At 44.9% G+C, this 112500-nt stretch overlaps 8 protein-coding genes and 2 long non-coding RNA genes across 18 annotated transcripts in view; 7 read left to right on the plus strand and 3 right to left on the minus strand.

Annotated features, from left to right (window-relative positions):
* Window positions 1-12295, plus strand: part of LOC134456797 (uncharacterized) — a 19924-nt gene extending 7629 nt beyond the window's left edge. For 2 of the 6 annotated variants that reach the window (XM_063208351.1, XM_063208352.1), the window contains 3 exons: window positions 5636-6075; window positions 6726-7437; window positions 8181-12295. In XM_063208351.1, coding sequence (XP_063064421.1) covers window positions 5952-6075; window positions 6726-7437; window positions 8181-8454 — 1110 coding nt within the window. In that variant the 5' untranslated portion in view covers window positions 5636-5951 and the 3' untranslated portion in view covers window positions 8455-12295. Of the gene's footprint in view, window positions 1-589; window positions 891-924; window positions 1089-1133; window positions 1243-5635; window positions 6076-6725; window positions 7438-8180 lie in introns of those variants that run through there. The other 4 variants (XM_063208355.1, XM_063208350.1, XM_063208354.1 and 1 more) reach the window with 4 other exon arrangements.
* A 1652-nt stretch (window positions 12296-13947) lies between these two features.
* On the plus strand, window positions 13948-29917 carry LOC134456795 (glutathione hydrolase 7). Its single transcript, XM_063208348.1, has 16 exons — window positions 13948-14490; window positions 14894-15308; window positions 16074-16300; window positions 17988-18139; window positions 18360-18477; window positions 19618-19685; window positions 19878-19951; window positions 20325-20518; window positions 20601-20688; window positions 25319-25446; window positions 25590-25678; window positions 25834-25986; window positions 26892-27009; window positions 27389-27526; window positions 27912-28014; window positions 28546-29917. The coding sequence occupies exons 2-16, from the start codon at window positions 15086-15088 to the stop codon at window positions 28725-28727; spliced, it is 2055 nt and encodes a 684-aa protein (XP_063064418.1). The 5' UTR covers window positions 13948-14490; window positions 14894-15085; the 3' UTR covers window positions 28728-29917.
* Window positions 29918-30260: 343 nt separating this feature from the next.
* On the plus strand, window positions 30261-46562 carry ncoa6 (nuclear receptor coactivator 6). 2 transcript variants are annotated; one of them, XM_063208344.1, is made up of 15 exons: window positions 30261-30386; window positions 31359-31677; window positions 31997-32152; window positions 32561-32683; window positions 32899-33018; window positions 34191-35108; window positions 35330-35476; window positions 37289-38756; window positions 38859-38965; window positions 39098-42652; window positions 42982-43035; window positions 43156-43186; window positions 43568-43609; window positions 45166-45317; window positions 46123-46562. In XM_063208344.1, the coding sequence occupies exons 2-15, from the start codon at window positions 31407-31409 to the stop codon at window positions 46173-46175; spliced, it is 7197 nt and encodes a 2398-aa protein (XP_063064414.1). In that variant the 5' UTR covers window positions 30261-30386; window positions 31359-31406; the 3' UTR covers window positions 46176-46562. The 2 variants fall into 2 exon arrangements, with proteins under 2 accessions (XP_063064414.1, XP_063064415.1); XM_063208345.1 differs by lacking the exon at window positions 35330-35476.
* A 1013-nt stretch (window positions 46563-47575) lies between these two features.
* Window positions 47576-53417, plus strand: zgc:114123 (uncharacterized protein LOC569174 homolog). 2 transcript variants are annotated; one of them, XM_063209624.1, is made up of 16 exons: window positions 47576-47894; window positions 47978-48006; window positions 48508-48678; window positions 49182-49307; window positions 49750-49809; window positions 49917-50078; window positions 50232-50321; window positions 50588-50714; window positions 50818-50864; window positions 50960-51005; window positions 51158-51273; window positions 51386-51478; window positions 51577-51644; window positions 51939-51966; window positions 52057-52178; window positions 53035-53417. In XM_063209624.1, exons 1-16 carry the CDS (start codon window positions 47660-47662, stop codon window positions 53204-53206), a joined length of 1692 nt encoding a protein of 563 aa, XP_063065694.1. In that variant the 5' UTR covers window positions 47576-47659; the 3' UTR covers window positions 53207-53417. The 2 variants fall into 2 exon arrangements, with proteins under 2 accessions (XP_063065694.1, XP_063065695.1); XM_063209625.1 differs by having other exon boundaries at window positions 51389-51478.
* Window positions 53418-55902: 2485 nt separating this feature from the next.
* LOC134456781 (dnaJ homolog subfamily C member 22-like) lies at window positions 55903-59494 on the plus strand. 2 transcript variants are annotated; one of them, XM_063208314.1, is made up of 4 exons: window positions 55903-56013; window positions 56366-57007; window positions 58559-58854; window positions 59223-59494. In XM_063208314.1, exons 2-4 carry the CDS (start codon window positions 56446-56448, stop codon window positions 59403-59405), a joined length of 1041 nt encoding a protein of 346 aa, XP_063064384.1. In that variant the 5' UTR covers window positions 55903-56013; window positions 56366-56445; the 3' UTR covers window positions 59406-59494. The 2 variants fall into 2 exon arrangements, with proteins under 2 accessions (XP_063064384.1, XP_063064383.1); XM_063208313.1 differs by having other exon boundaries at window positions 55903-56002.
* On the minus strand, window positions 58698-60876 carry LOC134456785 (uncharacterized). Its single transcript, XR_010036372.1, has 4 exons — window positions 60739-60876; window positions 60008-60252; window positions 59316-59416; window positions 58698-58790 (listed from the first exon to the last, which is right to left on the minus strand). It is a non-coding gene; the product is annotated as an uncharacterized LOC134456785 (long non-coding RNA).
* Window positions 60176-79534, plus strand: ikzf4 (IKAROS family zinc finger 4). The gene is given in 10 exon segments (XM_063208315.1): window positions 60176-60217; window positions 60220-60311; window positions 61720-61777; window positions 62112-62216; window positions 71230-71442; window positions 71506-71649; window positions 72624-72791; window positions 75159-75311; window positions 77304-77435; window positions 78251-79534. Coding segments are annotated over 10 exon segments (2280 nt in total). The 5' UTR covers window positions 60176-60195; the 3' UTR covers window positions 79444-79534.
* Window positions 65522-68925, plus strand: LOC134456784 (uncharacterized). The gene is made up of 6 exons (XR_010036371.1): window positions 65522-66244; window positions 66345-66444; window positions 66615-66705; window positions 67221-67303; window positions 67875-67973; window positions 68871-68925. It is a non-coding gene; the product is annotated as an uncharacterized LOC134456784 (long non-coding RNA).
* Window positions 79535-88126: 8592 nt separating the features above from the next.
* Window positions 88127-92117, minus strand: rps26 (ribosomal protein S26). The gene is made up of 4 exons (XM_063208317.1): window positions 92002-92117; window positions 91290-91467; window positions 90738-90868; window positions 88127-88225 (listed from the first exon to the last, which is right to left on the minus strand). Exons 1-4 carry the CDS (start codon window positions 92002-92004, stop codon window positions 88190-88192), a joined length of 348 nt encoding a protein of 115 aa, XP_063064387.1. The 5' UTR covers window positions 92005-92117; the 3' UTR covers window positions 88127-88189.
* Window positions 92118-108202: 16085 nt separating this feature from the next.
* The window catches only part of LOC134457407 (elastase-1-like), a 25588-nt gene continuing 21290 nt past the window's right edge, over window positions 108203-112500 (minus strand). Inside the window, exons 8-11 of the mRNA XM_063209425.1 lie at window positions 110753-110889; window positions 109430-109575; window positions 108555-108704; window positions 108203-108283 (exon numbers count right to left, since the gene is read on the minus strand). Coding sequence (XP_063065495.1) covers window positions 108272-108283; window positions 108555-108704; window positions 109430-109575; window positions 110753-110889 — 445 coding nt within the window. The 3' untranslated portion in view covers window positions 108203-108271. The remainder of the gene's footprint in view (window positions 108284-108554; window positions 108705-109429; window positions 109576-110752; window positions 110890-112500) is intronic.

Consider the following 112500-nt stretch of genomic DNA (forward strand, 5'->3'; position numbering starts at 1 on the left):
TAGTGTTTGAAGTAATGTTAAAAGCCTTCTGGAAGCTCATTTTGACAAAGTAACCCAATTTGACAGAACACCAGCTTTCTGCTTGGCCATATTGCATGGTTGGCCATTGTGAAGGAATGGAGCCTCCATTATGGAGGAAATTCCTTCATGCAACCCAAGCAGTGCCTCTAAATGAGATTGACCATCAAAAACATTATCATAGTCATAAACCAGGCTACTACAGACAATACGTTTACTCGGCATCTGTTTTCATGAGCTTTCAACAGGAAAGGGTAACAAACATGTTTTATTTAGGCCTAGAAAATACTCCTCTTACCAATGCAATGCCATCTGCTTAAAAATATCTGTCGCTATAGACAGGGGGTTCTGTGATAGAAAATTGAATGTATGAGATAAAACACAGTGTATTGAAACCAGTTATTTCGAATGGGCATCGTAGGCCACAGTAGAAGGCAACTCTGCAGGTTGAGGGCAGAATACTCCCCCACCCCCATCCCATTACCTCTAGGCCCAGCTTGAAGCTTGTGTAATATTTTCATTGGTCGGTCGAGTCGAGGGGGCGTGTGCATGGGCGTTGCTAGGAGTATTGTGATCTCACAATCAGCTGTTTTGTACGTTCTATATTCTGATCCGAGGATCAGCTGGGCGCAGCAATAACATTACGAAAATATCTGCAGGAAATTCGCTTTTAAAAAGCAGATATTGCAACCTTAACATTCGTGTAAAGGGGATTTTACACGTTGCACTTCTTCTAAGAAGAATTATCTTTTTATTTTATTATAGTGTAATAACTACCTCATATAAAAGCTACCTAAAGCTATGCTTTAAGATTTTACTGTCGTTTTTACTGTACGAACATCACGTTTACAACTTGAATACTGCAAAGGCAGGTAAGCACTAAATGCAGAATTTTGGTTGTCAAAAGTCTTTTGTGGGTGATGTGGGAAACAGTTGACTTGTCATTGCCTCGGTAACAGCTCTCCGGAGTCATATTGCATCCAAAGCCTACTCGGTCGATGACTATGAGAGAAATGGGATTATTCATCGATCAAAGAGGCACTATGTCATATTATAACCTGCAGAATCCTGTATGTATCTTGTGTTTCACACGACAGACGCTAGCGACAGCTAACCCTAGCATTTTGTTTTGTTCTGATGTCGACATTCCTTTTATAGGTCATCATAATGTTCCGAATCTCTTGGCTTTGCAGAGCGGGTGGCTTTGATGGTGCATGGAATATGGTTTGTTTTTTTCACGATTTATAACGCCTTTATGACAAGCTGTGTCAAATGTGATGTAATGTATCAACTGCCAGGGTTTGAGATGTCTACAGGCTATAATTTGGCTGCAAACACGGATAGCGAATGTAGGCTATTCTCATAGACTACGGGTCTATTTTCATTTTTCTTGGTGATATATTTATGATTTAGGGTAGATTTATGTATGGATATGTGGATACATCGATTCTTCTATGGTAGGCTACAGCTGAGGCTGTCATTGCCATGACCCCTTGCTTGATCCTACTCAGGGTTCAGTTTATTGACAACTGCGATGAGCTTCGTTTATTTTGAACGCCTTTTTGATATTACGCAAACTGTTGCAGTGTAGGCCTAGGCTATCATTTTTCAAAATGTAAACAAAGCCGAGGCGAGTCGAATGGTTCACCCAAAGGACTGCAGTTGCCGTCCGTTTTCGAGAGGGCAGTAATCAAATTGAACAAATGTCAACAATGCCTGTCTTTCAATATATTTGGTCAGAAATGCTACTTGACACGAAAACAACTTGGTATGTCGAGTCATATTAGTTACTATTTGAAGAAATTCGTTACACAGTCGGTCTCCGTTTGATTTTTTCTCCTCTGTGCTTATTTTCCATCCGCTCAGTTGGAGGGGGTTGGACCAGTAACATCAGTGACGTCAGTCATCGGCGAAGCACAGCTCTTGTTATGTTAACAAGGCCCAACCCACTGCATATTTTACATGCCCTGCCTACTTTGCCTGGACCCTATGAGCTAACAACAGCATAATAAATATTAGAAATTATTTCATTCACTGACAGATTACTTTACAAATTGTTTGAGCCATGGAAAACAACACTTTGTCTTGATGTCAAATAGGCCATACTATAGCCTACTTGAGGCCTATTCATAAAGACAGTTGAACAGAAATTTCAGGCTATTTTCTCTATGGTGTGGATGTTGCATCTTATAGAACACTAAGATCAAGTGGGAAAAAAAACGAATTATGGTGTCAACATTCAGAAACTCAAAACAGACTCAAAACACCAGTTGTGGTCAGTCTATGTTACATGTAATCAGGGTAAAAAAAAACAAAACAAAAAAACACCCTCCTATACCACTTGCACTCAATCAGACTGAAAGGCAGCCCTGTTGTGTTGCCATGAACCACTGAGAGATATTTGCATAGCCTACATGCCTCTCTTCTCCACCGGCCCTTGTCTAGCCTCTCGACCTTTGTATGAGTATATTATGCTGGCCACTGAATTGAACAGCAGTACTGTTGAGCTGGCATGAAGCTTGTTGCATTGCATGTGTGCGGTGGACAGTGGGATTTATTTATATGCTAGTGGAGATAAGAGCAGAGGAGCAGGCGGATAAGAGCAGCCAGATACTAGATAGGCAGCAGCCCAACAGGCCTTAACTGGAGAGCAGGCAGCTTCTCTGGGTTGCATCATAGGTTACAGTACATGTGCAGTCTTATTGGTCAGTTTGAACCCAGTGGCACCTTGGACTCTGAACATCCACTGAGGTAGCCTTTTGGTGCTGATGGGATTGATTGTAGACGATTCAACTCACTATTTGCTGAGAAAAACACTGAACAGCATTATCACAACATTGCTATGACACTACCGTGAGTCTTAAGTAGCCTAACAGATTAAGACTTGGTCATTAACATTTTGGTAACAATAAGCTTATAACAGAAGCGTTGCATGAAAGGGTCAAGAAAAAAACACCACCAACAACAAAGGCATAGACACAGATGCAGTGATAGTCCTGTCCTTGTTATGTTTTTTTCTACCTTGCGTTGCCATGGCAAGCGCCACCATTATTTTGACGTCAACATAATAAAACACCATTGAGATGAGGAGCAGTTTTTGTTTAAAACTCCAGCATCTGATGCAGTCCCATGAGAATGCCGCCATTTGCACGCCGCTGCAAGGAAAAGGAAAGAAAATCTTCCATCTCCATCTTTCCATCTCTCTCTCTCTCTCTCTCTCTCTCTCTCTCTCTCTCTCTCTCTCTCTCTCTCTCTCTCTCTCTCTCTCTCACACACACACACACACACACACACACACACACACACACACACACACACACACACACACACACACAGGCAAAAGGAAGTATTTATTCACCCCTCTTGGGTTTTTGCTTTCGTGATAACTGATTTTAATAAAGCCACATGACTCTATGTGAGCGAGAGAGTCATAGAGCGAGAGAGAGGAAGGACCTCAGTGTTCTCTCTCTCTCTCACGCACGCACAGCCAGCCAGCCAGCCAACCAGCCCTCTCTCTGCTAGTGACAACAATGCAGCAATGTTCAGTCTCAGGGGGAGCTCCCCTGTAGAGTGAGAGAGAGAGTCTATAGCAGACTCTCCATTTAGCCATCCAGGCTAGACGCCCCTAGATGCATCTTATTTTCACCTTCCCTGGTCAGCACACCACCCCCCCCCCCCCCCTGCATGTCTTATTCAAGGCCCCCACCCCACCGTTTTCTTCTTGCCATCCTCACATTGTCTACTGTAGCTCTCTCTCTCTCTCTCTCTCTCTCTCTCTCTCTCTCTCTCTCTCTCTCTCTCTCTCTCTCTCTCTCTCTCTCTCTCTCTCACTCTGTGTGTACTTCAGGCCTTTTCCAGTGTCCCCAACACATGTCTCATTATGATGTCAGCACTGCTCTGGTGTAAGGCGCAGCATCAGTGTATGCACTGTATGGCTGCTGTACGTAAGCCTAATTGCGCTGTTCCAACATTCATCAGTCTGACAACTAATCCACTTGTGATGTATGATGAGGGGGGATGGGGCACTATCACTGGGATTGTGTGTGTGTGTGTGTCTGTGTGTCTGTGTCTCTGTGTGTGTGTGTTGTTTATTTGTGTGTGGGATATGGCCTTGTTGCCATTGTGTCTAAGTGGATGGATGGATGGATGGATGGATGGATGGATGGATGGATGGATGGATGGATGGATGGATGGATGGATGGATGGATGGATGGATGGATGGATGGATGGATGGATGGGTGGATGGATGGATGGATGTAGCCGGCTCGGGGTGGGAGTCTGGGTGTATGTTTCCTGAGTGGATGGCTGATGCATTATTCAGAGTGATGGGTTCCCATGGGTCTGCCACCTGGCGAGACCTTGGTGCCATTCACCCTAGACAGGACACTCCACTCCACTCCACTCCACTATGGACTAGCCTGCCTTGCTGGCCTGGCACTGCTGTGGCCTCTGGACTCTGTAGTCTGCAATTCAGAAAACGAACACTAGAGGGCAGTAAGCACCAGCTCTGATGGGCATTTTGATAGCGATAATGAATGAAACAAAGACATACAATCTAATGGAAAAGAAAAAATGCACAAAGGCACACACAAGACAAGAAGTGGGTCACATTAACACACCACTTTAAACACACACATAGCAGTCAAAGTAATGTATGAAACTTGTCATATCATACACTGATGTCAACCGACAAAATAATATTAAACAACAACCACCCACTAATCATTTCAAAAAGACAGAAAGGAGCAGACATGCAATGAAAGGATGGGTTTTGGGAGGCAATGGGGGTGGAGAGGCAAGGGTCTATGTGCCCCCGTTGTTCACCCACCCCCACACTTGTCCCCTCAGCAGATGGAAACTGGACAATGGGTGATGACCAGGGTGGTCAGTGGCCTAACAAGGATGGATCTCACGCCCACTTTTAATGGAAAAAGCGGTGACCTACCATTAGACTAATTGAAAGAAGGATGTGCCATGAGAAGCATGTAGGGGTGCGCTCTTTTGGAAGAGGTTTGTACTGTGTGGTTAATCCACAGACGCATGTCCCAATTGTTCTCACGCCACACGTGAAATCAAAGTGACGTCCAGCTCCCCTGTGACCCTGACTCCCACCCCCATCTTTCATTGTTACCACGCACCGCACATTCCTCCAATAATATAATGCAATGAAATGCTTCCAGGCAATATGCACCATTAATAATGGAACTACAGAGAAAGGCCATCTGTCAGCTAATACATTATTTCCCTTTTGTCTCTGCCCTTTCTTTAATTTCCCCCCATTTCCCTATTAACTTTCCATTTCTGCAAAGGTGCAGGGCTGTGAAATATTGCACGAGTCAGGAATTGAGGGGAAAAGAAAACTCTAAAGTCATTTAGTCTGCTTACTCAGCCTTTTTTCCCATTTCTTCACACCAGACGGGTTGAGAAAAAAAAAATAGCAGCATATTAATCACTTCAATTATGATATGAGCACAATGCGGCCACTGGAGTAAGTGAATGAAAAATAATGTGCCAGTCTGCTGCATATACATTTTTGACGGTTTGAACAAAGTTATTTAGGAACAAACTTTTCTTGTGTCGCTAATTCTTGTGTTTCTTTTCTGTGTTTCTTCCATAGGCCTTTGCTGAAAAATACCAAGTGAAACCTTAAACTCACACTTCGAAAGCCCCTTTGACCCTTTCGGGAATCTCGTGTCAACTAAGGGCTTTGAAACTAAAGAGGCCAACGCAGCGTTTTCCCAGCTTTTTATTTTTGTTTGACCTTCAACCTGTTAATCTAAGACCTTTGAGAAGATTAAAAAAACCTACTTCGAACAAAGAAAGATATATAAAATAAGAAGAAATATTTCAAGAGGCAGCTTTTCTCTCAGGATCACACGTCCACGTCGTCCAAGACCAACTTCACCCCTTTGTCGCCCCCTACTGGCCGGGCTATGTTCCAGCGGCTCAGCAGTCTGCTCTTTGGTGAGGTGGAGGATGTCTCTGCCGAACTCAGGGGCCCCAACCCGTGCGTGAGCGACGCTGACGAGGAGGGATGGCTTCTGGTCAGCCTGCCGGGTGAGTGTTCTCCTCTGGGTGTGACGTGGTTGGTTGGTTGCACGATTGGCTTTTGTCTGGCTGGGTGCTCGTTAAAAAAAAAAGCGGGCGGTGGGGTGTGTGAGTGTGACTGACTGCATCTGTATGTGAGTTGGGGGTGGTTGACCACGTTAAATTGTTGACGGGTGCTGTTGTGTGTGCTGTGAGACACATGCAACATTGATTAAGCTAGCTAGACAAAAGAAACAGGGGGATGCTTTTTGGTTGCTTTTGAATGGTAAGCTAAAAGTCAAAACAACCATCTAATAATGGTATTCCTATTCTCTATGTTTTGTACTGTTCCTTTACCCTCCTTACCCCCCTTTTTTACCCTTAATTTGGCATAATTCCCCTCACTCTGATGTATGTGTGTGCACGTGTATGTGTATGTGTGTGTGTGCTAACATCTGGCCACCACCCCACCATACCTGCATGGCTTCCTGTGATGCTGGTCCTGTCTGTCTTCACCACCCTGTCTCCTCCTCCTACCACTCCTCCTCCTCTCCTCTCCTCTCCTCTCCTCTCCTCTCCTCTCCTCTCCTCTCCTCTCCTCTCCTCTCCTCATCCTCCCTCATCTCCATGTCTCCCCCAAAAATGTACAAAAAATTGGCAAAAAAACTAAACAAAAACAGAGAACAATGATTGTGTGATGCTAGGTGAGGGTGGTGCGGAGGCGCCCTCGATAGCTCAGTCCCTCCCCGATGCCGAGGACTGTCCCATGGCCGACACCGGCTCGGAGCCCCAATCCACCCTCCTCCACTCCACCACCCCCACCGTCCAACCCTCCTCCTCCGCCTCCTCGTCTCGTCCGTCTGGCAGCCGCCGCAGGACTAAAGCCAGCAGGGCCCGAGCGGCAGCAGTGTCGGCGGCGGCGACGGTGACGGCGGTGGTGGTGGACCCCTCTTCCCAACCCCACCATCCCCATCCCCATCCTCCTCTCCCTACCTCTACGTCCTCCTCCTCCTCCTCTTCACCCACCCCTCACCCTGCCTCCTCCTCCTCCTCCCGCTCCTCCGCCGGGTTAGTGGGTGTGAGTGGCGCCCCGCTGCCCAGCTCCTCCTCCTCTGTGCGCCGTCGCCCACGCGGCTCGGCGCCCGTCTCGCCGGGCTCGTGGAGCAACTGCAGTGGCGGCAGTGGCAGCAGCGGTGGGCTGGAGCGCCTCTGTGGCATGGACGAGAGCTGGTTTGTCACCCCTCCCCCCTGTTTCACTGCAGAGGGAGCCACGGCCGAGGCCAGCCCCATGGAGGACCTGCTCATCGAGCACCCCAGCATGTCCGTCTACGTCTCCCCCGGCAACCTGTCCATGGTGGAGGAGAGCGCCGGCAGCCTGCCCACCAGCGTCAGGTGAGGAGCCAACCAGAGGCCTGTGGTGCATTTCTCAAAACCAAAGTTGCTTACTACATTAGCTACTTTGTTGTTTTCAAGGCATTTTCCATTGGCAACTACCGAAGTTGCTAACAGGCTAACAACTTCTCTTTTGAGAAATGCACCCCTGTTTAGCACAAGGAGTCTCAAGGGCGATCAAGGATGAACGCTCAGAAAACTCTGCACACTGATTACTGTTCTCTCAAGAAGAAACTGTTCCCTAAGAAAAATCAGTGCAGTGCTTTCTGAACTTTCATTTTTGATCAAGTTTTCCTGCCTCACACCGGCACCTGTATTACCGAAGGTTTGTGCACAAGGACTCTCTTGAACCCAGAACGACAATAATGTTGAGAACAGTCACGTTATATAGAAGTACTGAATGCCTTTACAAAAAATGTGTATCTTCTATTTAGTCTGTGGAAGTGATAGGTGCTGCATGCTTTCATCAGGAATTGTCAGCAGTACAGTCAGTTGAATGAATGCATTTCAATGAATAAAGACATCAGTGTCAATGAGGGAAGAGTGATTTTTGGATACACCAAGATGGCTGATTCTTGGATTATATACACAGTACACCAATATGGCTGGCAGTCACATGATTCATAGACCTCAATTCATGTCTGCCATTTTAGCCCACCCAAAGTGACTTCTCGCTCTCGCTCTTGGTCTCTCTCTCGCTCTCTCTCTCTTTTCTCTATCTATTCTCTCCTCCACCCTACCAGGATGTCTGAGTCGGCATCAGCAGCGACCCTCCCCGCCCCTCGTGCCAGCCTCCCCCCGCGGGTGACCCGTGGTGCGGCAGCCCAGGCAGGCGCCCTGACCAAAGTGACCCAGGTGGCGCGCGTGCAGCGCTCCAAGAGCCGCGTGGAGCGCCGTCAGCTGGCGCGCACCCGCATGCAGCGCCAGAACCGTGCCCGCGAGCAGGTGCCGCGTCACGCCGCCCATGCCCGCAAGAGCTTCCTGCACCAGCCGTGCCAGCGCAACTTCTGCCACTAAGACATGGGTGTGCCACGGTGGGGACGGGGGTGGCCACTGAGGCCGATTGCCCCCTCCATCACCCCGGCTCAAACACCCTGCCCCTCTCTCCGAAGCCCCCCCCCCCCCCCCCCACACAACACCAGAGAAGTGGAATCCATTACTCAGAGGGCATTATCAATACCCACCCTCCACCCTCACCACCCCCTCAAACTCTCCTCCCCAACACTTCAGCAGTAGCCCATAGATATAATCCACATTATTCACATATTCAGTGATAGAGCCTGCACATAGTCCAAACCAGTAGGAATATCTTTAGTAGTGCGTATGTATCTGTGTTGTTGTTTTAGGGTGAATTTGTGAGAGCAGTAGCCGCAACCGTCCACATCAGCCATTTATTTTCCCTTTACGAATGACTCCATTACTACTTTTTGTTTTTAGTTTACTCCCACCAGACCACTCTTGGAGATAGTAAGTCAGTAAGCATACTCTATAATGACTTTTAATGATGTCAGAAGCAAGCTTCGCTTTCGTCGTTTGCTCAAATGTCTCACACACCGTAATGTACGTAGTCTAGCTGCAGGCTCTTCCACAGTGAGAGGTGCATAGGATTAGCATGGAAAATAGAGATCTTTTAAATGCACTGTTTCTCCGTTATGTACCATAGAAGGCTAACCGGATGTTTAAGCTGGTTTCTTTCCCTTGGTGCTGTAGTGAAATGGAGTGGAGGCACTAGGTGGTGGCAGCCTGACTAATATAAGGCAGCCCTGCTCGTAAACATGATCATTTTTGGTCTGCGTATTCACGTATCATGCATTTTACTATCAGTGACTTGTTATGAAGTGAGAGCATATATCCATCTGAAGGTGATCAAAATGATGGTGACTTTGATTATGTATGTACTGCCATGTGCCAGAGAGTGATCAGAGAGGCATTGAAAAGCACTTCAGTGTTAGACTGCAAGAGAGTGTGGATGGGCACTGGGTATCCATAGGACATCTCACATCCTTTATTTGCTTTTTTTTTGGGAAGAGAAAATATTTGCTTTTGAGGTCACAAGCTGAATTATTATTATTCTTTTAAGATGAAACCTCAAATAATTGGGTTGGATACACCAAGGTGGTGTGTGAGTAAGGCTGGTAAAAACAATCTTGAATGTCTTTAATGTTCACGACATTTCACAGATGAAAAAACTCAGTTGAGTCCTTAACAGTAATAAAGGCATAGAAATAGCCGGCTATTTAATCAGCGCACACCACATGTTAAAGAGGGTTAAAAAAAAGCATGTAGAGGAAGGTGAGAGTGGGGAATGCCACAAAGTAAAGATGTCTTTGATAATGATTTTGAACGATTATGGTTTACATCACCATGCAGTGGGTGGAAACAGTAAGAGTAACTAGTAAGTCATGCAGCCTTCATGCAGCTGATGGTTGAAAGGATGTTTTTTTTTCTCCACACTTGCAAACATTCCCATCAGCACAATAACAGATTGTTACCTGCAGTGCCATAGCACAAAATGATGGGAGATCAGTCCTTACAAGACAATTCTAGTCAGTGAATGTATGGAATACACTGTCCCTCTACCTGTGACGATGACCACCACAGGCCTAAACCAGTATGTTGCTGTGGGCCGGATGCTGCATTATAGGCTGCAGGGTATGATGGAGATATAGAAGGTCGAGGATGGAATTGAGGGTGACTCTTTATTTTGTTTTGTTATTTCGTTTTTTTTTACATCATGATTATTCTTTAGGATTTGACCTATTTATGACTATGGAGACTGGTGCTTATCCTGCCCTCTAGCTGTTGAAACGTGCACCTTCAGTGCATACTTTTCCTTTGTTGTAACCGAGGTCTTGGTGCAGGCAGCCTCACAACTCGGAAGAAACTGCCTTACGACAACAACAATTGCAGTTCTGCATAGTCCAAGAAATCACATTTATTGCACCTAAAAGCAAATTCTCAGAAGGAGGAAAAAACAACATCAGGTGGTACCTTTCAAACACTTCAGAAATAAGTCATAACATCACCATTCATGACTAACTCATTTCGTCTCTCTCCTGAGGAGAAATCACAATTGTGGGCTTACTGTCGTCCATGTTTGCTATGTATGCATTACCTCAACGTTATACAGCCGAGCTTTGGTGCAAAGCTACTGCAGTCTGTCTGATGGGGTTGCAGATTGTGGACGCATCACGTATGAACAGACTCTAGGCTCCTCTCTATACCATTATCCACCAGTGTTATGTACTCCCTCTCCCATACACACACACCCCAGTAAACCCCCACCCACCCCCACCCACCCGCATCTCCCTGCTCCCTTACTTAGCAGACCTATGTGTGCTGTGACAACTGTCCACCACATGGGAGAGCTATACAGCGTATACATGTGTGTACAATAATAACAATTAGACTAATCATGGTGCTGAGGTATATGAGTCTATATACTAAAAAAAAAACCTTTGTAAATTATTTCGAGAAGTGGATGTACGTTTGCACTGTCTAACATTTTAAAATGGTGAGTCGACAAATTGTACGTAGGCGTGTGTGCGAGTGGCGTGCTGAATGTGTTACAAATGCCTGTGTGGGATGTCAAGACCTGTGAGTGAGCAAAATGGTATGCTGAGATGCACGACTTAAGATAAAAACAAAAAAAGAGTTATGGTATAGTAATTTATTTTTCATGTTCATGTAAATAATTCACTGCGTCATACAGTTTGATGTCACTGCTTTTTTGTTTTTCTTTTCTTTTTTTTGACCGCTCACATCCCCTGTGATTTCTCAGCTCCGCTTGCTGAAGTATGAATTGTAAACTGAGGCCTTCTTTTAGAGCAGATTGTCTATGTTCTCCCGGGCACTATATTACTTCTCTGTGTGTAATGAGTGTGTGGTATGAATTTACTCAAAATCCTCCCTTGTGTATGTTCTTATTTCTTTGTTTTGTTCTTCATTTTAATTTGCAGACAGATTAGATTGTTGGGTTGGTACCTGTCTGTTGTTACACCAACACCCCCTGAATGGGCAGAGTGATGCTGATTTAAAAGGAAAAAAAAGATTTATTTTTGTTTATTTAGACTTTGCTTGTTATGATTGTGTGCATGTTATATTCAGTTTGCTTCACCTCTGTTTCAGTGTCTTTTTAATCTCATGCTTAACACCCTCCTTTCTGTTAGCTGTCAACCAATGTTATAACAGAACGAAATATGAACTTTAAAAAATAATATAAAATTATATACATATATAATATCTATATATATTTGCCCATTTATTTTGTTGACCATATGTATCCTATGATTTGGCCGTGTGGAGAATGTGGTGTATGTGACTCAACAGTGAATCCTGAATCTAGAAGTAAAATCAAACGATCGTCAAGATCCTCACCCTATGGGAGTTCTCAGCAGTGGATCCCTTCTAGTGATCAAGTGATCCTCTCCTCCCTCCTATTGGCCCTTATTTTAGCCCAATGGGGTGCCTGTCAGTCAGAGATCAGGGACAATATTTCTGGGATTTTACCACTACCTAGTATGTGTCATAATGAACCACCAATCAGAGAAGGGGAGGTCGCTTAGATCCACTAGATCCAATGGGATCCACTGCCACATTGTTTCTCTTGCTCATTCTGCTTTCCTTACTACGTATGTGGCTATGTTCCCTGTTGTTGGTGTCAAGGGTTCATGAGGGCTTGTTAGCCTCCATGTGAAGAGAGTAGACATTGGGGACTGTAGATACGTGAGTGTGAGTGTATTTTGTGTGTACGTACAGTATGTTTGTTTTTAGCCAGTGTGTTTGTTGGGGGGTCCGGGGATAGATATTGATTTTAAAAGTATATGCTGTTATGAACCATGAAAAAAAAACAACAAAAGCAACAAAACCTTACAAAAATAGACATGCTTGCATTATCCCAGGCAGTTATTAGGGCAATTGTCTCACCATGTAATGTTAAAGGAAAAAAGAAAGGGGTCGAATATCAAAGATGGGGTTTTTGTTTTTTTTGTTGTTTCATTTGCTCTGCGCTCAGAGATAATGGCAGCTTTTTGAAATGGGAGGTCGTGTCACCTGTTTCAAAATGTATACCCTCCCTCCAAACCACCCCCCTCCCCCTTGGAAAAAAAAGTACTTATAGAGTTACACAAAGAAAAAAAATGATTGGTGTATCTGATATCTATGGTGATTGTGCCTTTCACTATTCTGCATGGTTTTTTTGTGATGTGCTGACTTCTCCATCCCTGCAATGGGCGGGAGCCCGTGAGCAGTAAAAAAAAGACCTATGCAAAACTATACGAGTGGGGTTCCAGCATCCATTCAGAAATGCAGGTACCAGATAAAAAAAATAAACAAACAAACAAAACAATAAACTCTCAGGTTGACACCTGAATCATCATGACTCGTTATTTGGGGGACTTTGGGGAATAATTTAAGTGAGTGTGTGTGTGCGTGCGTGCGTGCGTGCGTGCGTGTGTGCGTGTGTGTGTGTGTGTGTGTGCACGGTTCAGGTACATAGGACCAGAGGGTTTTTTTTTCTAAGAAAATGGTTCAGTAATACCCCAGGTTAAGTAAAGCTTGAGGTAGTGGTAAATCACTCCGAAGAGCTTGTAGTCCCTGTTTTGATAACTGCAGGTTATCCATATTCCTCCAAGGGCCGTACCTTTTTTTGGAAAAAAAAAGCACTTTTTGTCTTTATTTCTGTCAGAAAAGTGGAGGAGAGACAGAAATGAGAGGGAAGAGAGAGGGGGAAAGATCAGTAAATGACCCGAGACTCGAACCCGGGTCGTTGATGTAGTAACAGGGCCCTATCGTTAGGCCACGGCAGGGCCTTCCCCCTAAACTTTTGGCCTATACTGTTGGCGGTCATCTTTACAACAAACCCCAACTTCACTAGATCCCTAGAAAATATAACTTAATTTGTATTGCAAATGTAACTTCTAAGATTGCTTTACAAAACATGTCATATTTCGTGTGAAACTGCATAACATTAACATTATATCCTGGGGTGGATAAGATGGCCTCACGGGCCACAGATGGCCCTTGAGCCATAGGTTCCCCACCCATGTTCTAGCCTATGAGGTTCAGTGCTCAATCAAGATTCAGTTCCATACACTTTTCATAGCATTCAGCAAACATTTGCTCAATGCTTTCCACCTGTTCCTTGTGGGTATGCCCACTTGGGAAATGTAGCCTATTGACAAAAGTATAGGTACAAAGCGTAGTACTTACTAGGCCTATTAATAGGTGGGATATGTGGGATATAAACAATATAGTTAGCAGTAGTTCCAGTGATGCATCTGTGAGCAACATATGCAGGATTGGGTTAATATCCAACATCTGAACTGTAAAACTCTTGAAACTGCATATTTGAAGTAGGTTATTGATGACATTGTGTACCTAGGCCCTACTGCATATCGTTAGAATGTGCACGGTACATGGGTGGATATCAAGGTAATTAGATGTTAGCTAGTGTTGAGAGGTGTAGGTGTTTTTGTTTGTGTTTTCCAAGGTACCTCCCTTGGGGTTTACTATTACGCAATCAACACCGTGGCAAACGGTTATTTGGTTTAGGTTGGCCCTGTTGATAACCACTTCACTCTTATCAGCCAAAACCTAAAAGCTCTAAGCCACTGGTCACACATAATGGGTAACAGGAGACGCCTGGCCCTAATACCAGCTCGCAAAACTCGTTCTTCAACCCTGCGTAAAAAGGTTAAATTCACTTCCTCCAAGAATAGGCAACAGCGCCGGTCATTTCGACAGAGAATACCGGCAGTAGTCCAAATTATACGGAAGTGCGCTTGGGGCACTTGTTTTAGGTTGTATCTAAATATGGACGACATGCTTCTGTGATTAACATTAGTCAATACGGAGTTATCAAGGAGAGCGCTTCTAGGAACTGTGCCTTTAACAGGATGGCATTCCTGTATGATGTCAAGGGAGCGTCGGGAATTAGCATTTCAGCCTGACTGTGGTTTTTAGCGATTTATATCTCTTGTTTGCTGAAGTGATTCAACTTGCATGGTTGGTTCTTGTGCCAACCTGATCTTTTGGACAGCCCATTTCGCCATGGTAAGATACGCTGTATTTTCCCATGTTTTGGGGGCAAAGATGCGTCAAGGCAGACGGGGAAAAGTGCGCATCTCATTGTATAGACCTATGCGTAGCCTATAGCTGATGAAGTTGCACATACACCTATAAATAGCTCCATATCTTGTGTTGGCAAACGTGACCATGGGTGAATTATTTAACATGGCTATATCAGAATTCAGATTCGCACTGCTGTCTCATGGTCATCTTTGTAGGATAGGATGCTGTTCGATGCACCTGTTCCTTGGTACAGTGTTCGTATGTGGTAGGGTTATCATCGGGTATTCTGTTTTTATGAAAGTCGTTCAGTGTTTGTTTTAAGTGTTTATGTTTTCATCATACATTCATACATGCCCAGTAAAACATCCATTCATCCGTCTTTCAGGACAGATGAAATGATCGCGGAACTGGAGGACGGACGCTGGTGAAAACAATTCGTTCACGCTTCTCACACCACTATCTCAAATCTCACAGATAGGCTAAATGACGACGTAGACGCAATGAGGGACCTCCAATGAATTCACGTTGAGATTTTAGTGTGTTTACCTACTTCATAGAATTTACAAGGGATTTTACGATGTACGCGCCCTCTGCTGATGCCTCGTCCGGGTACGCCGGTGGCACTACAATGGTGGACAAGGACGCCTGCCAGGAGACGACGCTGGGCAGCGCCTACTCGCCAGTGGACTACATGAGCATCACCAGCTTCCCACGGCTGCCAGAGGACGATGGCCTCTCGTCGGAAAATGCCCCCAAACTGCGCAGAGAGGACGACAACGTCCTGAGCGAACAAGACACGGGTAGGCGCAGGCCATTGTCTATCACACCCAATTAGTCACACAAACGTCACCAGTCGCGCGCGCGCGCGCGTGTGTGTGTGTGTGTGTGAGAGAGAGAGAGAGAGAGAGAGAGAGAGAGAAACAACCACATAAACAAACCACATCCACCTTGTAGATGTGTTCAGTCTAAACAAACCTGTATAACCTCTGCATAACAATTAGCTCCACAGTGCCTCTGGTCAAAAACTTGTCAAAGCTGTAGCACAATTCTGCCCTACAAAGCAAAAAGGCAGTAACTGCACAGAGCTCCAAACTGAGTAAAATGACTTTAAAATGATACTGCAATCCAGTCTTAGTAGTTTTGGAGACATTATTGACATGCAGCAGTTTTGTTACTTTATATTACCACCTTTTATGCAGATTAATCAATTTATTTAAATTAATGTTTTGATATATATATGTCATTGAAGTCATAGTAACTCATTTTTGACAACAGCGCAGTTACTGCCTTTTTGCTTTGTAGGGCAGAATTCCTCTAAGCTTCATATAAATATATGCTTATCATCTATGATCCTTGAGCAGGATCTAGAACACTCCCTGTTCCTGCCAGAGGTGTAGGCCTATCTAGCCCTATAAAACAGCAGAAGTGAAAGAAATGTAAAACTCATTGGGTACAACGGAATAATTGGTGTAACAGCTATGTAATAATAATACTGTGTCATGTACTTGTGTCGCACCTTCATCTTATATTTACACTACTACTACCTTTCACACCTCTCTCTGTAGATCCGGACATGTTCCTGAGGTCTGCCCGTCTGCAGCGGCTCCCCTCCTCTGCCTCTGATCTGGCCAGCCAAGACCTCTCTCCCCTGAGGGAGACGGACCGAGACCCCATGGCCGAAGGCTGTGCATGCCAGAGGGATGGCCTCACCGTCATCATCACGGCCTGCCTCACCTTCGCCACTGGGGTCACCGTGGCCCTCATCATGCAGATCTACTTTGGGGACCCTCAGGTGTGCTCTGGTTTGAGTGAAAGTGTTCACAGTTTGCTTCCTTTCTACGTGGACTGAGTATCCTTGTTTAGTGAAGATCATCAGTAGCCTGGTCCTGACCATCCCATAATACTGAAAAGAAAATAAAGGTCCGCAACACTGTTAAATGCTCCCAAATATTTAATGCCATAAATGCCATTAAATATTTGGGAGCATTTAACAGTGTTGCGGATCTTTCTTTTCTTTTCAGTTATCTTACGTTTGGTCCAGCACCTGTGCCACTGATGTGCGCACATTCTGTGACTTTCTGCATCCCATAATACTACCATTTCCTTTTGTATTCATGTAGTAGTGGAGCCAATAGTTTGGCGGAAGTACGTAGGATGGCGCATAGGATGGTACGTAGGATGGCCTTAGTCTGGATTTTTGTACTTTTTGAAACACTCATACAGAATCAGTATGGGATTGTTTGTCAGTCAGACAGCTTGTCATTTTAATGTCATGTTGTCCCTACTCAAGGCCGCTGACAGCCTCAGGCAGGCCTGGGATAAAGTTATGTGAAAAGTCCCCCCTGTAGCCATTTAATGTAGCCTGGCGACGCCGTCCATGTACTCCACCCAAAGATTTTGGCTCCGCACGTCTGGCAAAAGCCTCGAGCTCGGTTCTCTCAGTGTTTTGCCAATCAGCAAACAGTTGAGAGTGGTGACGTAGAACTCACTCGCGAGCTCCGTTACTGATTGGTTAAGGTAACTATATTGACACTTTCGTTTTGTTATTTGTATACTTTTGCGACGCTATAACGTAACAGGCATGCTAACAAAGCACAATATGGGCTTTAATTTGAGTTTGGAACTTCAATGAATTTAAATGATAGAGTAAGATCAGACCATCTCCCATCGTCCACGGTGACGGATTCCTCATGGCTTTTGCCAGACTGATTGACGGAGTCAACAGTCGGCTATTCACCCAGGCTACATTTAATGCACTCTGTAGGCCTACCTCCAGTGGCATCATGCTGTAATAGCCATTGAAAAGTGAACTACCATAGCACTGTAATACTATGACATAACACAGGGCCTTTAGTAAGCCACTACAACTTGGTCATTGCCATTCTGGTATAACAGCAAATTTATAATGCAGTGTCGTCACTGGTTAATATACATTAACAGGTTAATACACACCTGACAGAGCTCAGGTAATGCCTGAGCGAACATGATGACGCACAGAGGCGAAACAAGTTGTTTGCTGTAAATAAACAAGCATACAGTCAAGAAAGTGTGCGACAAACTTCTTTCTTTTTCAGGGTTAATAAACATGTTGTTACATGGGTGGAGAAGAACCATATGGCTTGGGGTTCATTTATGGCCCATGAGGGCGTCTTATCCGGTCCCCGATATAATTTCAATGTTATACAGTTTCACATGAAATATGACATGTTTTGTAAAGCAATCTTAGAAATTACATTTGCAATACAAGTAAGTGTTATTTTCAGGGGACCTAATGAAGGTGGGGTCTGTTGTAAAGGTTGCCACCTTCAATATAGGCCTAAAGTGCAGGGAGAAATCCTGGTGGTTTGTGTTCATAGTAGGCCCATGGAGGAAATGATCAAATTTGAAGTTGCCCTTTGAATGAAAAAGTCTCCTCACCTGCTCTCACACAAATAACGATCATCACACCCATTATCTGCTGCTTGTGATCTCCTCTCCAGATATTTCACCAGGGTGCCGTGGTGACAGATGTGGCCCACTGTACCTCGCTGGGCTTCGACGTGCTCAATAAGCAGGGCTCCAGCGTGGACGCCGCCATCGCAGCTGCCATCTGCCTGGGCATCGTCCACCCACACACCTCAGGACTCGGAGGGTGAGATGCCCCCCTCTCCCATGGCATTTAATCAGTGCCATTCAAATGCTTAGGAGAATTACTTTTAAAATAATGTTACTTTGCTCGTAATTTATCAACAATCGTTTTATGTGCTTTGATTTTACATGGTATGCTTTGCATTTTCTTTGGCATGATCACTATTGATGACATCTTTTGGTTATTCATACATTTTATTTGTGTTTGCTTGATTGCGGAACAGTGGAGGAGTAATGATAGTCCACGACATTCGTAAAAATGAGAGTCGTGTCATTGACTTCCGTGAGACCGCACCGTCAGCCATTCGAGAGGAGATGCTGCAGTCAGACTTGGAGGAGAAGGTGAGAGAAAAAGAACACTTCTGGTCAGCATCTTTTCCATTCTGGAGGTGATGCTGGAGGGGGTTACCTGGCTCACATACGGTCAGATATTAGAACACGTTGTCCTCTCCTTTCCTGTGTTTTTCCGTTATTTTCTTCCTTTCCCTTTCAATCTTGTCATATCCTGTCCTGTCCTAGTGTGATGGTTGCCATAGAGCAGAGTTCTGCAGTAGAATGTTAGTAAACCTCCCTCCCAAAGCCTCACACAGGTGCAATAGCAACTGAGCTATTGGCCTCGACGTGTAGCTCAATGGTTTCGTACTTGTTCCCTGAAGCCGGACAGTTTTTGTGATTTGAAAGACATGGGATCCAGTCCCTAGTGTCGAACTAGCGTGGACGAACATCACTACAAACACTAGCCTATCCCATATTATCCTATCCCCTGATCTTGATCCAAGCAGATACAATTATTGTTTTCTAGAATCTGTGTCTAAACCACTGCATCACTTCAACTGTTTGTGCAACCTTAGGCAGAATGTCTAGATTAGGGGTCCCCAAACTTTTTCTCTGGGGGCCACATTATCGTTCCTGACTGTGATCAGGGACCAGGATCAATCATGTGGACTGTATACTAGGCCACTGCCTGTTATAGCCATAATTTCTAGTACAAAATAGTTAATCATTACAAGTGATTTGTAAAAGAAGTGAGTACTTAACATGTTTTTCAATTTGAAATACCACAGGTATTCTTTTTAATTTCTATTAACCATGTAAAATAGCAAGGAAAGGTTAGAAAAATATGGTGATTGACAATTTATGAGTGATACAATAGAAATGGTAGGCCTGTTGATATTACAGTGAGATGAGAAACTTCTGGTGATTCACAGTAGGTTAGTGAAAATTAAACTGTAGGAAGGCCTGTTGATAAATAGAATAAAATGTTTTAAAAATATATTTTATCATTTTTTTTCTGTGAGAATTGCTTCTTTGGGACAATGCAAATGGTGAGGTGCAGAGAGGTGGAGGGCCGGTCAAAGGGGCTTGGCGGGCCGCATCCGGCCCCCGGGCCTTAGTTTGGGGACCCCTGGTCTAGATGTTCATGATATACACATATGTGCTATGTTATTAGAGTCCTGAGGGTGTTTTGCTGTTCCCTTACAGCCTGGTGTTCTGGTGGGAGTGCCCGGAATGATGAAGGGCATGTATAAGGCTCACGAGCTCTATGGAAGGTAAGAAGAACATCAGGATGGAAAATGATTGTACATACTTCATCTTCCATGTGTTTATTATTTTTCATCTGTTTTAAGCATGTTATAAAGTTTTTTAGTAAGTGTATATTTAAAAAAAAACTGTGTCTAATTGTTAACATTATGAGGTGATGTACTACTTGAACAGCATTTACATCTTTGCAACATTTTCAGGTTAACATGGCAAAACATCATCACCATGGCAGCAGATGTGGCTAGAGATGGATTTAATGTCACTCATGACTTGGGTACGTCCTCTCATTTGTATGGCAGAAACATTTTCAATGATAGTATATGGTCTTTGGACCTCAATATCCATCCTCCAGTTGTTTCCTCTGCCCTTGTGCCTTGGTGTCACCCATCCTCCTGTGGAGGACACAAAGAAGGAACCAAGAGAGGATATGCTGTAGGAATCAAGCACCATGTGTAAACCTGCTTCTGCTGCCTTTTGACTCCCTTCTTCATCCTCATCCTCTTACCTTTTCATGCATTGAGATGTCCATCAGGACATTGAACCTTGAGGCACAAGGTCAGAGAACAGAGGGTAGATGAAGGAACTGAAAATAGATCCATCGATAGTGTTGCAATGTGTCTTACTCTTCTGCCTGTGATCTTCTGCAGCCGAGGCTCTCACCAAAGTCAAGGAGCAGAACGTGTCCGAGGCTTTCCAGGACCTCTTCTTTCCAGATGGACAGGTCCCACTGCCTGGTCTGTTCACAAGGCGTCTGGACCTGGCAGCCATCTTGGACAAGATCGCAGCCAACGGCTTATCTGAGTTCTACAACAACAACTTGACTCAGGAAATAGTAGCCGAAGTAAGCTACAAATGCCAGTTTAGTTACTGAACTTTTTCTGTGTTATTGTCCATGTTGTTGAATTGTGTTTTACTTTGGACAGGTTCAAAAACATGGGGGGATTCTTGTAGAGGAAGACTTCAGCAACTATAGCGCATTGTTACAGCAGCCAGTGGAGATGCAATATCAAGGTGAAAAACAAAAGACATAGGCCTATTTACAATCAGTATTAGATTTAGATTAACATTTACATTAGCAACCAACAATTGTCACATTTGTCCTAATTACCTCCGCCAAGGAGGTTATGTGATCGCCTGGGTTTCTGTGTTGTCTGTGTTTGTTCGTTCGTTCGTTCGTGCGCTGCTATTTCACTGCCTGCCACAAGGTGCGCACGGTGAGCACTGAGCACCTTGCCTGATTATCATCGTAGACTTGCCGCCGAAGGTGTTGCATCACTAGGAGGGCGCAGCCTGGCTACTGAGCACCGGCGTGCCTGCGCCTTTCTGAGCAAAAATAAGGAACAGGGAGAGAGTCTCCTTTGCCGCGCCAGCTCCAACACAAAGTGCATTTGATTTCACCTAAAAAGTTGTTCATCCGCATGCAGGAAACAATCCTGTCAAATTAATTACCACCGCTGCCAAAAATATGTTATCCATATGTTATCATTGCTGTTGCGAGATGGACAGTGACCACCCCCGCAGATCGTTTAGGTTCACGATGCTGTCGAATTAAGTAGGCCTACGTTGTCAAAAATATGGAATGTGATAGTGTAAGTTCACAATGCTGTTGTGGACTGTGACTGAGGTTCGCAATGCTGTCGAATTAATTAGGCTACCGTTGCCAAAATAATGTATGACTGTACGTTCACAATGCTGGTAAAATTCATTACATCCCCTTCGCTACATTTAAAGTTAACCCCAAGTTGTTTGCGAGATGGACCAGGATCAGAAAGCCCGACAGTCTGCATAATGGCCGAGCACCGGCGAATATTCCAATCGGGTGTGCCGCCAAAGCAATAAGGAAAAGGACTGTCTCCTTTGACGCCAGCTCCAAAACCATTGCTATCAACCTAAAAATGTGCTCATCAGCAGGCACCCTTTTGGCTACACCCTCGTTGAAGTTAACAAACAGTCCTGTGAAATGAATTAACGCTGCCTGCCTAAAATATGTGTGAAGTGGAAGTGTACTGCTGTGAGATGGACAGTGACCACCGCAGATCATTTCGGTTGACAATAATGTCGAATTAATTAGGTAGGCTACCATCGCCAAAACAATATGGAATTTGTGGCTGTGCAAGTTCACAATGCTGGTCAAATGCATTACACTTCACTCAATTTAACCCAGTTGCGAGATGGACCACAAAGCCCGACAGCAATGCCTAGACTGATTAACAACGGTGATAGTGATTTCCCTAGAATTAGGAAATGCCGCTTCACGCTTCAGCCGACAGCGCTAAGGCCAACCAGTGGCCCATGAGAATAATGCATACCATCGTAGGCAAAAAACAGGATTAACCATACGGTTGTCTGTGGTTGTTTCAGTTTTGTTGGTCAAAATCATTACATTCCCTTCACTAATCATAGGCCTACAGTTCTACTAGCGTGTGATCACAAGTTTTCAAAGCAGGTTGATTTTTATCTTGTAGTAAGCACAAAGCTGGATTAGGCTGACACAATTGGTATAATTCCACTTAGTCTTTAAAGTGTGATATGAAATAGCTGTAATAAGGGCATGCTGCCAATCATCAAAACTGTTTATAACAATGTGACCAGCAACTTCTGACCTTCAATAAGTGCATTTATAGGACAGTGCATAGTAAGTTCACAATATAGCATGTAGCACTTTGCCAATACCACAATCACACAGGTGAACAAAACAGACCACAGTTAATCAAGGGCATGGTAATTATAAACAAGGCCGACAGGCGGACAACAGATGCGTCCCTCTATGCCAGTTCCAACCTCATAGCCTCATGGTCATAGCCTATTGCCCATGGAAACTCCAAATAATGTGGTAGGCAGCGAAATGACGAGACAAAGCTTTATATTTTGCAGTTTAGACTATAATAAGGCCATCATGCTTGGATTTGGACAATAAGCATCTAATTTCAAATTTCACATAGATCAAGTGGCTACATTACAAATTACCAGATATTATTAGTACTAGGTTATTGATCAACCTTTAGTAGGCTATCATGCCATTTCAGCGTCATGTGCATGTGGGAAAGAAACTAAACATCGCCAAATAGCCTAATAAATAAATAAAACCGTTTGGGTGAATCATGCGCTATGGGTTCACCCTTTGGATGCATTGTGCGCTTAATTTTCAATGCCAGCTTTTTACCGTCAAGGCACAAAGCAGTGAGCTTCAGTGGCAGAGTTTACCAAATTCATACGACTGCAAACCAAACGAAGCAAAAGACGCGTTCTGTCCCGTGCTCTCTCTGAGCGCAAGGGAAAGCACCTGTGGGGCCCATCTGTCTACTAGTTCGAGAACACGGACTACTCACTGAAACGTAGTGGCAGAATGTTTGCAAACTCACGTTTAGAGGAAGAGCTGTAGCGCTGCTGGTCGCCTGTCAACGTATTGGGAGGGAAAGTGGAAAACAGCGATCCTAGCGGTTACGTTCCAAACACCAGGGCGACCCTATTGAAACTCCCATAGACGAGTTTTAAAAAAAATCCCAAAAAGATATGACTAGGAACTATAACACCAGACACATTTTTCAGCGTACACAATAGGATGAACTACTACCTGTGAAAATCTTAAGTCATTTTTTGCCCTTTTAAGAAAAATAGAAATTGTGCCAATCTGGTCGGAAACGGACTACAGCTCCCAGCATGCTGTGCTTCGCGCCTCGTTGACAACACAGAGAAACAAATGAACGCGAATGAACGCAAGTTCTTCGCATATGTTCACATTCTTGTAATCCTGTGAGTTCCACATTGTCTTCTTATTAAACATATACACGCGATCATTTTGGTTTGGTTTTAACTTCTCTAGTAGATATGATGGCTTCTGTGGTGACGAGTAACCACCTCTCTGGCTCATGTTTGGCTATGCTAATTTGGCTATGCTAATTACATGGAGTAAACATGTCACACATGCCAGTCAGTGTAGTTCTGTATTAGCTTTTTAAAGAATATTAAAATCAGTTCAGATCAGTGAAAAACCGAACATTTTACCACCTGATTCGATAAAACGGGCCAACATGCCTATAATATGACTGCCACTACTTCTACTTCGTCGGCAGGGCCGAGATGTAATTTTTCAAAGAAAAAACCCATTCATTTGTTGCAGGGGCTTGGAACGTTGCCAGCAGGGGGCGATGAGATTACTTTCCCTCCCTATTACGGTTCCATAATATCGCGCTGGGGGTGTGGTCACGCATACTCCCATTAGATTCTCCCCGGGGCTAACTACGCTGCTCAGCCGACTTTCGAACCTCGCGGCGCGGCCTGTCTCGCAGCTGACACCGGGTAGACCGAGCGAGATAACAAACGGCGAACGGTCGTTTGCACACATTACTCACCCAATATCACAACACAGTGTGTACATGGCTTAAATGCGATTGTGTTCTGGTCCTAGATAACATTTAAGCCCCGTTATATCCTTATAGAAGTATAGAAGTAGTCTAATATAAGCTTGTAGCTGCCTGGTTCTGGTAAAATGCTAACATTAGCTTACCCGGTTAGCTCAAAACATCGAGTGATCAAATGGCAATGTGGGGTAACCTACTTGTGTTACATTCGTTCGTGGTGCATTTTTACATCAATCCGTGGTAGTCTTGACATTTATAAGCATTTAGGGTCTTTATATTAAGCAAAAACGTGATGTTGGAAATCACAGAAATCGCCGCCATGTTTGTAAAAAAAATTTTTAACTCCCGTCCGCCTTGTGGTGGACACGGGAAGGAACAATTGAAGGAATGCGTTTCAGACAGCGTTTCAGACAAGGAATGCGTTTCAGACAGCGTTTCAGACAAGGAATGCGTTTCAGACGGACGGACGGACGGACAGACCCTCTTATAGAGATGCTGGGACGCATCTAAAAATACAGATATAATCTAGTTACAACTTGACTGTTTAATTCTCTGAACACACTAATGGTGTGTATAAACCTGCATAAATGACACAAATATCCCACTGTATGTGTCTAAAAACAAACGTAACTTCCTTGGCGGAGGTCTGCACACTCTGGGTGCATTTCTAGTTTAATATTGGATCAAAGCAGAGCCCAAAACCTGCTAATATAGGTATTTGGCACTGTATGAATGACTGATTTGGTGTGTCATTAATGAAATTACCTCCGCCAAGGAGGTTATGTTTTCGGTCACGTTGGTTTGTCTGTCTGTCTGTCTGTCTGTCTGTCTGTCTGTCTGTCTGTCTGTCTGCCTGTTTGTTTGTCAGTAGGCTAACTCAAGAACTTATTACTTGATTTGAATGAAACTTTGGGGAGTTTTTGGAAATGACCAAAGGAACAAGTGATTCAATTTTGGTGGTGATCCGGATCACAAACCGGAACCAGGACTTTTTGAAAGATTCTTCACCATTGCTAGCCTACAAATCTAGACGCCCCTAATGACAGCAAATTGAATTGCGGGACAGGGCGAATTTTGACATTCCAGTTTCCAACTCCACAAAAAGAAGGCAGAAATACTCCAAATAAAAATAGGGTGTAACATAGTCAAATGTTTTATCAAACAGCTTCCTTGGCTGAGGTCTGCACTCTCTGGGTGCATTTCTAGTTTAATGTTGTGTCAATGCAGGTTACATACTGTACAGTGCACATCCTCAATGACTGTTTTATTGTGTCCTTCAGGGTATCAAGTGATGGGAGCCCCTGCTCCACATACGGGCGCTGCTCTCATCACAGCCCTTAACATCCTGGAAGGTTTCAACATCACCAACCAACTGCCCAGAAACAGCACTTACCACTGGATCACAGAGGTACTGCACACTCAAGACCTCAAATCAGAACATTATAAAAGACCATGGTGAAGTCTGCATTGAAACAAAATGATGTTGTTCTATTACTGCAGTTATTCATGTGTGAAACAGTCAGTCACGTGTATTTCTTCTTTCGTTTCCAGACTCTCAAAATTGCCTTGTCGTTGGCAAGTGGGTTAGGCGACCCTATGTTTGATTCGTCTGTCTCTGAAGTAGTGACTGAAATGTTAAGGTATTGTTTCTCAATCTCAATTTTCTCAATCTCTCACAAACACAGCATGACATTATCAATTATATAGGCTACTAGAATATTTTGTGAAGTTTGATTCTAAATTGCTCTGTTTTAACACACACACTTTGCCCGTCTTGTCCTCTTTGTATTTTAAGCAAGAAACAGGCAACGGTATTCCGTAGCATGATCAACGACTCGGTGGCGCTACCCCCAGACCACTACACCCCAGCGTATGGCCTGGAGGAAGGAGCGGTGGCCAGCCAGGTCATGATCATGGGCCCCGATGACTTCATCGTGTCTGTTATGAGGTGCGAGCTTACCAGTATACAGGACTTACTTTACAATCAAAATCATGGAAGTCATTTTATTTTAAGACAGTTTTGTCATTACCATCCAAAAATACCGGTAATAACACTGTACTACATGGAAACGGATATGACTGTGCATTGCAAAACAAAAGAAAACATGTTATGCTTTTCAGGACCCACAGGTGGGTCTGTTTATGCTGCAACTGTATATGGCTTATTTAATAAGGGATGGGCAAGTTTTATGATGAAGTGAGCCACGTTTTTTCATTGCCACCATCGGAGGGGCATATGACCATGGAAGTGACTGCAACTCGCAACTGCAACTTGCAACTGCAACGAGTAATTACATAAACAATATGGCGGCCATTTAGTGTGCGTCATGTCCATCATTCACGCTCTGCATTTTTGACCGGACTATCTATGACTTACGCTAGACCCAGCAACTATGGACCTTACGTCTCTAAGAATCCTGGTCCTAACCTACGTTGACCTATGTCTCTACAATCTCTATCTATTTCTTCTACCTCTGCCTTCCTGCTATTTCTGCCTCTCCTCTCTACTGCTCCTTTTAAATCCACCTCTAACAATGATGTTTTTTTCCCATTTGTTAAGCACTTTGAGTTACATGCCTTGTATGATACAGTGCTATACAAATACAATTATTATTATTATTATTATTATTATTATTATTATTATTATTATTATTATTATTATTATTATTATTATCATTATTAAATTTTTATTAGGCCATCATCTGGGTACTTTCAGTGCACTGAATTTTCAGTGTGAGTGCCCTACGCATTGAAATATAGTGCATCATTTGTGACACATTTGACTGTGTTTTTGGCCACCTAGACTCTGACACATGCAATGTAGCTAAATCATTTTCTTCCTTTTTATTCTAGCTCACTGAACCGGCCATTTGGTAGCAGGATTGTGACTCCTTCTGGGGTTCTCCTCAACAGCCAGATATTAGATTTCTCGTGGCCAAACAAGACCAGTACCAATGCACCACCCAATCCGGTAGGTTAGGGCACCAATATCTGACATTGCCATCCCTGGTAGTTTATGACAGTGCCATTTGCACACACATGCCAACATTTTATTGTGTAGGGAAATAATTCATGGATCTTTGCCAAGGTTGATGGCAGTATATTGCACTATACAGTATTGTGGTATATTGCAGTATATTTCAACTGTTTCAACTGTTAAATAATGTGACTTCATAATATTATTAGATGGGTAGCAAATAAACGTTGACTCACTTCTGTGAACACCCTTATAGTTGGTTACATACTGTAAAACCTTTTGACAATAATGTGTCCTCATTTATGAATGAAATGTTCAGATGTCTTAACAACCAACTGTGTTCTTTCCCCTGTGTCCACTGCAATGTGTACAGAGGAATCAAGTGCAGCCTGGCAAGAGGCCCCTGTCCTTTCTGATGCCCACTGCAGTAAGGCCATCAGGGGGCCTGTGTGGCACATATGTGGCTCTCGGCTCATCCAATGGGGACCGCGCTCTGAGTGGCATAACACAGGTGAAGTGTCAAAGGTCATCTGACTACAGAGTTAAAGCAGAAAGTAGAAGTAAAAGTACTTTATCAGATGTAATCACAACACTAGTGGTATGCTTTTATTAAATGGCTTCAATTTTTGTAGTATCATGATATCAGTGTTGGGTCGATGTCCTTTTTTTTGCCAGTAAGGTCATCTGGTGTTTCAGCTGATCTATTTCATGTGTGTACATATCTTTTCAATTTAATTCAATCATTGACAGGAACCGTATTTCCTGTAGAGTGTTGTGATGATGATTTAAAAAAAATAAAAAAATGTTAAGGTTCAATTTCAGTTCAGTTCTAACATGTTGTAGTCATCACTGCACGTTGCTGCAAACATAAATGTGTACCTTTTCAAAATGTCCAGGTTTTGCTGAACGTCTTGTCGTCACGCAAGAACCTGAGTGACAGCCTAAGTTATGGCCGCCTCCATCCGGAGCTTCAGCCTCCCAACACCCTCCTTGTGGACTGTAAGCACATGCACGCTACCTTAAAAATAGACCCCACCTTCTCTACATCCCCTGAATGCAACTTAATTGTATTGCAAATGTATTTTCTAAGATTCCTTTACAAAACATACCATATTTCATGTGAAGCTGCATAACATTAAAACAATATTGAGGGGCAGATAAAACGGCCTTTAGGGCCACAAACAGCCCTCCAGACACAGCTTCCCCACCTCTGACCTAGTGTAATGTGGTACGACATGGCCCCTGTTGTAAGTTTGTTTGTTACCAGAATGGCAATGAGCAAGCACTGATGTACACTGTACATGTATGTATTACCAAAGACAGTGTAATGCCATAATTGCCTGGTAATACTATGTTTGTAAAGTTTTAGTAGCGTTCCACTGGTGAAGCGGTGTGTCATGTCCACAAAAAATACATTCAACATAAAGTGAATTTTATTCTCATCTAACTTGGTTTTTAATTGCTTAAGCCATCAATTTGTATATCCTTTTAAACTGTGGCTAACATTACTTGCTTTTTCCACCCCTTCAGCAAAGTTTCCGGAAGAAGATGTGGAAGATCTGCTCTTGAAAGGACACCAAGTGCAGAGGATGGAGGTCCTCTCCCTGGTAGAAGGAACCAGGAGGACCAATGACCAGATTATTGGGGTGAAGGACCCCCGAAGTGTTGATGCCTCTGCGCTGACCATGTCCACGATCATGACTGTGCCTTAGCAGTAGCACACTTTGTGGAAATATTGCTTATTCCGTTGCGCCATGCTGTCTAACAGATGATATTGCACGAGGGAGAGGGGATGCAGTGGATGCCAAATATACCTACCCCCTCCTTTCCTCCCCCCTGTGGTTTATGGTGTGCAGTCATCATGGATGTTCTTCAGATGCTGCACTGGACACTGTACAGTTGAAGGGTGTAAAGGTGATATTGAGTGGCACTCAGAGCTAATCACCTCGGTAAATGTACTAACACAGATGAAATGAAATGAAGGTGAAACACACGCACACGCACACGCACACACACACACACACACACACACACACAGTAAGAGCATGCCAAATTTCCAGTGCAAGCTTCAGACTGGCAGTGAACATGACACACACACACACACACACACACACACACACACACACACACACACACACACACACACACACACACACACACACACACACACACACACACACACACACACACACACACACACACACACAGCATGTTAACGGCTCACCTTCAGCTTTCATCATGCTACCAGCACATACAATCACACTAAAACAGCATGCCTAAACACAGTTGTGTCCAGCCTCCTCATGTCTCCGCTGATGACCCTGCTTGAAAATACACTTTCTGTGAGCAAAGTAGACTTGATCCTTTCCTTTTGTGTCAGCTAATATATTGAAGTTTGCACATTGTGGAATGTGATTTGGAGATTAAAACCAGTGTCATAATTGAATGGATTAGCAGATTGTCTACATCTCTGTTAAATGCTGCAATGTTGTTATTATGGTGGTCCATCATTGTGAGTGGTGTATGCCGCTAATGAAAACATAGGTTACAAATCTAGTTGGAAGTGGCTGCTTACATAGTAGCCTATGTTTAGTGGGAGGGAATAGCCTAGTGTTTTGTAAAATGTGTAGACTAAACATAGGTTTGAGGTGTTTGTGAACATTTGATACAAATGAAGGAATGAGTTGGCCTACCATATTTTTGTATTGTCATGTAGGCCTTATCTGTGCTTTGAGTCTGCACTTTGCTTTAGGATTTATTCAAATATGTCTATTGTGGTGCATTCTTGACTGAATGGTGCTTTGTAAATGTGTTTTCGTTTTTTTTTATTGGGACAGTTTGTCAGGTTTGTTTTACATGCATTTATTTATCTGTGACAAATCATTGTAGGCCTAAATATAATTGTGAAATAAATAAAATAGAGAAAAAAGTATTCACTATGCTAAATTCATCAAGTGGTTGGTTGTCTTATTTGCCCACGCCATTTGGCAGAGATTATTCACCCGAATAATAGAAACCGGTAATACTATTTTTTTCTTATCATCATAACCAATTTTCTACCCCCCAACCCTCAGGGGAGGTACGCAGATAACGTAAACTTTTTGCAGACATATCTTGAGGGACGACATATAGTCGCGTTTTGCGTAATTTCCGTAAATTTTGCATGGGCTTTGCTGGCTACGTTAAAGTTAGGACGTATTCATAGCCTTGTGCTACGGCGCAACTCCGTTGGAGAAAGCTACGAACGTAGCAAGAGGAAAGGGAAAAATCTCGTCCGATTGGAAGTCGTCTACAGTTAGCAACCAGCTACAGTTGACTGATACATTGTTACGGATTTGGCTATTGTATTTATTTCCAAATGGATTGATCAGGTAAGGAACCCTGCACCCTAAATCATCGCCGCGCATTATAACGATGGTTCCTGTGGATGCACATAGTATTGTGAGTTAGTTTTTCGAGGCTGCACTTGTATTGTTAAAAGCTAGCAAACATTAGCCAGCGATAGCCCGATGGTCGTTCTGCAAAAAAGCTTGTCGTGAGCTAAACCACTTAAGGTTAGCAAGTTAGCCTTGGATGATGGCAGGCTTTAGTCGTCAGTAGAGGCACCAATCATTTGCATCTATAAATGTATTTTAGTGAAAGGAGGGCTAATTGCGCTGCATCAAAGTAACCGGTTTCATCAGTTGTCCAGATTGTTTGCTTGCTTGCTTGGTGGCCAGCTGGCTAGGATAACTATCATCCATCTATTTAGCAATGTAGCAATTTAGCCGTTCTGCTAGCTACAATGTATCTCTCTATCGATTAAGCCAACTTATACAATTCGTGCATTTCTCTCTGCATGTATCGAATCTATAGCGCAATTGATACATTGTCTCATAATTCAGACAATGGGTCATCCATGGGTCTCAGTGAAAGAGTTATCAAGTACAAGTGTCGTTCCAAATGTTGAGAGGCTTTCCAACTTGGATTCTGACATGAAATGCGCAGCTACATACGCAATCAAACTGCTGTGTCAGAACCATCCGAATATTCGTTACCTTTGTCATTCAAGGTGTCAAAATGCTTGCTTTCTTTGTCATAGTGCACACACATTATCAGAAATAACCGGTCTCTGTAAGGAAATTCGGAAGTGAAACGATTAATCCAACAAGCCTGTTAGTTGGTAAGCACTAATGGCCAAGTATTTGATCATTCAGCTTTAGCTTTAGTGTCAGATGAAGTATGGATTTCCTACAATAACTTAGAGATAGACCGAAATGTCCTGTTATTGGCTGTTCCCATGTACGGGCATCACAAACACACTTGTGTCTTATGACGTTCTCCATCGCCCTCATTTGTTTTAGGTGCTACAGGCTTGCGACCTCATCCTTCTGTTCTTTCTGGAGGGGGTCATGGCAGAAAAAGAATGGCCGTCCGAACTTTCTGTATGGACAGATGATTCCAACGAAACAGACCCAGTCGCGGAGCAGGACTCCGGGGTGGAAGATGTTGAGGAGGAGGAGGGCAGTGATGGTGCCTGCATCCCTGAACAGATCTTCACCATGGAGGAGGCAGAGGGACAATCTCTCATATTTATTGCATTCAAGGGGAACATGGCCGATGAAGATTTTCAACAGAAACTGGACAGCGTCTTGAATGGCATCCCACAAATGCTTGAATTAGGTTTGTTTACTTGTGCTATGTGTGTAATTTCCAGCCATTTAACGTCTCTCACCTTGGATCCCTAAAGTCATTGACTTGTCTGGTAGGCCTTGACCATTTAGTCAATCTCAAGCTATATTTCAGCTGAAACCACCATCTTGAATGAAAAAAACAATCCCCAAAGATACTGTATTTTAAACTTAAGTGATGTTTTCATGCCCTAACTCCACATAGCATCTTTCTGTGTGATATCCACACATGCCACTTGACACTATTACCAGCCCTGCCCCTTCTCCTTGCCTGTGTTTTTCTCCTTTCACCTGCTTGTTTGTTTGTGCAGGTCCTGAGAGACTGAGCCCCCAGCGCGTGGAGCCATGGAACAGTGTGCGAGTCACCTTCAACATCCCACGGGAAGCAGCGGAGCGCCTCCGCCTCCTGGCTCAAAACAATCAGCAGCAGTTACGGGACCTGGGGATCCTGTCTGTGCAGATCGAGGGTATGCTGTTTGGTTCTGGTTGTGGAAAAAGAGCCCTAGGTCACCATTTTTATGAATGAAATGAATAATAATAACATTTATTTGGGCACGCCTTTCTAAATACCCAAGGACACGAAACTGTTGCTCTACATGGACAATTGCGAATAAAGTTGCCCTGTGTCTCATAATGTACTGCATGAGACACTGAGCAACTTTATGATTGTAAGATATGTGTACATCACGTGTAGATCATGATTAGAATGATCATGATATACACAATGTACACATATCTTACAGTGAAACAAGATGAGTATTATATACACCTCGTATAGCATTAGTAAGTGGATATTTGCTTATTTGGTTATCGTGACCTACATAGTGGTTATCAGATCATTAAAAGACAATTTTTTTTTTTTTAAAACTTTTCAGGCGAGGGTGCAATCAACGTTGGCCTGGCACAGAATCGAGGCCAGGATGTCAGGGTAAATGGGCCTGTTGGACCCCCTGGCCAGACAAGGATGGATGTTGGCTTCCCCATGCAACAAGGGCCTGGTATGATGATTATGTAGCTCTGCGTTTTAATAAGTGTGTCTGTGTGTGTGTGTCTGTGTGTGTGTGTGTGTGTCTATGTACATACATGTTTTCATCCATGTCTCTGTTAATGTTGTGTGTAGTGTACATTAAGTATGCATGCATATGCAAGCAGTAAATGTGTTTGTGTGTCTGATATAGTTATGCATGCTGAATGTCTTTTCCAATGTTTGTAGGGGGCATTCGAATGAACAACCCTCAGGTGGGCATGGTGCCGTCAGACCCAGGTCAAGGCATGGTACCAGGGGGAAGTGGACAGATGCACCCTAGGGCTCCCAGACCACCTGCACAGCCAGGTAATATACTAATGATGAAAAGAAGGAAGGTCCGCACACTGTTGCTGCTCCAGGTTTATTAACACAACGTTTCGACCATGCAGTCTGGTCTTCGTCACATCTGAGCAGCAACAGTGTGCGGACCTTCCTTCTTTTCATGTTTTAATCGTGTTTAAGTCCGGCACCTGTTTAATCTGGATGTGCGCGCTCTCCAAAACGCTACAATATACTAATGATGTCATGGATGCTCCATAAATCAATCAATGTTTTTGATGTTACATTGCCACTAGACACTCGCCTTATTACGCACGCCACCACATGTGACCGTCTGCACATGCTTGCTTTTAAGTGATACTGTACTATTTTTAGTAATGAGCTCATTTCACACCTCCCCTTGGATTAAATGATTGAGTTATACTTAACATGAAGTCCTATGAGACCAGCTGGCGGCTAGCTGGTCTTATAGGACTCAATGTTAACTGCTAGCTTGGAGGTGAAATTTGCACTGCCATACTCAGAGAATGGTTGAAACGGGTGAGGCATAAATGCAATTTCGTTGTGTGCAGTGTTCACTTGTGTGCTGTGGAGTACTGTGTCACAATGACAATGACAATGAGAGTTGGAGTTTACCAATGGGCTTTCACAATACGTACAGGAGAAAGGTAAACCTCAATCATTTAACTCAAAGAGAGGTGTAAATTATTATTTCCAAAAATGGTTCAGTATCACTTTAAAAGCAGTAGACCAACACACACAATATTGGCGGTATCGTCTAAGGGGCAGAGAGAGGGCAGCATTGCTATCCGGAAACTGGAAACACAGACTATAAGGGAAACAAAACAAAAAGAAGGACTCCACGGATGAGGGGAGGCCTCATCGTTTTCACCGGAAACTCTCACGTGGAATTGTGCAGCTTTTAATATGATCGCCCCCTGCGATTTTGAAGATATCGCCCCCACGCATATGGATGTAGTATCTAACGCACTCAAAATTGTCATGAACTACGCATGTTAAGGCATTCATGCATGCAACGTGCCCGCACACGCGTATCCTGCAGCAAGCGTATTGTGGGCCTTATTGACACATGTCAATAGTAAGAAACATCCATTTATTTAAATGCTTTGAGTAAATAAAGGATAAAAGGCAGTACTGTTGGGTCAGCGTCTCAACATGCAATCTTCTTGGATTTTCAGATGCTATGGACCCAATGATGGCTGGCATGGCGGCCCAACAACAACAACAACAGCAACAGCAACAGCTCCAGCACCCGCAGGCCCCCCACATGCCCCCCAACCCCATGGCCGCCCAGGCCCACCACATGCAGGCCATGCAGGCCGCCCGGACAATGAACCCAGCTGCCCTGCAGCACATGCAGCAGCAGCAGCACCAACAACAGCAGCAGCAGCAGCAGGCCCAGATGGCTCAGGTCGGCGGTGCCCGAGGTCCCTTTAACGCCTCAGGTCAAATGCCTGTGCCCGCTGGCTGGAACCAGCTTCCTTCTGGTGTGTTGCAGCCCCCGCCCGCTCAGGGGCCCATGGGACCCGGATGGAGGAAGCCCCCTCCGCAGGCTCAGATGGGACAACGGCCACCGTCGCTTGGGTCGGTCCAGATGCCCAACCATCCCCCGCCCCCGTACCCGTTCGGAAGTCAGCAGGCGGGCCAGGTGTTTAGTGCCATGGCGCAACAGCAGCAGCAGCAACAACAGCAATTACAACAACAACAGTTGCAACAACAGCAACAGTTACAGCAGCAGCAGCCAGGGGTCAACCAGTTCGCAGCTCCCCAGCCTAAAGGGCCCCAAGGGGCACCTGGGGTTCCTGGACCAAGGGCACCGCCACCCGTACCAACATCGTCCACTCCGCAGGGGAGCCTGTCCGCTAAATCGCCAGGCTCGTCATCCTCTCCATTCCAGCAAGGGTCTCCCGGCACACCTCCCATGATGGGCCAGGGTCAGGGACAGCTGGGTCCTCGCCCCACCACGCCGCAGGGTTTCCCACAAGGCATGGGCTCACCTGGGAGGGCAGTTATGGGTCAACAGGGGCCCATGCAGCAGCAGCAGCCATTCATGGGCATGCCTCCTCATGGACAAGTTCCACAAAACAATATGGGAGGTATGTATCCAAAAGTACATTGCAACAATCAATCAGGTGTCAGTATCCAGTAGCTTGTACAACCAAACCAAAAATCAAAGAAGGATTATGGTGTCGCACACATCGTGTGAATGGCTGATGTGATTAAAGTAAACCAATAATGAAAGGAATAGACTAGAGTTAGTGGCAAAATTGAAGATTTTATTGATATTTTGTCTTAACACTGATTTATTTGGTTATAGGTATGCCCAAGCGTATGCCCATGGGCTTCCCTAATGTACCAGGCAATCAAAACTTTGTCCAAGGCCAAGCGGCTGCTAGCGGAGCTGGGACACCTGTAGCTGGCACCAATCCCCAGGTCCAGAATAGCCAGGCCATGGCACACACGGGTAAGGGTTAGGGATGTAACCATACTGTATTGAAATTGCGAAACACACAGCCACGACACTGTTTCGCGATGCAGAAAGGGCAGAGTTGACACACCCTTTCTGTTAACCACATGATGGGCCTATTTTAGGTGATCGTGCTTCTAAACATTAATATGTTCTCTCTAACCTATTTACAGTCATTTTATTTTCGCCAACCTGCTAGAATTGTCTAACTGCTCGTCATGTGATGAGCTTTCAGATGTGACAAAGAAAAGTTTGACTCGATGAAGTGTCAGGGAGACATGGGCTCGTACAGGATAGACAGAGGCTTCACATTTAAAATTTGTTGGCGGTGCTTCCCATTTTGAGACTACAGTGTGGCTCCGACATCAATCATTTGCTTAAAACCTAACTGCTCGACAGTTAAAATAATTGCCGGCATGGTTTATTTTGATGCATGACGCTGTCGGAAAATAAGAATTTTCCAGGGCTGAAAACATGTGCAGTCTGTAAAGGTGCTGAGTGACATGTCAGAACTGCACATCACTCAAATGAAAGCAACTCTGCATTTCCCAAGCGGAGTAGCTTCTAGCGCAAGACAAAATATTTTTGAGGTTAGTAATTGATATTAACATTAACTCCTTTGAGAACATGTAGCAGTATTCGTGAGGGGATAATTTGGGGTCATGAATGAAACGTCAGACAAGGATTACTCTGGAGGGAGGAAGCTTTGTTGCCCAAGTTTAATGCAAAGTTACTGAAACTTGTGCAGCAGCAGAGGACAAACGCATGGTGCAAAGGGCCCTCTCGTCAGGTATACTGTATATACTTGTAGTATATGAACAAGCACATACCCGTGTTTGTCCCATGTGTTTAATAATACACAACATTTGCAGTCTATTTTCCCTGTTAGCTTTGGGATACAAACACATATTTCAGTAGGATACGGAGCCCAGAAAAATGGTATCTTAAAGGGACACTGTGCAGGAAATGGTCAAAAAGGGTACTGCAATTATGCTGCTCATTGAAACTGGGCTGCCAATTGCCAAATTTGATCTTTACATGAAAGTTTTCTAAGTAATAAACAAATATTTTCTAGTATGGTCCAAGTAGAGTCATTTTTGCAGCTAAAAATGTCTATTTTTGGAAATTCAAAATGGCGGACCATGGAGAAGATCCCCCTTTTCATGTATGAAAAGTGCAATTTTCCCAGTCATAATGAATACTTATAATTTGATGGTGGTGGTAAGTATTCATGAAAAAGGTAACATTAGTGAATGGGCAGCATGAATTCTGGAAATAAACAACTAAAAATCTCACACAGTGTCCCTTTAATGTTGGCATAAAAAAGCGAACGAATGAAGAAATACATTTTATTTTAATTAGTTTAGTTTATTGTTTTAAATCATGGGGTGTATCGAACTGTGGGTCAAATATCGTCATATGAATCGAATCGTGAGGTAGATGTATCCTTATCGACCTAGTAAGGGTGCTTTTTTCCTTGCATTTTCTTGAGTGGCCATTTTATAACAACTATGTGATATGAAAGATTAAAGGAACAGTCCACCTTTTTTTTGATTTTCACATATTTGCAGTATTTTCAAGCATTATTCATATGTGCATATCATTTTTTGTCTATGTGTTTGCATTCCCTAGTTTAACAGTATAGCCAAATTAAGCGTAGCAATGCAAAATGGGAACAAAAAAAACATTCTCAAATGTACTTATAAGTACGTAGAGGAGATGTTGAGTTAAATTTGAGTAAGCTTAAATCAGAAACACATTTTGACATTTAAAACATTTTATTCATGGCTTTTTCTAATGCCATTTCAGGGACACAACCCTCTGTTTCAACACCAAATCACATGGCCCACGCTGCAGCAATGGGCCACCACGCTGGCATGGCCGGCCAGACTGCAGGTGCCGCCCCCGGGACCACCATGGGCCAGCAACAACAACAGCAGCAGCAGCTGCCCCAGCAGCAAAACATCCAGATGATGCAGGGCATGCAGTCTCAGCACCAGCCCATGCCTGTGGCCTCCTCCCCCAGTCAAATGGTGCAGGCCCAGGCGAGTGGTGGTCAGACCGTCCTCTCGAGGCCAGTCAATCCTGGACAGAGAGGAGGCATGACCCCACCAAAACAACAGATGATGCCTCAGCAAGGGCCTGGTGGCATGATGCCGAACCAGGGACAGGTTCCTGGAGGACCGCAGCATCAGGCGTTACTTCTGCAGCAGCAACAACAACAAAAACAACAACAACAGCAGCAGCAGCAAAATGCCATGATGGAACAAATGGTGGCCAATCAGATGCAGGGAAACAAGCCGGCCTTTGCACAGCAGAAGGGTCAGCCAGCAGGGGTGATGCAGCAGGGGCAGATGATGAGAGGTCCATCACCCAGCCTGGCACAGTTCCAGGCCCAGATGGGATCCCAACAGCAACAACAACCGATGGTCCACCCACAGCAGCAGCAGCAGCAGCAGCAACAAATGGCTCAAATGCAACAGCAGCAGTTACAGCAGCAACAATTACAACAACAACAGCAGCAGCAGCAACATCAGTTACAACAGCAGCAGCAACATCAAATGCAGCAGCAGCAGCAGCAGCAGCAGCAGTTGCAACTCCAGCAACCACCACAACAGCAACAGCAGCAAATGCAACAGATGCAGCAGCAGATGCAAGTGCAGCAGCAGCCTCAGCAGCAGATGCCCATGAATAACAATGGTAACCAGGCGATGGGTATGCATGGACAGATGCGACTTCCAGGTCACCACTTGGTCCAGCAGCAGCAGTTGCAGCATCAACAACAGCAGCTGCAGCAGCAGCAGCAGAAGCAGCAGCAGCAAGTCATGCAGCAGCTTCAGCATCAGCAGCAGGCTGCTCAGCATCAGCTGGGAGATGGTAGTGGAGGTGCTGCAGGCGAGATGGGTCAGCAGGCCATGCTGCCTGACATGCAGACCCAGCAGCAGCCTCCAGGCATGATGGGAGGTCCCCAGCACATGCAGGTCGGTAATGGTCACTTCCCTGGACATGGCATGCCGTTTAACCCCCAGTTCGCTGGACAGATGCCCATGGGAGGTCCCTGTGGACAGGCAGGAGGGTTTCCTGTGAACAAAGATGTCACGCTAACGAGTCCCCTCTTGGTTAATCTGCTACAGAGCGATATTTCTGCTGGTCAGTTTGGTGGTAAGCAAGGACCTGGGGGTGTTGGCCCCAACCAGAATAAACCCAAGAAGAAGAAGCCCCCTCGCAAACCCAAGAAACCCAAAGGTGGCGAAGGACAATTATCGGAAGGCCTCGGGTAAGAAATTCTGTCATTGTTTCTTGAGACTGAGGGTCAAATTAGATTTTATAAGACATTTACTGAGCAATTATTCTAACACATTTTGGGGTACATTTTCAGCCTTGAATCTGGAACTGGGTTGGAAGATATCGAGTTACCAGGGTTGAGTGGCGATCCTACAACAGGACTGGAGCCCAAAATGGCAGAGTTTGCCAACAGACCTGCTGGTAAGAAAGACGAGCTTGTGAACATGCCTTGCTTTAACAAGTTATCCACATGCGTTATCCAAAGTTTATGAATTCATATGCATTGATGTATCCAAAATGCTGATCTTTATTTTCCATCTGTTACCCTACTAGGTTTTCCTGGTCCACAAGGGGATCAAAGGGTCTTGCAGCAAATGCCACTTCAGTTTATGGCTCAACAGCAACAAGTTCCACCGCAACAGCAGCAAGCACCACAGCAACAGCAGATGCAACAAATGCAACAGCAGCAGTTACAACAGCAACACATGCAACAGCAGCAGATGCAGCAGCAGCAGCAGCAAATGCAACAACAGCAGCAGCAGCAGCAGGTTCACATGCAGGGTATGCAGATGGCTCCCGGGCAGACAGGACCAATGCCTTCTCAGGGGCAACCTCAAATGCTCCCACATCAGTTACAACAGGCACAGCAGCAGCAGCATCACCAGCAACAGCAGCAGCAGCAACAACAACAACAACAGCAGCAGCAGCAAATGATGATGATGCTGAAAATGCAGCAAGAGCAGGCCAAGAACAGGATGCCACTGCAACAGGGTGCACACCCGCCCAGGGGTCTCATGAACCCTGCTGAAGCTCAGCGGATGCCCGGAGGATCCCAACAGCCAGGCAACATGCCAGTGATGATCAATTTGCAAGGGCATGGAGGTGTGCCACCCTCTCCAAACAAACCTGGTGGGGTGCCACAGCAGCTCATGATGAATCCACAGATGGCAGCTGCAAGGAGAATGCCCCATCCAGAGGCTGGGCAAGGACCAGGTGTCCAGGGTCTGACTGAGGACGGTTCCACGGGGGTACCACAGGAGATGGGTCTTCAGGCAGGAAACGGCGCCCAGCAACTTGCCAACCCTGGTATGATGAAGCCAGGACCGTCACCGGTGCCCCAACACCCTGGGGCCAGCCCTCAGCAGCAACAACAACTCCAGCAACAGCAACTACAACAGCAGCAGCAGTTACAGCAACAGCAGCAACAACCACAAACTCCACAGCAGGGCTCCATGCCAGGCTCACATAACCTCCATTTCCCCAACTCCGTTCCGACCACCTCCCAGAGCTCTCGTCCCAAGACTCCCAACCGAGCAAGCCCGAGGCCTTACCATCACCCGCTCACCCCAACAAACCGTCCGCCAAGCACCGAGCCTTCAGAAATCAGCCTCTCCCCCGAACGGTTGAATGCTTCCATTGCCGGCCTTTTCCCTCCAAAGATCAACATCCCCTTACCTCCCAGGCAGCCCAATCTGAGCAGAGGGTTTGATCAACAGGGTCTTAATCCTACAACCTTGAAGGCAATAGGGCAGGCGCCCCCGAGCATGACTCTTCCGAATAACAACAGTAACGCTGGTGGAAACAATAACGGTCAGCCAGCTTTTCAAGGAACTCCTAATGCTGCAAGTGCTCCTGGGAAACAAGACAAACTGCCTGGAGGTGGACAAGCAAAACGAGCGAGTCCCAGCAATAGTCGTCGATCCAGCCCAGCATCAAACCGAAAAGGTGCAACCCCTAGCCCGGGTAGACAGAAGGTAGCTAAGATTGCTTTGACATCACCTCCACATCAACAGCAAATGGTTAGCCCGCAGTCCATGATGAGCCCCACATCTTTGCAGCCAAGCCCTGCCTCTGTTCTGCCAGCTGGGCCCATGGATCCGCAGCAGATGCAAAACTCTTTTCAAGGTCTCCCCAGTAGTTCTGACCTAATGAGTCAAGGCCTGATGGCAGTGCCAACGGGTGAACAACGGCAAATGGTACAGTCACAGAGAGAACAAGCTGCTCAGAGAATGGCAAGTCCCCGTGTTTCTGTGGCAGAACAGAAACAACATGAACCTAAGAATGTTGCAGAGCAGTCGGTTGCAGAGGAAAAGCACCAACCTCAGACAGAACCCCAACAGGATCTTGCTACCACTATGCCACCGGGCTTTAGGGACGCCCCAACCTCCCTGAACCAGTTGTTGGACAGCTCAATCTCACCGTCCATGCCCATGAAGCCCCCACAGAGTGCCCCTCAAGCGACTGTGGATCCAACGGAACTGGCGAGCCAACGCAACGCCAGGACTCCTCAGAGCACTGAGGGTGGGCCTCTGCCGGGTCCCAGTGAGCCTAAACTTAGTTCTACTACAAGTCCCAAATTAAGCAGTCCTAGCTTACACCCTTCGAATGTCACCCTTAGCGTTAGCCCTAGTCCCGCATTTAGCCCCAGCCCCAGTTTGAATGTTAGCCCTAGCTCCCAGCCTAACCCGGCTGTTAGTGCTAGCCTAAATCCCAACCCTAAACCCTTGTCCACCAACATGTCGACGGTCTTGCAAAGGCCCAACCCTTCCACAGCCATGCCCACCAATCAGATCACGGTTTTTGTGACCTCTAACCCAATTAGCTCCTCCACTAGCACTTCCCCGCAGGTTCCGCCCGGAATTGTTTCCACTGTAGTCGTTCCAAGCAAAAACCTTCAGAGACCGCCAGAAATGGGTCAGCAGCAACAGACCCCCGTAACCCAATCGCGCCCCGCTCAGTTCATCACCACCCCGGTGTTTTTCCAAATGCCGGCAGCCTCTGTTCCCTCCAGCACCAGCGTGGTGTCTCAGCCCGTGACCATTCAAATGTCAAACATACAGTTCACACCCGCGCCTATGATGACGACAACGTTGCCGACTGCTACAGTGTCGGCTCCTGTGTCTGTTGCAGCACATTCCCCGGCCATGAGCTCGGCCCCTGGCCATACGCCGCCGCCTCGCGCCATGCTCGGACATGTCCAGGTGCAGATTCCCGGCTCTCACGCGTCTTCTGTCACAGCGGCGCACCCTCCTGTTCAGCAGCCTAGCCCGGGCGGCCTGAGGCAGGAGAGTCCAGCGTCAGAGGCGTTAAAGTCCAGCCCTGTGGCGCAGGTGTCTCCGCATCCCCCGACATCATCCCCCAATGTCACATCCCCCTTTCCCCAACCCATGTCCTCTCCCCCTGCGTGCTCCAGTCCAGGAGCTACCCCCAGCGCCCGAAAGAGTCCCCTGTCCCCGCTAGCGTCTGGTGCTAAGAGCAAGCCTGCCACTTCTGCTGCACAGCCATCCTCCAGTAGTCCACTGGCGAAACAAGAGGTGGCTGCGCAGCAAGCACTAAGTGCAGGAGTTGCTCCCCCACAGGTGTCCCCTTCGCCTGCTGAGCCCCTTGAGTCTCCACAGAACACTTCCTCCTCTCCACCTGCTCCGGCCCCTCCCAATGCCCCCGTTGTTCCTGTCTCTGTCCCGGCTCCCATGCCCACACCTACTGCACTCAACCCAGCACTTAATGCCATGTCGGGTACACCTGCTGCTGCTGCGCCCACTACACCCAACCCAGCTCCCGGCCCTAGTTCAGCTGCTGTGCCCCAGCCCCCAGTCCCAGCCCCTGTCCCTGTCACTGTCACCAGCCCACAGCCTTCTGGTTCCCCTGCAGGTTCAACGGTTGCTGCTGCTGCTACTGCTGCTGCTGCAGGTGTCGCTGCTACCACCACCACCACCACCGTCCCAGGACCAACCACCAACACCACTGTCGGTTCTCCGTCACCAGTGTCTGCCAAACCAGCGTCCCCTGGCCAGCCTCCTCCTGCCACGCCCGCCACACCGACGGAGACTAGCTCGGCAGAGCCAGCCAATACTGCGGTACCATTGGCAGAGGCACCAAGTGCTTCAGGTAAATAGCTGTCCTAGATTAGAGGCAGTTCATACTGTTTTATTGCACATGTGTCATCTTTGCTCATTTACAGTGCAGTATGTATTTCATTTTACTAGTCCTGAAGCGTTTCAGTCTCAACATTAAATACACAGCCACCTCACTGTAAGATGTTCATATGATTGCTAATGAATGTGTGAGGTAATGGAATCACTCCTAGGAAACACTGACATACTGTTCATCTAGGCCAGTGCAGCCTCTACGGTGCCCAATATGTTTGTTCTAGACTATTTTTCCCAAACTAAATGTCAGAACATCCAAGCCTTGACATTTCTCTTGTTTGTTTTTAGCTTCTGTGGACCCAGACCCTGCCCAGCAGGAAAAGGCTTCAAATGAGAAAAGCGGTAAAAACATCCTGCTATCTATGTCAGCGTGCCAGAGAATGCTGGTCACACAAGTCCTATTTAAGACTGATTACTATATGTTTGACAATGTTTTTAATTGTCCTCATTGTTCCTCTCTAGGTGAAGAAGCTTCAGCTGTCGCAGAGCAAGGGTAAGAGTGCACTGCCTCACGTTTATAACTAGTATGTGGTTTAACCAACTGGTCATTTTTCAGTCATCTGAGAGGTAATACTGTTTTTATTTTAAAATTGATTTGATTTAACATTTTGAAAAAAATCAAGATATTTTGTTTTGCCGTAAACCCATCAAGGATGGGTTTTTTAATCTTTTGTAATTATTATTTTTATTACTATTTTTTATGTTCATTTTTCTTTACTGACATGACCCCATCTCGCCAAGAGATGGGTGTTGGAAACCCCAACCAACTCCAACCCACTCATCTCAAGTTGGGGGGCTAATGAACATTGACCATTGACTGCACAGCAGCAGCGACACAGTATAGTTTACCGCTGTTTTTCCACTTCTATAACAGATGGGCAAAGAAAAGAAAGACGCCCGTCAGCGTAGTGCCCAGGTATGTATGTGCCGAACACGCGCCCACTCTGCACACACATGTGCAAAGGGGCAACGCTGACCAAGCTTGTTCAAGCAAATGCTGAAGGAGGACAGTGAAGTAGACTTCTGTGGTAGATGAGGAAAAACAGCAGAACAGATTATTCTGATTAAGTTAAAAAAAAAATACCAGAGGGTCACAGCCTGTGGCCCTTATGATAAAACTTGAATTAAAAGGGTCCCCTGGTAAGTCATGTTGGCCTTATAAGATTTCACATTGGTGTCGTGGTGTCATTGGTAATGCACGTATCAGGATTGCTTACTGTTTTATTAAAGCACTTTAGAAATTGCCTCCTCTTGCAGAGCATGTAAGCTGCCATCTATACATTTCAATGAATTCTGTGGAAAAAGTGTTTTTGTTTTTTTTAAATAGGTTTTTATATCGACTATACCGGTAATTACTATTTGTGTGTGTGTGTGTGACAACTTTCTCACGTGAACCCTGGATAACTGGCACCCTGTTGCCTTGGTTGGTTGTTTGATTGATTGATTGATTGATTGATTGATTGATGTCACTACTTACAACAGTGGCAGCTGAAGAGAAAATGGATTTGGCATTTGGCAAAGGACTTGAAGTCACATTGTAGCTGACACCAAGGTCAGTCTAACCGGGCAAATGCACAGGCCGCGACGCGATTGAATCAACGGAGAACCGCTTCTGTGCAGCAGCGAGCGATACGAGCGATTGAAGCGACTAGAGTATGTCCGTTACAAGCAGAACGCACGCATTCAAACATTCCAATTGGCTGTGGTCACTGACCTCTATACAGTCATTGGCTGTCACGGCCTGTCGTTGAACCGCGTCATGGCTCATTAGCATAACATAGCCAGGAGTTCAACTAAACTGTCGCTCTCGCCGTGCGAATCGCCTCTAGTCTACAGAATCGCTTTTGTTGCGCGACTCAATACAAAGTAGGGCTGCGCGATTATGGAAAAAAATCATAATCACCACTATTAATCACGAATATTGATTTTTGCTGAATTAAAAAAAAAATTATAACAAAATGAAATATAACCACGGATGAATTATATACGGGATGAGCAAAATAAAATTAATTGTAATAATTATGTTAAGGGCAATATCATGAAACACCAGCCTGTCAGTATGTTCTGACTTTGAGGACGCTCTCGAAGGTAGGTCACTATTGCCACAATGAAATCACGATTGAAATCACGATTATATCACGATTTTCGATTATTTTCGATTAATTGTGCAGCACTAATACAAAGTCAATTACTTCCGGCGCTCGCCTCGCTCTTGTCGCGGCCTGTGTATTTGCCCGGTTATAAGGACAACATGTGTTACGAGTCAGGGATAAAAATAATGGATCAGATCAGCAAAAGAGAAAAGTGAGAAGAGAAGTGCGATTACACATTACCCAAGACCAGCCTGTTCACATTGATGATGACATGATGTTTTGCATCTGCTCTCTCTGTGTGTCTCTCCATTTGACTTCATCGGCCCGTCACATTCTCCCCATTCCCTCCCTCCCTCCTCCGTGCGCACTTCTCTTCCAGGGACACGAGGGGCGCCAGCGAGGCGGCAAAAGCCAAGGGCCCCAGCCGCCGGAGCTCGCGAGCGGAGAAGGAGGTGGAGGAGGAAGCGGCAGACAATGGGCAGAGGAAGAGGGCGGGCAGACCAGGCTCGGCCTCCTCCAGCACAGGGAAAGGTGCGTGGTGGAAGAGGGGTTGTGATGGATGGCATCTGCTGCTCTTCTAACTATTGTTTTGAAACATTACACTAAATGCCGTGTAGTGCCGTTTGGTGCTGCCCTTTGTGTCTGGTATCCGCCGTTGATGCGTGTGCGTGTGTGTGTGCATGCTTAGAGGTGCGTACATGTTTGGTGAGTTCGAAGCCACATTTTAAGCTGGCTTTTGAAGGTGGCTAAATAGGGACATAAGGAGTTTATATATTAAAGAGATATAAAATGGGCAATTGTAGGAGAATTTCCAGAAATTGTCAAAATGCAATAGATTGTATTTATCTAAGATGTTACAGATGGTATTTAAGTTTTTTTTATCTAGAATTGTTCATATGATATCACCACTGACTTGAGTGTGGTAGACCCCACCATAGTCTAGGTAGTCCAATGCAATCATTGTTCTGTGAATAACACTGTTTGGTGCGTATCATTCCTAGCTTCTTTCTGAACATTCACTTTGTCCTCTGATATACAGTAATTAATAAACTGAAAGTATCAGTGGCTCAGAGTGGGTTCCCATGGTGAACAGCTGCCATGTGTACCTGCTGGCTAAGATGTGCCTCCAGAACAGCGAAACTCTCCAGCAATACCAATTTAACCTCCCCTTAGATCATCGGTTTTGCCATTGAGTTTGGGTCTGTGTGTAGTGGGATGATCTTTTATGGTGTTTACTCATTTTTTTTATTGCCTGTCGGCTATGTTTGACCACCTGGTCTTTACTGTGCCGTGTTTCTATAACCTTTCCTTCTTGATTCTTCCTTTTTCCCACCAGATACAAACACTGGAGCCAGCCCTACACAGGCCAAACGAAGGAAGTCAAAGTGATCTTGACGTGCTACACTTGTGAAATATGAATTATGTTTTTTTTTTGTTTCCTCTGTGAATTTATTTTATCTGCTGTTTCAGAGAAGAATCATGTTTTCACAGAGAAAGTAACCCTGTACAGATATTTGTTTTTAAAAAGAAGCGATATTGATGTATTTTGTGAGGTCTTATTTAGATTTTAGTGTGTCTGTGAGTGTGTGTGCGTGCACTGTGTGTGCGTGTGTAATGTATGTGAGCGAATTTGTTTTTCATTTTCTAATGCTGGATTAATCATGTGATGAAGCCTGATAATTAAAATATCATGTGTATTGTACAATTCTGTCGCAGAACTGAATTAAATTTTGTACTTTTTTGTCTTGTGATGACATTAATAAAAATCTGTATGTATTTCTGACTCATGAAATTTTCTTTCTGTGCTGAAAATAGTCATAATGCAGTTGACACTAAGGGTGCATTCATTTTCAAATATGTATATGAAATGTTTTATTAACAAAATTAACTGTGTCCATTTTGAAACCTTAAGCCAGATTGGCTATGACAGAAGAGGACCTTCTTGGTGGGATAGATTGAGAGCTGTGTTTAACAAGCACAAAGCAAAATCAAATCAAATATTGCATTTAAACAAAAGCTAAATAACAGTTTGTGTCTGTATGCATGTGTAGGCCTACCATATCTGTCAATAGCCTAATCCGTCATCTTGGCTCAGATGCATTATTTTATTTATTTTCATTTTATTGTTTTGGTCTCGGATAAACCTTTTCTGTAGGCCCTACGTCATTGTAATTATTATGCATTATGAAACCATCTTTAATTTGCCAGTTGCTGTGCACACTAGACGAGTCTTTATAGATCCCTGGCGCATCATTAAACACCTTGATTTCTCCACTCAAAACGTGCAAACAGCTGCCGTTCTGTAAACCACACATCAGGTTACCTCAGCAAACTACTGTGCCCTGCTACACTCATCCCATGGATGCTGCACGCAGAAGATGCTGAAGATGTACGACTACCCAAGCAACGTCGTGAACTAGTGCGCCTGATGACACGCCCACATTTAATTAATAACAACCCACAGCTGACCCTTGTTGACGCTGTCACTTAGGTGCTGTTTCCACATAGCAGGATATTTTTTTAGCAGGGTATTTTTTTCTCCTGCTACGTGGAAACGCAACATGTGGATAAAAAAAATCCTCCATTGTAACAAATGCGTTTCAGACCCCTAAACAGGATATTTTTTTCTCCTGCTATTTTTTTCTCCTGCGCCTGGATTTTTAAATATCTGCTACGTGGAAACGGAAGGCCAAAACCAATGCAAAACCAATACAAGCAGGAGAATAAAATATCCACATATAAAAATATCCAGCTACGTGGAAACGGCACCTCAGAGGAAGAGAGGAGAACTTGCTGTCCGCCCAGAGGCGACGGCCACTTTTATTTGCCTGTAAGCCAGGATACTGCCCATTCTTGATTGCGCATTTAAAACAATGGAAAGCTTTTTACGTGGGCCCAATTCTACTCACCTTTTATTGAAAGAGATACTTGAGTTGCGGGAGCATGCGGTAACCGAGGAGCAAGCGTGGGCCCTGTGTTATAAGTTGTGCACGCTCTTAGAAGGCTGCTGGAATGGCAACGTGCACTCAAACGACACACCGAAAAACCCGTCTTTACCGGGCGAAGATGGCATTGTCATATCCAGCGATGGGGACGTTTGTTTTCAAGGTAGCTTTCAAAGTATTTTAGACATAAGATGCAACAATTAAGGAATGGGGTGTGTTGTGTAAAATCTTCTCTTTCTTTCTTAGGTGAATTTGTCTTCAGCAGCCAAAACAAGGTAGGTCTAAGCTTTGAAGACAATCATGATCTATTAACTCAATTAACATTAATGGAAGCCATGGGCATTTTTAACTTCAATGAAGGTTTTTGAGTTATGTATATATGCACCAACAGCTCCAGCATAATAAATGCATTGACTAAAATGCATTGATTGGCTAAAACAAAATAGGCCTACACCGACCTGTGAGGAAGACTACAGCGAATGGGTTAACATTTCATAATTCATTCCTAAAAGTAGCCTATTCATGATTATACACACACGTCAAGTCGTGGAAAATTCCCTTTTGGTCTGGGAAAAATCATGGAATTTTGACTGAAATACCCTGAGCATGGTACTGTCCTGCAGCTGGGTGTTGCCCCCTTGCACCAGTTAGGCATAAATGCAATGTCATTGTGTGCAGTATGCTGTGAACACTTGTGTGCTGTGTCGCAATGACAGTTGGAGTGTCCCAGTTGGGCTTTCACCTCACTTTCACTTGTCTGTTGTCCAATTTCTCAGGTAGTGGCCCGACTTGGGCGCCTTATTTACCACTGTCTTGACTGGGGAATTGACGTTGACTCGGAGAGAGAGCTGAGCGATGCCCTTGCGCACCTGTTGTGCCGGATGATGAAGATCCCTTGTTCTGGTGCAGTGCGCCGATCCATATGCACCCTCCATGAAGCCATTCAGGTAACTTCACATGTTACTTCATGGAGTCAGAGCTGGACCGGGACCAGGAAAACACCCCGGGCAATTTTCCTGTATCTTGCTTATCTCTGTGCACTGTCTATAGCCTACTGTTTTGAAGATGGGCCAATGGCTCTGAACTGTTTGCCAGTCCTTAAGAAAAAACTACAAAAAATACAACAGTGTCGGCCCCTGGGGACTGCCTGCCCACCGGGAAAATGCCCTGTATTCCAGACAACCAGTCCAACCCTGAGTGGAGGGCAGTGATTGCAGTGATGGGCAACCTTCATTAGTTACTGTCCATGTGTGCCACATATTCCACCTATTCTGGTTTTACCTGAGAAAGAAGCTGTAGTCCTTTTTGTTCCCCATGCTTCAAGAAAGCGCCCAGTTTCTCAGAGCTTAACTCTTAAGAAAAACATAACCTAGATGAATGAGAGTCTTGTTGAGGATGGTGCATGATCATTGCATGTTCAATTGACTTTATATCTGTTGCCCCTGTGCAGACGTGTGCAGCTCGGGTGGGTGGTGAGGAGCAGGCAGCACATCACTATAAGGCTGTTATCGCATCACTCTTCTCGGAGGCCATTGAGCTCTACGACTGCATTCAAAGCATCAAGTCAACTAGTAAGGTAAAGCTGAAAATGTGTGTGAGTGAGCGTAATCAGGGCTGTGTCCAAGGGGGTGGCAAGTATTGCCAAGCAGAGCATTTGGGATGATTATGAGGGCTCAGCATTGACATGCCCATTAACGATTTTTCTTGGTATTAGTATTACTTAATACCAACTTTTACTTGGTATTAGTATGAGAAGTATGATCCATAGCATGACTGTACTTGTAGGGAAGCATTTCTAGCTACTCTGTCTACAACTACCTCTCTTGAAATGTAAATTGTACCTTTTTGTTTTCTTGAATCTTGATGCAAGGATGTTTATTTGTCTTATGCATAGAGACACTTCCGTGTCACATGTAATGAAATGAGTGATCGTTACACACCACTTACTAGAGACTACTATGCTTATTGCTTCTGCCTTTCATCTATTCCTGTTGAACTGCTGTCAACATCATTTGCAGGGTCTTCAGGTATTGTGTCAGTCAGACTCTTCAGGGTCTTGTCAGGATGATCCAGACAAGGTAAGGTGAAGCTGAAACGTTTGTTGATTATTGATGCAAAGACGAATTATATTCTGATTTTGGGGGTATGTTTTTATTCACGTCTGGATTAATGTCAACATGAGCAGGTTTTTGCATGGAGGCACGTGGTCCAGGAGCTACAGACAGGAGTGAACTTAAAACCATGTCAGACAACCGTTCCACCAAGACCTCACCGCACACCAGAAGAGCAGTTTCCATTTGAAAAACTGAACCAAGACATCAAATGCAAACGATACTCTCTTATCAAGGTGTGTGTGTACGTGTGTGTACGTGTGTGTACGTGTGTGTGTACGTGTGTGTGTACGTGTGTGTGTACGTGTGTGTACATTTGTGGACATGCCCTGATGTCACTGGACATGGTGGTGGTTGCATATGATGCAATGGCCTTGTTCTCTTCACAGTCTGAAGCAAGAGGAGGGCAGCCTTTGCAAAGGACAGAAGGGCATCATTGTCTTTTTGAAGCTATTAGATCAAGACCAAAACTCAGACCTGTAAGTGTTTTGAATCTGCTGTGATGGCAAGGCTGCCAAAGTTGAGTGAATTTTTGCTTCTATTTCTACCTTTTTATAAAGTTGATCTGTGAGTTTCCTTCTTCAGAGAAAAAATACAAAGGTTCACCTTAAATTGCAATGAGTAGAACCCAGGTCACAGAATTTTGTACTCCTCACGGTTCACAAGGTCTTCAACATGCAACAAAAGAAGTCCAGTTGCCTACAACTTAACTCTTTCAACTTCCCACGACCTTCTTGTTTCTTAGGTTTCAGAGAGGAAACTCAGACCAAAGCCTGTGGAGGAGCCTTGCCTTCACGAACGACTGATGACTCAGATCCGCACCACTGACCCCAAGCTACTTTTTTCATTGAGCAAGAGGCGTGTTGCTCAGAGTATGCCTGTCTTGTGTTTACTGCCATCATTAACCATCATCTTTGTGCGTTAGCCTACTGAACAATGGGCTAATTGTATTTAATATGTGGTTGTTTTTTTTAGGAAAGGTGGATTTCCGGCAGGTTTCTTCACACAGCATCAAAACATTGGTGACGAATCTTTTTTTTTAGCACTTTTCTATTTATGTGGAAATGTGTGATGACATTTAGTTATGCCATTGTAAATGTTAACATCGTCTCTTCAGGATTGTCAGGTCGGAACTCCACATGCATTGCCCCTCAGCTCAACAGGTAATGTGTTGCAATGGTGTTAGCCTGTCCGACCTTCCATAGTTGGAATACACACAAGTTGTTGCAATCATACATGGGTGTTTTTTGGCAATCTCACCTTAACTTAATTCTCCACCTAACCTTGCCCATGTACCGTCCTTGCACCTTTTCAGCGATTAAATGCTCCAAGGAGCCCATCTCATGGGTCCAAATTTCATCCAGCCACAGAGTCGAAGGAAGGAAGCGACGTATCCAGTCTTTCGGAAGTTACTCGGCGATCAAGCATTCTGTAACTGGCCTAACTCATTTCTTACTTCCTTACTTATTCTTTTTTTCAATTCCTTACTCAGAGCCAGTCACAATGTTCCAACAAATACTCATGTACTCCTTCACATCTATAGAGGAAGGGCTGCGATGTCGCCAACGTTGGTGTAACTATTAAGATGGTCATGATGAAGGCGCATCAGGCAAAGATGTCGTCCAGCAAATGGCAGGTGAGAAACTTAAATCGGCCCATGCTTCCAAGCACGCTAATATTAAAGTTGTCGGTCATCACTGTGGTCACTGTTTTGTGGCTTTCCCTAACTCACAGGTGTGCTCCTGTTGCTTTAAGCAGAGTCATTTCTTCACCTGGCACAACAGCTGCTCAAGATGCTATAGGTGAAAATCCACTCAAACTCTACTGCAGTCTTCTGCATTCAATGTATTTGTTGTTCACTCATACAGTATTATGTCACTTGTTTATATTGCTTATCTCCTGGTAGTACTATATTATGCAATGGTACAAATATTGTTGTGGTGTTTTTTGCTTTGTTGCTTTTTTTTCTCTCGCCATAACACCTTGGTAATGCAATTGGTTGTTTGAATGGACAATTGCCATTCTTGTAAGTCTTGACTTGCAATGGTCATATTGTGGTTTCCACTGTCTGTCATTATTTTTTTTCCCCTGTTCAGGGTGGTGTGTCCTCACTGCTGTGTAAAGGTGAGGATGTTTTGAAAAATATAATCTCTAATTGCATGTCTACATCCCACCATTTATTTACCTAGCCTGTTCTTTATTGCAATCTCTTAGATGCAAGTGCCTAACAAATGGTGCATGGAGCTGCCCATATCATTCTTCCGCCTGATCGTGCTGAGAGCTGGTGGAGACCACAGCCATTTCTGGAAGGAGCGTCTGTCATGGGACTATACAAAGTGAGTTGTGCAATCCTGCGTTCAAATACATTCAGTCTCTGTCTTGCTGTCTGCCCATCATTCGACTAGACACTGTAGCATCTTGTCTTTTTTACTAGTCTAACCTGAAACATACATGTTGGGTATACGTTTCCATGTGTAGGCAACTTTGCTTAGGTGTGTGTGTGTGTGTGTGTGTGTGTGTGTGTGTGTGTGTGTGTGTGTGTGTGAGACATGCTCTCAGATATGTCATGCGCTCAGATCTCAGGACACTCCTGGTTGAATTATAGCATAAAGTGGTATAACAACTAGCATGGTTCTGATGGCAACCTAACATGTCTTTTGTAGATTACTGTGGGCTGATCATGGGTACATTCCATTAACCAAACTCTCATTTTCGACTTATGCTTGTCTGCCTCCGTGGAGAAAACTATACATTTTCCCCGCTGTCAGCCTAGCCACACAATAAAAATAGCCACACAATAACCTCTGGGGGACTGTTCCTCATTCAACATCCCAATTGCAAATGAATTGTACTTCTGCGAGATATTTTCTCAGACTTCTGTCGTCAATGTCATCTTCCACCCACTGTCGTCAATGATGTCTTGCGGGGGGGCGCTCTAAGCCCCCCACATTTGGGCTTGCATGCCCACCCACGGGGACACCGGTTTGAGCCCGGCCAGGGTAATTTCCCAATCCTCCCCTGTCTCTGTCCCATTCGCTTCCTGTCACCATCTTCGACTGTCCTGTCAAATAAAGGCATAAAAGCCCCTAAAAAAGTCATCATGAGTCCTCAAGCACAAGGGGGACGGGAGTTAGGATAATGGGAAGAACCCCCTGTAGTGTTGAATTCCTCTCCTCTGTGCATGCTTTAAAGGGTCCCCATGGTTCTGGAGCCACAGGTCGTTGGTTCCTGTTGTCAGCAGCACAGCCTGGCCATGAGGGGCTGGCACTGCCAGGACATCTGCACAGAGTGCCAGGCCATTCTGGAGAAAGCCTGCCACTCAAGCTCTCCTCAGAGTCATGCCACAGGGAGCCTAGAGATTTGATGGTGGTGATAGTTATGCAACTCTTTCAGAATGTTGATGTTCTATTTATTTTTTATGTTGTGTTTTATGTTGTGTACAAATGTACAGTGTTTTTTTTCCGTTTCAAAATGTGAGCTTCTTATACTGTATGTTTTGATGTTGTCATTAGTTTTTGTTTGTATATTTATTTTACTGACTAACTAATTGCAACTAATAAAATATGGTTTTCTATTTTAAACCTTGTGTTGATTCGATTTTGTTTTTGCATGTTTACTTCTGGGGTGGTTCTCTTGTATGTAGAATAGAATGCCTTTTCATTCTCACAATTTACACAATAGGTATGACCAACTCCCTTCCGTGTATGCATTTAGTGGGATATATTCAACACTGGGATGTGTATATAATCTCTCCACTTGTTAGGGTGGATTGGATAGAGTATTGTAAACGACGACAATAGATGCAGATGCCAAAGCTCTTGTAGCTCCATTGCAGTGGTTTTTAAAGTGGGGGCAGGGGGCCGCGAGGGAGTGCCAGGGGTGCTGTGGTTGGTTGGCAGGAAAAGGTATAGCAAAAACAAAAATTGAATAACTAATGTACACCAAAATAAAGCAAACAATATTTGCATCATAATCCGTTGAACCTTTAAACATTTCTACTATAATTGTAATTTATTTTTTTATATACCTGTGGGTCACTGACTCACAGACCTAGACAATGGTTGTGAAAGGGGATGCACAAAAAAAATGGTGTCACGAACCATGTAAGGAGGGCCTTTGCTGGAATCTACAAACCCCAACTCCATAGAAGTTGGGACACAAGGTAAATTGTGAATAATTACAAAACACTGCCATTTTCAAAACGTCTGATTCTGACATTAGATGGAGAACGGCACAAAGAAAACATATCAGCCATCAAAACTGACCAAAATTATTATTTTGGGGGATATTCATGGATATGTAAACACAACACGTCTCAAAACATTTGGGACGGGGACAATGAAAGGAAGCAAAGTTCAAGGAAGACTGAAAACAAAAAACACTAAACATTTAAGTACATTAACTGATGAGATGATAGTATATAAAAAAACAGTGTTAATACATTGGACATGATTTCACTAGCTTAAATGATGGGTGTATTCCTTGTCATGTTTTGTAATGTTTTCCTTTCTGTAGTGCTTACAGCGTGACAGGTCTTGACCAAAAAGCCCGCCATTTTATCACCTGCTGGTCCTTATGATGGAGTTAAACTGTTAAAACATAGATAATGCAATTTGTCCTTACTATGTGGCAGTAATTGAAGATCTCCCTTCAAAACATAATGCATGAGTGGCTGTTCATGCTGTTTAAAATCCATTTATATAATTCAACACTGTATTTAGTAGTTTTAGTATTTAGTAAGTAGTTTTTATTTTAAGTCAACCTGCAGGTTTTCTGTTATGTGAACTACAAAATTACTTCATAAATGGCCACTAGAGAGCAGCAGAGGATATATTGTATAAACTGTAGAGTGGTGAATATTTCTCCGCATTTATCATTATAGAGGGGGTCTGTTTTTATATTGAGCAATCCCAATATAATCTAGTTTATTGGTCTCCATGTCCCTTGATGATGTTGATCTTTCAGACAGACAAGTCACAGAACTAAAGGTTCTGGCTTTGTGGTCGTAGTCAACATTAGAGGGTGATTAGGCCTACTTCAGAGTGACTTGAGGGGCTATCCCAGGTGAGAGGAAGACTCCCTTCCCCTCTCAACATCAGCTTCCTCAAGGGAAAAACTCTTACAGTAGGCAAATGATAGCCAACTTCTCATGTTTGCCGTTTTTCAACGTCAGCAAACTACATCATGCTTCACATAGGCTATTTCAATTTATACAGGGCGACGATACACACTTTAATCATATATTTAAACCTAAATAGTTCAATTAAGGGATGACCTATTGATGGCCCAATTCCGACAGAAAACTGATTAGGGAAAGATAATTAGTGAAGGGATAGTCTACATTTTAGCATGTAGCCTATGCCCCATCACACTGTGAAGTAGGCTAAAACAAATTAAGTTGGACAGTGTGTTTTCCAATGCAATGTTTGCATCTCTACACTCCGCTTCTTCTTCACATTTTCCTGGAAGCTTGACAGGGCCATCAATCGTAAATCAACCACGAGTCGGACAGCCCATTCAAATGCATTGGACACGGAAGTGTGGCCCAACCACGACAAACAGGGCTTTATCGTGACGGCACCACTACCAATAGATTATCTTCATTTCGTTAACACATGACGCATCTCGTGCGATAGGACTCAGCTGTGTCACATCCACAGAGCTTCAATTGAATTGGGGAGGAGGCAAGGGCGGCTCTTAGGTGAGGGTGCTGCTGCCCAACTACAGCTAGTTCACAAAAAAATATTTTTCTCAATCAGAAAATAATGTTTTTCTTTAGTAGGCCTACAGGATGAAGGAAAATCTAATGGAAACACACAAAAGAAGTTTAAAAAAAGACTACCTGTTAATTTAATTTACATTGTTGTAATGTTACAATACGCCTATGTTGACACCTTTGGAGGTACAAATTCATTATGTGTGTGAAGGCTTAAAATGGGTTAAGCTATGACATCATTAGGCCATTACTCCAAATCATGATCAAGGGTCAATCAGTAACCTAGGCCTTGTCATGACTGACAGTGCTGCCATCCAAAGTCCACTTTCCCTGCCACAGCCTACTGAACACGGAAGTTGCTCTGGGGACACGTTTCTCTGGGATTGTGTTGTTGTTTTTTTAGAGCAAAGCCTTGGATTTCGCTTTGAAACATCAAATGCTCAGGTGAATATACAGTATGTTCCTTTTCCTGATTAAATATTGCGGAAATTAATCACAATTTTGCTAAGAACTGCTGTTCTGACCATTGCTTGTTAAGACATTTTACTAGGACCATGTGTGCCAAATGGGCTAAAAGCAGGATCTTTTTTGTTTGTTCAACATTACATCTATTTTTCTATACCCTCTTGGCTGTAGTAAATTGAAGAGTTTGTTGCTGTCTCATATGGTCACTGCGTGTGTGTGTGTGTGTGTGTGTGTGTGTGTGTGTGTGTGTGTGTGTGTGTGTGTGTGTGTGTGTGTGTGTGTGTGTGTGTGTGTGTGTGTGTGTGTGTGTGTGTGTGTGTGTGTGTTTTGTGCTACCTACAGGCTTTATGGGTTGGACAGGTCAGACATGGACCTCTACCCTCCCTATTCTTTGAACACCAAGTTATCTTCTTGACATTACCATGGCCAAGGGCCTCATGGTCACTTACGCCCTCTGGGCTATGGGTGGACCTGTAGGCTTACACCATTTATACTTAGGAAGAGACAGCCACGCTCTGTTGTGGATGATCACTTTTGGGGGGTTCGGAGTTGGCTGGGCAAGAGACTTTTTCCGCATCCCAGCATACGTGAGCGAAGCCAACAACAACAACCTGGCAGAGACAGAAGGAGGGCAGCACAGCAGGAGAAGAACTCATAATGCCGTCCCCCCTTCCCCCAGTCCCGCACGCTTCGCAGGGCAGGTCTGCGTGGGTATTTACTTCGGGACCGTAGCCTTGATCGGCCTGAACTCTCTCAACTTCTTCTATCTGCTGGTGCTGCCCCTGTCAGTGGGCGCCGGGGTCCACCTGGTGTCCAGCGTGGGGTCGCAGACCTCGGACCTGCAGAAGACGCTCACCACCTGCCTCATCACCTCCCCCATCTTCTACGGCAGCAACGTGTCCCCGCTGCCCATCAGCCTGGCAGCTGCCATCACAGCCAATCAGCACCGCAGGTTCAAGATGGCCGAGCCCCCAGGGCCACTGTGTAAGACCATTCTATTTTTTTTTTTACAATCTTTCTGAGGGTTGTTGTGAGGCAGGGGAGATGCCAGGGGAGATGCCAGTGACAGACTGGGATTAAAAATCAACCCTGGCATTTTGTACCAAAAGCGGCCCGTAGACCGTGGAACTCATTTGAAGGGCATAATGGTCTTAACCCTCCTGTTATCCTTGAGGTCTATTTGACCCCATTCAATGTTTAGCGTCTGAAAAATACATGAAGTACATAATTATTTTGCTTCATCTTTGATGACTTTTCCTAAATAAATGGGGTCAATGTAAAAAAAGTGAGATTTCAATTTCAATTTGACCCCAAATTATTTTAAGTGTATTAAACATAAATATAACATCCATATTTTGCTAATACATGTTCCAATCTGTCTAGATTACAGCCATGACAACGCCACCACACATGGCGCATCTCCGAGATGCTGAGGGTGGATTGGAAGCTAGAGCAGTGCATTTCAACACAATACCAAAAGGGCCAAATGGAAAAATCACTGGGTTTTGGGGGACCATGTAAAATAATTACACTTGATTTTAAGTCAGGCGCTGGGCCACAAGAAGCTTTAAATGGGCTGCATCTGGTCCACGGTCAGTAATTAAATAGGCCTAGCCGACTGAACGATTCAGGGGCCCCAGATTATGATAGGGTTGGGGCCCAAATTTATTTTCTTTCAGGGGCCCATCTATGCTGCCCAGTTACACCACTGGCTGAAGCAACAGGAGATGACACTTATATTACATTGCACTTAGCTGATGCTTTCAGTTACTCAAAGCGACTTACAATTACTATTTTTTAGGGTATTAGTTACAGCCCCTGGAGCAATGTGGGGTTAGGTGCCTTGCTCAAGGGCACTTCAGCCATGGATGGAGATATAGGGAGAAGTCAGGGGGGATTTGAACTTGCAACCCCTTGATTGAAAGACCAACTCTCTAACCACTAGGCCACGGCTGCCCACAGTGCCCACAGTATAAGTGACTTACAGTTATTTAGGTACAAGGCACTGGTTACAGTCCCTGGAGCAATGTGGAGTCCAGAGCCTTGTTCAAGGCCACTTCAGACATGAATAGTTTGGGATTTCTTTGTCACATATTGGTTCTAGTATTTGCAATTACAAAGGTGATTTTACTAATGAGTCAATTTACATGGCTGGATTTCACTGATTACAATCAGTTGATTTTGTCAACAGTTGGGACCAATGTTGTTTAAACTTCTATGTACTGAAACTGGATTTGAGTAGAGAAGAGAAGCTTTATCCAAGAGAGAATAGTGTGTAATTGTTGCACTTCATGATATTAGCACATTATAAGTATTAGTATTGTGGATATAACAGATAAGGCATCTTTCACTGTATATACTTTATATCCAGTCTCAGTATGGATATAAAGAATATACAGGATTAACTGGATTAGGTCATTAAAAGGTATCAGTAGGTGGTGTGGATATAAAAGATGATTAGATATTCATTAGTCTCAATGCGATGCTCTTGTTTATCCCGTTATCTGGGGCCTCTTTCTCACCTGAATCCCTCAGGTCTCCGTCTCTATCGCCTCAGCTTGGCCTTGCTGGCGTTCTCGGCTCCCATGGGCTATTGCATTTTCCACAACACCACCGCCACCCTCTACTACATCTCAGACTGCGTGGCCTCCGTACTGGAGATGTTCTGGTTTCTCCCGTGGCTCAGGGGGGTGTTTGAGTACCTCCTGCTGTTGCCGTACAGACTGTTTAGCGTGGTGACGGGGGGAATAGGGTACAGCGAGGAGGCCTGGAGGAAAGTGATGGAGATTCTGCTGAATGAATACACCGAAAAAGAAAGACTGGCGCTGAAGGTGAGTGTTAAAATGAAGTGGGTGGAAGATGACATGGGTCTGTCTTGTCAGTGGTGTAGTCTACTTTTTTGTGGTGGGTATACTGTATATATTTGTGCTATTCTTAATAATGAATCAATCGATTTTAGGTGGGTAAACTGAAATCCATGACATTTTCAGGTGGGTAGCCTATACTGCGTATACCTGCAGTCTACGTAGACTACACCACTGTATCATGTGTACTGTAGAAAAAACACCAATGAAGTGCCTTTATTGAGTATACTACAGTATGTAGTACTACTACCTGTAGTAATACTACCTGTAGTTTGACCTTTTACACATCTTAAAATAATGTTTGCCCCATGCACCGTACCATGGTTACATTCCAGGTGTTGTCTTTGAGTGAGGAGGCAACTCCAGAGGACATCACTCTTCGATACAGAGAGCTGGTAAAAATATGGCATCCAGACCACAACCCTCACCAGCCAGTGGAGGCCCAGCAGATGTTTATAAAGATCCAGGATGCCTATGAAATTCTTCACCGCAGAAGGAGGCCACGGCATAAAAGATGATGATGACCTCCCTGAAATAAAGAGACAGAATGTTCCAGTTACACATCAATGTCAGTCAAGATCAATAAAATTGAACAGAGAACTTTCAATTGCCATGAACTAAGTTATGTCTACAGCCACTAAGGGATGGTTATTTATCTTGTTATGGGTGTACTCAAGTGAGCCAAGGATGCTCTCCCCAAGGCAAATGAGGACATCAGTGTGATTTATCCTTTAACGCCACCTTGTGGTAGAAAGCAGGAACTGGGGAACAATTGGAATTCAGCCTATTGAATTTATAGATATTTTTGAATGTAAAAGATGCTGGCTATCCCATGCACATGCACATGCAAGCCAGAGAGAGTAGTCTATTTATTGAGTTAATTGCTGGGGGAAATTGTTTAACTATTACGTTAGTAGCCTAGAAAATGTTTGCCTGTTTGAGTTTCACTCAGCCTGCACCTTGGCACCTGTTGACAGCCTGCATATGACACAGGTCTAAGCTTTTGCAATATTCGTTATGGTGTGGTCGATTCCATACATTTAAATTAATTAATAGAGTCATGCATTGCAATGATTTCCTTTGCAGGAATTGTGTGCATCATTAGGTTGTGTCATATTACTCAGCTGCTGTTCTTTTGCTCATTGGACGCTCTGTGGGAGCAGCTTCATTTGCTGGTCAAGTCAGCTGTATGTTTTTGGGTAGACAATCCCTGGACCCTGGCAACAACTTTGACAAGAAATCGATGATTTCGGTAATCGTCGTGGATCAAGGATTTCGTTGTAGGGTTATTCGGGCCTGTATCCCGGCATGGGCCCGGAAGTTGTTTGGGATTTCAGGTAAAAGATCCCGGAGATGCTGCCTTCGCTAGAGAAAACAAACAGAGAACCAGCGAAATAAACACGTCCACCCTAGTCTACCGCCAGGTAAGATACTATACAAAGAAATCGTACGCAATCATATTCCTTCATCAAAATGTCACCGATGTAAATCACAGTAGTCTCTTTGGAAGACTTTAGCGAGCTAGATGGCATCTGTCGAGTGCTGGGTACCATAGCAACGCCAAAGGCTCGTACGAAACATTATTCCTGTTTAGTTTGACATGTCTGTGCGATGACATGGGGGCCAATCACTCATCGACAGTTCGTTCATTTCGTTTGTAAGGTTATCTTGTTTCTTATGTTGGATATAAGAGTCCCTGCATTGGTGTCTTAGACCAACCTGTCACGTTTTGTTAGCGAGTTAGCAATCATAGCTAACTCGCCCTCATAGCCCAGCAGACAGATGCATCTGCGTGTTATGACAATCCTTCCAGCTTAATCTTATAAAGTTATTTAGACAACCTGAACTTACACCGTCGGTTTGTCGGTAATGTAATGCCAATCGGGCGACGGGGTGTCCATCACTACTAATATTGTTTGGTTATAGACCGGTTTTGGCCAGATTAGTCTGTCCAATTAAAATGATAACCTCTGACAGACATGTAGATAGATGGAGGCGCGAGCCTGTTGCTTCCACGAGAGTGCCATTGTCATTTTCTCCAGGCTGCCCACCCACGTATTCACCTTCAATCAGTATTTCCACATTCTCCTCGAACAAAGGCAACAAGCAGACTGCCTCCATAGCAGATTCACAAATTAAGGCAGCTATTTAACCTTTCATCATCACTCATGAACATCTTACTGTCTTGTCCATTTATTTGTTTGGCTTGTCCCTCAAACATAACTATCTAATATCTGTTGCCTGGGCAAGGTATGACTTTTCTTTGGGGAAAGTGACTCCTGCCCTTATTGATTTATTAACAATCTCCAGTTTGTTTTATGATAAGTCATTGCTTTTTAAATTATTATTATTGTTATTTTTACAATTTGCCATATTTGCACTGGAGCCAAAAAACTAGGTGAAGTGCCTTCTGCCTACAGTTTATTTCACCAAATAGGCCTATGAATAGCATTTTGTTCTGAGTCAAGTTGTGAAACTTGGGGAGAGCCTGGTAACAGTGCTTTGCTGTCAAAGAAGTTTAGGAGAACTGGGAGGGGACACTCCGTCTGCCTGTCTCTCTCACCTATAAGTTTCTTTCTTAGTTGATTGTCGGCAAGCCTTCTTGCTTATTTAATGTGAGTCAGTGCATCGAGACAGATTGTCATCAGAGCAGGTGTAAAATTCTTGTGCAAAAGAGGTGAGAAGTTGTTTATAATTGAATTACGTATGCCATCTGTGTAAAGTGATGCACTTGTCAGCCATATAAAGGAATTGACTGGACAAGAAGTTATGTTTTTCGAATGAATGATTTATGATCAATCTGAGCCTTTTTCTGTTTTGTTTTGTTGACAGTTAGCTGGTGCAGTGATAATGAATGCTGAAGACTGTAATGGACGCTCTTACATGTCAGGTAAGCAGTGAAGAGTACAGGACGATTGAACTTACTGCAATTATTTAACAACAACAAAACAAGTGTGTGAAAAGTGTTTGTCGTGAGAACTGAAGTGGGGACCCGTTTTTGTGTCAAGTCAAGTTTATTTATATAGTGTATTTCATACAAAGGTAACTGAATGTGCTTTACACAAATAAAAGTGTGTGTGTGTCTGTGTGGTTCTGTATGCATGTATGTATGTATTTGTGTGTTTGTGTGGTCCTGTATGTGTGTGTTTGTGTGGTTCTGTATGTGTGTATTTGTGTGGTTCTGTATGTGTGTGTTTGTCTGTGTGTCTGTCTTGGTACCGCAGGCAGTGGAGACTCGTCAACGGAGCGTGAGTTTTTCGCGGGGCTGAGGGGACCCGCCGTGAGCACGCCCAACAGCCAGCACTCCTCTCCCAGCCGCTCCCTCAGTGGTGAGTCCCTTACACGCTCCGCGGAGTGGAAGGTGCGCCGTGGCCTAGTGGTTAGAGAGTTGGTCTTTCAACCTAGGGGTTGCCGGGTTCGAATCCCCCCTGACCTCTCCCAGTCCATACATCTCCATCCATGGCTGAAGTGCCCCTGAGCAAGTCACCTAACCCCACACTGCTCCAGGGACTGTAACCAATTCCCTAAAACATAATAGTTGTAAGTCGCTTTGAATAAAATGAAAGGTTCAGTTAAGTGCAATGTAATGCAATGTAATGCAATGTAATGCAAAAGGCGCGCACATCCAAGAGTAGTAGTGGAACCAACAGAAACGCATCAGCAGGTGCCAAATCAAAAATGGCATACTGGTACATAGAAGCGGGGAAGGATCTGTTCACTGCTCGCAAAAGACTTGATTTATTGCGAGCAACGATCATTGATCATCATAAATTAAGTTTTTGCAAGCAGTATGCGGATCCTTTCCCCCTTCTGTATATCCCTTACACACTCACCAAACAACACTATGTGGTCACATGGAAAGGTGGCACCACTAGTGTTTGTGTTGTGGTTAATGTGATTGTGGTCAGTGCCGGTCCTTTGGGATTAACAAAGTAACTGGTACCTCAGTGGTGAGTCCTTTACCTTGGCACTCCCCAGCCACCACTAGATGTGAAAAGGTGGCACCACCATTTGTGTGATGTCTGTACATGATGTAAATAGTAAATGGTAAATTGAGCGTTTATTTACTGTAGCGCTTTTCCCACTCCTTCGAGCACTCAAAGGACTTTTACGCGAATGCCTCTCATTTACCCATTCACACTCACACACACCGGTGGCCATGACTTCCACGCTGGGTGCAGTGGCAATGCAATTTCATTCTGGGTTTCTGAATTCTGCGGAAAATGTAATTATTTGTGAATGCTTCTGAATATGAAGCATTTTATAAAAAGAAGAGCTGTTTATGCTGTTGGTCTGTGGACACTTTAATATAATATCCTTTTTAATTAATTAATCACCCTTACCCTTAGTGTAGACATGTCATTTGAGATAGAAAGGTGGAAGATGAGAGATGGAAATGAAGTAAAATCAATCAAAAGAGTATTTTGTGTGTATTATTATACACTGATAACGTGTCCATGGTGGATACATTTTTGAGCTGTCCTTAAGGACCTCTTTCCCCAACACCGCTCGCCATTGTGTTTTTGGAAATGAAATTTCATCTGTGGAGATTCTCAATCATGAAGGTTGTATGCTTATTTGTCAAATGGAGTCCGGTTGTTTATAGCTGACCTCTCTTCCCGTTTTATTGATTGCTGTAGTGAGTTTGGTTGTGTTGATCCCATATCTACATCTCAAATATCTTTTGAAAATCTTAGTGGTGTGGTAGTCAGGTTGGTATTTTGTAATCTGCCAATCAGAGAGCATAACAGAACAGTTTGTAGAAGTTTTCTGAGCTGCTTTGATCAGTTGACTTTTTAAAACGTTTTTTTTTTTTTTGTCGTGTGAAGTGAGGTGACCAGAGACGCCTTTATTTGGCTGTACTCTATATGCTGGCCAGTCGGAAAGCAGTTTGCTTTTTGTAAGATTTCAGTGTTTCCCACAGAAATTTTGGAAACTATGGGGGCAGCCGGGGTTTATTTTGTCCGGGGGGGGGGGTCTTCTCACACGGGCCTTTTTTTTGGGGGGGGGGGGGGTTGTATTCTTGCAGCGTAAATGCAAAACGGCAAAACAATGACTACAGTATGACATTGGCGCATGGAGAAACTGTAGGCCTGGGCCTATATTTCAGCCATTTATATTTTGAGAAATAAGGCTACATAAGATTTTACCCATGACTTGTATAATAGTAGTACATTGTCATTGTCAAAAAATGCAGTACAGTGAATAATTTCTGTTTACAACACAGTTTCATTCGTCCCTCATGCAGGGGTCTGGGAAACAATAATAAAACAAAATAGGAGCAGAGATAAGAATTTAAGAGCACTGTGAAATTGTTAACGCATAGACAAAAAGGGTCTTAGAGGGTAGGCTATGCCTTTTCCCCCACACATATCTGTAGGCGTACACATTCTACATGAGGGGTGCTGGTCACAGGGCCAGTTTTTTCCAAATTCCTCCCATTAAAAGGGCTGAACAACATATTACACATTTATGTCTATATTCACATTCATTACACATTAATTTCTATATGCAGCCCGATGTCTCCTCTGCTGTGTCAATGAAGGTCTGTCACCAAACTCATTCCAACTGTAAAACAAAGCCTAGGGAGTGTTAGTAAACTCATCCCAACTGTCCCTTCTCTGAAGGTTTTTTATATTGCTCCCAAACCCAAGTAAACTACAACAACTTGACTAGGCTTTTGATCCCTGTCTTTCAAGCACTTGTGGTTCTCTCTATAGCAGGGGTGCCCAACCTTTTTTTAACCAAGATCTACTTTTGAAGTTGATGGTCTGCCGTGATCTACCAAGTCAAATTCAAGGATGTCTGTATGAAAATTTAAGACCACCATTTATTAATCACCATTATTATGAACAAAATGTTTTCAGTAGGCTACTATGGCCGTATCTTTTCAGTGTGTTTTTAAAGTGTGTTGAATAGCCTATCTTTACAAAGCAATGCAGCACTGATAGTATGCAGAGATAATTTCAGTCATACACAAGTCATAAACAACTGAAACAATTTCAAAATGATAAACATTTGGTATATAAAAGGCACATAGGCCCTATTTCTAAAATATGATGAAGCATTATCATGCCTTCAGTGGTATAGGCTACAAATTAAAAAGGGCTCAGAAATTCACCATTTGTTATGGGTAAATAGTAGGCTACTATGAGAGAGAGAGAGAGAGAGAGAGCAATGAGAGAACTCATTGGATTGGTTAACACCCCTGTTAAGTGTGACTTCTTCTATGAAGGTTTTTTTTTTCAGCTCTCTGGGACAGTAGCACAGCAAAGGCTTTCTATTGTGAGTTTGGCCAATCGTTTTGTCCACAACTGAAGCAAGAAACAGCACAAATTGAAGTGAATTCCATACATGTCAACAACTAACATTTCCCTTACACGCGGCACGCGATGTAAACGCAGTTAGCGATGATGCATGCGACTAGCGATTTGGACGAAGATCCTCGCATATCGGCGTGTCATAACGCATCGTTGCGCACATGTTCTGTTACTCACCCGATGTTACACGTGTGCACACATGAATCAACTGTAATACCCTTACGGTCACTTCCTAATGCTTTCCCCTCCCAGACAGCACGAAGCATCTTGCCGACGTTGGCTATTGGGCGGCGACATCGGGAAAACGTCGAGGCCTTTTTTGCCTTATAATCGTCATGCCAATTAGGTTGGTTTTAGATCGGCAAAATAGCGGCAGAAAAGACGGTTTCCTGCCATGGTTTGCCGATGGTTTGCCAACTTAACCCCAACATCGGCAGTACGACGCTTTGCCGATCAATTCCCTGCAGTTCCCTTCCGATGGTTTGCCAATGGTTTGCCAACATAACCCCAACCATCGGCAACGCGACGTTTTACCGAGCAATTTCCTAATGTTTCCTCCCGATGCTTTGCCAACTTAACACCGACCATCATCTGACAATGTCCCAAACACAGTTTGCCGATGGTTTGCCAACCTAACCCCGACCATCGGCAACGCGACGCTTTGCAGATCATTTGAAGACCCCAAAACCAAAAGCCAGCGCCTGCTTGCTTGCAACCTGAGCAGCGCGAGCTCTGTTTGAAATTATTTCAGTTGTCAAGGGAACGAACATTTTCCGTTTACTTTACTGGACGTCGCAGCAGTAGTATTAGCCACCGCAATCGTTTTTAGTTAGGCATTACCATTATTTCTGTTGAAATGTAGGTTTCAGCATTACAAGTCAGGCTTGATTAAACATTAAATTAGGTTGCTAAAATAAATCTCTTCACCTGTCATGCTGTCTCGAATGACTCCTCATCGAGTTTCTAATCGATATCCGACCTCACTTTTTCTTACCGTTAGCAAGTTAGCTAACGTGTCAAACGTACCCAGCAACCAGGTGAGTTTTTGTTTGGTTTTATAAGTTATAGTTTGAGATGTCACATTGTATGTAGGTCGTGTGTAGTCTAACAGCGTTTTTTATTGTAATACAAATGTAGGCATACTGCTCCCGTAATCAAGTTTCCTGCTGGAGTCGGGCTGTTGATTCTTGTCTAGCCCATGATGACTGGTTGAAAGGACATTACAAAATAGGCTACGGTATGTAACACAACGATTTTCTTTGTTGAACTTGCAATGCACAGGAAACACACACCACGTGAAGTGAGATAAAATAATATTGCATCACATTCATAGCCCTTACTATAAGTAAGTTTAAGAACTCCTGAGTTCATAGCCTTCACTGCAATGTGTTGCTCTCGTTTTCACAGTCAATTCACCACAAGTCAAAATCAGATCAACAGACAGGGACATCGGCCTTCTCTTGGGAATATGCCAGATATGCCATAACAAGAAAAAATGGTAAGTCTATCACTACATAAGATCCATAACAAAATACTATTAGTTAAATCTTAAATGTGACCTGGTGGTATTATTGCGTGAATGCTTATGTTGCACACTTAATGAATAAGGTCCTCAAGTGTGTAGAGTTTCGCTGAGTTCGTTGTTTATTTACATTTTCCTCAGCATAACTGTACAGCTGACACCGCTGCCTTCTGTATCATAACAAAGCCTGTCACTTCCACGTTTCGTTCTTCTTATGTGACCGAAGTCACTGGCTACTGCACCAGAGAGAGTCTCTGCACTCATTGCTGGTCCTATGATGCCATCTATTGGCGAAAACGTGCAACAGCATAATTAAACTAAAAGACAGCTTCTGACTGGACAACAAAAAGACAGGGAATGAGAATAAGGGAATAAGAAAAAGACAAAAATGGGGGGTCCACTACACTTGCATACAAACTGATTGTGATGCTGTCACTCATTTTCTAGTCTATATCTTGGACTGAAAAAGGATTACATTATTATGTTTTCAGGTGTTTTGCCCCTGCGGTTGTGAAGAGGATGCTGTGGAGGTGGCAGCATGAACGTGTCACACAGACATTGGCTAAACTACTCGGTAGGTACAACGAAATAAAAGAAACCACCCCCTCAACCCTGTTTATGCTGCACTGTACCTATTATAACCAGTTTTTATATAGACCATTATTTGAAATACTATGAGAGCCTTTCTGTTAGGATACTGTACAGCAGGGATGGGCAACTGGAGGCTCGGGCGCCACATGCAGCCCAACTTCTCACTTTTAAAAAAAAGAAAAAGGACAGTTTTTAACCCCCTATAAATCAATAGTGTAAGCATTCCGGTATAAATAAACAAAAAGTGAAGTATCCTTTTGTAAATTCTCTCAAGTGCGTGGTGATGTGGTTGTGGTAATTAAAAATGTTGGCCCACCTTACAATGAAAGTTGCCCACCCCTGCTGTACAGCCTACATCACTTGTACATGTCCTTACCAAATAGGACACTAGCTAGCTAAATGTAACTAATATGGTATTGTGAAAGTTATATGCCTAAATGTAAACCATAATATTAAATTGTGATGGACAGAAATCAACTAAACCAACATATTACATTGTGAATGTAGTTGCGCAGTGATACTGAGACCGACTTATTCCTGTCTTTATTTGCCAGGCTTCTACACTTGCCCTCAGAGTTCACATATGGTTAAGTGCACAGGTGGCCAGCCAGGTTCAGACTGATACTGGTAACAAGAGGAAAACATGCTGATTGGTAAGTGAGATCCCTGCTAAAAAAAAATCCACACAGCACAACAAGTAAGCCTAGTTTGTGGTATCAAATGTAAAATGTAAGTTTCGTCAAAAAGTTGTAGAACACATCTGAATAAATTGCAGGCCATCAAAGTAGTGAATGGGCAGGGAAAACACAACCAGTAGGCTTATGAATTACTTTGACTCAGCACAGCACAGCAGATGTGATGCTACCATTCCTTGGGAATATGACACAGAGGTCTGCTATTCCATTGTAAATATTGACTGGAAATGTTCATGTTTCAACTGTTTAAAAACATTGGACTCAGGGGAAAAAATCTCTAGGTGTATATAAGTGAAAGCCCACCTTTGCCATTGTGACACAGCACACAAGTATACACTGCACACAACAAAATTGCATTTTATGCCTCACCTGTGCAAGGGTGCAGCCTACATTGGCATCCCAAGGGAGCAGTATGTTGCAGTGTGGCGGGAAGGTACCATGCTTGGGGTACCTCAGTCATGGAGGATGGAGGAGAGAGCACTGGTTAATTACTCCCTCCACCAACCTGGCGGGCTGGGAGATGAACCAGCAACCTTTGGGTTGTTCAGCCCTGGGCTACAGGACACCCTAACCGCTTACCAATGACTGCCCCACTTATATATAAAAAATACCACAGAGTAGCGAGTACACTTTTAAATTAAAAGGGTCAATATAGCTGATAGACTTTTCATCCACAGGCAGGACTTAGGCTACATACAGTAGATGGTGAAATCCTGCTTACAAAAACTGTTCTCAATAAATAGTTGTAAACTTTTGACATGTGAAAGTCATAGCCTAAACTGTAGGGTATGTTCTCATGTAAAGGGTGATTTTCACATCCAGCCCATGTTCACAGATTTTTTTTTTCTCCTGCAGGAATGATTCAACGATGGATATTTTGCTTAATTGTGGAAAAAATAAATGGAAAAAACGTCTATGATTTCTTGTGTTTTCATTGGTGAGGCATATGGTGAAGCAGGAAGACCTCAAATAAGGCGGAATTCCACTGCAGCGGTGAGAACATTCAGACGTCTTTTTGTTTATGGAAAGAGCTGATTTTCTGGCATGCTAGGTGATTTTGACATGCTAGTTTCATAACTGCAACCTAAAATCAGCTGTTCCTCGAGACGTCCGGATGTTTTCCTCGCGCAGATGGGGTACGTCGAGTAGGTCGTAATTAAGTCGTAATTAAATCGGTTAAACATTGGCTCATGAGCGGATATAAGGCGGGCAACCGTCGGCTCATGGTAGGACTATAAATAATTATATCGGCATAACGTTGGCTCCCCATCGCCTGTCGCCTATTTGCCGACGTCTGCCCAACATCTTGCCGATGAGCAAACGGTCCTTTCAAAGACGTCGTGCCGATGTATTTTACATCGGACAAAAAGCATCTTGCCAACGTTGGCAAGACGTAAGTGTGCTGTCTGGGACTCATTCTGTGTTACCGTGGGACTACTTATCTAACCAATACAGAGTCTATAGGATGTATTTACTCCAGGAGGAAAATGCGAAGGAAATTCAAAATCGTAATTCAAATCGTTTTAACAAAAACGGATATCGTTAATTTTTATTTTTTTTACATTTTCGTAAACTATGGCGGCCAAATTTAAACTATGGCGGGCCGCCATAGTTTCCTCAATGTATGGGAAACACTGGATTTGCATGCAATGCTGTTGACCTGTTGTTTTTCTGAACAAGCTGATACTAACAACTATACTACCGACGAGGGCTCTAAATTAACACCAGCCAACCGGCCAAATGCTGTTGAAATTTCAGTTTGACTGGTAGAAAAGGCCAACTTAATAGCCACTTTCAAGATTCAAGATTCAAGAGTTTATTGTCATCGGCAAAAAGACAACGAAATTGACTTTGACCCATAGTGAGTGTGTGTTTGGCTGGTAAGATTCACATCTACTAGCCATTTTGGCTGGTGGTGGAAAAAGTTAATCTATACCGACTCTAAGAACAGTACATCTGCTAGACCAGTGTTTCTCAACCTTTTTTTAGACAAGGCACCCTTTCATTTCATCAAAAATGTCAAGGCACCCCAAACCAACAAGCCGTAACATGACATCGCATCCGATACCACACAAGCTTACGAAAGTAACACATTTAGAGACGTCACACAACCTACGTTCGAAGTTGCCGCTTACTGGAGCGACCTAAATGTACTTTATTGTGCTTAAATGGCAGATGACAGATTCCACTGACTAAGCATTAATTTATTAATTTAGACAAATATGTATTATACTACGTAGTTTATTAATCAGCCACGTGTCCACGGCACCACTGAGGGGGGCCTGCGGCATCCCGGTTGAGAAACACTGAGCTAGACAGCAGTAATGGGAATGGGCATGGAAGGGCTTCATGAAGCCAACATGTTCAGACATATTCACACAGATTTCATTCGTCGTATTACAGCCAACAATCGTTTCATTTCTTACCAATACTAAAACATTATTGGGTTCACTTCACTGTTATTATCATCATCAACTGTCATTATTTTTGTAATGAGCCAGCAAGGCCGTTTTGAAATCACCTAGAAATGCCATATCAAAAATAACGCAGCAATCACCTTCCCCATTATTACCATCAATAGTCCCATAGCCCACCGCAGCTTAATGTGTCTCATTATGGTAATTTTATTTATTTATTTTTTTAAAAGAAAGAAGAATGAAAAAAAACAAGCTGTGCTGAATACAACAGTGCTGGATACAAATAAACACTTGAACAAGAAAAAATAGATACATCTTCTTACTCTATACCTCCCTCACTGTGATTACTGTCATTTTCATTGAGGCTCACAATATTTTTTGACCAAACAAGCAATTGTCTTCATCAAACGTACTTTTGTAATTACCCACCAATACAATGTTAGTTATCATTTTATAGTCTTGCAATGTGTATTATGCATAAACACGTTCAGGAAAGCAAATTTACTCTACTGTATTGTATTCATTATACTGTATTATATTCTTGCAACGTTTTATTTCAAAGCGACTTAGTTAAGTACAGAGCATTGGTAACAGTAACTGGAGCAGTGTGGGGTTAGGTGCCTTGCTCAAGGGCACTCGGCCATGTATGAATGTGCTACTTAGGGTGGGATTTGAACCTGCAACCCTCTCATCTGAGGTCCAGCACTCTAACCATTGAGCCATGGCTGCCCGTAGACACCTTCAGGAAAGCTGCTAATTTACTCTACTGTATTGTCCACCCCCACCCCCCTCCACAGCGAACTCCATCAAGGTGGAGCTGTACAGCGATGAGGAGGCAGGAGGCGGAGGTGCTCCCCCGTCGGAGAGGCGAGGAGGTGGCAGCGGTGGCAGCGGTGGAGGTAGCGGTGACCGGGAGGAGGAAGGGGGCTGGAAGGAGGAGAAGGGGGACATCTCGGAGGAGCAGGAGGGGGGCACGGAGGCCGGTAGCGGTGGAGGTGGTGGCGGTGCGGGTGGGGACAGCAGGAGGGCCCAGGGGGGTAACGGAAGCGGCAGCGGGAGTGGTGGCAGTGGAGGGGGCGGCTATGGAGACATGGCCAGTCCAGAGTCGGCCTCGCCAGGCCCCATCCGCCTGCCCAATGGCAAGCTCAAGTGCGACGTGTGCGGCATGATCTGCATCGGGCCCAACGTGCTGATGGTGCACAAGCGCAGCCACACCGGTAAGGAAGGAAGAGAGAGAGAGAGAGAGAGAGAGAGAGAGAGAGAGAGAGAGAGAGAGAGAGTGTCTGTCTGTCTGTCTGTCTGTCTGTCTGTCTGTCTGTCTGTCTGTACATACGTGTGACTGAGAGAGAGAGATGAATAATATGCGTTGAAGTCAATGATGTATGAAGTCTATGGCGACACACAGGTTAGAAATTACCTGAAGTACATGAAAGAAAGTTTTACTGTAGCCGTCACGTCTCATCAAGCTGTTTGTGACAAATGTCATAACGCAGTCACTATACGGTATATCCTGTTTCCTTAAAAACATGAGCACTAAAATCCCCTTTTAGAGCATAGTGTTAGCGCTTTATGCAAGGCGCGGCCTCTTTTGAAAAAGTTGAACATTTGGGCCAGCACCACCGTCACAGTCAAAGTATTTAAAAGTGAAGCCTGCTTCAAGCTGAAAATTGACTTTCATGCATAGTGGGGCTGCACAATTAATCGAAAATAATCTAAAATCGTGATATAATCACGTGATATATCCAAATCCGAATTTCAATCAGAATTTAATCGTGGCAATAGTGACCTACCTTCGAGAGCATCCTTGAAGCCAGAACATACTGTGTTTCTGGCCAGAAATCTGTCCACCTAAGTGTCATGTTACTGCCTTTTACATAATTATTAGGGCCTGGGTGCTGGGTACTGGGTGCTTAACTTCGTCAATGAGTGAATTCAAAACTCAAAAATAACTGAATAAAGAGGCACTCTTCAGATTTCTTTTTTCGTTTTTAATCGCCTCACATCACATGATGTATAATCCATTCTTGCTCATATATTTCATTTTGTTATAATTTTAAAGAAATTCAGCAAAAAATCATGAAATCGTGATTAATAATTGTGATTACGATTTTGACCTAAATAATCTTGATTATCATTTTTTCCATAATTGTGCAGCCCTATTGCATAGTGTCCACATGGTTTGTGTGTGCAGGCGAGCGTCCGTTCCAGTGTAACCAGTGTGGCGCCTCCTTCACCCAGAAGGGCAACCTGCTGCGGCACATCAAGCTGCACTCGGGGGAGAAGCCCTTCAAGTGCCCCTTCTGCAACTACGCCTGCCGCCGCAGAGACGCCCTCACCGGACACCTGCGCACACACTCTGGTGAGCAGGAATAGGATATAATAGAATATGGGGGCGTCGTGCCTTGGGGTTGGAATGGGATGACTTGTTTGGGTTGGGATCGGGATTGTCCTCATCATAAGCCTGCCAACACCCCCCTTATTAAAAATGCAATTGACTAATGCTCCCTATTGCAACTAAGCACCGCCCCCTTTCAACTGTCTCCTTCTCAACGACACCCCCCCCAAGCTGTAGACTCCCCGTTGAGAAACTACATTGATATTAATAATGCATTATTATTATGATTTCTTGTAACTATCATCATAATATTAAACTTAATAGCAGGGCAAAACACCATATGTCATTGCATGGTGCCTGGTGTTTCTGATGCGTCCCTGTCAGGATGAAAGAGATGTGGCTGAAATATTGTCGTAGAAGTTGAAAAAGGCACATGATGTCTCTAAGCTGACAGAGTCTGGGCCGTGGCAGCAGGACATTTTATATTTTTCATTTCGCCAGCAGTAGAAGTGATATTCCTTCACCCTATTACTATTGATTCCTATTGATGCAGCAGGATCGTGTCACTGCAGTGGGCTTTAATGAGGCGAGACCAGCGCTTGCAATTACTGTGGAACAACACAGTTACAAGTGATGCTGCCTGCCTGCTGAGTTTAGTGTTTGGTGCAGAGGAAATTGATGAAGAGAAGATGTAGAAAAAGGAAAAAAACAAGAACAGTGGTTCTCAACTTTTTTTGAACAAACGGCCCCTTGGGAGTTGGACTTTGAAGAAGGTGTAGCAACACCAAAACGTTAGTCGGGTGTGTGCACAGAGTCCCAATTCTACTCGCCCCCTTGGTTACATCACAAGCCTCCCAAAGCCCCCTTCATCTCAGCAGAAGACTGACAACGCACCCCCCCCCTAGTATCAAAATATTAAATGGACTAATGCTCCCCAATGGCAACCAAGCACCGCCCCCTCTCAGCTGTATCCTTCTCAACGCCCCCATAGAGCTCCCCAACGCCCCCTGGGGGGCTGCACCGCCCCCGTTGAGAAACACTAATGTAGAAAAAGGAAAAAAACACAAACCTCCAGCTACCTCGCTAGAATGACATTTAATCATCAAAACAGGAAACCCTCTTCTCTGTCTTTTTTTTTCTCTCTTATTCACATTATTTTTCACTGCTCACCTGGGCTTGGCGAGAAGCAGAGAGGACAGGGGTGGGTTTTCGGTGAAGCCCCGTTCGTTCGGGCATACTGGAAGTGACGAGTGACGAGCCGATTCGAGGAAGTCGGTCACCTCAACTGAACTCACCGCACCGCACCGCTAGCAGGAATATGGCGGATTTCGACGAAATGACGCAGGCAGGCAGACCCGGCTTGTCATTTACGAATTGCGTGCACACCATTTCGTCGTGAAACGTTTTCTCATAAAATGTGTTCTTGCGAAATGTTACCTAGGTAACTGGTAGGGGGGAATCCAAACAAACGGTCATGGAACTTTTCGGGGAAAAGATTGCGGTCAATGCCGAAAGCCAGAAATACATCCTGTTGTGTGTATGTGTTTCTTTGGGCAATGGCACTGATGCAGTATGTCTACCCCTGCAGTACTCAGATGTGCAGCAGTGTGGGTGTTTTTTGCTGTTTCTTAAAAGCATATGTTTGGAGAGAGCAGCTGCTCCACTGCGCTTTAAGCCTGTCTGGATCCCACTAACAACTTGCATATTTTCCGTCTCTCTATCTCTCTCTCTCACACACACACTCTTCTACCCTTTCTCTCTGTCTCTCTCCTTCCCTATGCCCTATGTCAACTGTCTCCCTTTCTCTCGCTCCCTCTCTCTCTCTCATTCTCTCTCTTTCTTTTGCTGTGTCTCTCTTCTATCTCTCTATCTCTACATGAACTGTCTGTCTATCTGTCTCTCCCTCCCTCTCCCTCTCTCTCACTGTTCTCTCTCTCTCCGTCTCTCCCTCCCTGTCAACTGTCTATCTCTGTCTCTTGTGTGCTCTCGTACCCTCTCTGTCACTCTTCCTCTTCCTTCGCTCTCTCTATCTCTCTCTCTCTCTGTCTCTCTCTCTCTCCGTCACTCTCCCTCATCCTCTCTCTCTATCTTGCTCGCTTGCTCTCACCCTCTTTGCCTCTCTCTCTCTCTATCTCTCTCTCTCACACACACACTCTTCTACCCTTTCTCTCTGTCTCTCTCCTTCCCTATGCCCTATGTCAACTTTCTCTCTCTCTCTCTCTCTCTCTCTCTCTCTCTCTCTCTCTCTCTCTCTCTCTCTCTCTCTCTCTCTCTCTCTCTTCCTCTCCCTCTCCCCACCCCCCCCCTCTCTCTCTCTCTCTGGTCTCTCTATCTCTCTCCCCCTCTCCCTCTCTCTCTCCCCCTCCCTCTCTCCCTCTCTCTGGTCTGCAGTCTCGTCCCCCACGGTGGGGAAGCCCTACAAGTGTAGTTTCTGTGGCCGCAGCTACAAGCAGCAGAGCACACTGGAGGAGCACCGGGAGCGCTGCCACAGCTACCTGCAGAGCCTGGACCACCAGCCGGCACACAGCACCCAGGCAGCACACGGTAGACACACACACACACACACACACACACAGCACACACACAGCACACACACACACACACACACACACACACACACACACACACACACACACACACACACACACACATCCACACATCCACACACAGCACCCAGACAGCACACGGTAGACACACACATCCATACACACACACACGCACACGCACATGCACACACACACACACACACACACACACAGAGCACCCAGACAGCACACGGTACTCACACACGCACACACACACACACACACACACACAGAGCACCCAGGCAGCACACGGTACTCACACACACACACACACACACACACACACACACACACACACACACACACACACACACACACACACACACACACACACACACACACACACACACACAGCACCCAGGCAGCACACGTTAATCACGCACGCACACACACACACACACACACACACACGCAGTCTGATACTTATTCATATTTTATTGCAGGTAGATACTACAACTCTGATTTACTTCTAGCTTTGCATTACCCAGACAACCGAGGGAAATACTGGAAACACCTTTACACACTTTTTAGATGGATTTTAGATGGATATAAAGTCCTTCATCCCTCAGCAACAATCCACACAGGCCAGAAGCCTCTCACACACTCGGGAGTTTTAGATGCATTCTCCTAAATACACACAGACCTGAAGCCTCTCCGGCATTGCAACGAAAATTGTGGAGTGGGACAGTAGGACATACTTATTCATATTTCATAGCAGTAGTTTGTACTTCAAACATTTAGTAATTTCAGTCATTGGATTACTTCTTGCTTTGCATTACCCAGACAGCCCAGGGTAATACTCAAAACTCTGGTGCATATTCATAAAGGGGTTTAAGATGGATATTCTCCTAAATACACAGCCATTCATCCCTCTGCAGCATACTCACAGGCCTGAAGCAACTCCGGCATTGTGCCTGAAATAGTGGCGTGGGACAGTGGGATACTTCTTCACATTTCACAGCAGATGATAAAAACCTCAAACATTTAGTAGTTTCATAATGAGTTCTTAACCTCTCCAGATAGCACAAAACTATGGTGGAAACTCTCTCATACTCATGGGTTTTCTCCAGATACACACTTTGCTGAATCCTCAGATCAAACACAAAGGTGTTTAGTGCCAATGCTATGCAAGTACAAAAAGTAATGCAAACCCTGTTACACATTTATAAGGTATTTTATATAGACTGTTCTAAATATACACAGCCATACAACCCACAGTAACATACACCTGAGCCTGAGACATATCTGGCTTTGTGCCTGAAAAGGGTGTATGGGACTTCTAATATTTCATTGGAGATGGTGTAACTACAAACATTTCCGTAATTTCAAGCGTAGAATTTCTTCTAAATCTTCATTACCCACAGCGCAGGGTAATGGAAACACTGTTAGACAAAATACACACTTTTTCATCCTTCACACAGGGCTGAAGGATGTCAGGCGTTATGCCTGAAACTAGTCACAGTAGGTTTCCTTATAAGATTCGCTAGGAGATAAAATACAGTAACTTCTAAGCATTTGGTTATGTCAAATTTTCAGTTTTCATGTGACTTTGCTAATCCTGCACCCAATCTTTTTGAGACAGAAGTGTGTGTGTGTGTGTGTTTTTTTTTTCTTTGTTACAGTTGTAATTGTGCTATAATACATGTGCTGAAGTGTTGTGTTTGGTTTGGTTTGGTTTATTTATGGATATAGGAAGACAGAGGGTATCCAAGGGATTACATGTCAAAGTATAGAAAATTTATTTCCAACATGCTCCCTGATGGAAGAGGACAAGACATACAAAAACATGCAGACAGACAATCAAACAGATATCACATATACACATATACATCCACACACTCCTAAGTCACCTAGTTCTCTACTTTATTCCACCAAAAAATTCTAACCCTTTTTGTTTCTGCCATTTTAATATGTAATGGAAGGCTATTATGTGTGTGTGGTTGTCCGGCAGGGGAGGAGAACCGTAACCTTGACCTGGGCTGTGAGCCGCTGCTGCAGCCCTCCACTGACAAGAGGAGCTTCATCGACCGCCTAGCCAACAGCATCACCAAGAGGAAGAGGTCCACGCCACAGAAGTTCCTAGGTAACGGGAAAAAAGACGCCAACACTTTACTTGGCGCCGGCGTCATAGGTATGACATAAGTGTCATAACAGTGTCGTAAAGGAGTCATGCATGTGTCATAAACATCATGTCAATGACATTCGGTGTGACATTCGGTTATGGTAAAGACAGCCCAAACAATGTAAACTTTTCATGGCCATAAAGTGTTAATGACATTGACACCATGTTTATGAGTCATCCTTGACTGTGTCTAACCATTGACTATTTTGACACTATTATGACACTGTTATGTTATGTATATGGCGGCATCAAGTAAAATGTTACGAAAAGGACTTCACTCTCTCTATGAATCACTCTCTCTTTGATTTGGTTGATTATTTTCAGTTACGTTCATTTCACAACCGCTCACTTACCAATGGTCCAAGATTTATAGTTTTCAGTGTGTGATTAGAGTTGGTCTGTCGTCATTGGTCGGACACCACTTTGCTTATTTTAGCGTGTGCATGCGACTTATGTCAGTTCACGTTGTTGTTTCATTATGTTTTTGTTAAACGTTCACGGTAGAAGCACTTATAGTGACTGCACTAAATCAAGTGAACATCTAAGGTTTTTCGTTGAATGGGGATGTCTGCTGTATTGGGCATCCCCAGTGTTCACATTTATGATCTGTTAGTTTGTTTATATGTTTGTTCTTCCGTCCAGGGGAGAAGCACATGCGACTGAATTCATTATTTGTATAATTTATTTGTATTTATTATTTTGTATGTGTGTATGTATTTATTATTTGTATATTTTGTATATTTATAATGTATTTATTTGTGTGTCCTTCCGTTCAGGGGAGAAGCACATGCGACTGAACCTGTCTGACGCACCTTACGAGCTGGGCAGTAGCCCGGAGAAGGAGAGAGGAGGAGGAGGAGGAGGGGACCTGCTGGGGGCCGAGCACCACCACCACCACACCCCCCTGGGCCGGCTCGGAGGTCGGTACGGGCGGGGGCATCGGGAGGCCGTGGTGGAGGGTGGGGGTGGTGGAGGTGACGATCCCGAACCCAGTAGCCGCCCGCTACGGCTGCCCTCCTCTCACCACGGGCCCTCCTCCTGCCTGACCGAGTTTCCCTCAATCATCGGCTCCGTCTACTCCTCGCACATAGCGCCCTCTATGGGCCAGAGGCTGAACTGTGTGTCTGGGTCCGGTGGCGGCGGCGGTGGCGGGATGGGCGTGGGTCTGGGCGGTCTGCCGGGCCGGGAGGCGGGCGAAGGACACGAGGACACCCCGGCCAGCCGGAGCCACGCCGCCATGCCCGTCACCACCGAGTCGCCCAGCAACGGTTGCCACGACTCCACCGACACGGAGAGCATGGCGGACGAGCAGTGCGGCCCTGGTCCGCTCGTCATGACGACGCTGGGCGGCGGACACCTCAGCAGCACGCCCCTACGCAGCAGCCTGCGAGACCGACACCGCAGCCCCAGTCACGCCAAAGACATGGACCTGGAGACGATGGATCGGGAACGGGAACAGGATCACGAGCGGGCGTTGCTGCGAGACAGAGAGCTGGGCTTGGCAGCCGTGGTACCCCAGTCCTCCTCGCTAGGCTCCTTGATGCCTATAGGGGGCAGCGGTGGCGGCGGTGGTGGTGGTATCATCGGAGGAGGAGGAGGTGGTGGTGTAGGAGTAAGTGTAGGCCCCAAGGAGGGCAGTCCACGCTCGCCCCCCACCTCCTCGTCCTCCGCCCTGCTGCCCCTGTGCCGGGCTGGCGAGGGTGGCATCGGTGGTGGTGGTGGTGGTGGTGGTGCCGGGGGTGGTGGTGCCGGAGGAGGTCTGACGGTGGTGGACGCGGAGGGCCGTGCGGTGCGCTCCTTCCGCTGCGAGCACTGCCGCATCCTCTTCCTGGACCACGTGATGTTCACCATCCACATGGGCTGCCACGGCTTCCGGCAGCCCTTCGAGTGCAACATCTGCGGCCACCGCAGCCAGGACCGCTACGAGTTCTCCTCGCACATCGTGCGCGGCGAGCACCAGGTGGGCTGAGCAGAGGAGGTGAAGCAGGGGAGGAGGAGGAGGAGGAGGGCGAGGGTTTCCCCCCGAAGGATGGATGGAGGAGAAGAGAGGGGGTGAGGGGCTGCTGTTGGGGTTGGTTGGTGTGATGTCTTGGGAGGGGAGGGGGGCTGGGAACAGGAGCGGAGACCTGGGTTGGTTTTGGGGTACGGGGTTGGGGGGGCAGGGGTGTCTGCTGCTTTGAAACGACATGGCGAGGTAGTTTGGTCTGCACCAGCTGTTGGGGGAGGGGTCATGGGGATTTTTTTTGAGTGGGGGGGTGGATTATTGGGGGGGTTGGGTGCCTGAGGGGACAACACTTAAGCACTTGGCTTTCTTTTTAATCGTTAGTTAGTGGACATCAGGTTTTATTGTTGAAGGCTAACTGACTTGACTGAGACTGAGCGTGGTACTGTTTTCTCTGGGTCCGCTCTGTGTTGGCATGCGGTGCCTGACTGCTGCAGGCTGCAAGCCGGTGCATCAGTGAAGGATAGGCGGCTGGCGCAGAGGGTGGTATTAATGGAACGGGTGGGGAGGGAAGAGGAGGAGGAGGAGGGTTTTCTTTATTAAGAAAAAAAAAAGAAAAGACAAAAAAAACCCAGACGCACCCTCTCAACTGCACTCCCAAAACAACTCATTAGGCAAGACCGCTGCTGCTGTTTTGCTTTAGAAGTGCCTTCCTACAACAGAGTTTACCTTTCAAACGGGAGAGGGCTTAGGGGGCGGTAGGAAAATGAGGTGCTTGTTCGTTACGCTGCTACAGGAGTCTGTGAAGCGCTGGGCGTGTGTGTGCGTGTGTGTGTGTGTGTGTGTGTGTATGCGTGTGGGAAAAGACAACAGAAGAACTGAAGGGAGAGAGTTTTTGACAGACCGTCCGCTCTGAATCGGACTGAACAGAGTGTTTTATGTGTCGCTGTTGTTTTTTTAGTTTGTTTGCGAGACGAATGCAGTTCAGACTGACTGAGAAAGAGTGGGGTCATCTCCAAAAACTATGATATTTAATGAGCGTGAAGTGTTTGTTTGTTTGTTTGTCTTTTGGTGGATCAAAGAGTCAAAAAACGAAGGAGTAAATCAGATGAATTGCCAGTAGCCATAGTCGTGGTGGGAGCACAAACGTCTTGATGCCTTAATCATCTGCTTTGTATAAGCCCCTCTTTATGATTCCCCAATTATGTAAATGCACAGTGTTGTGACACAACGCGCCTACCTGAGTCTGTCCCCCCCCCACTCCCCATCTTAACTTGCAGAATGCTGGAGTATCGTGGTGGTGTATCATCAACTCGTCACCATAGTCCCTATCACAATGGGACGGCTCCAGTATTCTTTTTAATGATTCTTCTTTTCTGCTGAACTTCTGTTGTTGTTTTCTTCCGTTTGTCTCTGGTTTATATGTCTGTGTTGTGGTGCATGAAATGAACTATTTTTGCCTTAGCCAGGGTGGTGGTGGTGGTGGTGAAGTGTTTGGGAGGTTGGATTGAACCTTTTTAGTGTTTTATTATGAATCCCGAAGGACTGTTAGATCGATTTTAGATAGCCTGCTTATTCCTCGTGCCTCGATTTTTCATGATTGTTAACTTTTTGTGACGCTGTCTGTCGCCGGTCGTCCCAGGTATAGAGCTTCTTCAAAGGTGGTCGTTGTCTGCCTGGTCTCTCCGCTTCCTCTCTCTACAGCGGAGGGGGAAAAAAAAACCTGTTGTTTCCCAGCAGCACACAGCTGATTGACACAGGGTCAGGTGTCCGGCAATGTACCATCCAAGGGGGGGGTAGTGTGTCTGCTGCCTCCCCCCCACACCCACAGTGTTGTGCTTCTTAGCTTGCTTCCACTTTTTCTCCTGAGGGAAAAGATTCTTCTTACCCTTTTTTTTGTCGGTGTTTTCTTTCTTTGGGAAGTCTGAGTGGTTGGGGCCTGTTGTGAGTGGCCTCTAGTCTAAACTAGCCGAGGTGAAGACAAGAAAAGATGGAGAAGGGTAAAGGGAAGAGAGACACGAGTGTGCAAAAATTATGTGAGTGTCTGTGTGTGGTATGTGTGTGTGCATCTGTGTTTGTGGACTTGTGTTTGTGTGTATGTGTGGTATGTGTATGGGCATGTGTGTGTGTGTGTGTGTGTGTGTGTGTGTGTGTGTGTGTGTGTGTGTGTGTGTGTGTGTGTGTGTGTGTGTGTGTGTGTGTGTGTGTGTGTGTGTGTGTTTGGGGACATGAAGAGCCTTAATCCACTGGTGCAGATCAAACCTGCCTGGTCGCCTTGTCCGGGTGAGGAAGGGTATGGAGGTAGGGGGCGGGGGCAGGAGGGGCAAGACGGGCCGGGGCCATCGCCTCTCTGGAGGTTTGCACTTTCTAACTCTGCTCAAATGTGAGTGTTACATTTTTTAATTTCCTTCTTCTCTCTTTTTTTCTTTCTTTGTTATTTTCCACTTTCGTTTGTTTCGTCACTTTGTTCGGCTCCTGAGGATGTCGAGGTACTTTTGTCTTCGTACTTTTGTCTTCTCTTCTTTTCTTTTCTTTTCTTAATGCTTTGGAGTTGAAGAACGCAATGACTTGATGATTGAGCTTTGGAACATCTTATTCCTTTATTTCTTTTCTTTTCTTTTCTTTCTTGAAATTGCTCTATTGCACTGATTTCTGATATTAAACAATTGCTATTTAGAAAATCAAGTAACAATTTGATACATGAACATGTAGGTTATGAAGACCAGATTAAAAGTGTGTTTTTAAAAATTCTATAAAAATGCTATTTTCCTATGAAGGGGGAGTGAGGTCTTGCAAACGGGGACCTCAACTGAAGTCTTTTATCCCCCATGTAGAAGAAGATGAAGAAAAAAAAAATTACGGTGCTTTGGCTGATTGTGTGACTTCTGCCATTTAAGATTGAATTTAAACGTCTGGAGCGCTTGTCTTTTGTCATTTACACCACAGATAACTTAATGCATTTAAGGTACTTTTTAACCCCCCAACTGCACTTAGTCGCTGCTTAATTCGAAGTCACATGTGAAGTGAGTTATAATAATTATTCTAATTGCAGAGCATTTTCTTGTACCGTCCTTACCCAAAGTCAGTGTGTGTTGTGGCTTTTTTTGTCAAGATTTATCCTTATTGCACAAACAGAGAAATGAAAAAAAAAACCATGACGCTTCAGCTCCAAGGAATGCATTTAGTCTATATCAAAGATTTTTATTTTTTAAAGAGTTTTTGTCGGTTGGTTTATCTGCTTTTGTACAGTTGGTCCGTGGTTTAAAGGGGGTTGTCGAGGCGATACTGTTGAGCCTGCGAGTGTGTCCTATTGCCTTTGTGGAGGAGAGAGATGAGCTGTATCCCAAACCCTTGTGTCTGAAAAACCACTGGGCTAGTGAGTTGCACCTTTTTGCTAGTTTAAAAAAAAAAAAAAAAAGCACCGGAAAAACCTCCAATATGTTAGGGTCTGTTGCAGTTTTATAGCCTACTAATGATTATGAGATGATGAAAGGAGAAGTGGACCCGTACCTGAGACCAAAATCCAGTATTTCACTTACTTACGGTAGGTAGGTTCGATGGCTTTGCGTCCTTCTTTTGAAGAGGAATCCTGTCTCTTCTAGTTGCAAACTGCTAGAGATGTACTTGAAGTTATTTAAAAATGAGAGTTATCGGATTTATGATTATGAATGCACTTAAAGGGTTGAAAGACAGAGAGAGAGAGCGAGTGAGCAAGAGTGAGAGACAGAGAGAAATTATGTAAATAACTCTACCATATTGTATGGATGAAATGGTAGCATGTGTGCGCTTTCCTGTCAGTGGGAGGGGTGTGGGGTGGCTTGAGTCCTGGAATATGTTGAACTTTTAGTCGCAAAACTTTCCCTCATCCTTTTTTTTATTTCTTTCTTTTTTTTACACCCTGACCTGGCTGATTCTTTTTTTGTCTCCCCACTTTGGATTCTCTTCCAGTCCTCCTGATACATGTGTGATGAACTATGAATTTTTTGTATGAACTGTGAAATCATCCTTTTACTCACACTCAGTGTGAGACAGGAGAGGGGTAAGGAAAGTGATGGAAGGTTGCAAGTCCCTGCACTTAGCTACTTGGGGCGTTCTGTTCTGGGGGGGTTCAATGTTTTTAAATATTTTGTGAGAAAAAAACTATATATATGACAAAGAAAAAACTCTTTACCTCAAATTTGTTCAAATATAAAACTGCCTCATGGTCTTTAAAAATGTGTGTTGGTTTCAAGAGGTATGGTTTCTTTTATTCTGTTTTAAGACGGAGTGTAACCCAACATTCAGTTGAAGTAATTTTTCATGTCCAATAAAGTACTATTTGTTGTAAAACCATTCTGTTCACATTGAAAAAAAACATACTAAACACATTTCTTGTGTATTTTGAATCCTTGTTTTTGTCTGTTTGCCTATAATCACAGGCAGGGTTGTAGTAAGATGGTCATACAGGGGTCTCCAGGCTACAGGTTGCTGTTAGATCCAGTGTTCGAATTACGGGGGGTACCGGGGGGGTTTGACCCTCCCGATTGGGACTTGATACCCCCCAAATGGGACTAAATTACACTTTTGGGGGGTACTGGAAACATTGAGGTATTGTTAAAAAAAATCAGATGTTAAAAATGTCTTGTTACTTGTAATTTTGAACGTGTACTATGAATAACAAAATAACATTAGTTTTTGGAACACCCCTTCAATGGAATGTACCACCAGCGGACGTTTCACATCCTCGCAGTTTGAGAGTTGTCAAAAACATTCGGCAGCACCCACTGATAGGCAGGGTTGGTTCTGGTGCGCGATGAAGTCATGTGTTACAGCTGCGTGCGAGGATTTGTGAAAGAAATATACATGAAACCAATATGATTTCAACTTTAAAGAACTGAACTTACTAACACTCAAGACAGGTGACCGCCAATTCCCTTTCCCCCACGAGAGAAAAAAAAACGATAGCCCACATCAGAATTCCATCAAAGTCAACATGCACAAGGGGTCTCAGTGAAAGAGGTGGACTGCTCTAATAATCTACACGTAGCGTACTTGATGACAGAAAATAAAGGACGAGGCTCATCATGTATTTAAAGCACAATTGGAATATTATAATTTTACTAAGTAAGAAGGCGCAAATGGATAGTGAGACTCCACAAACCAAGAAGGATAGCTGTGTCAAGCAAGCTGTCTAGCGAGGCAAATGGATAGCAAGCAAGCTGTCTAGCGAGGCAAATGGATAGCAGCAGAAAGGTAGGAAAATGGGATTTTTACATTTTGTCCGCCGTGACAAATATAGGAGTAATTATTATTTTGACTGTGTTAGAGGCCATGTCATGTAGCATCTAGCAGTATTTTCCATGACTAGGCTACTAGCATCTGATAGCACTTTTCAATCTCAAGAAAAGCGCACACATTACAAGCTAGCTCTATGTGGAATTTGGGAGTTGTAATTCTGATAATTTACAGCTTGATTCTGTATGTCATTGGGTTCCCTTTTCTGTTTGACACGAAGTTCTTGGCTGTGTTTCCGTGGTCACTCACTACATAATGTAGGTTAGTTGCTAGTTTGCTTTTGGTAAGCCATAGCTGTTTTGAAGTTGGCTCGTTTTTTTGTTGTTGTTCAGCATTGCATGAGTTGGTTGTGCTTCTGTGCATTGTTGCTAACTGTAAATTGGAGACGTTTTTATTGCAGCAACGCGTGTGTATGAGAGAAACTTTGGCTAGATGGTTGAATCAGAGCATAGTTTTCTCCGGCTCTGGCTTGTTGAATTTGACGGTGCTGCCGAATAGAGTTCAGTGACCGATGATTTGCACTCCAAACATGCTCAAACTCTGCTTGGTGGCATTACATCTTAACCAAGCCAGTCTAAACTATTTTCTACTAAGGCCTATTTCTAAGGCCACCACAAATCTACATGAAAACCCTGTCCAATGTCCACTTTCACTCGCAGATGTTCATCCAAAACAGCTCAATCTGGAAACACCTAGGCTACTGAGACGGGTGCTTAGATGTGCCTTCCCGCAAACGTGGTCACTTATTCATGACGAGTTCTAGCAGGCAGTTTGCAAATAGCATATTGTTGGGTTTTTTGCACATCATCACGTCACATAAAAGTTGTGTTGTTGTATTACATTTTGTACAGTATATTAACACTCCAAGAAAAAGGGTATCTCGTCTGTTTTTATTTTTTTTTTTTTTTTTTTTTTTTTGGGGGGGGGGGGGGGGGAGGGGGGTTGACGTCATCATTTGGTCCGCAAAAAGTCTGACCCCCCGAAGCCTGGTGGATAATTCGAGCACTGGTTAGATCCCTGCAGAAGGGAAATTCAGTGAAAGCACTACAGGCAGCATCATTGGCCTTGATTTACATGAGATATTTAATTATATTTTAACTCGATTTAAATCCAAATAAAACTTAATGCCGCTTTGAACATAATTAAACATAATTTAAACAATTATTGTGCAATGTAACCTCCACGGAACTCTTTAATTATTAATTCAGGATTAAAACCATCATGTCAACGTAACCATAGTGAGCGACGAATGACGAACAGCAGGTTTGCAAACCAATGGACAGGACAGGGTTATTAACATCTTTTGATTCTCAAGACAGTGTTTAATTTATTCAATATTTTATGTCTTGTCGCCATTTTGAAATGTTCTTTGGGCAATTCAGGTGGCCACTGGCAGGTCGGCCCCCCTGGGTTACAGCTGTATCTAGCCTGCATTTTATTCTGGCTGTGATCACAATATTATTTTTTTCAGTTCCAAGCCTATTAGGCTGGAAGCAACTGAGCCCTCCTTCATTTGTCATACTACATCTTTGTTTGGACCTGGCCTCAATTGAGGTCAATAGGGAAATTGGCATGCATCTTGTTAACAGCAGCCATGTCTTGTTTTCTTTTTGAGGCTTTTCATGCCTTTATTGATAGGACAGTGAGAAGTACACGAGAGAAATTGGTAGGGGAGAGAGGGGTAATGCGAGACATTTTTGTACATGAGCTCCCCTGGATCTGGAAATGACCTCAGATCAGACTCAAAACTGGATCCCTGACATAGGTGTGTATGTACAGATAGGGACGAGGCGTTGCTAAAGCACCTGTCTCTTTGCCCTACTGGACAAAATGTCCTTTTTGAAAGTTTTCTTTTCTTTTTTTAAAAAAAGTTTTTTTGTGACTATGTACCGAGGTCCATGTTGACAATCCAAATGCTTCATGACCAAAAGCATCAATAATGGTCAGTTAATACAGATCCTCATTATTATGAAAAAGTTTACTTATTTCCGTAATTCCATCAATAACTGTCATAGATTGTAGATGCATTGCCCACATTTTGAACTAGTCCAATCTTTCAGTTGTTTAGTTTTTACATATTTGGCCTTCCAGCTCATGAATTGAGGAATTCACATTAGAATATTGTAATAAAATCATTTTCTCCAGGAAAAAAAAAATTCAGATCACATCAAATCAGTTGAAATTTGGTACTTTCTACATAACTTGTCAATGTTCAATACTTAGTTAGGGCTGTCTTTGTCTTAATCACTGCCATGATGCGTCATTGAAGTCAATGGCAGGGGCATGGCATGGGACTTTCGGAAGCAGATATCCTTGATGCTTTTCTGGTAAGCAAGAACTACCCCAGCAGTCAGTCCCATGTTACTTGCTTTGACATGCCAAGATCAAGTTGAAAAAAAAAATAAGCTTTTAAGTTTATCGCAAAGCCAATTTTCATCTGCAGAGGCACTATGGAAAAGGTCACTAATGGGCTGGGCATTTTAGCCATCTTCAAAAGCAATGTAATTTAGCCCCTTTCCAGACTGTCAGAGAGCACTTTATAAATGGGGTAATTTGAGTCCAAAAGCAGCAATCCATACAAAATACTGTTCTACCTCTATTGCTTACCACAGCCATGGATGCAATGCTGTGCTACATTGAGAAGGAAACTTTGCAGGCTACCCTCCTTAATTCTGAAACGTTAAGTCCATGCACTGCCATAGCCAATTGTCCTACAAGCCGTACTACCAGTAATTAGAATTAGTTGGAAGAACCCTGTGCTAGAATGTCACTTCTGAAGCCAGATTACCCATGCTTATTGTTTATGCACAACTATAGAACACGAAAGCCACATCTGGCTAAGCAGAAGCTTGACGGGCACATTAAAAATGGGCAGAAGTTATCCTTTAAGTGATATCCTTCCAATGTCTCTGCAACAAGCTGGACAAACCAAACTGCTCAGTAATTGTGAGCATGTATGATCAGTGCGTTTTCTGATCAGCGTCTGACTTTGCTAGACCCCAAACAATAGGCTTGTAGAGCAAGCCGACATGAAGGAAATTCAAGTAATGTGGCCACTCAGGATAGATGTGTTCTATAGTGGTGTAAACCGAAACACTACCTGGACCAAACCCCTCCATTTCACACTGTACAGACAGGACAAGTAACAGTGATGAACAAATAACAGTAGTGATTAAGTAATAAATAATAACTGTTAAGATGCTCAATTATTTATTACTTCATCACTTTACTATTGGTCCATGACTGTTACTTGTCCCGTCTTGCACTTTGATGTCAGTCTGTAAATGTCAGTCCTGTGCATGCACGTCCTTTCATGGTATAGAGAGAAACGTAATTTCAATTTCCTTGCATGACCTGCGCATATGAAGAAACTGACAATAAAAACTGACTTGACTAGACTAAACATGTTACAGTTTTAAAAAAAGAAACCAAAAGATAATTTTTCCAAAATGGAAAAAGTTTATTTTTTTCGTTTGTCGGTTGATCTTTAGGATGGTGATCACATCGGCTTGGGGGGAGCTCTGGGAGCCTGACCCTGTAGAAGAGAGAGAGGGGAAATAAAAGGCATGTCAGTAAGGTCTTTGTTTTAAGCACATCAATTCAGGGCATGACATTCAGTAGATGGAAAGTCAACATCAACTGAGGCTGGGGAACTACAATGGATGACATTTATACAGAAGAAAAAAGCAGCTGTGCACCCCCAAAAGAGGTCATAGAAACACCCACGTGTAGGAACCAACTCAAGTGCAAGAAAGATCCCGCACATTGCATTCCACCAGCGAGTAACTGAAAGTTTTGGTCAGCCGCTCCTTTTTGCACTTCAATGGCAACCACATTGGGGTAATATCCTGTGTACCTGCCCAACTACAGAGGTGTGCAAAAGCATCCTTTCAGGACTCACAAGCTGGGTTTTACAAGTAGTAAACTGCACATATTCATGGAAATGCATCTGCCTCTGCCAGACAACTTTCTAGAGTTTAGAAATGAGCCACAACTTTCAGAAGCGTGTTGACCATAAAGCAAAAATAAATAAAATCCATAGTCCAAAGAGAGACTTGGCCACTAAATAGGACAGAAGACAGCGTTGAAACAGTCACCGACATCAAGGGTCTTTTTGTATACGCAACTGAGGGCCAATTCTTTTTTCCGCCCCAACCAGGCTTCAAAACTGTCGGTAGTAGTCATTTGAAGACCAGAAACGGCTTAGCGCTGCTTTAATCAAGACCTGTTCTACATCCCTTGTAATCCCACCTCTGTGAGCAATACTAGAAGGCTCGTCAGCTAATGGGATATCCAAACTACAGGAAGCACCGACCTTATCCTACTGGCCTGTATACATGTTACCAAAGAAAATGGAATCTTGTACAAGAACCACAACTAGCTGGTGTGGCCAGGAGTGGCACTGCAGCTATGTTATCNCAGTCAAGTAAATAATGGATGGGTGCCAATGGGGCTGTACCCTTCTCATAGAACTATCTGCCCGTGTGATTTTTTCCCTGGAAACAATGGAGTCGCGTTCGATAGATATGAGTAAGTGAAAGCATTTGCCGACACGTTTGCATCTTGTCAAGTGTTACATTCGTGAAAATGACCCTTATTTCAACTATAGCAATGACATAACACGTGACAATCGACTTTACGGCACTACGCCATTTGTTTTGTAGTTTTAAGTCTGACTTCAGATGTCGATGTGTTTAAAGTTATGTTAGGATTGTTGCGGACACCTGTTATTTATTGCATTTAAGGTGGTGGAAAAGCGGCATGTGTACATGGGGTAAAGGAAATGACTGCGCTCATCCTTAAGAATTTGGGCACCTTCAATTAACATGTTGGACGGCGGTGGGGGGTTTTGAGGTGTGTGACCGTAGATGTCTCTGCTAGGATCAGTCAGAGTACGTCTCTCGTCAGCTCTGGTCGTGAATAGTCGCAAAGATTCCTCAGCCAGCAGGTATTAGCCGAATGCTAGCGTGTTGCAGGACAAAACTAACACGTCTTTGGGAGAACAAAGCCATGTCAGGAACCTTTAACTTCACTTCTAATACAACGTTCATGATAAGGTACAGAATGTGCACACATCTTTACAAACCAGAGAACAGAACCGTCACAAATCCCTGCTGAGCCATTTAGCCCAATAGGCTCCCATTCATCTTTTACTTGGCTGCGTTCGCCAACGGGGCTATAATGGGAGCCAATGAGAGACGCCTATCTCATAGCTTAGACAATTTCTGATGTTACTTAGAGGTGAAACTGAAAAGATTTGAAAAAAAAAAAGACTAATTTAAATGTCTTAGGGGTTATTCACAGTTACATATTTAACATTTTCTAGAACACTCTAGAATGCTTCATTTGCGTCTCACTGACTCTTCCCTTGACTAATTGAGTGCCATTGGTCACTTCTTGGTGAGGCAACATTTCCATACAGATCTTTCTTAAGTGGCAGCACAGACTAAAAACTGAACACCTCAAATGGATTCTCCCTCATTTCCCACCCAATGTCATTCTGTGTTCACACACACAACCGAGAACCATGGTCATGCCAGGTCCTGCACCAAATCTCAAACCAACTGACATGTTCACACCGAACATTTAGAACTTTCGGTCCCAAAAAGTTGTTTTGATGTGTAGCACCACACAATGCTACATGTTCTGTGGGAAACAGGGGTATGAAGGAAGCAAAGGACATTGCTCATCAGATTTTTCTTCACCCACGAACGTTTCAGCCAGAGTCTTTCTTCCATCGTCAATAAACGCTGAAGGCCTCTGCCCAAAACGTTTGTTGGCAAATTAACAAAGAAGAATCTGAAGAGTGCCGTCCTCCACTTCCTTCATCCATTGGGTGTCAGAATCCAGTTATAAGAACTAGGTCAGTGTGAGCACATCTCAAATACGACTCCTGTACATAGCTGCAGCTACGCAGACAAACAGCCACACAGAGGGTATCTATCTGGAAGTGAGGGAGGGGGTCATCCAGTGACTTCAGAGGGTGATCATTACATCGTACAAACATACACGTGTCAGACAAGACAGCAACGAAGTCAAATACGTACGCCGGGCCTGAAGCGTGGAGGAGGAGTGCGGTCCTTCCTGGCCTCAGTGGAGCGATTCCTCACCACCTTACTGTGGATGGCGCAGCTCACACAGTAGTGCAGCTTCACATACAGCTTGGGCAGCACGTATGCTGTATAGAGACACAGGATAGGACACACAATATGTATGATTAAGTAACAAAGACCAAAACATAGTACTTGAGTTCACATGGGGTGGGGGTAGACATCCTGCACACTTTGTTGGTCATTTGTCTTGGCTGCTATGTGCCACTCAGCAAAGGCACATGTGGCACAGTGGAGACTTTATAATTTGGTGTGTGTCTGGGTGTGTATTCTTGGGGGGAGAGAGAGATCTGCCTTGAGCTCAATGCATGTAAGAGTGAATTATCGTTAATATATGTGTAAGGATGTGTGTAATATCTTTAAGTATTTCTGTATGTATGCTATTTGACACCTTAAGTTCCCCCTGGCATCAATAAATGGTTCTCTACTCTACTACATGGGTTCAAAGGGCATATATGAAGCAGGATCATGCATGGCATCCTAACTCACGCTCAAATACGCTGGCGTCTGTGATGTCCCTCACAGCTGCGGCCTCCACGATGTTTCTGATGACAAACTTCTTGATGGCCTTGTCTTTGGGGACACAACGGGCACAGTTGGTGCAGCGGATGGGCTGGACATGTCCACGGCCCTTCTTGGCACGTCCGTTGTTCCTCCTCTTCTTAGTCTGAAAAATAATTTAAGACTCAAGTTCATCAACTACAGTTCTCCAATCGCCATTGTTACTTAGAGCAATTTTAGTTAGGCCCTATTCCACGCAGAACTGCTAAATTTACGCATGCGTAATAAGGTTGTACATGAGCTCATACACATGGCACCATGCGAAGATAAGCGCAATAGTAGCACCACACAGAATCATCCAAATGTTTGTTTTAGCGATACGTGTTTGCGCTGTTATGTTTTACTACATTGTTTGAAACGCCACAAGAAAAAGTGGCGTTACAATGTTGCAAACCAGTAGATTACTAAGCTCAATAGCTAGCAAAGCTAACACATTCTACTACCGCATGCGACTCCACGAGAGAGGCGAGGAGGAGAAAGGCTATGTTTATCCATTATAAGGTGGTTTTGTAAGTCCTAAAGGGGTCGATACAACCGGTCTGACGTTTTGTGCTAACGATACAAAAGCAAGTATTTTTACATCCAAAAGTAATACACATTTAACGTCGATTCTCGTGAGGAACGAAGGAAATGTACGCACCATTTTGCTCTGAGGGCGAGAAAAAAGGACCGGTTAGTCTGCCTACGTCATTTATATATGGACCCTCCGCCAAAACTATCTCGAGTTTTAAGCGTTATTGCCCTCAACATGAAGGTTGAATACTTAAGATGTATTTCATTTACTATCGAGGTATATTTTGTTCACGGTATTGTGGAAAATATTGTACGTTTTAGTAGGTTGTTGGAACTACTTTTTGCGGATTGATATCAGTCCCATAATGCCCTTCACCAAAGAAGGTGGATCTAGCTTCACTCTGATTCTGCGTTTCTCAACAGCATCGTTGCCAACTAAGTTAGCAACTTACTTGGTTGCGATGCAAATTCCCATGGGAAACCTAGTAAGTTGTTAACTGATCAAACATGCGTTTAAGAGATGGGATCCTGATCTATTCACTCTGTTGGTATTTTCCTGCTGGCTTTGTACTATTTATTGAATATATACCGTGTTGGTAAAAAAAAACAGTGAAATAGTGTTTAGTGTAACTTCCACGTTTGCAACAAATGCAAAAAACAGAACTTACTCTTTAAAAAAACACTTGAGAATTAACGCATCACAGGCCTACTTAGTGTTAATTACCCATATTTTCCAGTAGGTGTCAGCATAGCTCTTTTCTGAGCAGAGAGCTGCTTTGTAGGCCTACGGTCTCCACTCACTCAGACGAGCTGAATCTGGGACCAATGTGGAGGAGACAGATTTCTATCAAATTCTACTTCAATCAATCCTCTGTCAGTTAAGTGATGCTTTCAACTCATTATGCATAGAAGGGTAGGATGAATGTGGGGATGTGAAGTTCAGAGTACTAAGTTGTGGGAAGACAAGACAGTCACCGCAGAGTGAAGAGGAAAATGACTTTGGCATCAACATTTAAACCTTTTTAACCTCCGCAGGGCCTTAATGGGCAAATTGTTATGACAAATTTGAGCAAAATGAGTTTCCTCCACATGCAATGTTGGTGGCAAGGAAGACTATAAGAAAAGAGTAGGATGATCTATGGCCGATGACACATCTTTGAAATTGGGACAGTAAAACCTCTGGAAGCAATTAGGGTGTGTGTGTGTTGATGTGGGGGGGCAGTTGGGGGGTAACGGGGCGGGTAGGGAATCATTTAAGACAGTCAGGGCGGAGTTGGGCGGGTGGGATGGCTGAGTGAGTTAGTGAGTGGGAGTAGGAGTTGGGGGGGGTCCTAAGTTAGTGTGTGTGTGTGTGTGTGTGTGTGTGTGTGTGTGTGTGTGTGTGTGTGTGTGTGTGTGTGTGTGTGTGTGTGTGTGTGTGTGTGTGAGTGGGAATGAGAGTGTGTGTGTGGGGGGGGTCCTGTTGTTACGCAAGCAAGCTCCCAAACAGGCCTGCCAATTGGAAGAGAGGCTGTGATGATGGTGATGATGATGATGATGATGATGATGTTGATGATGATGAGTCTCCCATCAGAGTGACTTCCTTGGAAGTTGCCTAAGGAAAATGTCTTCCTTACAGGGGGACAGATGCTGAGGCGCATGGCCAATAACGGGGTGGGGTGAGGTGAGGGCCAGGGAGTGAGAGCACGTGCCTGCTCACAATCTTGCCTTGCGTGCCGTTTAAGCACCACGGCATCACTTTTTAGCCCACAGGTTAGAGCCAATGCACGTAGATCACTGTAGGGTAAAGGCCTGTAGACCCCTATTGGCCCCAGTTGGTGTTTATCCCCAAAAAAATAATAATACTTGTTTTGGGAATTTTGCCTAATAAGAGTTTTCAAAGACAGTGAAGATGGTGACAGGAAATAAGAGGGAAAGGGGGCTGGGAAATGACCCAGGTCAGATTTGAACATCCAGCATCCCCCAAAATCATGTTTGACCCTGCCGTGATTCAATCGGTAGGGCACTGCATTGCTACACCGGCGACCCGGGTTCGATTCCAGCCCGGGTCTTTTGCTGACCCCTTCCTGTCTCTTTCTCCCCACTTGCTTCTTGTCAAACATAACATAACCTCCCCCCCTTCCCCCTAAAATAAATAAGAAGCATGTTTTTAAATGACTCAGCAAGGTAACTGTAGTCAAAGTGAGCCCCTTTGTAACCTTGTCGCCCCCCCTCCTAGCTCACTCTGTTGATGGGTATGACGCTCTATGTAACATCATCCCACCTTCACTGTAGACACACGCAAGCCAGGCTTGTACGAAATTCCCAATTGAAAGAATTTCAATTCAAAGTAATGTCATAATACGAACACTAGGTGTTGCTGTTCTATATACTTTCAATGGGTGGTGTAGATTAAATTCAAAGAAATTCAAGGTAATGACACCACCTAGTGTTCGTATTATGGCATTACTTTGAATTGAAATTCATTCAATTCGGAATTTCGTACAAGCCTGCTGCAGGCTGACACACCTGCTGCTGTGGCCACTATTCCATTTCTCTTCAGGTTTAATGGCATCAGGCAATATGATGAGTCTATCTACTGTCCGACTGTACATCCTCAATTTTGAAGATATGACTGATGCTCATATTGAGAGGACAGAGGGAGAGAGAGAGAGAGAGAGAGGCTGGAAATTAGTGGGGACGACGGATAGGGAAGAATCGGGGAAACACATGAGCTCGGTTTGAACTGGAACCCGGCTTCCAGGAGAACTCATGATATGGCACCTTGGCCTACTGACCCAAGGCACTCGCAATACTAATGTACAGTCATGATCTAGGATCATCTTCAGGTTGTGTGCTACCAGGTGTAAGCAAAGGTCACTGTAGTGTAGCGAATGGGGAGTAGATTTAAGTAGTAGAGACTTGAGTTGCCCTGCCGGGACTTGATCCCAGATTCTCTGGGGTACCACACTGGGACTCTGACCGCTACACTAAAGAGCCAGGCTCATTGGTGTGACAGTCAGAGCACACCCACAACCCTAGTGATTAGCCACTCCATCCCAGTCACATAGAGGGTTTTAAGTGACAGCTTAAGTTCACACATGTATGTGTTCAAGAGAGACGGAAGGAGAAAAAAGACAGAGTCCCAGAGAGACAGAGCGAAAGAGAGAGAGACTGAGAGATGGCAGCGAGGGTCTGAGAGAGAGAGAGAGAGAGAGAGACTGAGAGATGGCAGCGAGGGACTGAGAATGAGAGAGAGAGAGAGGGAGAGAGAGGCCACTCAGGCAGTAGTGGGCGAAAAAGAGAGGAACTGTAAGAGAGTGAGTGAGTGAGAGACTGAGAGATGGCAGCGAGGGACTGAGAGAGAGAGGGAGAGAGAGACCATTCTTGGCAGTAGTGGGCGAGAAAGAGAGAAACTGTAAGAGAGTGAGTGAGTGAGAGACAGAACCCGGGTGACAGTGGAATGTGTCAGTGTTCCGGCAAGCCACCATGCTCCCAAACTGCAGCACATAAACATTCCTCCACCCCTGTGTCACAGCTGAGCCCTCGCCCGCTCTTGCTGTAAAAACACAGGCAGTAATTAAAACCAAAAAACCCGGCACTTTCCCCCCCCTTTGTCTTCAACCAGCCCCCCTTTTTTAGTGGTGGATTGCATTTAAACAATGAGCCATTGATTTGGTGTTTTTCTCCCCAAGTATTTTTTGGGGTGGTGGGTGGTTGAATGGCGGTGCTCCACTCCAGAAATTACAAATGCAGTAGGGAATTAAATAAGAAGAGAGAGAGAGAGAGAGAGAGAGAGAGAGAGAGAGAGAGAGAGAGAGAGAGAGAGAGAGAGATTAACACATGGACGTTATTGATAGAGTGCCACCAGTACAAACGCATGCACACAAACACACACATGCCCACAAACACACACAAAAAAACAACACAGAACATGAGCTGAATGTACGCTCATACAACCACAGTATACCTGGGAACCGCACGCCGATCAGCAACTATGATGAGAATCTATTTATCAGATGGAGCTAACCAGACGCATGCTGCGTTTCCAAGACAAGTCAACAAATAGCATTAATAAAAGACAGGAGCTGGCCCTACCGTGGCCAACCGGTGGGGCACTTGCCTGCCATGCGGCTGACCCGGGTTCGATTCCCGACCCCGGGTCCCGGGTCCTTCGCCGACCCCTCCCCGTCTCTCTCCCCATTCGCTTCCTGTCCACCTCTCACACTGACCTGTCAAATAAAGTCGAAAAAGACCCAAAAAATGTCTTATAAATAAGTAAATAAATAAATAAAGGCAGGAGCCAGAAGAGAGAGGGCACAGAGAGGTAAACTCATCCAACATGGCAGAGCAGAGCAGAGCAGAGGCAGCTCTTCAAGATGCAACACAAGGAAAAAAAAAAAAAACAGACATCTCAGTTGCCAAATCTACTTCATCACAGTACGCTATACGTCAGGGCCACTGACAGCTCTGGCCGGACACGGGACAAAGTCATCTGTAAGGTCCCCCCACCCAAAATATATAATGTACTGAGAACCCAGTTCTGGGCCCTCAGCTTTCTCCCTGGGCCCGGGACATGTCCATGATGCACGTCTCTCCTTCTCTCTCTCCGTGCGCCCATGTGCGCTGAGTTTTTGAGGGAATGATTGTCGTAAGATGTGAGTTGAGCTGCGCAAGCTGAGCAGCAGAGCACCACGGCTCTTTCCCTCCTTCTTTCTTTCTTTCTTTCTTTCTTTCTTTCTTTCTTTCTTTCTTTCTTTCTCCACAACTCCTTATGTTTGGCTGAGGTGCTGTGACGAGGTGGCTTTTGTGGGGAGGCTCGGGGCGTTAGTCATGTTAATAATGTTCAACAGACTCAGACTCAGACGGTCCTGGCACAAAACTCACCTGTCACTTTTCAGGGCTGGGGAGGGGCGAGGATGCCGGGGGGGTGGGGGGGGGCATGACAGAGCTCATGGCCTCTCCAGATGATGCGAGGGTTCACAGCCGTGTCATCGTGGTGGAGGGAGGAGGGGTGAGGGGTGTGGAGGAGCAGAGAAGGAGGATCAGAGATTCCGTCTCTCTTGTGGTGGTTGTGTGGTGTGTGGTGTGTGGTGTGGTACGGAGCGATGCGGAGGGATGGAGAGGAGTGGAAGGATGCAAAGTAATATGGAGTAGAGTAATATGGCATGGTGTGAACTGTGAAGTGGAGTAGAGCAATATGGCATGGTGTGAACTGTGAAGTGGAGTAGAGCAATATGGCATGGTGTGAACTGTGAAGTGGAGTAGAGTAATATGGCATGGTGTGAACTGTGAAGTGCAGCAATGCAGAGCATGCAGAGCGATATGGTGCAGAGCAGTGTGGAGAAGATAGAGCACTGTGGGGTGGAGCAGTGTGGAGTGGTGTGGACTGGAGCAGTTGTAGAGCAGAAAGCGCCAGGAGTGCAAGAACTGTCATCCGGGAGTAGAGAGGTGCAGGGTGGAGTGGTGTGGTGTGGTGTGGTGTGGTGTGGTGTGGTGTGGTGTGGTGTGGTGTGGCGCAGCAGAGTGGTGCAGTGCACAGTGCAGAGCAGGGCACAGCTATGTGGACTGGGGTGAAGCAGTGTGGATGGCAGGAGGCAGATGGCTGTCACCGTGGAGCATTGCAGAGCAATGTAGAGCACTGTGAGGTGGAGCAGTGTGGAGCTCAGCACTCTGCTGTCAATGTGGAATGATGTGGAGCAGTAAGAAAGAGGTCAAGGACTGTCATCCAGGAGTAGTGCAGAGCAGAGTGGAGCAATCTGGAATGGCGTGGAGGGGATGGCAGGAGGAGCAGCACAGAGCAGAGTGGAGTGGTGTAGTGTGGAGCTCAGCTCTCTGGGAATCAGAGCAGAGGGCTGTCAACGAGGAGTGGCTTGGAGGGGTGTGAAGCAGAGCACTGTGGAGCAGTGTGGAGTGGTGTGTAGTGGTGTGGAGTTAAGCAATCTGGAGTGGCTTGGTGTGGATGGCAGAGGGCTGTCATTGGGGACCAACACAGAGCCGAGTGGAGCACTGTGGAGCGGTGCGGTGTGGTGTGGTGTGGTGTGGTGTGGAATGGAGTGGAGTGGTGCAGTGTGGTGTGGAGTGGAGTGGTGTGTAGCGATGTAGTGAGGAGTGGTGTGGAGCAGTGTGGAGTGGAGTGGTGTGGAGTGGAGTGGTGTGGAGAGTGGAGTGGTGTGGGGCGGAGTGGTGTGGAGTGGTGTGGAGTGGTGCAGTGTGGTGTGGTGTGGAGTGGAGAGTGGAGTGGACTGGAGTGGTGCAGTGTGTATTGGTGTGGAGTGGAGTGGTGTGGTGCAGTGTGTATTGGTGTGGAGTGGAGTGGTGTGGTGCAGTGTGTATTGGTGTGGAGTGGAGTGGTGTGGTGCAGAGTGACGAGAAGCACAGAGCACAGCTGATCATTGTGGAGTGGTGTGGACCTCTCTGGGAGGCAGAGCAGAGCAGAGTGGAGTAGTGCAGTGTGGAGCTCAGCTCCTCTCTCCGGGAGGCAGAGCAGAGCAGAGGGCTGTCATTGAGGACTTCATCTGGGGCCGTGAAGTGAAGTGAAGTGGTTCCAGAGGATGATTCGCTATGACTGAGGAACAGGCCAACTGGGAGCAGTCTGTCACGTCGCGGCGGAGCGAGGGAGGGAGAGGGAGAGAGAGGGAGAGGGAGAGAGGGAGGGAAGGAAGAAGTGAGAGGTCACGGTCTGTTTGTGTGCGGGAATAATAATAATGGTATGATCATCATGGCGTGTGTACGTAAATTACAACCCTCGCGACCCCCCCCCACTCCCCCCTCATCTGTCTCAGTTTAGCTCCTGTGACCATCCCACCCACCCACACAGACATACATATACATTACATTAAGCGCTTATAGACACATACGTACGAGTACACACGCAACCACACTCTGTACTGTACATGCATATATGCTCACATACTCAGACAGGGACATTGGATAGGCAAAGCACACTAGGCGTGGACAGTGCGGCTGAAAGACAAATGCACGCACACAGGCACATTGCGTTGCATTTGCATGAGATACACACACACCCTATGTCTCGCACGCACGCATGTACACACAGACACATACACATGCCGATATCACAAACACACACACACACACACACACACACACACACACACACACACACACACACACACACACACACACACACACACACACACACACACACTCACACACACACACAGGCTCTGCCACAAACATATACACAGACACACACACACACACACATACACACACACTCATAACCCTCCCGCCTACAGCCCCGCTCCAAGCCCAACATATCCCTCTTCGAGGGGCGCGGAGCCTAAGCCACAGACATCACCCTGATTGCTCACAGTGGTCCCGTGGTCTGTCCGCATTCCCAGCACTTATTCACACCGCTCCAAGTCCGCTCACTCGTGCCTTGCCGTTGCCACCCCCCCTCCTGGAAAGTAAAGCAGTGGCTGGACAGGCGCAGGCAGCAAAAAATGGCATTGCTGCTAGTCTGCCCCTGTCTGCCTGTGACACTGCCTGCCTGCCTGTCAGCCTGCCTGCCTGCCTGTGACACTACCTGCCTGCCTGTTTGCCTGCCTGTCTGTCTGTCGGCCTGCCTGTCTGCCTGCCTGTTTGCCTGCCTGTCTGTCTGTCGGCCTGCCTGTCTGCCTGTGACACTACCTGCCTGCATGTCTGCCTGTGACACTGTCTGCCTGCCTGCCTGCCTGCCAACCTGCCTTCCTGCCTGCCTTCCTACCTGCCTGCCTGCCTGCCTTTCCTGCCTGCCTGTCTGCCTGTGACACTACCTGCCTGCCTGCATGCCTGCCTGCCTGTTTGCCTTGCCTGTCTGCCTGTTTGCCTTGCCTGTCTGCCTGCCTGCCTGCCTTTCCTGCCTGCCTGTCTGCCTGTGACACTGCCTGCCTGCCTGCCTGCCTGCCTGCCTGTTTGCCTGCCTGTCTGTCTGCCTGCCTGCCTGTCTACCTGCCTGCCTGCCTTCCTGCATGCCTGCTTGCCTGACGGCCTGCCTGCCTGCCTGTCTGTCTGCCTGCCTGCCTGCCTGCATGTCTGTCTGTCTGTCTGTCTGTCTGTCTGTCTGTCTGTCTGTGAATCCTGCATGGTCCTCATGGTCCACATTCCCTGTGCTTATTCACACTGCCCCGTGCACTCACTCACTCACTCACTCACTCACTCACTCACTCACTCACTCACTCACTCACTCACTCACTCACTCACCCCAGGAAACCAGTAGCTGGATGCAGACTGTGAATGGCAGTGTTGGTCTGCCTCTGTCTGTCTGTCAACTTCTGCTCCGCTCACCCATGCCTCCCCAGGAAAGCAGAGTGGCTGCACAGGCACAGGCTGCATGTGAAGGATGCCCTTGGGTAACGGAGGCCAACGAGCAGAGTTAGCATGGAACATTCGTAAACCTCCCTCCCGAAGCCTCATACAGTGCGGTAGCATTGGGCTATCGGACCGACCCTTCAGCTCAGCGGTATCGTACTGTGCCTCCCATTCCGTACTGATGCGTTGACTGGGAGGTGGCAAGTTCGCGGCCCTGAGGGGGGCAAACTGTGCAGGAACACCTCGATTACACTTGCTAGTCTGCCTCTGGCTGTCTGCCTCATTTCATCAGGCCGTTCCCAGCACTTGTGAGGGGGACACACTGCACCACTCACTCATGTCCTGCCTGCCTCCCCGGGAGAGGAGAGCCGTGACTGGGAAGACACAGGCTGTGAATGCTCCTCGTTGGTCCACCTCTGTCTGCCTTTTTCGGCCTGCCTGTCTCAGGCTGTGACTGCTTGCCTGTCTCCTACATTGTCGTGTGGTCTGGGTCTCCCAGTTCTTATTCCCATCGCTAAACTCAGTCATGTTTCCACATGAAAGCAAAGCGGCGCTCACTGGACAGACACAGGCAGCGAATGCCCTTATCCGTCTGCCCCTGTCTGCTTGCTACCAGCCTATGTCTCTCTGCTGTGTATCTGTCTGCTTGGTCTTGGATGCCATTGGTTCATTTCCAGCCTTTATTCCCACTGCTCAGCTCACACATCCCCACCAAGGATAGTCGTGGCTGGACAGACTCAGGATGTAAATGCCCTTGTTGGTCTGCCTATGTCAGCCTGTGACTACCTGCCAGCCTACCTGCCTTTGCCAGCCTGTGACTATCCCCTTGCCTGCCTGCCTGTCTACCTGCCTGCCTGTCTGTCTGCCGGCCTGCCGGCCTGTCTACCTGCCTGTCTGTCTGCCGGCTTGCCTACCTGCCTGCCTGTCTGTCTGCCTGCCTGTCTGTCTGCCGGCCTGTCTACCTGCTTGCCTGTCTACCTGTCTGTCTGCTGGCTTTCCTACCTGCCTGCCTGTCTGTCTGTCTGCCGGCTTGCCTACCTGCCTGACTGTCTAAATGCCTGCCTGTCTGTCTGCCGGCTTGCCTACCTGCCTGCCTGTCTGCGCATCCTGCATGGTCCTGTGGTTTATCTGTGTTCCCAGTGCATATTCACTCTGCTCCACGCACTCACTCACTCACTCACCCCGGGAAAGGAAAGTGGAGGCTGGACAGGGACGGTCAGCAGCTGCCCTTGTTGGTCTGCCTCTGTCTGCCTGCCTGTGTGTCTGTCTGCTTGGTCCTGGATGCCCTTGGTCCATTTCCAGCCTTAATTTCCACTGCTCAGCTCACTCATGTCCCCCCAGGAGAGGAAAGCACTGGCTGGACAGACACAAGCTGCAAATGTCCTTGCAAGTCTGCTTGTGTGCGCCTGTGACTGCCCAGCTGCACATCCTGCGTTGGTCCCGTGGTCTGTCTGCATTCCCAACACTTGCTCACACTGCGCCACACGGCACGCTCATGCCTCCCCCGAGAGAGGAAAGCGGTGGCTGGCTGGGCAGACACAGGTTGGCTTGTTGGTGACTGCCTGTCCAAGTAGGTCTGCCTATACTAGCACTACCACAACCAGACATGACTGTCTTCCATGACCAATCACCCCACCCCACCCTTACTTAATGTGCCACGTGTCTGAGTAGCCTGGGCCTGGATGGATCTGGCTCAGATACCCCACTAACACCACACATTACACCAATGGTTCCCAAACTTTTTCAGCGGGGGCCCCCTTTTGGATTTAAGAATATTTTCACAACACCAACACCCACCATAGTCTTAGCCTAGCAATGGATTTCTAGTAGTATTAGCAGGCAAACTATTAATGGAAAATAGGCATTTTTGCATATTGCTAGAAATCCACAGGGCAGCAAATAGGCCACATTTAAAACATTTTAACAATTAGCCAAACAAGTGTATACGGTTACTAACCCACTTATGGAATTATGTTAGCTGTTAACCTGTGGATTTCCCATTTTTATACAATGTCCCTTTTGTCCGCGACCGCCCTTCAGTACCTCCACGCCCCCCCAAGGGGTCTCGACATCCAGTTTGAGAAACACACTGCACTACACGGTCACGTCACAGGCAAATCTTTCAACACATACTGTACATCAGTGCTATTCATGTTCATATTCAGCACCAAGAGGGCTGAATGGAAAAAATAAATGGCTGTTCAGGGGCCATGTAAAACAAGACAACGCAAAAAAAATCCATTGGATTACATTCTATTTTAAGTTAGTCGCTGCGCTGGCTGGAGAAATTTTTAGATGGGCCACATCTGGCCTGTGGTCTGCTACTGTAGCTGAACACCCAGCTTGCTGTCCATCATATTTTTTGATAAGAGGGGAAAAATGTCTCATGTCTGCACAGGAAAGCATTTGGCTGGACAGTGGACACAACCTTTGAATGCCACTCTGTAAATACCTGACTAGTCTGACTGCGTGTGGGTCTGTCTGCCCACCCCGGTCATGGATGTTTTTAGTCCAGACACCACTACTCTTCTCTTACCAGACATCACCACTACCAACCAGTCACCCTGCCCGAGACTGCCTGCCTCGGGGCCTGTCTCTCTGCCTACATATTAACGTATTAGCCCCTTAGTGCCGAGCCTCTGTTATAAGCTTATTAATCACCAAGTGTTAATATATTACTGAAGACTCTTGGTAGTGTCCCATCAATGTTGTTATGATGTTGTTGAGTGTTTTCAGCAATAATTAAGCAGTAATAAACGGTCATATAAAAATCATAGACAAATACACTACAACATACTAAGATAAATGAACAGTACCACTGCCACACTTTACCACCAACCTCCACTACCAGACCGCCTTGGCCTTTCGTCTGGTATTTTAGGTTTTTTTTGTGGTCTTTTTGACTTGATTTATGATAGGACAGTGAAGATGGTGACAGGAGGCGAGTGGGGGGAGAGAGACGGGGGAGGGCTGGCAAAGGACCCGGACCGGGAATTGAACCCGGGTCAGCCGCATGGTAGACGAGTGCCCTACTGTTTGGCCACGGCAGAGCCTCGTCTGGTATTTCACCTCTCTATTCACCCGACCAACAAGTCTGTCACTTGTTACACATGGTGACGTATGAGCTGAACAATGGCACAGACCAGACACAGATGAATTTTTCACCACATACAGTTCCAATAAGAGTAATAAAAAAATCCCTAGTGCTGTTTATTATCCACCGTGTGTGTGTGTGTCTGTGTGTGTGTATGTGTGTGAGTGTGAGTGTGAGTGTGAGTGTGTGTGTGTGTGTGTGTGTGTGTGTGTGTGTGTGTGTGTGTGTGTGTGTGTGTGTGTGTGCGTGCGCGCACCAGCTACGTGTCTGTACTGTACAGTGTGTGCGTGTGAGTGTGCTTGTGTGTGTGTGCGTGTGCGCGCGCGTCAGTTAAGTGTAATGTACAGTGTGTGTGTGTGTGTGTTGTGTGTGTGTGTGCGTTGCAAATGGTATTGATTTGGAGTCTGCACTGATGGGGTCTGATGATGATTCATTGGGATTCCCGTTTGCGTTTTTGGCATCCATTAGCCTGAGATTCCATTGCGTCTGCCAGTGCCACAGCTGTCACCCCCCGTGACGCGACCGCACCGCCACACTGTACTGTACTGTTCTGGCTGGCTGATATCATAAGTGTATCATCTGGCTAGTCTCCTCCAACTCCCATTGCCATTGTGACATAGCAATCCACAGCACACAACAAAATTGCATTCATGCTTCACCGGTGCAAGGGGGCAGCCCCCAATGACACCCCAAGGGAGCAGTGCAGCGGGACGGTACCATACTCAGGGTACCTCAGTCATGAAGGAGGATGGGGCAGAGCACTGGTTAATTACTCCCCCGACCAACCTGGCAGGTCAGGAGTCGAACCGGCAACCTTTGGGACACAAATCTGAAGCCCTAACCGCTTACCCATGACAGCCTGATCATGCCGTGACGTGTGCGTCAGTTTGCATCTTCTATTTCCCCATGCACTTTGGTTGCCGCCAGGGCTCTAAATTAACACCAGCCAACCGGCCAAATGCTGGTGACATTTCAGTTTGGCCGGTAGAAAAGACCAACTTACAAGCCACTTTCACCCATTTTGGCTGGTGGTGAAAAAAGTTAATTTGGGCCCTGGTTGCCGCACTGAATTGTGTCTCTGCTGCGTTGTGTGGAACGCTGCCTGCCTCCATCAAAAAGTCAGAAGACAGGTCGACCGTCGACGTCTGTCAGAGACGCTTTGACACATGGGACCCAGGCATGGCTGTGTTGGACTTGTGCTGTGTTCAGTGATGGGCTAATGGATGAATCAGTTACAATCCTGTGCCACAAATTCCAAATGACTTGATTGAGAAGGTCAGTAGACCGAAAGCTTGGCCTATTAAAAAGAACACAAAGGGGATTTAAGTGTGCAGACATTTTTCTTTCAATTTTACACAGTTTTTGTTTATGTTTGGCACCTTTTAATCGAGAGTGCGGTGTGATCCGGCTTTACACAAATGACTTGATTTACCAGCCCAATTCAGGCAGACAAGAGTTCAAGTCCAAACCAAGTCCAGCTTATTAGATAGTCCTACCAAGCCTTGTCTTTTGCAGGAAGCTGAATGAGTCCAGGAAGACTGCCGGCTGATGGACGTTCCATTTAAATTCTATTCAATTCTTTATTTACATCAGACACAAACTCAAGGTATACAAAACAGTGAACTTACATAGCAAGACAAATTAAGAAAAGAAAAAGAAAAATAGGAAATAAAACAAAATGCACACCCATCAGACATATAAGCTCTCTCTCTCTGGTGTCGCCTAAGCATGAAGGAGAACCTCACAGAACTCTTAGCTGGATTCACTTGAGTTGTGTTTCTCAACGGGCGCGGTATAGCCCCCCAGGGGGTGTTGGGGAGCTCTAGGGGGCGTTGAGATGGATACCACTGAAAAGGGACGGCGCTCAGTTACCATTGGGGGCCATTAGTCTGTTTATTTTGAAATACTAAGGGAGGCATTGTTAGATTTATGATGAGGTCAAGGGGATGTTGGGAGGTTTGTGATGAGGCCAAGGGGGCGTTTGTTCAAAAAAGGTTGAGAACCACTGCACTAGGGTTTGAATTGTGCTGTTCCAAACTGCACATTAATTTACAGCATATATTACAGCTCCCATGACTGCATCACAACCAGGCACAGGAGTGTACAAAGAGGTAGCTTACTGTACCATCTTGGTAACTTCATCAACAATCTCGGAGTTATTATATGCTACTGGCAGCTTCTGGTAGCTGCTTTTCTTATACCTACACCATAAGTGGGCAGTATACATGGATGTACAGAAGGATTTAAACAGAGAGCATTTGATATTAAGAGAGCACATGCTAAACTTGCGAAGTAAGATGTTGGACTGGGCATACAGTTTAAGTCATTGGCAGTATATGTCACGATCGTCACTGAGATCATCTGAAATTATATGACCAAGGTACAGTACTTCACTTCCTTACACACCATAAGAGAGCTATCACACAGGTAGAGAGCAGGGAATGTCATCTTCTTATCCTCTTTACTCCTCACTATCCTGACATTACTCTTTTTTGCATTGAATTTACGTAATGTCATACAGAAGACCATATTGAGTGCATATCTTAAGTAATTGTTGCAACCCAGCACTAGGCTCACAATGGCCAGATCATCTGCATACATGAGATGATTAACCAAAGAATTGGCAATTAAACAGCCCGTGGAACACAAACCTAACTGGACCAATAAGTCCTTCATGTAAATAAACAACGCAGGAGATAAAAGCCCGCCTTCGTGGACACCATTAGATACATGAAATGAGGTGGATATTCCACACACACATTTAACATGCATGATCTGGTGGCTGTACCAGTACACACAGATCCTGATGATGACCTTTGGGACCCCCCTCTGTAACAATTTCATGAATAATGTATTATTTATCCTGTCAAAAGCCTTAGAGTCATCAAGAAAACACATACAAACAGTGGAGATCTGGTTCACAAACTTGGCAACCATTTCCGTTAACGCAAATACATTGTACACATATCAGTGCCATGTTTCTTTTTAAAACTGTTTTTCTGATGTTAAATTGATACTGTCCCATTTTTGGACATACACTCATAGTATTAAACCTTGAGTTAAATTATTGAGATTCACCCTTCTCCTGCACTTACTGCCGTTCTATGAGTATGGCAGTGCCACCAGCTGGTCTCATAGGACTCAATGTTAACTGCTAGCTTGGAGATAAAATTTGCACTGCCATACTCAGTCAACGGTTGAAAGGTTGAAGGTTCAACCCAATCATTTAACTCAAGGAGAGGTGCAAAATACACTTATTTCCAAACATGGAACAGTATCACTTTAATAGAAAAGCATCAAGCCTTGTAGTCATGACACGTTCTAGAACCTTGGAGGGAATACTAGACATTGGTCTATTGTTGACAATGTTTAAGTTTGATTGGACGAGTAATTGACATTGTACAGTAAATGTTGTGAATTGATAGATCTCTATTTTTGTAGTTTGTAATTGTTTTGTATCCTGCCTAGGGGTCGGAGTGTTAGAGCCATGATAGTATTTAGAATATTTCGGAATATAATTTAGAATGTAAGAATTTATATACTTAGATTTTTGCAATTTATACAGTAGTCTATTTATTTAATGAAAGAAATGTTTATCGTAAGTTTAAAGTAATTTAACAGGCATTTAGATCCTTGACTTTTAATTTGATTGCGTGCATAAAGTAAGACCCATCCTCAGAACTGAAGTAATGGTGGTAAGAGAAAGACTGATTTGAGAAGCATGGATGTATATAGGTTTTTGACTGTGTCTGCCTCTCTCACTCAAGCAGTTCACGGTGATACAAGTACAGAAGGTCTGTCAAAAACTCTCTCATATCAATGACGACTTTATATCTGCTCATTCTTATGAGTTACATTACACTTACACTTCCGACCTGAGGTAATTTTCCGATCTTCACCCGTCTCGCTCAACAAACTTATTTCCTGTCCCAATCTTCACTGTATATCTCATACAGTTGAGATGGGACAGGCAGGGTAGACCACAGAGGGACTGAACAGAGTACTAGATAAACCTAAAGGACAGATGCACTATTTTTAACATTTAGCCCCTTTTCTGAAATGTCTGCAATAAAATATAGTGTCCCTCAACATTTTTTTTTTTGGCTGTTTGCTGCTGTCTCCGTTATTTGGTTAATTTGGATTTTGTCTAAACCGGCTTTAGAATGGCCCTCTATGGGTATGTCCATATCTCACCCTTAACATTTACAAAGGAAAAAGAATCTGGTGCCACTCGGATGTCTATTTTTTGTTATTTATTTTTTCAGTGCAGTAAGACTAACGTTTCGACATGCGTCTCAAGAGCAGCATGAATTCTGGAAATAAACTGCTAAAAACATTACACAGTGCACCTTTGATTCATTGTACAATATACATGTACTTGTTAATTGTGCCATGTCTTCTAGGGTTCTATTTTGGAAAATCAGGTCCCTAGCCGTACCTACTTTACCTTTTTTTGTTGTTGTATTGCATTTTATTGCAATGTATTGTATTGTACTCTTTTGTGGCATGAAGTGCACATTTCAACTCTTTCTTTATCAGGGTGTCTTTGAATAATGCTACAATAAATATCTTACTTGACCATGATAAACCTCTGCCTCCTGTCAACGGAGACCATACTGCACATAAGAAAGATATGAAGAGTTCAGATGCAAAACCCCCTAAGTGCCATTTCAGAAAATAATCTTAATTCATGTTTATTTAACACAAAGCTATCAAAATTGCATATTTTTTATTTTATTTATGTAATATAACTATTTAAATGTATTATCAAGTACATGAATGTAAACCAAACCAACAACGGGGTTCTCTAAAAATATAGAAGTGCAGGTCTTCAGAAATGGAGTTAGGGGGTTTTGCATCTGAACTCTTCATATATTTGAAAGAAATAGATGTCGTACACAAAGAAATGCTGATGAGTTTTATTTCTACATGGTGATTAGAAGAGGATAAGGATCATGTGAGAGGACATGTGGTCCCACATCATTGTCCCAAGTCTTCATGAGGGACTTCATCCAGTGATCTGGGGGGAAAAGAACCAGAAATACAACATTTCAGGTCACAAATACTGATCACAAATCAAGCATCAACATAAAACAGTTTGTGTGGCGCACACACGTGTACTGTATGTGCACATGCGCATGCACATGTGTGTGTGTGTGTGTGTGTGTGTGTGTGTGTGTGTGTGTGTGTGTGTGTGTGTGTGTGTGTGTGTGTGTGTGTGTGTGTGATGGTGTCTACGTATTTGTGTGCATATTTTTGTGTGCATGTGTGTGTATGATTATGCTACTTACTCCTCTGATCCAGCAGATGTAGGCTGAGACGCGAGTGAAGACAGTGGGCTTCCTCGCTACATTGCAGCCACGGCTGGAGACGAAGCTGGCAATGCCATGGACCACCCATCTCCTGCCGAATCTGCAGTTCAAGGCGCCACCAAAGTCCCCCTACACAACACAACACAACACAACACAACACAACACAACACAACACACACACACACACACACACACACACACACACACACACACACACACACACACACACACACACACACACACACACACACACACACAGCATTTGATGTATATCAGGATTTGATGTGATGGTGTATTAAACATATACATAGCCTACAGTATAAGCATGTCTGGTACATACACCTACAAACACACAAATGTGATCCTGTAAGTGCATACAAGCAGTACAAACACTGCACCTCAGTGTATGAATAGCTATTTAATATTTATGTTAGACTGCCTTATTATTAGAATTATACCCTATAACAAATTTAAAAATCATTAATGAAATTAAATGTATAGAATAACGGCCATCGAGGGGTCCCGATATCAATGGAAAATGGACCTGGCAGCAGGCTGTTAGAACGCTTCCGCCTCGTCCATTATTTCCCTTGATATCGGGACACCTTGTCGGCCGTTATTCTAGCCTATATATAAAGGTGGACACCTGCTCAGCCAATCAGAAGACGTTCCATCGTGTTCAACGGGTGATAAGTGTATGCTATCATTGATGTCTAAATTGATTGACAGGTTGCCATATGCCAATACCAGAGGGCGGGAGTCAGGTAAGCCATATAGGCTACTGGAGATATAATGAAGTGGTACCAAGAACGACCAAACACTGAATGTACTGTAGAGTGACTAGAGAGACTCACGTAACATCCAGCTTGTCTGCCGTTGCCTCCGGCACACATCATGTTGCTGTTGACGCTGCGACCCCACCAGTAGCGGTTGCGGCAGATGCTCTGTCTCACCGTGCGCATGATCCCATACCTCATTACGTGGGAGGTGCGACCCCTAGCTGTACACAAATACTTAATGTTCAGAGGTAGGCCTACATAGTTCAACAACCGTTTCACACAGCCTTTATCTTGTTTGTTACCAAAAAGGAAACAAATCGTGTCCGAATCTGCAATGGCGTATTCCAGCAAAATGGGCTACAGCTGAATAGTGTAAGTTGGTAAATAAGGAGTTTGCAGACAGGCCCATTAGGGGTAATGGTTATCAGGCTTGTACGAAATTCCGAATGGAAAGAATTTCAATTCAAAGTAATGCCATAATACGAACACTAGGTGGTGGTGTTCTATGTACTTTCAATGGGTGGTGTAGATTAAATTCAAAGAAATTCAAGGTAATGGCACCACCTAGTGTTCGTATTATGCCATAATTTTTAATTGAAATTCTTTCCATTCGGAATTTCGTACAAGCCTAATGGTTATATGGGGGTATGGTTACAGACCCTCCTCAAGATCAAATACACCAGCCACACATCCCCACCCCAACTTCAAAGACACAACAACCCAACTAAATTGAATCGTATAGGAGAGAAAGATACTTCAGGCTCGTTCTTTTCCGGTATCCATGTGATGTCGGGTGAACGCCCCTTTAGGACACCTTCGGTTAGGAGACCTTCGGAGTATTGAGGTTGAGAATAAATGAAGTTCCCTTAACATTGTAGATGACGGTAGCGCACATCTTGTGCAAACACGACAAAAAGAGAAGGAGGAGGAGGAGACAACGCCCCCTTAAGGAGACCGAATTTGAGGACACTCCTTTGCATTGGATGGGCGGAGTTTGGGATATCTTTCTCTCCTATACGATTCTTTGACCCTACCCAGCGTCAGGCAGGTTTCAGACACAGGTCTCAGTGGCCTAAACCTTTAAAGGTGCTCCGTGTAAGATGGTGGCCAGAGAAGGTATTGCAACTACACCGTTCAGAGAAATTGTGCATACTGTCAATTTTGATCTTTTCATCAATATTTACTAATTAATGAACTCATATTTACTAGTATGACCAAAGTACAGTAAGTATTTCGTTAAAAATGCCTATTTCTGGAAATTGAAAATGGCGGACCATGGAGAAGATCCCCCTTCTCATATATGCACTTTAACCAAAGCCAAGATCCATCTGCCTTCTCCTTGGCGGAAGTACGTAACAAAAAGAGAGAGGCCCATTTTTAGCCCCCTGGTTGACCTACTTGCAGTACGGCCCCACCCGGTGAGGGAGCAGAAATGGTTGTGTCTCAGCACCTGGCCGGCTGGTGGCAGAGGGGCCAGAGAGACATGGGAGCCCAGGGTGACGTAGGAGGACAGTCGCAGCAGGGCAATGTCGTTACTGAGGATAGAAAACAGGGGATCATCCCTAGGTTCCTGACCCTGGGTCCTATGTTCCCTGGGTCCTATGTTCCCCCAAACCTGGGAACATAGGACCCTTTTTTCAAAAAAGGGTTCTACAGTATGTTCCCCGCTACTTCCAAGTAGACTGCTGTCGCATGGCAAAGCGCAGGTTGTTGTTGCACCTCTGACAGGTTAGGTTTAGGGATAGTTTTGGTCAGGGCGCAAATTTACAACTCAGAAACATTGCATTACTGACAGTTGAGGTTTAGGGATGGTTTTGGGAAGGGCACAATTTGAAAACTCCGAAACATAGAATGCGGGGAACATAGAAAAAGGGTCCTAAGTTCCCAGTCCCATACAAAGAGAGGGCCCGGGGAACATAGAACCTGGGGAACATAGGTACACTCCCGAAAACAGCACACCAACAGGTGAAGCCATTGATTAGATTGTGCTAAACTGTTGTATATTGCAGCGGAAGTTCATTTTGACACACTCAAAGGCACCATGTGCGCTATTTCTGTTTTCTTTAAGTGTTCTTGCATGCTCAAAGGATAATTACCTCCGCCAAGGAGGTTATGTTTTCGGTCAAGTTGGTTTGCCTGTCTGTCTGTCTGTCTGTTTGTTTGTTTGTTTGTTTGTTTGTTTGTTTGTTTGTTTGTTTGTCTGCCAGCAGGATAACTCAAAAACTAATGCACAGATTTTGACAAAACTCTGTGGAGTTGTTGGAAATGACCCAAGGAACAAGTGATTACATTCTGGTGGTGATCGGGATCACGACCCGGAACCAGGACCTTTTTAAAGAGTCTTCACCTATGCTAACCTAGGAATCTAGACGCCCCTAGTGACCGCAAATTGAATTGTGGGACAGGCCAAAACATTCCAGTTTCTAACTGCATAAAAACTTCAAATGAAAATAGGGTGTAACATGGTCAAATGTTCTATCAAACAGCTACCCAGAGGTCTGCGCTTTCTGAATGCCTTTCTAGTTTACATGTTCAATGTTAAATGTTCATTTGTACTTTATTGACCACCTATTGTTACCAGTCCATCACTGTTACCTGTCCTGTCTTGCACTTTATGTCAGTCTCTAAAATGTCAGTCTTGTATATGTCTATGTCCTGGCATGGTATAGAGAGAAAACGTAATTTCATTTCCTTGTATGACTTGTGCATATGAAGAAAGTGACAATAAGAGCTGACTTGACTTGAGTGTGACATACTGACCCATGAGTGAGACTACCCCTCCATCCGGGATGGCGATAGACGCGGCTCACACTCATCATCTGGCCCCCGCAACGGTTGAGGTTCAGTTCACCAACAACCACACGATAGGCCCTGCGGCTGCAAAATGATGATGATTGTGATTGTTATTAATAATAGGCCTCCATGTTTCTATATGCAATGTGTATTTTTTTTGTAATATGATATAGCCTAACAAATTCACATTCGACACGATAAATAGATATTTATATTGTATATCTCACTTCGTGTTTGTGTTGTAACTATGGACTATGTCCTCGTTTGTAGGCTAAGTCAACTATATATTACAATATTACATGAATATATTGTATTGTAAAACTGATGTCTGGCTTTTCATTCTTCCAAAATTG

This window comes from Engraulis encrasicolus, chromosome 10 (assembly GCF_034702125.1).
Source record: "Engraulis encrasicolus isolate BLACKSEA-1 chromosome 10, IST_EnEncr_1.0, whole genome shotgun sequence".
Lineage (NCBI taxonomy): Eukaryota > Metazoa > Chordata > Actinopteri > Clupeiformes > Engraulidae > Engraulis > Engraulis encrasicolus.

Excerpts from the sequence above, each read along its gene's own strand:
- LOC134456795 (XM_063208348.1), top strand. The coding sequence starts at position 15,086 with ATGTACGCGCCCTCTGCTGATGCCTCGTCCGGGTACGCCGGTGGCACT. Across the intron at positions 16,301-17,987 it reads TCTACTTTGGGGACCCTCAG|ATATTTCACCAGGGTGCCGT; the intron begins GTGTGCTCTGGT and ends TCTCCTCTCCAG. Across the intron at positions 27,010-27,388 it reads CCAATGCACCACCCAATCCG|AGGAATCAAGTGCAGCCTGG; the intron begins GTAGGTTAGGGC and ends CAATGTGTACAG.
- ncoa6 (XM_063208344.1), top strand. The coding sequence starts at position 31,407 with ATGGCAGAAAAAGAATGGCCGTCCGAACTTTCTGTATGGACAGATGAT. Across the intron at positions 31,678-31,996 it reads CCCACAAATGCTTGAATTAG|GTCCTGAGAGACTGAGCCCC; the intron begins GTTTGTTTACTT and ends TTGTTTGTGCAG. Across the intron at positions 43,610-45,165 it reads CCCGTCAGCGTAGTGCCCAG|GGACACGAGGGGCGCCAGCG; the intron begins GTATGTATGTGC and ends CTTCTCTTCCAG.
- zgc:114123 (XM_063209624.1), top strand. The coding sequence starts at position 47,660 with ATGGAAAGCTTTTTACGTGGGCCCAATTCTACTCACCTTTTATTGAAA. Across the intron at positions 50,079-50,231 it reads AACGATACTCTCTTATCAAG|TCTGAAGCAAGAGGAGGGCA; the intron begins GTGTGTGTGTAC and ends TTCTCTTCACAG. Across the intron at positions 51,479-51,576 it reads TGTCGTCCAGCAAATGGCAG|GTGTGCTCCTGTTGCTTTAA; the intron begins GTGAGAAACTTA and ends CCTAACTCACAG.
- LOC134456781 (XM_063208314.1), top strand. The coding sequence starts at position 56,446 with ATGGCCAAGGGCCTCATGGTCACTTACGCCCTCTGGGCTATGGGTGGA. Across the intron at positions 57,008-58,558 it reads CGAGCCCCCAGGGCCACTGT|GTCTCCGTCTCTATCGCCTC; the intron begins GTAAGACCATTC and ends TGAATCCCTCAG. Across the intron at positions 58,855-59,222 it reads AAGAAAGACTGGCGCTGAAG|GTGTTGTCTTTGAGTGAGGA; the intron begins GTGAGTGTTAAA and ends GTTACATTCCAG.
- rps26 (XM_063208317.1), bottom strand. Across the intron at positions 90,869-91,289 it reads AGACGCCAGCGTATTTGAGC|CATACGTGCTGCCCAAGCTG; the intron begins GTGAGTTAGGAT and ends GTCTCTATACAG. Across the intron at positions 88,226-90,737 it reads CTCCACGCTTCAGGCCCGGC|GGTCAGGCTCCCAGAGCTCC; the intron begins GTACGTATTTGA and ends TCTCTTCTACAG.